This window comes from Geotrypetes seraphini, chromosome 2 (assembly GCF_902459505.1).
Source record: "Geotrypetes seraphini chromosome 2, aGeoSer1.1, whole genome shotgun sequence".
In the NCBI taxonomy this organism is placed as follows: domain Eukaryota; kingdom Metazoa; phylum Chordata; class Amphibia; order Gymnophiona; family Dermophiidae; genus Geotrypetes; species Geotrypetes seraphini.
In genome coordinates this window covers 135,909,797-136,053,975 of record NC_047085.1, presented here as the reverse complement: position 1 = coordinate 136,053,975, position 144,179 = coordinate 135,909,797, and the positions used below count along the sequence as shown (strand labels likewise).

Here is a 144,179-nt window from a genome sequence, read left to right as displayed (position 1 = left end):
ATGAATTGCTGGTAGTAGAGATAAGTTTTGAATAGTAGTCCTTTTTAGTCTGTTGAATGGCCTTTTTATAGTGAGAAGCTTTTTCTTTAAAAGAAGAAAGAAGGTGACTATTATAACGAGATTTGCGCCATTTGTTTTCTGCCGTCCGGACCTGTCGACGAAGGAGGGTCAAGTTTTCGTTAAACCAGGGTTGTTGCTTTCTTGAGGAAGTGTTGAAAGTGGGTTTATTTTGTGTAACAGTCGAGGGTGCTAATGAGTCTAATAGGGTTTTCGTAGCTGTTTCCCATTTTTTGAAGTAGTCATTCATGCGGAACCTTGTCGAACGCCTTCTGAAAATCCAGATGTACGATGTTGACCAGGTCACCCTTGTCTATCTGCCTGTTTACTCTCTCTCGAAGTGCAGCAAGTTCGTCAAGCAAGATCTTCCTTTGCTGAAGCCATGCTGGCTTGTCCTCATCAGATTGTGTCTGTCAAAGTGATCAATGATGCGGTCTTTTATCAGCGCCTCTATCATCTTTCCTGGTACCGAGGTCAGACTCACCGGCCTGTAGATTTCCGGATCTCCCCTCGAACCTTTTTTGAAGATCGGCGTAACATTCACCACTTTTTAGTCTTCCGGAATCCTTCCTGATTTGATCAATAGACTGGCTAAGAGTTGAAGCAGTTCAGCTTTAGCCCCTTTCAGTTCCTTGATTACCTTTGGATTGATGCCATCAGTCCCGGGGATTTATTGTTTTTAAGCCTATCAATCTGCCTGCATACCTCTTCTAGACTGACCATCACCCCTATCAGTTTCCCGTCTTCGTTTCCTGCGTGTATAGCCTGTCAGCTTCTGGTATGTTGTGTATATCCTCTTTGGTAAATACAGATGCAAAAAATGTGTTCAGTTTGTCGGCGATGGCTTTGTCCTCCTTTAGCACTCCTTTTATTCCATGGTCATCCAGCGGCCCCACCGCTTCCTTCGTAGGTTGTTTCCCCTTAATATATCAAAAGAACGGCTTGAGTTTTTTGCCTCCTTGGCTATTTTTTCCTCGTAGTCTCTTTTGGCCCCTCTTACCGCCTTATGGCACCTGCTTTGATGTTGTTTGTGCTTTTTCCAGTTTTCGTCTGATTTTGACCTTTTCCATTCCTTAAATGAAGTCTTCTCGCTTTCTTCACCGCTACAGTGAGCCAAACCGGTTCCTTGTTCTTTTTCCTCTTGGATCCCTTGTTGATACGTGGTATATATAGATTTTGCACCTCGGTGACTGTGTCCTTAAAAAGGGATCATGCTTGCTCTAACGGTTCTGCAGTGCTTATCCTCTTAATCTTCTTCTCCACCATGAGTCTTATCCCTTCGTAATTCCCTTTTCGGAAGTTCAGTGCCGTGGCCGTCATCCTGGATCGAAGTTTTGCCCCTGTGTCCAGGTTGAAGCGGATCATATTGTGATCACTGGTTCCCAGCGTCCCTTCTTCTTCTACTACTTGCGCAGAAAAACGGCTAGCCATTCCACCCAGATGCTCACTCACATCTGAAACAGCCCAGAAATGCTCTTATTCCCATTTCATACCCAGATTATGGCATCTGTCAGATCTTTAAACAGTCTATGGAACTTCAGGAAGGCCTTGAAAACCTTCCTGTTTATAAACCCAGCTCCTTAGGGAGTCTTCTACCAGCTCTCGGTGCCATCACCGGTCTATCCACCAGTCGCCACCAGCCCCACTGGTCCCACTCCGATCAGCCACCATATCCCCTCAGCCTTGGACTCCTCCAGCTCTTCTAGCTGCTTCTTGTGAGGCTACCACTTGTCCCTCTGCTCCCCACCACCTAGATTATTCTTCACTGGTCCCACCACCAGTCATTTCCACCACTGCATCAGTCTCCCCTGTCAGAACTGGTTAGCCTGGCCACTCTACCCCACTGCACCAGGCCCCCCCATCAGAACCAGTCAGCAGTGGCCTTAAGGGCTTACCAGGAGTTAGGCCAGAGACCAGCATTCCTCCTTCTGAGGGTCACCTAGCTTTCAAAGGAGCTTCTTGTTTTCTCAGCGTGGGAACTGTCACTTTCAGCATCATTATTCCCTCAGGGTGAGTGGACAGCTCCCAGCAGTCTTTACAGGATGGTATGCAGATTAGCTCTTTCTTTCAACTGCTCAGGATCCCTCTGCTGGCCAGTGACAGGAACTCCATTCTGTCACAGATGCCTAAGGCCACTTTTGACATAAACCATGTCCACGCTGGCCTCAAGCATCCTTAGGCATGCTTAGGTGCTTCCATAGGCATGCACCACAGTGCCTTCAATGTAGGTGCCGTTCACCACATCAATTATTTTTTTCAATGTATATCCCGATCGGTAAGTTAGATGGCAGTAGGATGTCTACTGCTGCCTAGCTTTGAGACATCATTACTATTAGTCTACTATTATCCTCATTGGGACATCATAGTATTAGGGACATCGTAGTAGTAGGCTACTATTATCCTCAAATTGTTGCTGCATCTGAAACTGAAGAGAAGGAAGCTGGTTTGGAGGACCTCCAGCTGTAGCAATATAGGGAAGCAAGATGAAAAGTATGAGCTGCTGTTGCCAGTAGGAAGAAGGAAAAGTTGAGAGTCTTAAGGTCAGCAAAAGAAGGGGGACAGAGAAGGGATAGTGATGTAGGCCATGGAGGCAGAAAGGGGGATGTTGATGATATTGGGGGTGACAAAAAGTCTAATTCTAGTAATGATGGGGGTGGGGATTACTTATGCAGTTCATTGAGGGTGGCTCAAGGATGGAAAGTTTGAGAGGTGGAATATAGGTGGTACAAGGTTGGGAGGTTTGAGAGGGAACAAGTAGTAGAATAAAAGTGGGAGTTTGAGAGACAGAGAGAAACAGAGTGGTGGCAAAGGGATATGGCATTTGAGAGAGAAACTGGTAGTATATGTTGGGGAGGGATTGATAAATAAAAAAACAGATCAATGGGTATATGATATCATTGGGACACACCAGTGAGCAGTACCACAACCCTATTTAGGAAGATATGTTGGCTCTATTTTAACCCCTTTGGATTCCTGCTAAAAAATCAGCAAACACTACTACATGAGATAGAGAGAGTTATATTTTCAAGTAACTGAAAAAGACTCAAGATTGCAAGGGAGGTTTGTGAATGATTACTTTAGAATTGAATGTTTTAACTTATGTGAACTGTTTAGTTCTTAAGTGGTATAGAAGCATTATAAATAAATAAATATCTGGTGGAGCCAACACATTCTTCTAAATTTTCATATGTACCAAAGTCCAACACCCACTTTGAGTGACAGTTGTGCATCAAAAAAACAGAGTTTGCTTGGAATATTTCATATTGGAATTTTATGTTAGGAATAACAAACTGCCCATCATCATACTTCAAACGGAGTGTGGTCTGCCACATTTTTATGGTGAATTTGGAATATCAATCAACCCAGAGTTTATTTTGTACATTTTAAGTCAATTTATAAAGAGTTTCTTATGTTGTACTGAGATTTCTTTTCTTAGCATTGGGCATGATGGCTTTATTCAGCATTAGCTGGTCTTTGATTCCATATGCTCCCTTCATATTACCCTTCTGCTTTATTGCCTTGATGTTATTGTAATTGATATGATGTAATTGATATGGTTAGGCAGACTAGATAAAACCATATGGTCTTTGTCTGCCTTCATTTTTCTATGTTTTTCTTTGTAAAAACAGATACAGTTAATAAAAAAAAGTGTCTAGCACAGAATTTGAACATTTTACAGTAAGCCTTCCCAACTATATATATAAAACCCTCCCCAAGGTAATGTAATTGTCTAGTCACAGAGATCACCCACAATTTTGCAGAGGTCCCACATTATGCTAGTGGTTCCAAAGATATCAGTCTTAGTCCTTGCTGAGTCAAGAGCATCATCCACACACAGTGGCATCTCTAGTAGGGTTAGACTGTCTGGAGCTAAATAAGATTTTAGTGCCATTAGAATGACTGTGCGCTCTGCATTAGGAACTTCAGTAGCCTTATCGGTGAGCCTATTAGCTGATCAATGAGATGACATCAGATCAGTCCATCATAGGGATGTGCATTCATTTCTGGATGAATGATAAAATGCACTAAACGAGGACATTTTCAGCTCATGTGCCTTTAAATGAAATGAATGATTGAAGGATTGGAATGAGCAGATAAGAAGAATCTTCATTTTCTCTATTCATTTTTGGCTGCAAACTATGCATGGGGGAGGGGGGATTGAAGAAAGTTAATGAACCAGAGCCAGTTTTGGGATGGGAAGAAAGCAGAAGGGTGAAGCACCAATTATAGTTAAACATTTTAACTAGCAGCGAAACAAGCCTATCCTTGCCTTCTCTCAAATCCCATGGATGATGATGTCATTAACAGCTGACTAAGAAAGTGAAAGAAAGCATAGCATAGCACGTTTTCTGTCCTTCATTCAGACAGACAGACAGTATCACTAGAAAGACCCTAGCTTCAAAAATTAATTTGTAAATGTAAAAATAAACTAGAGAAAGCACAAGCCCACAGGAGTTTGTGTGTGTGAGAGAAATAGAGAGAGAGGGGCAGAAGCAACACTCTTGTTCTCACTGTTATAGAAAATTAACTCTTCTTGTGTATTTTATTGTTTTTTTTATGTATGTAATCTTGGAAACTGCAGAGATTTTTTTGGCGGTATAGAAGTTTTTTAAAAATAAATAAATAAATAAAATAATATCTACAAGGAAATGTATACTTCTTTAAAACAAATAAACAATAGCAGGAATATTGGTCACATAAACAAATCTGAATTTCCATTCATATACTCAAGGTGGGTTGGTTTCAAAATAGCACTATAAATAGTATAGTCTGCTCTCATAAGACAATGTAACCAGAGACATGAGAACATTAGAACATAAGAACTGCCTTTTACAAGACAATACAGTCACAATAGTTCAACGTCAAAAATGATATGCTCCATCCATAAATGCACATCTCAATCAGACTACATACTATAACGCCTTTTTCCACAGTTAGAAGCATTTTCATAGAGTTTGGTATATCACCAAATTTACTTACAGATGCTACTGCCTCAATAAGGTAGGAATTATTAAATTATTTTATTGCATACCTTGTTTTATCTTCTTTTATCATTTATCTTTTTTCTTTATTTTATGAGTTTTTAAAATGATTTTAATAGCTCATTTATTATATTTTCAGTTCACAAAGATGCAGTATTCTGTTTTTCCATGTGTTAATTTAATAGTTTAAATAAAGACCACCAAAATGTTTTCCTTAATGCAAATTCATTTATTTGTTTAATCAATACATGAACTGGTATGTTTTTATGTTATTATATTATGATATTCCTGCTAATGTAGTTTTTTTATTGTTCATTTGTTTTAATGTGCAGTGGTTAAAGCTACAGCCTCAACACCCTTAGGTTGTGGGTTCAAACCCACGCTGCTCTTTGTGACCCTGGGCAAGTCACTTAATCCCCTCATTGCCCCGGGTACATTAGAGAGATTGTGAGCCCACCGGGACAGACAGGGAAAAATGCTTGAGTACCTGAGTAAATTAATGTAAACCGTTCTGAGCTCCCTTGGGGGAACGGTATAGAAAATTGAATAAATAAATATCTCTTTGTAGAACTTGGCTCTAGGACCCCTGAAGAACTGAAACATAGACCGTGTCAGGTCGACTTAATTTGCATTATTAAAAGATCCATTGGAGGAAATTGTCACAATTTCAAGTTTTCTTTGCATATCCCCAGTTCGTGCATTTTCTTGTAATCCACTTTTTTGAATTTCTCTTTTATTCCTGTGGCGATTTGGCTCCTTCCTCTTCTTTTTCCTTTGTTATATGAAATAGATCCATACTCAGTTAGAGAAGATTTTGAGTATTAAACAACTTCATGAATGTGTCGTAATTGACTAATGACACCTGTAGCCCAGAGCTGACCTCCATTTTGCACTCATAGCCATTGAAATGCCAAACCCTTACAATTCACTATTTTCAAAACCTTCTTGCTCTGAATCGATGGTTACAGAATGCTGCTACTATTTCAGTTTTTGCCAGATACTTGTGACTTGGATTGACCTCCGTGAAGATGGGATACTGGGCTAGATTGACCATTGGCCTAATCCAGTAAGGCTATTCTTATGTTCTTATTTTCTAGTCAGATATCTATGCTGGTGGTCAGTAATTCATCTAAATCTCATGGGGGCATGTTAGAGGCGTGGTGTGGGTAGGACTAGGGTAGGTTCATGACTTGGATATTTATCGTATTATCAACAATTTTATATGACGATAACCCGAAATTGGAAGAATTACGATCATTTAAATTTCCCTTTTTTGGTGGGGAAATCTGTGCTCCAGCTATAGATATGAAAGAATGAATGCCGATAGTTTGGGGCACAGTAATTCATTTAAATTGGTTTGGGGCCCATTGACATCTTACATTTCTTCACTATAGTAGGCCTTTAATTAGGAGTCAGTTTTTGTTTGTTTTCCTACACATCCAGGGAAAGGGGGGAGGGGAGAATATTTCTGTCTTAATTTTGTTCTTTGAATATTTGCACTTGGGGTGGGTGGGAGGATGGGAGGATATTATTAGTTAGGATTAGAATAGGGTAAGGTTTTTGCGATAATCTATGGGCTCCTTTTACAAAGGCGCGCTAACGGTTTAACGCGCGTCATAGCATGCGCTAAACCGCCAGACGCGCTAGCCGCTACCACCTCCTCTTGAGCAGGTGGTAGTTTTTGGCCAGCGCGGGGGTTAGCGCGTGATGAAAAGTCACACGCGTTAACCCCGCTAGCGCGCCTTTGTAAAAGGAGCCCTATGTTTTTGTGTTTTATTGAAGAATCATTGGGTGGGTGGGAGGAAAATGGTTGGTTATGAATACTTGTAAGTTGTATGTGCTTTTATTGTATTATTATATGTTACATTTTTATGTATTGCACTATTGAAGTTTGGAAAATCAATAAAGATTTTTTTAAAAAAACCAAAAACAATTTTATGGAGCTACTAAGACACCACTACTATCAGTAACAAAAATAATAAAAAAGGTGTCTCAAACTGCAAACAAACTAGAGAAAGACACGGTGACAAAATTCATCACCGTCCCCGTCCCTGCAGATAACCGCGGTAAACCATCTTCATGTCATTCTTTAAGGAGAGAGGGAAGAATCAGAGTATGAATGGCCACAACCACTGACCCTTAAGCTTTGCTTTGAAGAATGCTGGTGTAGAAGGACTGAGGTTGAAATAGACACTAAAAAATGACATGGGATTATTTCCCGCGGTTATCCGCAGGGACAGGAACGGTGATGAATTTTGTCACCGTGCCATTCTCTAATACAAACAACACCTAACACTGAGGTTACCACACAAAATAAATCCTAGGATGTACGAGAGTTAAAAGTTCCTGAGAATTGCAAACAACCATCCAGACTACTAATACATTTTTCAACTTAGCATAGTCCCGCTGTGTTGTGCAATGTAAAGTGATACTATGCAGTAAAGTGCTGCCAAAAACTATTCCGCCGATGGTTGTAATCCAAATCGAACAGGAACAAAATCAAAAGTTTCCTCTTTAGTAGTCTGGATGGTTGTTTGCAATTCTCAGGAACTTTTAACTCTCTCACCTCCTAGGATTTGTTTTGTGTGGTAACCTCAGTGTTAGGTGTTGTTTGTATGCAGTTTGAAGAAATGCCCAGTTTTTTGGCCAAAGACCATTTTTCCCTTTTAAATGGGAGTTTTTTCTCTCTGGTTTGGTTTCCGCAGCGGACCTGTGATGTGAAATGTAACTCTCTTTCGAAGTCGTTTGACTGGGAGAGTACTATCCTGCTGGATTTTGAGGTCCATGCGTGTAGAAATATATTTCTGCTCCATTCACTGCCTTACACTGAGGTGATATATCCATTCTGATCATCTGGATCTGGATTCTATATAATTTTCACCATTAATACATCTTATCTTCAAGGGAAGCCTCAGCCCCACCACTCCTCCGCTATGTCATTTTCAAACTGCGGGAAGCTTTACGTGGTGCTTCATCATTGGCTGTCCACAATGATTAACTTTAGTGAAACAAATAGATGTTTTCTTATTTTTTTATATATATAAATATAATAATTGTTCTTATTTTTTAATAAATATATGTTTACAACGATTTCAACTGATTTCCTCATATAAATATAAATTGCATGTGCACTTAGCTTTGTCTCAGCTAAAACCTGGGAGTCTGACCCGACATGTTTCGCACCAAATGTACTGTATCAAGGGTCTCCCTGCATAATAAAGAAAAGGACACTGAAAAAACCATTCATATCCAGCTGCCTTTCCTGCGATAACACTAACACCGTCTTTAACTTTTCTTATATGATAAGACTCACCGAGGTCGCTGCTGCCATCCGACTCCAAGTTATGTATAAGAGAAAAATGGTGGCAGCGTCTTCCCCCGGTATTTAAAGGCTACTCCCCGTCATTGCTGATATTACTCCCTCCCCCTGCGTCTCATTGGTTCAACTGTCAACCAATAACCGAAGTCCATTCTATTTCCCCATTCAACCCTCGTGGTTCCACCGTGTTGAGCATAAAGATGTATCTTTGTTCAATCTCATTCAACCTTCTCTGATCTTTCCCACCATCCCTCCCAGTGACCTTAGTAATGACCCGCCATCTGATCTCCTCCACTGTATGGTTATGTATAATCCAGTGTTCAACTAAAGGGGCTTGCATGACCTTGTTAATGATACGTGATTTATGTTCCGTTAATCCAACGCATATCTTCCTATTAGTCCGTCCTATGTATAGTAAATCGCACGGACAGACGATCACATAAACAACATCCTGTGAATTACAATCCGTATCTGTTCTAGAAGTCAATGTAACATCTCTACCTGGAACCCTCCACGAATCCCCTGGAATGGTGGAGGAGCACCATTGGCACTTGCCACATTCATCATGTTGGCCCCCCGTTTCACTTGGCCATACTCCATACTTTTGAAAATTGCATTTCTGTCCCAATGTCGCGCCCCTAGAGTAAGCTATCCTAGGGAAATTCTGTAAGGAACAATGAATCTATACTATATACCAATATTGTCTCATAAGTGCCACCACTGAATTTGTTGCTTTGGAAAACGGTAACACACACGTCAAAATCTCATTTGCTGTGTGACAAGATCTCTCTGGCTCCTTTAAAAGAAGTTCATTTTGGGCAAATCGAGCCCTTAAGTAGGCTTGTTATATTGATCTCTCCGGATAACCTCTCTTCCTAAGTCTATCTGAGAGAAAAGTCACCTGCCTCTTATATTCTTCCACGGAAGAGCACACCCTAGGGATGCGTAAAAATTGGCCTATAGGTAAATTAAACCGTAATTTAAAAGGATGAAAACTATCAAAATGGAGTACTGTGTTGCGTGTGATCGGCTTCCTATATAAGGAAGTGTGGATTTTACCTTCCTGTACCAGAATGGCGATATCCAAAAATTCAATCCGTGTTTAATGAAATGTCATAGTGAATTTTATATTTGAATCCATACAATTCAAATAATGAAAAAAGTGTTCGAGCTGTTCTCTCGTGTCCTGCCAAATTAAAAAGATGTCATCCAAAAATCGGCCCAAATCAAAATTTGGGAATACCACGGTATTCCATACACCAGTTTATCCTCAAACTTTGCCATGTATAGGGAGACTACCGAAGGGGCTAAAGTCGCCTCCATTGCTACCCCCTGAATTTGTTGGAAAAACTGTTGTTGATATTGAAAATAATTGTTCTGAATAACCCATTGGGCCAATTGCATCAAGAATTCTGTGGAGATGCGCTGGAGGGTTATTCTCCGTTGCAAGGTCTCATGTATTACTTGCAATGCCTCAACCTGGGGATTCTGGGTATATAAAGAGGTGACATCCAAGGTCACCATCCATTTACTATTCATATCTACATCTACCTGTGTTAACTTTCTCAAAAAATGCGATGAATCCCTGATATATGATCTAATCTTCGGGACTTCGTCCCTTAAGAAATACGGTAATCCACTACCTTTGAAAGAGGTTCAAGAATAGAATGGCGAGTGTTAACTATAGGGCGGCCTGGCGGCTTTTCTAGTGTTTTATGTATCTTCGGGACAAACAAAATCCTTGGTATCTTAGGGTTTTTCTCAAACAAAAAGGTATATTCCTTTTGTGTGAGCATGCCTCTCTCCAAATGTGTATTCAAATACCCTAATATCTCCCCTGCTAGATGTTCTGTAGGGTGCCCAATCAATTTTAAATATGCCTGTGTGTCATCAAGTTGATTTTTCGTTTCCATGTCGTAATCGTTTCTATTCATTACGACAGTGGCACCCCCCTTGTCAGCCTTAATTATAATGATACTGTCATTCCTAAGTAGCTCCTGTAAACTCTGCTGTTGTAGTCTACTAGTATTAAAGGGGCCTTTATTTTCCCATTGATCTTGAAGTAATCTCAATTCCTTACTCATAATTTCTCGAAAGGTGAAAATTAAAGGGTCCATAGGGCCAGGGGGGACCCAATTTGATCTAGTCTTACAAATCTCTATAGATGCCTTACTACCCTCCTCATTCTCATCTTGATCGACATCCACCGGCTGTATGTTGGTTATATCATCCTCTTTATAGAAAAAAGACTTTCAGTTGCATCTTTCTTATAAATGCATGCAGAGCTGCATTGAGTTTGAAAAAATCTGGTGAGTGGGTAGGAACAAAACCCAGGCCCAAGTCCAACATGGATATTTGGTGGGGGGTCAATGGGGTGGAGGACAAATTGATCACTGTCGATTCGTCCCCATCCGGGTTTTGGATGTTGGTTGCTGTATTGGTCCCCTTCCACGCTGTTGGCGGGTTTGTCCTCTCCCTCGTCCATCTTTGTTGGTAGACTCCCCCGGCTTCTCACTGGTAGCCTCATTGGACCCCTCACTTGTGGCATCCGACTCCCCAGAAGTGCTGTCAAGCGCTACCTTCTTGCGTTGGGGAGTAACCAAGTTCCTACGTTGCCATGAATATACTCGGTCGCTCTGGTAATCTCTCTCGTCTCTCTTCCATTCCCTAATCTTTGTTTGTTTAATATCTTCCCTAAATTGTTTCATCGAATTCTTCAATTCTTGAAGTTTCTTATCAAATTCGTCGGTGTCCTGGCGTTGTTGTAACTCACTCTCCAGCATGTTCATGTTGAAGATAAGATATATTAATGGTGAAAATTATATAGAATTCAGATCCAGATGATCAGAATGGATATATAACCGATAGGACTGGATAAAATAAAGATTCTAATATTTGCCATAGAAGTTTGGGCTTACACTGAGGTGAGACACCTTGTTTGTCATTTTTGTTGGATATTTATCTGCCATAATCAAACATTTAAGAATATGTCCAGGTCACAATTTGGATGTTTGGGGCTAGGCCTGTTGTAATAACAAATGAGTACCAAAAATGTGTCCAAACTGACCAGATGATCACTGGAGGGATTTAGGCATGATCCCCCATGCTCCCCCAGTGGTCAATAACCCCCTTCTATCCCCCAAAGACGTAAATGAAACAGTACATATCTACCTGTATGATAGCTTCAGATGTTATGGGCAGTCCTATTTAAGCAGCAAGCAGCTTACAGGGTGGTATGGCCAAACATAGAAATAGGACCCAGGCCCATACCACACTCAACTATTACACTTATGGTGGACTATATGAGCCTTCCAAACCCAACCAAATCCTTCTGTACCTATATGTTGGTGACTCCTCTGGCATAAGGACTATTGGTTCAGTTGAGTCTAGTAGGTTTTGGGTGGTTTTTAGAGGGCTCCCAATATACTATAAGGGGGTTTTGGTGAGATGTAGCTGGGTCTTTTTATGTGAAGTTCATTGCAGTACCCCCCTAAGGTGCTCTTCTGCTCTGCTGGGATGTCTGTGTGGCCAGTTTACTAAAAATGCTGGCCCATCCTACATCCCAATGGCTAGTTCTGTGCATTTGTCTTTTGGGCATGATTTTTCTGGAAATGGTTAAAAAAGAAATAGACGCACATTTGAAAAGTGACCATTAAAAAACAAACAAACAAGAAAAGCATTATGCAGTTTTCAAAATAAGCATGTTTGATACTGGATTTTTGTGCATTTTCCACAAAATGTTTAACTTGGATTTAAACATCATATTGGAAATGCCTCTCTCCATGTTATGTACTGTTTGGATATGATAGTTTTCCAATCTCATCGCTCATTGCTGAGTCAGGAATACTGTATATCGCTCTTCACTGAAGTTTGATCAGCTGTAAATTAATTAATTCTTTTTTTTTCTTCTTCAAAATGGACACTGTGCCACTTTAAATCTACCTACAGAGTGTTAATGCTATCCTTCATTTTTAAAACGCAAGCTTTAGAAGCACTGCCTCTGGGGTAGCTGCTGAGTGCTTCCTTATTTTGGCTGTCAATATCCACATCTGTTGCAGTGACTTGTATTTCTTTCATGTGGTGCTGCACTGTTTCAGTTGCCAACGCCTTATCTTGTGCTAAAGGAAGGGTTAGATGTGACTCAGCAAAGAGATGGTACTGAAGTGTTTCATTCCAAACCCCACAGATTAGATCATCACAAAGAGCATTACTTGGGTATCTGACAAATTTGCAATGCTTCCCAATTCTTTGCAGTATGGCTATGTAGGTAGCTATGCTCTCATTCCAACCTTGATTCCATTTGTGCAGCTGAAACCTGTTTACAGTGACTGATGGAGTGGGTGAGAAGTGAGCCTCTAGCAATGCTACAGTCTCATCATACATCTTAGTATTTGACAATGCTGGAAATATCAGTGAACATATGATAGCATATTATTTCCCCACACACAGGCCATTTCTGTATAGGGATCTCAATCTTCTTTGTCTCAAAATAGAGTAAAAGGCTCTGCATGAAAATAACAGGCATCGGTCTGCCCCAAATCAGATTCCTGAATGTGGTTTAGTGGAGTAGCTGGGATTGAATAGGCTTCAGGGGTAAAATTATGATGGGCCACTGTAATACTATCTCCTATGGTGATGGTGGTGGGGAGAAAATCCCTTTCAGAGTTCCAGTCATGAATTGGAGGCCCAGGGAGAGGAAAGCATAAATGAAAATTGAAGGTTTTTGAGGCAGAATGGATAGAGATGAATATCAGGGGTAAAAGTGTGTGTGGGTCAGAGATTTAATTTGTTGTGCAAGAGGTGTGTAGACAGGGGAGATGTATGTTTTTCATGGATAAGATGTCTTAGATCAGAGATCTCAAAGTCCCTCCTTGAGAGCCGCAATCCAGTCGGGTTTTCAGGATTTCCCCAAAGAGTATGCATTGAAAGCAGTGCATGCACATAGATCTCATGCATATTCATTGAGGAAATCCTGAAAACCCGACTGGATTGCGGTCCTCGAGGAGGGACTTTGAGACCCCTGTCTTAGATGGAGCTTGTTTATGTCAAGGGCACAGTGATGGTGTTTTGGTTTTGGGAGCACAGTGAGGATGTAGGGCAGGCATAGTCTGAGAAGGGGTTCTAAGGTTGTAACACACGGGGCAATGCCTGCGGTATGTCTGCAGGGAGGGTGTACAGGAGCAGGGGAAGGCAGTTTCCAAGGTAGGTCTGCAGCAAAGATTTTTAGATTGGAGGGGAGAATGCCTTAGAGCAGTGTCCTGAAAACTTTTTTCTAGCTCTGGCACACTAACGGAGCAAATGTTTTTCTGTGGTGCACAGAAAAGAGGACACGTGGCCCCTCCCTTTTCTACTCAAAACCCCACCCCCATCCTACCCCAGCCCCTCCCCACTCAACCTCCAGCCCCGCCCTCACACAAAACTCATCTTGTTTTCCCTGAGCTCAGGGCTGTGTCTAGAGGGCCTCCAAGCATGCACGGATGTCGATATGATGACGTCGCTGTAGATCTAAGGAAGATGACACCAGTAGGCCCCTTGGTAGACTGGCCTTAAACAGTGTCCACTGAAGAAGGCATCTTCTATACGCTGAAGCTGGGATCCTTGTTGGGACCTACTATTTCTAATAAAGACTTGCTTTGGTTATAAAGACATCATCCTTGTCTTTCCTTGTTGTTTTGCTTAGAAAAAAGTTCAGATCATAAGCTCACCCTAGTCCTGCCCAAACTACATCTCCAACACATCTCCTTGAGATTTAGACATACTGCAGCAACCACCATAGAAATCCACCTAGACCATGTGTTTCAAAAATAGCAAATTGGAGGTGAGAAAAACGTATACCTGTCCCTTTATGCCGCATTTTGGACATTTTTCTTTTTTGAAAATGAGCCCCTATATCATCTGGCTCACCTTTATTCACATGTTTATTGGGCTGATATAGTCTAATTTTTCTATCCTTTCACACATAGAATATCTATATGGATTCCATGTTGCTATTTGTTTTCTGCTGAATTTTTAATCTGATAGACTCAATGCTTTATTCCAACCTTCTAAATGAGATGGCGGCCATAATGAAAATGCCAAGCATAGCTTTGAACATATTTTCAACTTGCCTGTGGGCCTGTGCTCATTAATATCTTACAAACTATGCAGGAAATGCTTAGCCCTAAGGTAAAAATGTTTCCTTTCCTACCAGACAGTGTTATTCAGTAACTTTGGTCATAATCATTTCAAAATTTTAAAAAAGTAATGTGGAACACTTATACCATGCTAGTATTAAATTAATAGTTCAGAAGTGCTTTATGCTCATAACATGTGTTTATATGCGGTGAAGTATTCAATTTGTCTGAATACAATTTTCATTCCAATTTCTGGGCCATCAAAGGTCAGGATTCCAGGCCAAACACAAACTTACTATGAAGTTCATAGTAAGTTTGTGTTTGGCCTGGAATCCTGACCTTTGATGGACCAGAAATTGGAATGAAAATTGTATTCAGAAATATTGAATACTTCACCGCATATATGTGGGTTTGCTTCTTCATCTCTTTAACTATAAACTATAAATGCCAATAGGGATATTTAAAAAAATAAATGTGCATCATCTTTGTAAATTACCCCTGAAATCTGTATAAAATCTCCATCCCATCCCATCCTGCTACTCCTAGTCTGCCTGCTTCCAGCAAGACAAGGAAAAATGGCTGTTCAAGCCAGCCTGTGCCCTTCCTTGCTCAGCTGGTGGGCCTGTTGATGACTACATCTCCTCCTTCATTCTTACCTTAATTTGACTACCATAAAATCCACAATGACACCCCTTAAAGGTTATTCATTTGGGCACCCCACCATAAGAAAATAATAGCTTATTGTTTATTGAAAGCTTCTACATCACTGCTAATAACTGGGGGTGTTAATGCAGAGTGGTTTATATGAGCTTTATAATGGTGTTACAATATAGAGTTAGCATTTTCTGAGTTGGCTCTCAATATAACCCTCTTAAACCATGATCAATCCTTTTTCTTATTTCCGCCAAAACATTCTATATATGCCATCTAAAAAAATCAGCGCCAACTGGTATGGCACTAAGAGTGATTCTAGAAAAGTTAGGCGCACTGTAAAGAATTCTGCTCATCCCTACCTAAGCGGTCTTAGGCATCACTAGGCATCCTAACTTTTAGGCGCACCATATTTATGCCAGGGTTTTCTTGGTCTAAATGCCTGCACCCAGGTTAGGCGCACAACAGCACCTAAGTCAAAAACAGGCATCTAACTTGTAAACACGCCCATGATCCACCCCCCCTAACCACACCCATTTTTAACTACATACTTTGGACTAGATGCCTATTTTATACAGAATCATGCTTTTTGATTTAGTCACCTAACTTTCAATTAAGTCCAATTGACGCCAATTATGAGGTGTTGAGTGCCAATTGTTAGGTACCTACATCGGTTAGGGGCATTGATATAGGTGTCTAACTTTAGGCAACTTTATACAATTTGGGGGTATATGTATACTTGGTTGCATCCTGCAAGTGATATGCTCTGGTTCCTAAACCTGTCCTGGGGGACTCCCAACCAGTCAGGTTTTCAGGATATTCTCAATAAATATTCATAAGATAGGTTTGAATGTACTGCCTCCATTGCCTGTACGTGTCTCTCATGTATATTCATTGTGACAGATGCCATCAACTGGTATTCGAGTCCTAGCGACTTGATCAACATCGTCACGTTTTTGTGGCAGAATATAGAAGTAGATTGCCGGACTTTTCTTCTGTGCAGTATAAATCTAATGCTATTGTTGCTGTTGCATCAAACGCAATCCTCCGCCTCCAACGCTGCCTGTCTGCTGCTGCCCAGATAGGTGGTACATCTTTGGTCTGACATCTCCAGTGAAACCTGTCCGCCTTGGGAGAACCTGCTGGCAGTGGGGAGTGTGTGGCACAGTGGTTAGAACTACAGCCTCAGCACCCTGAGGTTGTGGGTTCAAATCCCATGCTGCTCCTTGTGACCCTGTGCAAGTCACTTAATCCCCCCATTGCCCCAGGTACATTAGATAGAGTGTGAGCCCACCAGGACAGACAGGGAAAAATGCTTGACTATCTGAATGTAAACCACTTAGGTTATAAGTGGTATATAAATACTGAAAATAAATAAATAGTGAAACTACCAACGGCATAGCTTTCAGCTTTTCAGATGCACAGAAGCTCCAATAGCACGACAAGCCCATGCACCATTATATATAACCTGACTGCCTGGGATACCCTCAGGACAAGTTTGGGAATCACTTTATGTGATAAGTTCATGCCATCATAATCGGAGATTACCAAATCACATTTAGAAAAGTTCCTGATTGAGTAGTTAATTTGCTTATCAGTTTTGTGAGTCCTATATATAAACCTTTTCAAATGCTGTTTATGTGTGAGCATAACATCTGGCCAAAACTAAACTAAACTAAACTAAACCTTAAGTTTGTATACCGCATCTTCTCCATAAAGATAAAACTTCTGCATTTGGGGATGGGTTGAGGACAAGAGGCGAAATCCTTCTTGTGTCTTTATGAGATTTATGGCTGGCAGGTTATTCAAACCAGTGCTACCCAAAACAGATGATAGCCACTGGCTGCAAGTGAATCTTATCTGCTAGGCAAACATCAGAAACAGATGGGGCTAGAGCAGTGTTCCTCAACCACTGGTCCGTGGACCGGTGCTGGCCCGCAGAAATTTTCTGCCGGTCCACAGGGCCTTAGAAAGAAACCAACCAAGAGGCAGATGGATCACACGGTTCAAAGAGTGGCAATTTAATGACCAAACCAGCTGTGCACACACACTAAAGAGCGTGAATAATTTAAGATATAATAGAATTTAGTGTTGGGGTACCCTCAGTGTGACAGAGCAGCGAGGGGAGAAATTCTCCAGCGCTTTACAACATGAGACAGAGACCAAGTCCCTGCCCCCACACCATCATAGGGTATCTCCTTGTGTGCAATAATTCAAAATTAATAGTGAAAAAATAAATCACCAGACCAGTGAACACAGATGAGGTCAATAAAGGAGCTCCTGCACCTGCGGCCTGCACCTGATCTGGAAGCCTTCTCTCTGACATCGCAACGTCAGAGGGAAGGCTTCCAGATGAGGTGCGGGATGCGCGTGAGGAGCCGCTTCGTACAGCTTTGTGCAATACAGCACTTAGATAACCGGCCCGAAGACCCTGCGTTGATCGCACCGTGGACCGGCCTGAAGCTAACACCAGTGGGCAGGCCAGAAGGCAAGGCACATAGAGGGAGAGAGATAACAACGGTAGGGGAAATGCTTTTATTTTTTTTATTCAGAGATTTTACATCTGCCCTAACTGTCTGTTCAGGAAGAAATGCATTTGTTTGGTTTTCTCTGGGGGTTGTACTGATTGCAGAGTCTTGCATCTTAGGGTTTGTTTGTGAATATTAGTACTTTTAGTTTTTTGTCCTGCATTTGCATGGGGTTATCTGTTTTCTGGTAGGAATGAATGTTGAAAAGCATAGACTGTGCTTTGTGTATTTTAATTTTATAGCTAACCATTATGTGTTGTTAATATGATTATATTGTATGGGGCTCATAATCGAAAGAGAAAAACATCCAAAAACCGTCCTAAGTCGGCACTTGGACGAACATTTCTCAAAAACGTCCAAGTGCCGATAATAAAACCGGGTTTTGGACGTATTTCTAAATGACCTAGGCCTTCATAGTGCCGCTCAACGTCCAAAGCTAAACGGGGTGTTTCGGGAGGCATGTCGAGGGTGGGAGTTGGGCGGGACGTGGGCTGGCTTAAACTTAGTTGTACAGCATGTAAAACCCAAAGTTTAACAACAGAGCCTAGACAGAACTTGGACGTTGTGACTTAGACTATGTAAAGTCACAAAATTCCACTTAAACTCACCAGATAAGCACAGAAAACACATAACACAGACACCCCACACACTATCCCAGTGATCACCAACCCCCCCCATAAAAATTTTATTCACAACTTTAAATTTCAGCTTCCAGACCATAAGAAAGCCTAGTTGTCCAGCCCAGAGAAAGCTTGTCGTCTTGGGGGTGGGTTAGGGACCCATAGAGAGGAGGACCCATGCCCATAAGCCCCTGTAATCACTGCATTGATACATAAACATGTGCACTGCCCTATACACCCGCTAAAAACCCTTTTGTATTGGCATATAAGTGGCTCCTGCAGCCATAAGGGCTATTGGGGTGGTAGATAAGTAGATCTAGGGGATTCTGGATGTGGTTTGGTGGGCTCACCATAACCTATAAGGGAGCTGTAGGGAGGAGAAGCCATGGCACCCTTTTTGTGAAGTTCACAGCAGTTCCCTGTAAGGTACCCCACTATTTAGGTGGCATGTCTGGGTATGTAGTCCATCACTTTGCAGACCCCTCCCACGTACAACAGGGCTTGTTCTAGGCGTTTTGGACTTGGACGGATAGTTGGACGGAAATGTGGTATAAAGATGGACGATTTAGCGGCTTGGACGATCAGATCGGCAGGACGTATAATTAGACGATTTTCGAAAGTCAAAAAAAGTTGGACGTTCTTTCGAAAATGTGTCTTAGGTTCTTTTTAACTTTGGACGACTTGCGAGATGGACGGAAACGGACTTAGACGTCCCTTTCCATTATGCCCCTCAACGTGTGTATATATGAAAAATGGATGGAAAAATATGGTGTTACAATTAGTACTATTATGGGGGTGGGGTCTGGGGCAGAGATTGGGTGGAGATGGGCATGACTTAGCCCAGTGTTCTTCAATTGCCAGTCCACAAAATAATTATTTTATTTCCGCCGGTCCATAGGTGTCACAAGGTTGAAGAACACTGGGCTAGAGGATTCCTTGCTTCCCACTTCTGCTATCCTTCTGCTATCCGGCCAAGGTACTGTCCACATATTTAACCCATAGCCATTTTACCTGTGCAGGAGATAAATGGATACCTGTCAGTTCACACTGCTCAGATCTGGCCAATCAGTGCAGACATAGGATAAGTATTATCCATTTATTTTTACAGACTAACCCCCTCTTTTACAAAGGCGTGCTAAGTGTTTTAGTGTGGATTTAGCACATGCTAAATCAACACATGCACTAACCGCTAACATGCCCATGGGATAACATGCATGCGTTAACATTTAGCGTCTGTTTAGCGCGCGCTACAAAGCTTAGCACACCTTTGTAAAAGAGGGGGGGGGGTAAGAGAAATGTTTTCTGGACTTAGTTTTGAACGGCTTTCATTAGTGGTATTTTGCACTCATGATTTGATAATAATCTTTGGACTTTGCTCAGATGATTTACATATTTATGACTAGAGGACTGACAATGTGTAGGCAAGTTACTATATAAGAGACATAAGCAGTGATGATCCTTGTGTTAATTTGACAGATAATTCTGCAAGGCATACCACTTAAGTTTAAACTCACCTCTTTTGCTTTGATTGCCAGTACTTTTGGAAACCATGCCCTCAAGATGTTTATTGCATCCATCTGAAACGCAGTTCATCATTTAAAAAAAATCTTCCATTATAACACTACTTTTATTTATTTGAGAACTTCTAAAGAATATTTTGCTAAAGTTCTAAAGAAGTTCAAGTTTCAAGTTTATTTATACATTTGATGAATCGCCTATTAAAATTGCTAGGCGATGTACATAAACCAAGTAAAAAAAACAGAGAAACTAACATATTAACAATATAATTACATAAAATACATACTTGAGGTGGGAGGAAAGAAATTAAAAAGTTACAATCTTGAGTTTGGTAAAAAAGGTAAAAACAAGAGGTAAGGGGTTAAAAAACCAAAGCACAATTTAAGAAGTGTCCCTTAAGCAAATAAAAATTTCAAGTATTAAAAGCATCATTAAGTTTTTAAAAAGTTTTTTAAATGTTAAACCATTTTGGGACCTAATTTTTAGGGTAGAATGTGGTATAAAAGTGCAACAAATGGAATACGGTATTTTTGAACACTTTTTGGCGACTGATTCTAAAATTTTGGGGTTTTTTTTTGAAGTTTTTTGTTCATTTAGGGGTCCTTTTATTAAGGCATGCTAACTGATTTAGTGCACGCTAAATTGGTTAGCGCACCTTAATAAAAGGACCTCTTATTTATGATATTACTTATCCTATAAAACCTTTTGGGGTTTATATTCTACTGGGTTTTATAGGAAGGTTGTAGTTTTTTTTGCTATATTGTTTTGGTTTTGGTATTCAACATGTCTGCAAAAAAAAACCAAAAACAAAAAAACAACCCTGTTAAAGGTAAGCAATTTTGCTTTTTCCATCAACTAGCAAGGTTAAGGGCTCCTTTTACGAAGCTGCATTAGGGCATTAACGCGTGGAATAGTGCGCGCTACATTGCCGCGCACGCTAGATGTTAACGCCATCATTGAGCTGGCATTAGCTCTAGCCATGTAGCGTGCAGTGTAGTGTGCGGTAATATCCTGCGTGCGCTAAAAACGCTAGCGCACCTTAGTAAAAGGAGCCCTAAATCAGGCACACAAGTGGATAAGTTACTTTCAAGCTCATGGCTGCTCAGTGTTATAAATAATTTGTCTATTGTCCAGGAATTGTCCGTTCACAGATAATGATGTGAAAACTGATGAACCTTTAAGACAAGTTGGTCAGTACAGTACAGTTTGACTGAAAGTGCTGTCTCTGATTGAAGAGTAGTCCAGAACATAAGAATAGCCTTACAGGGTCAGACCAATGGTCCATTAGGCCCAGTAGTCCGTCCTCACGGTGGCCAATCCAGGTCACTAGTACTTGGCCCAAACCCAAGGAGTAGCAATATTCCATGCTACCGATATAGGGCAAGCAGTAGCTTTCCTCATGGCTTTCTCAATAACAGACTATGAACTTTTCTTCCAGGAACTTGTCCAAAAGGTGATGAAGAGTTACGGATAAATCTACGTGATGCAGGGTTCCATGTTAGGAGCACTGCCTAGGAAAAGGACCTAGATATCATCATTGAGGATATGTTGAAACCCTCAGCTCAATGCGCAGTGGCAGCTAAGAAAGCAAATAGAATATTAGGAATTATCAGGAAAGGAATGGAAAACAAAGATGAAAAACGTTACAATGCCCTTGTATCGCTCGATGGTATGGCCACACTTCAAATACCATTTGCAATTCTGGTCACCGTATCTCAAAAAGATGTAGCAGCATTAGAAAAGGTACAGAGAAGTGTGGCAAAATTGATAAAAGGGATGGTTGGGCTGAGAACCTTTCAGTGGCCCCTTGTACATAGCAAAAGGAAATGTGATATGTGAAGTATTGTCACATTTTAGATTTTAGGGTGTGGTTATATCTCTCTACCATGGCTGCTTTTACGTTGCTGTTGATCACAAAGGGCTCCTTTTACTAAGCTGCGTTAGGGCTTTAACGCACGGAATAGCGCACGCTACAATGCCGCGCACGCTAGACGCTAACGTCAGCATTGAGCTGGCGTTAGTTCTAGCCATGTAGCGTGGGGTTAGCACGCGCTAATCTGCTGCATGCGCTAAAAACGCTAGTGCACCTTAGTAAAAGGAGCCCAAAATGGTGGATTCCTTTTTTTTTTTTTAGTAATGTTTGCAGGGGTTTACTTTAAAACAATTTACCCTTGTCTTTCTATATTTTTAAGGCATGCAACCTGAACTAAATACCTTTTCAAAGGCTTCAGCCACTGCATGACTGGTTTTTGTTTTTAGACTCATGCTTCAAGTATATTTCGGTAAGATGTCGATAATCATCAACATGCATTAATAGCCATTGTTAAAGAAGACAATGCTGACTGATCCACGAAGTCTGCTTGCCACTGAACGTCTACCTCTGAGACAGTGGCTTTGTTTCTTCAAAATCAAATACAAGCCAGGCCAGCCATTTTCCTTTGCGATCATTCTTATATTTTCTAGGGGAATTGAACAGTAGTGTGATGCCCTAGTAAACTACCTACTGCCCCTGGATTAAAGTAAATTCTGCTTAGGGTTTCTTGTATAGGATTTCGTAAAGTGGTGCACGCTTCAACAAAGTGCAGCATCGTGAAAAAAAAGAGGGATTTTTAGTTCAAAGATTTTATTGATTTTGATATACTATAAGTACAAAAAGAGAAATGTTAACGAAGCAAGATACAGACAAGTTGTGCAAAGAAAAAAGAATCATACAATAATATCCATGTAATACAGCTCAATTTTTAGTGTGCCTTATTTGTTTAGGTTGTTCTTACTACAGACCCTTTTCCCTTATGGGGTAATGGTCTCCTTCAATACTACTTTACGCTGTGGGGGGACTGGCTTGGGTTGGCTGGTTTTCCTGTCTCCTCTCTAACCCATAATGTGTTTCAGTGCGGGAAGTTTTCCCTGCTTGAGGAATGTCGACATAATTGCAGCCCTAGTTGATGAATTTTCTACAGAGTGGACACTGGATGAATATATTTTTGAGCCATTAGGATACGCGACATGGCTAACTCATGTCAGCATTGTCATAAAACACCATGCCACTTAATGTAATATCACTGAATGTCAAGGGTCTTAATAATGTCATAAAAAGGAAGACAATTTTATCCTATTTAAGCTCCTCACAACCAGAAGTCATCCTACTGCAAGAAACCCATTTGAGTGCTACAGAGGCTACCAAAATACGTCTGCCTTGGGCTCACCAGCCTTACTTTTCTCCTGTGACTGGGATAAGAAATGGTGCCCTTTATCTTAATCAGAAGTAGACCAGATATTAAAAAAAGAGGGATTTTAACTTTCCTGCAAACATACAGGTACTGTTTGTTCACTGTGGTAAATAAAGGCTGACATTAGAAAACTATTTCAAAAAGTCATACCTCAGCATGTGGATGTGTGAAATCCGAACGAGTGTCAGTAGCAGCATTTGTATACGTGTGATAAATGAAAACTTCAATCTGCACTTTAATTTAATTCCTTCCCTTCACATTTGACACTGTCTTTAATATCAATTTTTAAATTGTTTCTGAAAATGCTGGAAAGAATATGTGGTGTTACTAACTATTTAGACAGAGACAGAAGGTTTCAAATAAGCTTAAATAGCTCCAGTGGGGGTACCAAGGGAGGGCTGGGGATGGTCCATCTTAATTGCAGGGAGCTCAGGGTGCTGATACAGTCACGGGTCTGCAGTCCGCCGGCCTGCCCCCTCTGACATCAACTTCCTGTTCTGGAGTGGGGGACCAGCAGAAATGGCTGCATTGTGCATGAAGCCCAAAACCCTGCGACTGATCCATGCACCTTCCCACTACCTAGAGGAGAGGGGTACTCTTCTTCAGGTTCCTACCCCATCAGGTATACACTTCTCCCTCTGTATTCGTGGTTTCAGCATTCGCGGTTTTGATTATTCACGGTTTTTAGCTTGCTGGCTCCTCCCCCCCCCAAATTACATCAGCTTGCATAGAGAAATTGCTGATTCCAAGTGTTTACAGGGAAAATTGCTGATTCCCAGCACTTTCTTCATCATGTTTTGCCTCTCCTTCAGGAACAGGCCAGGTCTCCCACAATGTTATTCGCGGTTTCACTATATTCACGATGGTTTTTAATAGAAAACTTTGAATAACATATGAAAAAGTTATTCACGGTTTTTCTGTATTTGCGGTTCTGTTAATCCCCTATCACAGCGAATACGGAGGGAGAAGTGTACTAGCTGGGTTGGCCAACCATTAGACTGAAGATCTAAAGGTCTCTGATTTTAGCATTTTTTTCTTTTTGTGTGAGGAGGGGAGGGAGAGGAGGAGGGGGTGGGAGAGAGCAGTATGTGTGTTGACTTTGGTAAATAAAAACAATCTGATTTTTTTTTCTGTGTGACAAGGGGAAGAAGGAGGGAGGTAGAGGGCATGGGTGCTGTCTTACCAAAGCTTTCAAGAGCATGCTGATGAGAAAAAAGAGTGAGTTAAAAAAATTATTTTCTTACAGAGTTCTACCTTACATGTTGTTTTAATTCCACACTGTTGTTTCACAGTGTAAGGCAGAGGAAGGGGTGTGTGTGTGGAGGAGGGGAGGTGATGTATGCAAAAACACAGAAAAGTCTTTGGTTAAACAAAAGCAGAGCGAGAGATTGTTGAGAGGATGTCAGCAAGCTATGACTATGTGTGTGCTTACAGAGAGAGAAACCCTGATGGTTTTTCTGGTGCTTAAAAAAGTTGAATTTTATTTTTTTTCTCATGCTCTGAATTTTCTGAAAGGATGGGGAAAAACAAACTGCACGATTCTCAGGAGGAAAGTGTTGGGCTATCGATATCACTTTCTGTGATGTGATCCATCCAAGATGGCGGCAAGTAGTATGAAACAAGAAGTAACATAGAAATTTGCAGTGCATGCCATCTTCTTGAAAAGAGAACATGGCCTGGCCAGAATTATCCAATTGAAAAAAGGCATATGCTGTAATGAGCCGGTCTCTATTGTTTTATATTTTTGTAAATTTTTAGAGACTAAAAGACCTCAAGTGCTCGCGGTTGCTTGCTATTAAAACTTGTCTTAGTAAGTGACCTAAATGTGAGCTATCACTGGTCAAAATGTCTCTTTTTAATTTTTTTTATTTTCATAAATCTGAAATGTTCTTATAAACTAATAATTGTGTAAAATATTAGACTTTTAAATAAATCACCCATTTGTGTTCATTTAAGATTTCTTATGTTATTTCTTCAATTTTTCTTTTTTACGGCGACCCATAATTTACCCTCTCTTTTACAAAGGTGCTCTTAACTTTTTAGTGCACGCTAAACACGTGCTAAACGCTAACACGTGCATGGTATTCTATGAACGTGTTAGCGGTTAGCGCACACGTTGATTTAGTGTGCTAAATCCACGCTAAAACACTTAGCGCGCCTTTGTAAAAGAGGGCCATCTATATATATATATAAAATCGGAGGTATGTATGTGTGTATGTGTGTGTGTGTGTGTATGTGCGGCGATCACGCAAAAACGGCTTGACCGATTTGAACGAAACTTGGTATGCTGATCCCTCACTACCTGGGGTGATATGTTCTGGGGGGTCTCGCGGCCCACCTGCACACGTGGGCGGAGCTACAAACAGTAAATCAGATTTCACCCATTCATGTCAATGGAAAAAATGTAAAAAGCTGCCATTCTCACAGTTATTAAAAACGGTTTGACCGATTTGAAAGAAACTTGGTATGCAGATCCCTCACTACCTGGGGTGATATGTTCTGGGGGTCTCGCAGCCCATCTGCACACGTGGGCGGAGATACAAACATAAATTCAGATTTCACCCATTCATGTCAATGGAAAAAATGTAAAAAGCTGCCATTCTCACTGTAATTCAAAAACGGCTTGACCGATTTGAACAAAACTTGGTATGCAGATCCCTCACTACCTGGGGTGATATGTTCTGGGGGTCTCGCGGCCCACAACTCTATGTTGCTTGCTCAAGGGTGTGTTCACCCAAGAATTTATATGTTCTTGCTCCAGGAGGTGAAACTAAAAATGTTTTTTATAATCACGTTTTGCGTTAGTTGTATTGTATTCATTTTGTCAAATATTTCACATTATAATTTGAATATTGTACTTTTTATTAAGCTGTAAAAAAATAATTTCATTCACCACTATAAAGTATCTTTATTTGAATCCATTTACAGTGTTATTGCTATAATTAAATACCCGTGCAACTCCGGGGCATCAGCTAGTAATCTATATAATACTTAGCTTGGATTTTATTCTGACAAGCTGAATAGATGAAACACAACGGAAGATCTCTGTTTTGCTCTATAGTGTTCTAAAGAGCTTCATCAGGAAATGGGCATTCAGTTGTTTCAAAAACTTTAATGCCACCGTCGGTGTGTTCTAGCCATTAGACAGATCGCTATAGCATTCAGAATTCAGTACAAAGCAATTATGATATGCCACCTAATCTACCGGCCGCGCTAGCCGCTACCGCCTCTTGAGCAGGCGGTAGTTTTTTGGCTAGCGCGGGGGTTAGTGCGCGCTAAAAAGGTGCGTGCGATAAATACGCTAACGCGGCTTCGCAAAAGGAGCCCTTAGTTTTGAATTGTATAATATCTTAGGTATGTAACCATTTGTAAACCGCTTTTGGAACAAAACGGTATATAAATTTATAAAATAAATAAATAATAAATAAATCCTCGCTTTTGATTGGCTGAAAGTGGGCCTGACCTCTTGTCAAAATATGCTAATTAGGGTTAATGAAAGCTATGTAATTATACTATTAGTGTCAATTTAGGACCAATTAGTTAATTATGTTGCATGCTTAGCTAACCCTATTCTGTAACTAGGCATACATTTGCACGCCCAACTTTAGGGACTCCTTTTACGAAGGCGCATTAGGGCCTTAATGCGTGGAATAACGCATGCTAAAATGCCGCGTGTGCTAGCCGCTACCGCTTCCTCTTGAGCAGGCGGTAGTTTTTCAGCTAGCGCGTGCTTTAGCGCATGCTAATCCGGTGCATGCGCTAAAAATGCTAGTGCACCTTCGTAAAAGGAGCCCTAGGTGTCATTTATAGAATTTGGGGATGCACACATTTTAGGAACCTAACTTTAGGAGATATCTTGAGAATTTCCCCCTAGATTGTATGTAAAATTTTTTGATGATGCTACCACACTGAGAGCAGAGTGGGAATCCCAAATTCCTGCACAGGAAAATAAAATTAATAAATCAACAAAAGAAAAGTGTTGTGTTTTTTTAAGTTCCAAAATTTTATTAAAAATTTTTATATATTAAACATACATTTAAGCAAGTGAGAATATAAATTCTAACAAGTCTGTTCACAAACAATATCATCACAATGCAAAGGATATTCTTAAAACTTCTAAGAAAAACTATCCCCAAAACCACCCATGCCACCCCATTTGCAGAGAGTGAAGAAAAGAAAAGTATATTACTTGCATCTATTTGCATGATAAGAACATTGGAAGACAGTAACAGGAGAACTTGGTTTTCATGTCTGTATGGCACAGCATAAAGAAAAAACCTAAGGGCCTGTTTCACAAAGCCATGCTAGCGGCTGCCGCAGGGCAACAGTCCTTTAAATCTCTATGGGTATATATACAGCAAAGGCATTTTAAGAAATTTAAGGATGTTTGGGAGCCATTAACAAAATATTGTACAGAATGAATATTGGTTTTTCCCTTTGTTCATACACGTCCAAGGCGGGGAGGGAGGTGGGGATACTTCATGTTTTCTTATGTTTAAGTACAATTGTTAGGTGTAAGGGGGGGGTAGGGTGATATTAGATGTGAATTAGATTCTGATGGAATATTAAGTGATGTTAATGTGTAAAATGATTTTATCTTATATTGCACTTATTGAAAGTTTTAAAAATGAATAAAGAATTAAAACCAAACCAAAACAAAAACAGGCCCTAAGAGACTCAGGGGATCATTATGTGAGAAGGGCTGCATATACACAGAACTTCATACTCAGTTGAGTTATGTGAGAAAATATATCTTCTCCTTTCTGTTGTTCTGGGAGGATGTCACCCACTTAAGCATCTGATTTAATCCTCAATGTAAAGAAATACATAACTAGATATACCAACAGCTAGGGGTCAGAAGAAGAAGCTGGGGGACCTTTCCGGGCTAGCACAAAATCAAGTTCTTTGTAAGATCCGCAATTCATCAAGTCACTAGGACTCGAGCATGAGTCGATGGTACCTAACAACAACAGGGGCCAATATTCAGCCATTGGCAGCAAGATTTTTTGTTCATTGCCAATGGCATTATTCCCAGATATTCAAAGCCAGGAACTGTGCAGGCTTTGGCTTTGAATATCCGGTTAGTTTGAAGCCAGCTAACACATAGCTGCTTCATCACTGAAGTGGCCATGGGTTACGGCCTAAAAATAGAACAGAAATTTATGCGGTCCCATTTATGTGCTAACCCTGGCCAATTAAGTTCTGAATATCAGAACTTAATTGGCCAAATGCTGACCCTACTCTCATAATCCTCTCCCCCAAGATAGCCAGTTTTGTGTACTACACTAACTGTGATATTCAGTAGCACTTAGCAGGTTAAGTGCCAGTAAAAATCAGCAGCTAGCCCCAACCAAGCGATTTAACTGATCAGTGGCTGACTAAATTGTTCTGAATACTGGCTCCATAGTATCTAGAGATGGCAGAGCATGCCTGGCAGAGACATGAGGTTAATTTGTTTATAAAATATGGGAGGTTAGTTGGGTGTCATAGAAGTCATACACAGATGGTTTTAATTAATTTAAGGGCTCCTTTTACTAAAGTGCATTAGGAACACGCGCGCTAGACCTTAACGCCAGCATTGAGCTGGCGTTATTCTAGAAGTGTACCACGCGGTAATTTTGTGCGTGCGCTAAAAACGACAGCGCACCTTAGTAAAAGGATCCCCAAGTTTTGGTGTGTTGTATAGCGTCCAGGAGTACACCCCACAGACGAGATATGATAAAGTAACGGCGTATCCCTCTGTTATAAAGTACTCAGGAGTCGATCCTAAATCAGTCTTTAACTTTTGAAGCCCACACTGATATTTTGGTAAAGAAATGTTATTACACTCTATGGAAACTATGTTCACTGAAGTCATATTTTGATTTTTTGTTCTTCAGATTGCTGATCCCAATCTCTTATATTGACCACTTTGGATTACTGTAATATTATCTATTTGGGATCTTATTAAAAAAAAACGTCAGGAGACTGAGAATTATTCAAAATACAGCTATACATTTGATTTATGGTTTGCAAAAATCTGGACATATTACAGAAAATTACATTGGTTACCAGCCGAGGCTAGAATTATATTTAAATCTACATGTCTATGCTGCAAGACATTGGTAGGCCTTGCACCTATTTATCTTTTGAATCATTTTGATTTTTTTCAGTTAATTCTCGATACGCATATGCAAATTTTTTGTTATTGTTTCCAACATTGAAAAAATGCACTTCTAAAAGATTTCTGGATAAAACCTTATCTTATCAGGCCAGTGTTTGGAACAAAACCATAAGTGACTTGCTCTTGAACTCATTTTCTTAACAAACATTTAGAAAATCCCTGAAGACTTATTTATTTGATAAATTTGTTTATGAAATTTCAGTCATGTATTGAATATGTTTATGTATGTATTTCACTGCGTTTGGCAAATTCTCGATGTAAACCGCTCTGAACTGCAAGGTATTGCGGGTTATAAATAAATTTTATTTTTATTATTATTTATTATATCCTTTAGTGAGGACAATTTTGATAATACCTATATACTTTCTGATGCAGATACAAAATGCACACTGGGAAGTAGTGTTCATATTTCCCTACCCCTAATCTATCCCACCACTTTTACCCACAGTAGCATGAATAATAACACTGTGCAACAGAGGTTTTGAGGCATGAATTGTAGTGGGTGTTCTATAGTGATTTGGAGTTGCTGAATTCAAAACTGACCTTAATTTTTCGGTATAACTCTCAGATTTTTGGCAAAAGAGCATTATAATGCAAAAATTAACATTTTCGCTATATTTTCTAAGACTTGGAGTAAATGTTATAACAATTTCTGAAATATTAAAACAGTTTGCCTCAAATTAGATTTTTTTTCCCCCCGATAATCTTGGTAGTGTTAGTGATGAGCACGGGGAAAGGATATTGCTACAATGGAGAAACGATATCGGCAGATGGAATTCATCAATTCTGGCTGACTGTTGCTGGACATTAATTAGAGATGCTCCTAATCTCGTTTATAAACACACTTCAACAGCAAAACGATTCTAGAAAATAATATTTATAGGAACTCTTAAATCGGCGCAATGCATTACATCATGACTTCTCATGCTATAAATATTTGCAATATGCTGAAAAACTATGGGCTCCTTTTACAAAGGTGCGCTAGCGGTTTTAGCACACGCTAAAATGCCCCGTGTGCTAGCTGCTACCGCCTCCTTTTAAGCAGGCGGTAGTTTTTCGACTAGTGTGCGCTAATCTTGTGTGTGCGCTAAAAATGCTAGCTCACCTTTGTAAAAGGAGCCCAATATGTGATAGGAGAAAACTGAGGCCATTTTCATACAAAGGAAGTCAAATTCTATAAAGTAAACCTAATTTTCTTCTTGCCCCAGAAAAAAAGTTAAAATTCGTTGCGCTTTGTAATCAAACCGCGTTTTAATGTTTACCTGCATAAACCTTTTGTTATTGTCTCTAATGGTATTATAGCATGAATGCTGGTATTTTAGAGAGAATTTTATTTCCCACCAGGACATCCTATTTGATTAAGCCAATTGCATACCTGCTTATGTTATATGAATAAAATACATTGAGAGAGAGGCTGGTTTGAACTTGTCCTTCACTCTCTGACAAAAGTCTGGCAGTTTTCAGCAATATCATCCATTGCTGCTGATTCAGTAGCAAAATTGCACCTCTTCTTTCTTGGCTGATATTATCTTTAGAGTGTTATAGTCCATCATTGTCTTGACCCCTTCATACTGCTGCTGGCGGTTCATTTTTTTTGTAATAGATCAACATAGCGATAGCTTCCCTGAGGTACTTTTAGTGGAAAACAACTCTCTCAGTAAAAGGTTCCCAATAATGATATCCTGCACATAAAAAAGATTTGTGACCATATTGGTCCCTTATTTAAAGACAGCAAAACAGGTTGTGTAATGCATTTTATTGGACCTCTGGATACCTGTAGATCTGTCTTCGGACACGGTTTGATTATATTATAGAGGTTAATTCAACGTTTCTTTACCCTGTCAGAGCCCCTTCTTTTACATGGGGTTCTCCAGAGCATCTGTTTTCTCTTTATCCTAAAAATGTTAACTTTGCTTACAGTCTGCCATTAGGACTCTCACATGTAAAACAGAACTGCTACATTTCAATATAGGTGACCTAGCAGCTGAGCACTGCCATAATGGAAAACAAAGGTATCGCCTTTGTTCTACTTGTCAGATCCCAGCAGAAGACCATAAACAAAAGTGCTGCTGCCAGCACTTGGAAAGCACTGGAAATTAATTTATTTTAGCAGAGGGAATATATCACATACTTCCAGGGAAACTGATGAGGAAAAAATATGCTTTTAAGTGGCTTTCACATATGAAATATACATCCAAATGGGCCAATTCAAAAGCTTAAGCAACCTTTAGTTTCTGAGAGGAGAGGAGGACATTTCTTTGGGTAAGTAAACATTATTTTGCTCTGTGCTTTGATAATTTTGGGATAAAAGATAAACTGTAGGTTCCTTTTTAAAGACAGTCTAAATCTTAGAAGAACAAACCTTACATAGTAGCTAGTTTCCATAGTATAGCCTTAGAAACATAGAAATTTGACAGCAGATAAAGGTCCATGCACAGCTGACCATCCACAGCATCCACTATTTCCTCCTCTCCCTAAGAGATCCCACATGTCTGTCCCACACTTTCTTGAATTCAGACACGTCTTTGTCTCTACCACCTCTACTGAGAGACTATTCTATGCATCTACCATCCTTTCTGTAAAGAAGAATTTCCCTAGATTACTCCTGAGCCTATCACCTCTTAACTTTATCTCATGCTCTTTCACACTGGAGTTTCCTTTCAACTGAAAGAGACTCGTCTCATGCGTATTTATGTCACGTAGATATTTAAATGTCTCTTTCCATAGTGTCCCATAGATCAATCCAGAGACTTGTGGGTTATGCCAATCTACCAGCAGATAGAGATAGAGAGAACACCAGAATTCTGCCATCTAGTCTCCTGTGCAGCAGCCTCAGTTCCAGTATTCTTTCTGTCTACTATATAAATAAGAACATTCTGTGCAGCTCTGGATTATCTATGGGCTTCTGGCCTGGCAAGCAGGTCTAGTTGAGCTTGGGGGTTGGCTGCAGTTCTTCTTGGCCTGGGTGCAAACCTGGTGGCACCAGGTCATAAGAACATAAGAACTGCCATCTCCAGATCAAACCTTAGGTCCATCAAGTCCAGCGATCCTCTCACGCGGAGGCCCAGCCAGGTGTAACCTGGCAAAAACTTAGTCACCCGTATCCTTCTATGCATCTTTCGAGGAGATGTGCATCTAACTTGCCCTTAAATCCTAGAACGGTGGGTTTCGCAGCAACCTCCAACGGGAGAGCGTTCCAGGTATCCACCACTCGCTGCGTAAAGCAGAACTTCCTGGCATTTGTCCTGGGCTTGTTCCCCCTCAGCTTCAGTCCATGACCTCTTATCCTGGTCACATTTGACATCGTAAATAACTTTTTATCCTGCTCTATCTTGTCGATTCCTTTTATTATTTTAAAAGTCTCAATCAGATCCCCTCGCAGTCTCCTCTTCTCAAGGGAGAATAGTCCCAGTTTTTTAAGTCGTTCTTTGTAGTTCAAGTTCTCCATACCTTTAACTAGCTTCGTTGCTCGCCTCTGCACCTTCTCCAGCAGTTTTATATCCCTCTTTAGGTAGGGAGACAGTATTCCAAGTGTGGTCTGACCATTGCTCTATAAAGCGGCATTATGACCCTCTCTGATCTACTTGTGATTCCCTTCTTTATCATGCCCAACATTCTATTTGCTTTCTTTGCCGCTGCCGCGCATTGTGCCGATGGTTGTGCCGAGGGTCCTATCTATAAGTACCCCCAAGTCCTTTTCTTGTTCGCTCTTACCCAGAGTTGCATCTGACACTCTATACTCGTGCTCCTTGTTCTTTCTGCCCAAATGCAATACCTTGCATTTTTCCACATTAAACTTCATCTGCCATTTCTCTGCCCATGTCTCTAACTGGCTCAAATCTCTCTTTAGTTCCTCGCTGTCCTTTTGTGATCTGATTACCCGACATAACTTTGTGTCGTCTGAAAACTTGATGATTTCACTGGACGTTCCTTTTTCTAGGTCGTTGATGAAAATATTAAATAAGATGGGCCCAAGAACCGAGCCCTGGGGCACACCGCTAGTCACTTTCTCCAAGTCTGAGAGCTTCCCATTTATGCCCACCCTCTGCATTCTGTTTTCCAGCCATTTGCCTATCCACCTTAGTATGTCTCCCTCTATTCCATGGCTTTGTAATTTCCTGAGAAGTCTTTCGTGTGGAACTTTGTCGAACGCTTTCTGGAAGTCCAAGTATATTATGTCCACTGGTTCCCCGTTATCGATTTGTTTGTTTATTGTTTCTAAGAATTGTAGTAAATTTGTGAAGCATGACTTCCCTTTCCTGAAGCCGTGTTGACTGGCTCTCATCAGGTTGTGTGTATCCAAGTGCCGGACTATGCTATCTTTGATCAGTGCTTCAACCATCTTTCTAGAGACAGACGTAAGACTCACTGGTCTGTAGTTGCCCGGCTCTCCTTTTGATCCTTTTTTGAAAATTGGGGTGACGTTTGCTATCTTCCAGTCGTCCGGTATCTGTCCAGTTCTAATTGACAGGTTAGCAAGGTTTTGCAGTAGTTCTCCGATTTCTACCTTCAGTTCCTTTAATACTCTCGAGTGAATTCCATCCGGTCCAGGGGATTTGTCACTTTTAAGGTCCCTTCTTTTCCCCTTTCAGTCCTCCTTGGAGATTTCTCCCTTGCTCCGCCTCGGAAAAGAAAAAAGAATTGTGGAGGTGCACTTTGAAGCACAAAGACTGAACATCACTAGGATCCAGTGGAGACTAGCTTATTCCTGCAGTGATAGTGGAGTGCTTGCCTGGGGTCACTGACAGGAACTGTAAGTACTATCTTTTGTATTTGCCCACATTGATTGCTGATTCTGCGGAGGTGCCAGTCGATGCTCGTGATGGGGGAGCAGAAAGGGACCAGCAAGTGGCTGGATGCTGACAACCATACCTTTTCGCCGACAGTGGGACTGGCCACATCCTCACAAAAGGTTGCACAGGGCATTGGGACAGGTGCATCGGTGGAATTTTGGTGGGCTGAAGCCACCATCTTTGGCTACCTATGTCTGTTCTTCCCATCAGTGTGGCAGCACAGCCCTCTCACGTGATGGCAGCTTTGGGAGTAAATTTGTGGGGGATCTGGGTATTTCCTCACCCTCCATCTCCCTGGAATCTCTTCCCCTCAGTCATCAGACCTTTGATTATGGCAGCTTAGCAGTTCTCGGCACGCCTTGCCCTTTCTGGAGACTTTCTGGCTTTTCCAGTAGGCCATCCTCAGGTGGAGAGCAAAAAGACCAGAACAAGATATAGGAGGTCTCAGGCATGATCCAGACTTTCCTTTGTCTGGGATGGTTTGGGTCCCTTTGGCGTTCCATTTCTCTAGGGCAAATGGAATGTCTTATTTTTGGCCAGAATCCATTGGTTCTTCGCAGGTTATCACTGGATCCCATTATCTCAGATGAGATGATACACCCCGTTAGTACAGGCACTAAACAGATACCTAAGTCCTCCTGTATTCCGCCAATCTTGAAGCTGCTAGTTTTAATGAGATATAGCAGTGAGATATCCCTGATGTGAGTCTGTGAGTACTGTGGGCTGTGAACTGAGCAGTGACTCAGTGGTTAAGGTTGCTTACTCCCTCTTGCTACTACTACTACTTATCATCTCCAAGTAGTAGGGGCAAATCTCTAGAGGTTTCAGATGAATAAAGGAGCAGCTTAGGTGGCCAAGGGAGAATGCTTGATCTATGTAATCATAAGGAGGTCCACAATCCCCTTGGGGAGGTACCCGGCAGAGGTGGAGTACCTTCCTACTGGTTGGTGTTAGAGGTGACGGTTCTGTAACCCTTGGCCTTGTATGTTATCCAGGGATCGTTTTTTACACAGGAGGCAGGCCGGGTGTCAGGAGTAGGAAAAGGAGGAGTATAGTAATAATAACTAGCTGATGACCCGGCGTTGCACGGGTATTTAATTATAGCAATAACACTGTAAATGGATTCAAATAAAGATACTTTATAGTGGTGAATGAAATTATTGTTTTACAGCTTAATAAAAAGTACAATATTCAAATTATAATGTGAAATATTTGACAAAATGAATACAATACAACTAACGCAAAACATGATAATAAACAAAATTTTTAGTTTCACCTCCAGGAGCAAGAACATATAAATTGTTGGGTGAACCCACCCTTGAGCAAGCAACATAGAGTTGTGGGCCGAGAGACCCCCAGAACATATCACCCCAGGTAGTGAGGGATCTGCATACCAAGTTTCGTCCAAATTGGTCACAGTGAGAATGGCAGCTTTTACATTTTTTCCATTGACATGAATGGGTGAAATCTGATTTTCTGTTTGTAGCTCCGCCCACATGTGCAGGAGGGCCGCGAGACCCCCAGAACATATCACCCCAGGTAGTGAGGGATCTGCATACCAAGTTTCGTTCAAATTGGTCAAGCCGTTTGTGAATTACTGTGAGAATGGCAGCTTTTTACATTTTTTCCATTGACATGAATGGGTGAAATCCGATTTTCTGTTTGTAGCTCCGCCCACGTGTGCAGGGGGGTCGCGAGACCCCAAGAACATTTCACCCCAGGTAGTGAGGGATCTGCATACCAAGTTTCGTTCAAATTGGTCAAGACGTTTTTGAATTACTGTGAGAATGGCAGCTTTTTACATTTTTTCCATTGACATGAATGGGTGAAATGTGATTTTCTGTTTGTAGCTCCGCCCACGTGTGCAGGAGGGCCGCGAGACCCCCAGAACATATCACCCCAGGTAGTGAGGGATCTGTATACCAAGTTTCGTTCAAATCGGTCAAGCCGTTTGTGAATTACTGTGAGAATGGCAGCTTTTTACATTTTTTCCATTGACATGAATGGGTGAAATCTGATTTTCTGTTTGTAGCTCCGCCCACGTGTGCAGGTGGGCCGTGAGACCCCCAGAACATATCACCCCAGGTAGTGAGGGATCTGCATACCAAGTTTCGTCCAAATTGGTCACAGTGAGAATGGCAGCTTTTTACATTTTTTCCATTGACATGAATGGGTGAAATCTGATGTTCTGTTTGTAGCTCCGCCCATGTGTGCAGGTGGGCCGCGAGACCCCCAGAACATATCACCCCAGGTAGTTGGAATTACTGTGAGAATGGCAGTTTTTTACATTTTTTCCATTGACATGAATAGGTGAAATCTGATTTTCTGTTTGTAGCTCCGCCCATGTGTGCAGGTGGGCCGCGAGACCCCCAGAACATATCACCCCAGGTAGTGAGGGATCTGTATACCAAGTTTCGTTCAAATCGGTCAAGCCGTTTGTGAATTACTGTGAGAATGGCAGCTTTTTACATTTTTTCCATTGACATGAATGGGTGAAATCTGATTTTCTGTTTGTAGCTCCGCCCACGTGTGCAGGTGGGCCGCGAGACCCCCAGAACATATCACCCCAGGTAGTGAGGGATCTGCATACCAAGTTTCGTCCAAATTGGTCACAGTGAGAATGGCAGCTTTTTACATTTTTTCCATTGACTTGAATGGGTGAAATCTGAAGTTCTGTTTGTAGCTCCGCCCACGTGTGCAGTTGGGCTGCGAGACCCCCAGAACATATCATCCCGGGTAGTGAGGGATCCGCATACCAAGTTTCGTTCAAATCGGGCAAGCCGTTTTTGCGTTGGCAGCTGTTTTACATTTTTTCCATTGACATGAATGGGTGAAATCTGATTTTATGTTTGTAGCTCCGTCCACATGTGCAGATGGGCCGTGAGACCCCCAGAACATATCACCCCATGTAGTGAGGGATCCGCATACCAAGTTTCGTTCAAATCGGGCAAGCCGGTTTTGCGGAGGCAGTTTTTACATTTTTTCCATTGACATGAATGGGTGAAATCTGATGTTCTGTTTGTAGCTCCGCCCATGTGTGCAGGTGGGCCGCGAGACCCCCAGAACATATCACCCCAGGTAGTTGGAATTACTGTGAGAATGGCAGTTTTTTACATTTTTTCCATTGACATGAATAGGTGAAATCTGATTTTCTGTTTGTAGCTCCGCCCATGTGTGCAGGTGGGCCGCGAGACCCCCAGAACATATCACCCCAGGTAGTGAGGGATCTGTATACCAAGTTTCGTTCAAATCGGTCAAGCCGTTTGTGAATTACTGTGAGAATGGCAGCTTTTTACATTTTTTCCATTGACATGAATGGGTGAAATCTGATTTTCTGTTTGTAGCTCCGCCCACGTGTGCAGGTGGGCCGCGAGACCCCCAGAACATATCACCCCAGGTAGTGAGGGATCTGCATACCAAGTTTCGTCCAAATTGGTCACAGTGAGAATGGCAGCTTTTTACATTTTTTTCCATTGACTTGAATGGGTGAAATCTGAAGTTCTGTTTGTAGCTCCGCCCACGTGTGCAGTTGGGCTGCGAGACCCCCAGAACATATCATCCCGGGTAGTGAGGGATCCGCATACCAAGTTTCGTTCAAATCGGGCAAGCCGTTTTTGCGTTGGCAGCTGTTTTACATTTTTTTCCATTGACATGAATGGGTGAAATCTGATTTTATGTTTGTAGCTCCGTCCACATGTGCAGATGGGCCGTGAGACCCCCAGAACATATCACCCCATGTAGTGAGGGATCCGCATACCAAGTTTCGTTCAAATCGGGCAAGCCGGTTTTGCGGAGGCAGTTTTTACATTTTTTCCATTGACATGAATGGGTGAAATCTGATTTTCTGTTTGTAGCTCCGCCCACGTGTGCAGGTGGGCCGCGAGACCCCCAGAACATATCACCCCAGGTAGTGAGGGATCTGCATACCAAGTTTCGTCCAAATTGGTCACAGTGAGAATGGCAGCTTTTTACATTTTTTCCATTGACTTGAATGGGTGAAATCTGAAGTTCTGTTTGTAGCTCCGCCCACGTGTGCAGTTGGGCTGCGAGACCCCCAGAACATATCATCCCGGGTAGTGAGGGATCCGCATACCAAGTTTCGTTCAAATCGGGCAAGCCGTTTTTGCGTTGGCAGCTGTTTTACATTTTTTCCATTGACATGAATGGGTGAAATCTGATTTTATGTTTGTAGCTCCGTCCACATGTGCAGATGGGCCGTGAGACCCCCAGAACATATCACCCCATGTAGTGAGGGATCCGCATACCAAGTTTCGTTCAAATCGGGCAAGCCGGTTTTGCGGAGGCAGTTTTTACATTTTTTCCATTGACATGAATGGGTGAAATATGATTTTCTGTTTGTAGCTCCGCCCAGGTGTGCAGGTTGGCCGCGATACCCCTTAGAACATATCACCCCAGGTAGTGAGGGATCTGCATACCAAGTTTCGTTCAAATCGGGCAAGCCGTTTTTGCGTTGGCAGCTGTTTTACATTTTTTCAATTGACATGAATGGGTGAAATCCGATTATCTGTTTGTAGCTCCGCCCACGTGTGCAGGTGGGCCGCGAGACCCCCAGAACATATCATCCCGGGTAGTGAGGGATCTGCATACCAAGTTTCGTTCAAATCGGTCAAGCCGTTTTGCGTGATCGCGGCACATACATACATACATCCGATTTTATATACATAGATAATAACAGCTTATATACCGCAATACCGTGAAGTTCTATGCGGTTTACAGAAGATTAAGCAAAGGTAACAAATTGAATTGACTTTAAGAGGGGCGGAAGAAAGAGAATTAATAGGACAGGAAATTCATTGTTGAGGAGAGAGTGATCAAAAGGACAAGTTAATCACTATAGAGGGGAGAGAGAAGAGAGGATCAGTTGTCTAGATGCTTTAGGAACAAGTGTGTTTTTAGACGTTTCCTAAATTCCCCATAAGTAGTGGGCGAAAGCAATTTTCTAGGTCTCTACCCCACGATGCTGTCTGGTGTGAGAGAAGGTGCTCATGGTGTTTTTTCAGTTTAGAACCTCGAACTGGGGGGGGGGAAACGAAATTGGAATGTGAGCTTCTCTTGTGTCTGTTGGCTGAGAAGAAGAAAAGGTCAGTTATGTATTTAGAGGCAAGTCCGTGTAGTGCTTTAAAGCAGAAGCAGGCAAATTTAAACTTTACGCGCGCCGCCATTGGCAGCCAATGCAGCTGCCGGTAGTAGGGTGTCACGTGGTCAAACTTCCTCAGCCCAAAGATCAGTCTGACTGCTGCATTTTGCATCAATTGTAAACGTTGCATATTCTTTTGGGAAATTGCTAAATAAGCGATGTTATAGTAGTCAAGTAGACTTAGTACGAGGGATTGAACTAGGGTTCTGAATGCCGATGTATCGAAGTAAGCTTTAATGGATCTGAGTTTACAGAGAGTAAAGAATCCCTTTCTGATTAAGGAGTATAGAGATAGTTTCCACCGATCTGCTTACTAGAGAGAGGCAAGCTGTTTCTCTCTCTACTCCAAAGTGCTCATGTTGCCTCCTTTTAGTCCATAGTCACACCATAGTCACTGTTACTCTCAACCTTTGGAATGGGTATAGCTCTATCTTTTGGTCTTGGGGAGGCTTCTTTTGGTCTAGGCCTAATACACACTGGGAAGCCAGCCATTTCATTCTTCTGTCAGAAGCCCTGGCAGGTGGTTCAAGATTGCCAGACTTACTGCCTCTTGTTGCTAGTCATCTCTGAACTCTTTGAGCAAATGTAAAAACTCTATGGGTGGAGTAGGGGGTTGTTTCTTCTTACGGAGCCTCAGGTACATGACCATTCAGTCGGAATGGGGAGCACTTCTTATCTGTTGTGCTTTCATGTCAGAGTTGTTTCTTCCTCTTGGTGGCATGTGCTGCTAAATCAAAAAGGCAGGCCAAACCCACTTTCTGCAGCGCCACATGTAAAAATATATTTTTACATTTCTAAAAATCTGTAAAAATGCATTTCCTTAGATTACTCCAGAGCCTATTACCTCTTAACTTAATCCTATGCCCTTTCATTACAGAGCTTCCTTTCAAATGAGACTTGACTCATGCTCATTTACGCCATATAGGTATTTAAATGTATCAATCATATCTCCCCTCTCCCGCCTTTCCTCCAAAGTATAAAAATTTAAATCTTTAAGTCTGTCCCCATAAGCCTTATGATGAAGACCATGCACCATTTTAGTAGCCTTCCTCTGGACCAACTCCATCCTCTTGATATCTTTCTGAAGGTGCGGTCTCCAGAACTGTGCACATCAACAGAATCTGTACAAACTAGTGAAAATACATATACAGTCAAACCTCAGTTTGCAAGTAATATGGTTTGCGAGTGTTTTGCAGGATGAGCAAAACATTCCTGCAAATCGTGCCTCGCAAACCGAGCATTGACTCAATTTGTGAGCCCCCCTCCCCCTCGCGATCCAGCATCCCATTCCCTGCGATCCGGCATCCCCCCGCTCGCATTGCCCCCCCCTGCCACGATCTGGCATCCCCCACTCACCCATCCACCCACTCTAACGCAATCTCTTACCCCAATCTGGCACCGGCACTAGCACCAACGCACAGGACATGCCGGTGCCCGAAGATCCTCCCTCTTGCTTGGGCTGGGCCTCGAGCATCTGCGCATGCTCGAGGCCCAGCCCAAGCAAGAGGGAGGATCTTTGGGCACCAGCACCGGCATGTCCTGTGCGTTGGTGCTGGTGCTGGTGCCGGATCGGGATAAGAGATTGTGTTTGGGTGGGTGGGTGAGTGGGGGATGCTGGTTTGTGGCGGGGGGGTGTCGATGCGAATGGGGGGGGGGGGATGCCTGATCATGGGGTGTGTGTGTGTGTGAAGCAGCACCGGTGGCCTTGGGGGTGGGGGTAAGGTGGAGCAGCGCCGATGGCCTCGGTGGTGGGGGGGATCGAATCAAGTGAATTTCCCTTACTTCCTAAGGGGAAACTCGCTTTGATATACGAGTAAATTGGTTTACGAGCATGCTTCTGGAACGAATTATACTCGTAAACCAAGGTTCCACTGTATAAGCAAATTTATAAAATATGTCATTGAAAAATCTTAAACAAATTTGTTGTATATTTGGTATGAAAAAGCATTCAAGAGTAGATCACTTATAGTTTTACTCCAGACACCAGCCTGACAGGATAAAGTTTTATTCAAAAATCTTTTATGAGTACATCCTTTCAAATTTGGAAAAGAAAACAGGGAAGATCCACGTGTTTGTCAAGAACTTACTGGAAAGGCAAAATGATTTAAGAGATAAGTAGGAAAAAAGCTAGCAACATCTTATAGCATAAACAAGCAAATTTCAATATAATCGTAGCCTCAACCGGCAGTCAATGTAATTTTGTGCAGCATGAAGTAATATGTAACAGTCTCTCAGATGTTTTCATTTATGCTCCGATTTGTACCTGAGCTCTATTACACGAGCTCTCTCTCCCCTTGCTGGCGATATCCGAGCATTACTTCTGGAACTGGCCTTTGAAAAGGGATGCTTTATTCATTCCTGGTCCCCTTTTACTTTCATAATTGTTCTTCCAGTTGATTTGGTGTTAGGCAATGATTTGGGGATAGTGAGGTTAGTAGATGTGCTTTTATAAAACACTTTTCATGCTTACAGTAAATCACAGGTTCAATAGCAGGGAGAAGCTGCTCTGCTTCAGGGTTAAACCATAACTAACAAAGTAATCTCAGCATAGGCACATTGAAACCCTTCAAACACGAAAATCCAATGCTCTAAAATGGTGGGTGTCACGGACCCTTCAGATAAACAGCTACAGTTCTCTTTAACATGCTTAAGTGCATGGTATAAACATCCTTATTAATGAATTTATTTGAAAAATACTGTTTTCCGAGGGTTTTTTGTTGTTGTTGTTCATATTGCAATTAAAATGATTCTAAAACAATTTGGAAAGCATGAGAATATTTGCATTTCATAGTCTTCAGTAGCTTGCTGTGACATTTCGAGCAGGGAATTCAGAAGATGAGCTCCATGAAGGGTGACCAACCTTGGCCCTCGCCAAGTCAGGCTTTCAGGATTTCCACAATGAATATGCATGAGATCTATTTGCATACAATGGAGGAGGCAGTGCATGCAAATAATCTCAAGTTTACAAGTTTCTTAAATTTTTATATACTGCCTGAACGCAAGAAGCCAGCGATGAGCAATAAATTACATAATCAGGAAAATTTAAAAGAACTCTATTGCTTATAGCAGGGGTGCCCACACTTTTTTGACTCGCGAGCTACTTTTAAAATGACCAAGTCAAAATGATCTACCAACAATAAAATTTTAAAAAAACACAATGCACACTGTACGCAGAGAATTGTTAATTATCATTCCTATTCCGGGGTTTTTTCAAAGAGGTCAAAGCAGATGACTCTATGCACTGTCACCTCAGTAACAACCATACAAAAATAGACAAATACCCACCCCCCTCCTTTTTACTAAACCACAATAGCAGTTTTTAGCGCAGGGAGCTGCGCTGAATGCCCAGCGCTGCTCTCGATGCTCATAGGATCCCTGCGCTAAAAACCACTATTGTGGTTTAGTAAAAAGGGACCATATTGTAAAATATAGACAGCAGATATAAATTCAGACACATTTTGATCACTAAATTTAAAATAAAATCATTTTTCCTACCTTGTCTGGTGATTTCATGAGTCTCTGGTTGCACTTTCTTCTTCTGACTGTGCATCCAATCTTTCTTTCAGCCTGTATGCTTCCTCTCCTCCACACCTCATTCCCTCCCCCAACTTTTTCTTCCTCTCTCCCTGACCTTTCTTTCTCTCTTCATGCCCCCTTTCTTTTTTTCTGTTTCTCTTCTTTCCTTCTGTCTCCCTGCCTGCCCCCTTTCTTTCTTTCTGCCTGCCCTTCCCCAAGCCACTGCCACTGCCATCGGGGAACAGGACCCAAATGCCACCAATGGATAACAGGTCCTGATGCCGCCGCCGCCGCCGCCGCACCATGCTCTCTCTGCTTCGGGCGATCAATCTTCCTCTCCCCGACGTCAATTCTGCCGTCGGAGAGGAAGTTCCGCCCAGCCAGGCAGCGATTGGCTGGCCCGAACTTCCTCTCCGATGGCAGAATTGACGTCGGGGAGAGGAAGATTGATCGGCTCGATAGATATCCAAGGCAAAGTGAGTCCTGGGATCGACTCACTTTGCCTTGGCGAGCTACCAGTCGATCGCGATCGACCTATTGGGCACCCCTGGCTTATAGGATAGGATACCCCAAAGCCCTCCCCAAGAGATAGAAAAAAGACCCTAGTTAGAGCTCACCCAACAAAGAAAGACTAAGGGCTCCTTTTATGAAGCCGCGTTAGCTGCTTTATCGCACGCAACTTTTTAGCATGCGCTCACCCCCGCGCTAGCCGAAAAACTACCACCTGCTCAAGAGAAGGCGGTAGCGGCTGGTGCGGCCGGTAAATTAGCACACGCTATTACGCGCGTTTAACAGCTAATGCGGCTTCGTAAAAGTAGCCCTGAAAGACACAGCACACCGTACATCGTACAGAAACCAAGGCTCAATTTTCATTCTTCTTCATCCAAATCTCACAAACTACTTGCATTTCATCAGTCCAATAAATCTACTCCATACGCCTGTGCTTTCAAACATTTCCTAAAACACACCGAAGTTGGCTCTTCTCTTAAAACTTCTCTCTGTGAGGTAAGGAGTTCCACAAAGCATGACCTAAATAGAAAAAAAGCCCCCTTATGACTACAGCTCAATCTAACATCCCTCACAGCCGGCACCTGCAGCAAACTAGCCTCACTAGAGCATCAACTGTGACGTCATCGTGTGGCGTCCACGCATGCATGGACTTCCTCCCTGCCCGACGCAATATCAGGAGGCTTTTCAAAACCCGGACAAAGTGCCGGGTTTTGAAAAGCCATCTGGACCCCTGGACATGTCCGGGGAAATCCGGACGTCTGGTGACCCTATACGGATGGGCAGACTAGATGGGCCATTTGACCTTTTATCTGCCATCATGTTTCTATGTTTCTATCTGTACCCTTCTCCTCTATGGTGAACTCCAGATTATGTTCCTTCTCCCTTGCTGCACCATGTGCCTGGAACAGACTGCTTGAGTCAGTACATCAAGCTCTTTACCTGGCAGTATTCAAATCCAGCCTAAAAGCCCATTTTTTTGAGGCTACTTTGAACTCCTAGAGAATGGCACGGTGACAAAATTCATCACCGTTCCCGTCCCCGCGGATAACCGCGGGAAACCATCTTCATGTCATTCTTTAAGGAGAGAGGGAAGAATCAGAGTATAATTAGGCACAACCACTGACCCGCAAGCTTTGCTTTTAAGAATGTTGGTGTAGAAGGACTGAGGTTGAAATAGACACTAGAAAATGACATGGGATTATTTCCCGCGGTTATCCGCGGGAACGGGAACGGTGATGAATTTTGTCACCATGACATTCTCTACTCCTAACCCCCACTTGCTTGTATATTGCGCATGCTTGAGAAACGCCCTACTTGTCCTGCTTGCCTATTCGATTAGATTGTAAGCTCTACTGAGCATGGACTGTCTCTTGAATGTTTCAATGTAAAGTGCTGTGTACATAGAAATGGATAGTAGTAATAGCAAGAATGACTTCTGGTTGTGTTCACCTGCGTTTCAGTACGCTCAGCACAAAATATATGCTTTCCATAGAGTTATGTTTCTATTTTATCTATCTAGATGTATCTGTTATTGATCTTTCTTGTTCAGGTATACATGATAGACAGTCTATGTACACTTTCATAAGAAAGGTCCATCCACTTTCATTATTTTTCCAAGAGTAGTGTATTTACAATAACACATTTACAACATGAAAGGCATACATGCAAAGAAACGTAATAAAAGAGGCTTGGGTTATTTTAAATTCTAGTCTGAAAAGATGCATAAAATAAGAAATTTGCAGTACACTTCTCCCTCCGTATTCGAGGTTTTATTACTCGCGACTTTGATTATTCGAGGTTTTTATCTTACTGGCTCCTCCCCAAATGACCTCAACCCAGAGTGCCGATAATAAGTTTGGCGCCTTTTTCCCAGCACTTGCTACAGCGTGCAGCGAGAAATTTGCTTTGGCCCAGCACTTTCTTATACTGTAATGCAAAAACTGCAATAAATAACATGGTGTTCCAAAACAATCGTGAATGTGAACACTGATTTTTATTCGCAATTTCCTCAGAGTCACAAGGGTTTTAACAAAAAAACCCCGCGAATAACATATAAAAAGTTATTTGTGATTTTTTCCATATTCGCGGGTCAGCTCCACTCCTAACCCTGCGCGAATATGGAGGGAAAAGTGTAACAAAGATTAATTAAAAATATTTTATTTATATATTTATAATTCAGACTGTATATAATGTATTGTATTGAACACAAACATAATTCTTATACAGTAGTCATTGTTCAGTATAGTATATTAATCACTGTCATTACCCCCCAAAATCATTTTTCTAAAGAGAGATACATTCTTTCAAGGAGATGACTGCAGTGCTTTTGAGAAACATTACCGCCCTTCCCCCCCACACCTTTTACTAAACTGCGGGAGAGGATTGTATCACGGTTCGGAGTGCTGAATGCTCCGATGCTGCTCTTTTTTTAAACTTTATTTAGTTTTTAATGCCAACAAAAAGTGCAATACAATTTACATACAAATAATAATAATCAAATAAGCACTTATAAACAATCAGAAGCTATATAAAAAATAAAATTCTCTCCCCCATCCAACATTACCATTAGGAATAATACCAAAACAAAAGATAACACGGTAGCACAACAGTATGGAATAATGTTAGATTTGCACAAGTACAAGGGGAATGAAGAGGTGATAATGCCACTGTAAAGGATATGCCCACGTCTGAAAGCATTACCATTGAAAGGATATAGAAAGGGGATATGTGCTCAGAGAAAAGCAATGAAAATGTTTTGCAATATACATGTAAAGCCCTATCAGCTGAAATTTATAGACCTATATTTTATGCCCTAGAAGAGAAGCATAGAGACAGAGAAGTTGATAGACATACCAGGAAATAATTAGTAGTAGCGGGGTAAATTTATAACAAGGAGCTTAAGTTAATTGAGCAGATAAGCATCTATTTTACACTTACCCCCTCTTTGACTAAGGCACGCTAACGCGTCCATAGACTAGCATGCACGCGTTAGCGTTTAGCGTGCGCTAATCGGTTAGCGCACCTTATCGAAAGAGGGCCTTAGTAGCACAAATCCTGCAAAACCTGTGCCTAAATTGAAGGAGGTAAAGTATGCAACATATACACACTTGCTGTAAAGTTGTTTATAAGTACGCACCTAATTATAAAGCACATACTTTCAAGTGTAAGGTAATTTTATAAAAGCTGTTTATGTGCAAAAATAGTTTATAGAATTACCTTTTTTGGGGGGGAGGGTTTAATTTATAAAATTTATAAAACCTATAAAACTGCATGGTAATATATATGTATCAAAATAGGCATGGCGATAAGATTTCATGTGTGCATACAGCATGTAGGTATTCATGGGGTAGAGTTGAAATGTCCATGCACATCTTAAGAAAACATGTGTACATGCATATAGAGTACACACACAGATTCTCTTATACTAACTTTGGAGAGGGTGTAAAATTGGTATTTGCACACTCTAGGGCCGTGGCTCCCAAATCTATCCTGGAAGACCACCAGCCCGTTGGATTTTTGGGATAGTCTTAATGATTTGCATATAACGGAGGTGACAGGCTATCTTGAAAACCTGACTGGCTGGTGTGTCCTCTAGGACTGGGTTGGGAACCACAGCTCTAGGGGTGGTTTCAGGAATCTATTTTATAAAGGCACATTCAGACTTCAGTTGTCTTTTATAAAATAGGCTTAATATATGAGCCTTTCTGAACTCATCCTATAGGTGCCCTGTTTTAAAATCAGGCCCTTATAGGGGTGTCATGAAGGGTGGGCAAACAGAGCAATTGCCTTGGTCCCCTATGTCACATGGGTCTCTAAACCTAGGGTTACCAGACATCTGGGAAAATCCGGACATGTCCTCTTTTTAGAAGACTGCCTGGGCTCCCGGACGGACTTTCCAAAACCCCACATTTGTCCGGGTTTTGGAAACCCCCGATGAGCTCTGGCCACATCTGGAGAGCCTTTTGAGCATGGGCGGATGACGTCACACACTTCTGCGCATGCTCCAGGCCCTCCAGACGTGGCCGGAGCACTTCCGGAAGAAGAGAGGAGGCTTTCTGGGGGGCGGAATGGGGCTAAGCACTTCTCACCCACTCCTGAGTTGGGCAGCTAACATTGAAATTTTACCACATGGCTCCTTTTTTTTAATGCAGAAGACATTACTAATGTCTACTGCATGGTGAAACCCAGTGGCGTGCGGTGAGGACTTTCATGGAATTCTGTGAATCCCCAGCTCTAGAGCCCGGTTTTTTTTTTTTTTGTTTACTTTCTGCTTGATGCAGTTTGATTTATTGAGTAGGCAGCCTGCTCAACCAGTCAAACTGCATCCAACAAAAAGTAAACAAACAAAAATTCCAGGCCTCCTGGCCTAGGGATTCTCCGAAGCTACCCTGAAGGCCCTGACAGTATCGATCTGAATTTGATTGGCTGAGCATCATCTGCCAATTGCCTGCTCAACCAATAAAATTCAGAGCAGTGCCCTCAGGGCCTTTAGGGGGTGGGACAAATCCCCTGAAGGCCCTAACCGCTTGCCACTGTTAAGCCTATGTTAGCTGCTTAATGTGGTTAGTAAAATGGCGCCTAAGCTTCTGTGAGGGCAGTTTTCAAAAAGGTTTTTTTTAACCTAGATAGATTTTGTCACAGGAGACCACAACAAATGTAGTTGTACATTTTCAAAACTGTTTGTGATGTTTTAGCTGGAATAAGTAGAAACAGAAAAAAGTAGACAGTAGATGTTTGCTAGTACTTTTTGCTTGGACAGTTTTCAAAGGAGAAGTGTGCTCATATTTTCCCATGAGAACTGGATAAAGCTAAAGACAGATTTTGCACCGCTGCATTTCAGAGAATTGCCTCATATGAGTCCATATTTATAGGCTCTTTTTACAAAGTACTACAACAAAGAGGTTATCACTAAGGGATAATACACTAATGGTAAGTCAGTAGGAGTTATACATCACTTCCCCGTTCCCACGAATATCAAAAAACTGCAAGTACAGTGGGGAGGCAGGAGATGGCAGCTGGAGCGCCGGCGAGTGAAGGAAATCACTCGCGGTATGCTCCGACCACCTCTTCCTGTACTAAAGTCAGGCTTCACCAATCAGGAGCTGCTTTGACACGCAGCTCCTGATTGGAGAAGCCCGACTTTAGCACAGGAAGAGACTGTCAGAGAATACCACGAATGACCGGGACCGCGAATGCACGGGGGAACACATATCCTTATTTACCTGTAATTTATCTATATAGTTATAACCTCTCTTATTTTTGGTTCTTTTTATAATGCATTTGTCTTATGTATAACAATAAAGCAACATTATTTTTGTATTGCAACTCTAAACATTTATACATTACATACTGTAGGTCTTTTTTGGAGTGATTTGCGAACGCCTGGGAATAAATGGTGTTTATACTGAGTGCAGCAGAAAATTGATGCATTTAGAGGCCTAAGCACCAGAAGTTAGTAGCCAATGTGAGGCCTTTAAGCATGCACCTGCAGTATGCATTAATGTCCTAACACATATGCTAACTCAGGATAAGAACATTCTTGATATTATGTGCTAGTGATATTAATATCTAAATGATCCCATATTTCACGCAAATTATGCTTTCAGAAGCAAGTAAGAAATAGTGACATGCTCCTCCCAGGTTTTACTTTGTGCAAAATCACCAGCCGCTTCATAGTGTGGCTGTGAGACTGGCATGCTAACATTTAGCACTGGAAGAGGTTATGCCTCAGGAGTAGGGTTGCCATATTTGACTATAGAAAATTCTGGACCCCCTAGGCCCGCCCCCAGGCCCACTCAGGCTCACCCCGTTACGCCCCAGTCCTGCCCCCAATCCCACCCAAGCCCTGCCTTCTCCCCACTGCATGCTCTCATCAGATAGGAAGAAATCCACACCTGTGCAGATGCCACGAGATGACGTCACGCGCACATGTGTGTGATGTCATTGCATGGCATCCATGCATGCACGGATTTCCTCTTGCCCGACGTGATTTAGAAAAGGCTTTTCAAAACCCAGACAAAGTGCCGGGTTTCAAAAAGCTGGCCAGACCCCTGGACATGGCGGTATAGTAGGGTTTGGGTGGCCTCACAGGTTCTACTATCAATGTAGTGGTTAGATTGGCTTATGGGCCTGGGTCCTCCTCTCTATGGTTCACTAGCTCACACTCCAGGCTACTTAAGACCCCTGTGTGCAGCTCTACTAGGCTTCCCCATACCAGATGCTGCTGTTTTAGAGACAGGTATGTACCTTTTCGTTCTCATTTATATGTGTGGTGGAAGGATGTCAGTGAGCACTGGGGGAGTGAGGGAGGGGGTTACCTTGATGTATGCAATGGTCACCTGGTCAGTTTGGGCACCTTTGTGGCAATTAGATGGGGAAATCCAGATGTCTGGTAACCCTACTCGGGAGATTAATCCCCAAACACAGTCCCTGGTCCCTCCTTCTTGGACGCTTGATGAAAGGCCATGGTATTCTAATTGAACCCCCCCTCCCCCGGCACATGTGTGCAAGTAATTATGACATTCATAAAGTTGCCTGGCCTTTACTTCGTTATTGCACCTTCGGAAGACTTAAGTATGAAGGATCCTTTGGGAGGGGGGGGGGGGGATCCACAAGGCGATCCAGCTGGTGCACTCTAGGTCCTTGGGCTGGGTGACGGCAAAGAGACAATGTCAGGCCTGTTTTCTTTCTTCTGGGGCTGGTGTCATTGGGACTGCTAAGCGCTTCTTCATTTGTAAGCAGCGGCGAAGGTGGCGATATTGGACTGTTGAGCTCCCCACTTTATTCGTGATGGGAGAGTGAGCCAGCATTTTATGCAGACAGGATGGGTCCATGGTCTTATATACCATCATTTACTATGGGATCATTTTACTACTAAAGTTGCAGCAAAAGTGGCCTTAGTGAGCCTCTTACATTTGTTTATTCATTCAGTTTTCTATACCGTTCACCCAAGGAAGCTCAGAACGGTTTACATGAATTTATTCAGATACGCAGGCATTTTTCCCTGTCTGTCCCAGCGGGCTCACAGTCTGTCTAAGGCACCTGGGGCAATGGGGTTTGTCTTTCTCGCACACTAAGGCCACTTGTGCCGCGGCCACAAAATGGCTGATTTTCCCATTTTCTGAATTAGTGGCGGTGGGCTAATTTTGCCGTCTGTGTGCGACCATTATAAAAAAGTTACTGTGTGAGCCCCTCCCAACACCTATTTTGCAAGTGGTAAGGGCCCACACGCTAAACCCGTACCCGTACATGCTAACTGATTAGCGCTCTTGAATAATGGCTATGTTAGTTGTATTATTCCAACCTTAATATCCGTCCATATACTGTTATGATTTAATGGTAAGAAATGGGACTAGATATCAAAATTTTTTCCATAGAGTAATAGTTAATAGTTCTATTTTTCTTCAGCTGAAGAAAAATAGAAAATGAATATTTAAATATATATAAAAAACTAGAGATATTAGTATTGGACTATTGGTAAATGCACAAGAGCCAATGATGAAAGTCACCACGTAATTTCTTCCCACGGTTCAGAATCCTAACAGCGGTGGAGTGGTGGGACTGAGGCTTTTGCATTTAATTAACTATTACTCTGTGGAAAAGATTTTGGTATCTAGTCCCATTTCTTACCATTAAATCATAACTGATTAGCGCTGTCATGCCCGCTCTCCAGCCCCAAACAGGCCTCCTCAGAGAAAATGAGGAAATATTCTATTAATGCGTGGTATATGCACGCCCACAGGCAAATGTACTGCGGGATGCCAGTGCATGTCCTGTGGTAAGGGGGAGGAGCGAGGGGAGCGGTCTGCCCCGGCCACGGTCTTGGAAGGGGTGCCAGCACCCATCCTCCTCTCTGCCCCTTCCCTTCCCTCACACCTCTTTCATTTTCCCTGTGCGAGCAGAATTACGAACTTGCTGTCCGCCTCGTTGTCGCCTCCCTCTGATATCCCTTCTGGGCCCCGCGCCTAGGAAATGACATCAGAGTGATAGCCGACACAATGCAGGCAGTAAGTTTGTGATGTTGCTCCCGGCTGGAAAATTAATAAAAAGGTATGGGGGAAGGGAAAAGGGCTCGCATGAGGGGGTAAGGGGGAGGTGGTCAGGAAGGAGCAGGTGAGTGGAGAAGAGGGGTGCCACCGTCCCCGGCGTCACTCATCCTCACTACGCCACTGGTGGTAAGCCTTCGTAATGGCCTTTTCACTTTGTTTCAGCACAGGGACTTTTGGTTTGTATATATATGAAAGAAACCCGTATTTCTATAGGTTATGCTAAACATTTTAGTGCATGGCACATTACTGCGCTACTGCGCTAACCGATTATCCTGCGCTAATCGAATTAGCGTGCGCTAAACACTAACACATGCATGTTGGTCTATGGACGCATTAGCGTTTAGCGCACCTTAGTAAAAGAGGGAGGTTAGTGTATTGGCTCCTTAAATTTGTTATTTTGGGGGACAAAATTAATTCTATGAGAGCCCAAAATGATCTGGAGAGAGATGACGCCTTTCTTGTGTAAACAAAGGCGTAAACATGCTAAATTTAGGCACATGTGAATTCTCTTCTACAAGCAAAGAGGAAGAGATTTTATTCCCCAAAGCATGTATCTCTACCCATGTTCTTGTCTTGTCAGTTTACTATTCAGCAATTTTGCTATTTGAGAAGCGAAAGTTGATGTTTATGAATATATAGGAACCTTACTTACAAACCTTGCATCCTAAGGGCCGTAGTGAGGTCTTAAGATGGGTTTCCTAGAGTGTATTGATGTATCATAGTGAGGTGAATTAGAGAATTCCATTGGGGGGGGGGAGGGAGGGTTTTGGATTGGGTATTTATGCTTCTTATTTTATATTATTTGATGCATTATTGTTGTATTATACATAATGTGATACTCTTATGTTGTTTTTGATATTGTATGCATCAATAAAAATGGTTTGAATCTAAGTAATTACATTGTCGATGAGCTAATTTCAACTTTCATTTTGTTAGGGGTATTTCATTAGCTACAGTAAGTGCCTAAACATTTTTTTCTGACAGCGGTCGCAAAGAAATTTCTGAACATTATATGCTTCTTCTGAAGACAGACTTGAAATCATCCTGAAAATTGCAGCATAGGTTAATACATAGAATATAGCGCCGTAATCTTGGACAGGAAAAGCATTACATGAGTTAAAAAAAATAACATTGTGACCTTCTACATGCAAAATGTGTATAGCACTACTACTTTAGATATTATACATTCCAAATATATAGAACATGTTTCATATTTTGTAATATCACACTTCATAATAAATTCACATGTAGAAAATGCTATTTGTCTCTTTAACTATAAGCATTCATGAGCAATTAATAAAATCTGAAGCTTTTACAAGTTGACCTTTTTTTTTCTCCAAATATGTTAATGGACAGAAAGTGTGCATTTTTGTATGTTTATATTTTTTATGCGTGAATATTGACAGGAGTTATATCACATATTTAGAGACCAATAATGAAACTTCCCTAATACTTTACTGCACGACCAACCTCGCTACATTCACGTCGCTCCTCTCTTTAAATCACTTCACTTGGTCCATATCCGCCATCGCATACAGTTCAAACTCCTATTGCTGCCCTACAAGTGTGTTCATTCTGCTGCCCCTCAATAGCTCTCCTCTCTTCTCTCTCCTTATACACCTCCCAGAGAACTCCGATCCTCAGCTAAGCTGCTCTTAGCTGTACCCTTCTCCTCCACTGCCAGTTCTGGACTTCGTTCTTTTCATCTAGTTGCCCCCTATGCCTGGAATAAGTTACCCAAGTTTGTCTGCCAAGCCCCTTCCCTTCCCTTTGTTTAAAAGCAGACTTTTTGACATAGCCTTCAATCCACAACTCTACTCCCCACTGCCCACCAACCCAGCCAGCTGATTAACCATTCCTTTAACTGTAATCCGTGACATCCTGTTTGTCTGTTTCACAGGATGGGGAAATGTAAGCTCTTTCGAGCAGGGACTGTCTGCTTCTTTGTGACTCTGTACAGCGCTGCGTATGTCTGGTAGCACTACTGTATTTTACTGACCTTTAAACATACGCATCCAGGGTGGGAGGGAGGGGTGAGGGGTTAGTACTGGAATTGTTTTGGGGAGTTTTTAAATAGTTTCTTGTGGGTATTTATTTTCTTGATTAATAAGTGGGAATGTGGGGGGAAAATAATATATGTAAGTTTATTGTGCTTTTCTTGTAATATTATATGTACATGAATTCTTTGTATGCACAATTGTAGTTGGAAAATTTAATAAAGATTATTAAAAAAAAGAAATAATTAATAGTAGTAGTAGTAATACTTTATACTGCAAACCCGGGTTTTCAAAGACAAACTCTTTTAACATGTTTTCCCATTATAAATCTGTTCAGTAGGTGGAATGCAGCTGCAAAACTGTATTCTGAAAATGACATGCAAAGACTGATTATGCAACATCTGTTCAAAATCTACCTTCCCTAACCTGACTACATTCACTTTTCCCACAGGCAAACTGTTGATGTGTTGGGTCAATTCACTTACTTTTAAATGCACTGGAAGGGGTGCGGAGGTGGGAGAGGGATGAGCAATTATATCAGCCCACAATTTCATTTAACTAAACAAGAGTTTACAAGTGTAAATTGTTCTGATAATTCTGCCCTTAGTCTGGATTAGAGATGTGCATTTGTTAGTGCATATTCAGTTCATTAGAGCACCTTTAAAAATGTAGGGGTTGGTATTCAATCACTGCAGCCATTAGTGGCCAAAAGATTCCTAGCTGTTCAGCATTGCTAGCCAGATATAGGCCAGTGCTGACTATCTGGATAAAGTAGTCAGCACCAGATAATGTTGAAGTGGTCTGTAAGTATACTAAGTGGCACTAACCAGATAATCCCTCTGATAGCATTTGATTTGTACAGTCCGATTGGACTAGAGCTGTGCCAGATCATGAAACTAGGGATGGTCAAAGACATGGGAAATAACATATCCCATGACATTGCATGCTGTTGATGAATGAAAATCAGCAGAAAATAAGCATGACAATTATGCTTTTTTGTTTGCCGATACTAGTTGGTAATTTTTTGAGAGCATGTACTATTTGCAAAGAAAATGTACTCTTTTCTTGATAGTACAGTAGAATCTCAGTTAACTGGGACTCGGTTAACCAGCACTCTCACCCAACCGGCAAAAAAAATTTGCAAGTGGAAAAAAAAAAGTCCCCCGAAGCAGCGGCGGCCCTGAACCACAAAACCCTTCCTTTCCGCAAGCCCCGAAGAACTACAAGCAGCAGCAGTCCTGAGTCACAAACCCCACCTCCTGACCCGAAGCACCAGTGTGGCAGTGTTTTGAGTAGTCAATCCCCCTCCCTCTCTCAAGCCCCAAACCAGCTGAGAGATCAACCCCCCTCCCTCCCGCCCTGAAACATCAGCGTGGAAGAGGTTTAGAGCCACAAAGTCTTCCTCCCTCAAGCCCCGACATGGCAGAAGCAGGCGGTGGGCCTGAGCCACAAACCCCCTCTCTCCCTTCCTGTCTGTCATTAGGAGGCAGCCTCAAAACAGGCTGTTCGCAGCCAGCCCCGGCAGGGCCTTTCCTCTGACGTGTCACTTCCAATGCATCAGAGGAAAGGCCCTGCCGGGGCTGGCCATGAGCAGCCTGTTTTGAAGCTGCCTCTTGCTGACCGGCTGTTGTTCAGGTAAGGAAGAGAGAGAGGAAGGTCGCGGCTCAGGATTGCTGCCTGCTTCTGCCACTTCGGGGCTTGAGGGAGAGAGGGGGGCTTTGCGGCTCAGGACCACTGCCGCACTGGTGCTTCAGGGTGGGAGGGTAAGTGTGTGGGGGGAAGGGGGGAGAGGGATTGAGACTGTTAGACAAAGTTTCTAACACTCTCAATTAACCAGAAAAATAGTTATCTAGTATCCATCCACCAATCCCCCCCGTGGGTGCTGAATAGTTGAGATTCTACAGAAACCCGAAGTACAGCTATACGATGGGAGGGCTGGCAATGGGTGAAAGTACCCAAGAAAAGGACTTGGGGGTAATAGTGGACAACACAATGAAGCCATCGGCACAGTGCGCAGCGGCATCTAAAAAGGCAAACAGAATGCTGGGTATTATCAAAAAAGGCATTACAACAAGATCGAAAGAGGTCATCCTGCCGTTGTATCGGACAATGGTGCGCCTGCATCTGGAGTACTGCATCCAATATTGGTTGCCGTACCTTAAGAAGGATATGGCGATACTCGAAAGGGTTCAGAAAAGAGCGACATGGCTGATAAAAGGTATGGAAAACCTTTCATATGCTGAAAGATTAGAGAAACTGGGGCTCTTTTCCCTGGAAAAGCGGAGACTCAGAGGGGACATGATAGAGACTTACAAGATCATGAAGGGCATAGAGAAAGTGGAGAGGGACAGATTCTTCAAACTTTTGAAAACTACAAGAATGAGAGGGCATTCGGAAAAATTAAGAGGGGACAGATTCAGAACCAATGCTAGGAAGGTCTTCTTCACCCAAAGAGTGGTGGACACCTGGAATGTGCTTCCAGAGGGTGTGATAGGACAGGGTACGGTATCAGGGTTCAAGAAGGGATTGGATAAATTCCTGAAGAAAAAAGGGATAGAAGGACCACTATTCAGGTCCTGGACCTGATGGGCCGCCGCGTGAGCGGACTGCTGGGCAGGATAGACCCCTGGTCTGACCCAGCAGAGGCACTGCTTATGTTCTTATGTTCTTACTTTACACCCATTTCAACCATTCTACATGTACAAAAACTGTACATATGTGAACAGTGAACAAATGTGTGCATCATCAGAAAGAGTGGATCTTCTTTACAAGTAGCACACTCTGCTTTGTAGATAGTGTATACTCTTTCAAAAGAGCATGCCCTCAACAGCTTTACTCTGCTGATAACAGAATGGGCAAACGAAAGCTAATAAAACAAATGAGTGTTGCTGTTTTCCGGGTCTCGTCGCATCTGGGTAGGTAGATCCGATGTTTCAGCCATCTTGCTGTGGCTTTCTTCTTGGAATGCCCTGAAGAAAGCCACAGCACGATGGCTGAAATGTCGGTTCTACCTACCCAGTCGTGACGAGACTCGGAAAACAGCAACAATCATGACGCCAGCCGCAGAAGCCTAAGAGAACGGATAAAATGAATGTTTCCAGAAACCACACAGGGGACGACACAAAATGAATATCTTCTGGCTACAGATCCCTAAATGAAACATGACATCAGACGTACCACATGTATGCCTGTCAGGCTAGTATTTGGCATGATATCAGAGTGATGTTGAAGTATGATGTGGCTTATATAGAGGGAAGACGAGACTATTGTGAAATACAGTGGGTAAGTTACAGGTACATTTTTCATTATATTTTTAAAATTATGGTACAGGTAGTAGAGAATGACATGGGAACACATTTTTCTCCATCCCCTCGGGAACTGAATTTCCCGTCCCATTCCTGCAAACTCTGGTCTCATCTGAACAAGCTCAAATACTTTAAAATCATAAATGTTCGAGGCTTATGTGGTTAAGGCAGAGCTTGCAGGAATGGGGCAGAGACAGTGACAGTGGGGGAAACTGAGTTCCTGCGGAGACAGGGAAAAATTTGTCCCCATGTAATTCTCTAATGTGTAGTCCCTTGCAGCATACAGTAAGTTAATTATGTGAACCATTTGTACTTAGAGATGAGAATTCTTGTTACATAGAAATTTGTCAACCAGTTTTAGAAGTCTGCAGGTTTGTGGAATAATATATCTTTAAAAAAAACAAAAAAACATCATACTCCTTAAATCAATGAATCTGAATCAGAGTTTGAGAGATTTTTCTGATCCAAGGGATGTGAAGCATACAGATTAAAGGGGGTGGACGAACTTGAGAATGTTTTGCCAGATGTTTAAAACAAGCATACAACCCCTTCCCCCTTGAACATAAACCCCCCATTGAACTCATACCAAGCTGAGCTTCACTTAGTCCCCTAGTCTGAGTTCAATCTCACATTTCCATAATCTTTATTTGTGTTATTTCAAATACTACCTTGAAATACAATTATGGCATATTGTCTGGGTAGCCTTAGTGGTAATGAAATGAGCAGTAGCTATGGTTCATAGACAGTAACGCGGAAGACAAAGGTGCGCGCCGACAACTGAGCGCAAGACGGAGGCGCGTGCTGAAGAAAAAGACTGTTTTTAGGGGCTGCGACGGGGGTTTTTGTTGAGGAGCCCCCCCCCCCACTTTACTTAATACATATCGCGGCGGCGTTGTGGGGGGTTACAAACCCCCCACATTTTAGTGAAAATGTAACTTTTTTCCTAAAAACAGGGAAAAAGTTAAGTTTTCAGTAAAATGTGGGGGATTACAACCCTCCAAACTCCCCACAACGCCCCCACAACGCGGCGCGATCTGTATTAAGTAAAGTGGGGGGTTCCCCCCCCACACCCCCCGTCGTAGCCCCTAAAAACAGTCTTTTTCTTTGGCGCGCGCCTCCGCGCTGCGCTCAGTTGTCTGCTCGCGCCTTTGTCCCGGCGCGCTTTTGACCTGACACCGTAGCTATATCTCATCATTTATAAAAGGCAAAATCCCCTAATGACATGGTGACAAAATTTGTCACCGTCACCGTCCCTGCAGATAACCATGGGAAACCATCCCCATGTCATTCTTGAAGGAGAGAGGGAAGAATCAGAGTATGAATGGGCACAACCTCTGCTCCTCAAGCCTTGCATTAAAGAATGCTGGCGTAAAAGGACTGAGGTTGAGAAAGACATTAAAGAATGACACATGTCTGTATATGGCCGTTTGGTGGAGGATGGGCTGGGGAGGGCTTCAATGGCTGGGAGGGTGTAGATGGGCTGGAGTAGGTTTTAACGGAGATTTCGGCAGTAGGAACCCAAGCACAGTACAGGGTACAGCTCTGGATTCTTGCCCAGAAATAGCTAAGAAGAAAAAATTTAAAAAAATTTAAATTGAATCAGGTTGGGCAGACTGGATGGACCATTCGGGTCTTTATCTTCCGTCATCTACTATGTTACTATGTTACTATGGGATGGCTTTCTGCGGTTATCTGTGGGGATGAGGACAAATTCTGTCACCATGTCATTCTCGTAAGCCCTCTTTTACTAAGGTGCACTAACCGATTAGTGCGCGCTAAACATTAATGGGTTCATGTTAGTCTGTGGACGCGTTAGCGTTTAGCATGCGCTATTTTGATTAGCGTGTGCTAATCGGTTAGCGCGCCTTAGTAAAAGAGGGCCTTAGGCAGCTCAAAACAATCATATTCCCGTTCTCTAAACATATTTACCACCCATCATTTAAACACAGTAATCTAAAGTAAAAAGACAACATAAACCTTGCGATGCCAATAAATAAAAAATTTCTAAAAGCTTACATCTTGATGAAGACAACATGGATATCGGACTGAAGGATTCAGTTTACACAAATTAGTACAGTATGCTGAAATGCATTTGAACAAGGGCACTGAAAACAGAGAACATTTTGTTTCCTTACAGAATCAGGGAGCTCCTTCCTGTTACTTGTGGCATCAGTGTGTCAACAAAGGGACATTTTTCTCATTGATAAGACTTGGAAAGTTCACTGACACTAATGTTCAATAGACGGAGAGTGTGAGAGTCTCAGACAACTTCCAGATTTGCCATATTTAGAAGGAGATTAGACGCTTTGGGGCTGATTCGTTAAGTGGCGCCTGCTGCGGCAGGTGCCTGCCGCATGTTAATCACGGCCAGGCACCGCTTTCAGAATCGGGGATACTGGCGCCTAGCAAGGACCCTAAGTGTTGGAAACATTTTGCTTCCTTACAGAATCAAAGAGCTCCTTCCTGTTTCTTGTGGCATCAGTGTGTCATCAAAGGGACATTTTCCTCACTCGAGCATTATACTACCTTGTATAAATATTAGTCAACAGAGCGAATTACTAAAGGAAGACACTTTCAATGGAAAATGGTAAAAATTGTGTCGACATTTGGAACTGATATTTCCAGTCACTAACTGTGTTGGATTGCTAACACATGTTGTCTGGAGGAGCATGGTTTGGAGAAACAGAAAACTTGATGCCACCTTCCTGATTTTGTGGTACCGTTAGATATGCCAATTTTATAATAATTCTGTTTCTTTAATCGGAAGGAAATCTTTAGAATCCTTACTGAGCTCGTCTCTGTTTTCAGTGCTTCTTGCTAGTCATACAGAAGACAAAACCTCGCTGTTTGGATCTTTTTCCTTCTTCTCATCGGTGCTGATGATACGAACTATTCCAGGCTTTAGAAGAAAGCTGTCAGCATCTACTCGACACTTATTGTCATCCACCTCTATATACTTCCCCTTTGATTGTTGGGTCGTCTTACTGAAGACATCTTTAAAACGGGTCTTGAGCTCAGCATCTGGACAATAGATATAGTCATAAAGGGCTCCAGCAAGGATTGCTCCTAAGATAGGTCCCAACCAGTAGACCTAATACGAGGAAACACGCAGAATAATAGTTACAAACAAGAGCCTCTCACAAAAGCTTGTCTAGCAGACATTAGTAAATTGATAAATCATTTTGCCTGAGACATGCAAACTTTAATTGGTCTGCCATTGGAGACTGTCTACTGTCAAGTTACAGGTCTTACTTGATCTGTGATCGTCACCCTTCCTCTGCTACTAAAGTACTTATTGAATACATTTTCCAAAAACTTAGAGCATGAGAAAAAATAACTGGTTTACAAACTTTTTTCCAGATCTAACTGACTGACTACAGAACTGTATGTAATCTTCCTGGGAATGCCCAGGCTAATTTCTTGTAAACCGCCTATCCCGTATTGGCGGGATAGAAGACATTAATGTAATGTATATATACAGGCAGGGCCAACCCGCCTTTTATGGACTGGGCATCTACCTAGATTGGCAGTAGCATGACTGGAGTGCTCTATCTCATTTCTCCCCTTTCTCCTTCCTCCTGTTTTTGCTTGCATCCTCATTCTTCCTGAGCCAAAGTGGAAAGATGATTCAGCACCAGTGTGGGCAGGGCCGCCATCAGAAATTTCTGGGCCCTTTACTGAGCAATCCTATTGGGCCCCCCACGCACCCCTTCCCCCCCCGACCCCCCCTTCTTCCATGGGCCTAATACACACATACTTTTCTCTGTCACCGCACTCTTTGACCAAAAGATTTGTAAGCCTGCAACCACGTCAAGGTAGACTCTTTCAGCAGGGCCCTAACCTAACCTAAACTAAACTAATCTATACCTATCAATTCTAAACTAACATATGTCTAATACTGAACTAATAACAAACTAACAAACATCTGCATAATAAATAACTAACAAATAATAGTGCTAGTAGCTATAATTCACTTTTGAATGTAAAATCTCAGTTAAGGATTTCTTTTGACCTTTGTAGGCCAGAAGTAGATCACAATTGCACAATATTTTTTGTAACAAGTATTAAATGTGTTTTTATAAATACTGTAAGCTTAATAAATATATCAGAAAAAACTACACATCTGAGCGCATATCTGAACATACACATCTGTATGATCCTATCCTCCTCAGCTTGCCTATAGCTGCATCATGCATGTTAAAAATGTACGATATGTTGATATATGCACCTTCCTTCCTTCCCATCCATTCTCCTCAGCCTGTCCTTACACATCCACAGCTGCATGTTAATGATGATGTATATGTTATGATGATAAATAAGTGGATATGAGCACATCATTAACATGCAGCTATGGATGAATATAAAAAAGAAACAATATTCTGTACAATTGTCAATTTATACATCAGCGTCTTCTCCCCACTCTCTCTTCCCCATTTCCCTTCAGCGTCCTCAGCCCACTCTCTCTCCACTTTCCTTCAGCGCATGCACATAAAAACAAGCAAGTAATTTATATCATTTTCATTCTATTCATTCATAGAAATTAAAGTCTAAATAATGCCAGTCACATAACAAAACGTGATTTTACAAAAATAATTCCCTGCACAGTCAAGCCTGCAAGGATTACTAGATGTCTTTCAGCAGCTCCCCTCCCTCCCCCCCCCCTTCCTTTGTGGCCAAGTCAAAATGATCTACCAACAATAAAATTTAAAAAACACAAAGCACACTATACGCAGAGAAAATGTTAATTATCATTTATATTCCGCGGGTTTTCAAAGAGGTCAAGGCAGATGACTTTATGCAATGTCACCTCAGTAACAACTATACAAAAATAGACAAATATTCCCCCTCCCTTTCTACTAAAACGCGATAGCGATTTTTAGCGCAGGGAACTGCGCTGAATGCCCCATGCTGCTCTCAACGCTCATAGGCTCCCTGCGCTAAAAAACGCTATTGCGGTTTAGTAAAAGGGGGCCATAGTGCAAAATATAGACAGCATTTATAAATTCTCAAAGCAGACACATTTTGATCAGTAAATTGAAAATAAAATCATTTTTCCTACCTTTGGTAATTTCATCAGTCTCTGGTTGCACTTTATTCTTCTGACTGTGCATCCAATATTTCTTCCCTTCTTTCAGCCTCCTATATGCTTCCTCTCCTCCAGACCTCATTCCCTCCCCAAGCTTTTTCTTTGTTTCACCCTGCCCCTTCTTTCTTTTTCTCTCTCCATACCCCCTTTCTGTATGTCTGTTTTTCTCTCTCTCTCACCCTGCCCCCTTCTTTCTTTCTCTCTCCACACCCTCTTTCGTTCTGTATGTCTGTCTTTCTCTCTCTCTCTCCGTGCCCCATTTTTCTTTGTTTCACCCTGCCCCCTTTCTTTCTTTCTGGCTTCCTGTCCCCTCCTTTCTTTCTTTCTCCCTGCCCTCCCCTATGCCACCACCATTGGGAAAATGCTGCCACCGCCACTGGGGAATAGGCTGCCACTGCCGCCATTGGGAACAGGCTGGCGCCGAGTTCACCCTGCTTCTCTTCCCCGCGGGGCCAACCAACTCTCGCCACCCGACGTCAATTCTAATGTCGGAGAAGACGTTCTAGGCCAGCCAGGCAGCGATTGGCTGGCCCAGAACGTACTCTCCGACGTCAGAATTGATGCGAGTGGCGAGAGTTGGGAGGCCCCACAGGGAAAATCAGGGAGAACTTGGCGTCAGCCTATTCCCGATGGCGGCGGTGGCACTCAAGTGGCTAAAGAGCCGCAGTTTGCGGGCCTAGGGAGAACACTGGAGGGTGGCCAGCTGTGCACCCTCTTGGGATGTAAACCCGGTGCAGGGTGGACTGCCCCTCCCCCACCTTGGTATGCCACTATCTGTACCTCACTCCCTCCCTATGACCAAAAATTCTCCTTTCTTCTATTCCCCGTGTACACAACCATCTCTTTCCTTCCCTTCCTCTCTCCCAAGTCCATGCCTTCTGTGTCCAAAAACACATTCCTTCCCCCACCTCAGCATCTCTTTCCCTCCCTTCCTCTCTCCCAAGTCCATGCCTTCTGTGTCCAAAAACCCATTCCCTCCCCCACCTCAGCATCTCTTTCCCTCCCTTCCTCTCTCCAAAGTCCATGCCTTCTGTGTCCAAAAACCCATTCCCTCCCCTACCTCAGCATTTCTTTCCCTCCCTTCCTCTCTCCCAAGTCCATGCCTTCTGTGTCCAAAAACACATTCCTTCCCCCACCTCAGCATCTCTTTTCCTCCCTTCCTCTCTCCCAAGTCCATGCCTTCTGTGTCCAAAAACCCATTCCCTCCCCCACCTCAGCATCTCTTTCCCTCCCTTCCTCTCTCCCAAGTCCATGCCTTCTGTGTCCAAAAACCCATTCCCTCCCCCACCTCAGCATCTCTTTCCCTCCCTTCCTCTCTCCAAAGTCCATGCCTTCTGTGTCCAAAAACCCATTCCCTCCCCTACCTCAGCATCTCTTTCCCTCCCTTCCTCTCTCCCAAGTCCATACTTCTGTGTCCAAAAACCCATTCCCTCCCCCACCTCAGCATCTCTTTCCCTCCCTTCCTCTCTCCCAAGTTCATGCCTTGTGTCCAAAAACCCATTCCCTCCCCCACCTCAGCATCTCTTTCCCTCCCTTCCTCTCTCCCAAGTTCATGCCTTGTGTCCAAAACGCACTCCCTCCCCCACCTCAGCATCTCTTTCCTTCCCTTCCTCTCTCCCAAGTCCATGCCTTCTGTGTCCAAAAACACATTCCCTCCCCCACCTCAGCATCTCTTTTCCTCCCTTCCTCTCTCCCAAGTCCATGCCTTCTGTGTCCAAAAACCCATTCCCTCCCCCACCTCAGCATCTCTTTCCCTCCCTTCCTCTCTCCCAAGTCCATGCCTTCTGTGTCCAAAAACCCATTCCCTCCCCCACCTCAGCATCTCTTTCCCTCCCTTCCTCTCTCCCAAGTCCATGCCTTCTGTGTCCAAAAACCCATTCCCTCCCCCACCTCAGCATCTCTTTCCCTCCCTTCCTCTCTCCCAAGTTCATGCCTTGTGTCCAAAAACCCATTCCCTCCCCCACCTCAGCATCTCTTTCCCTCCCTTCCTCTCTCCCAAGTTCATGCCTTGTGTCCAAAACGCACTCCCTCCCCCCTTTTGTGTTCCGCGTTTGCCTCCCAGCCCATCTTTGCAACTTTCTCAGCAAAACGGAGCTCGAGCCGAGAGGCTTGTTTCCTGTTTCCTGCCTGTCCTGCCGCGCACAAATAGCCGACCGGAAGTATTCTTCGACGTCAGCGCTGACATCGGGGAACACTTCCAATTGGCTAAATGTGAGCGGCAGGGCAGGTAGGAACAGAAGACGAGCCTCGCGGCTCGAAAGATGTATTGAACTCCGAGGATGCCTCGTCCAGCTTTCTCCTGTGCATCTGGGGCGGACCTCCCCCTCCCTAGACTGTGGCCTAGGACCCTGGGGGAGCCCGGGCCCCCTGTCAGCTCCGGGCCCCTAAATGCAGGAATGGTAGTACTGCCCTGATGGCGGCCCTGAGTGTGGGGCCTTGATGCGCCCCATACCCTCCAACATAGGACTTCCTATGGGACAGGGTGTAAGACCTTGATCTAGTCCTGGAGTGATGGGGGTAGGAGTGGCTGCATGCCTGAAGGTTTACATAGGGTGTTGGATGTCTTTGGGCTGGCCCCAGATGTAGGGCTCATATTGGATGTGTCTTGAGTACACAGAATGAATTTCATTCTCAAGCCTGGCTATTTCTCAGATTTACTTTTTTAGTTTTCATACTTGCAATATAGCCAAAGGGCTTCCTTTCAGAGTTTGTCCAGTGAAGTATATTCAAGCAGCACACAGAGGTTCATTTGCAAATTCTTTTTTACTCAAATCAATGGTGCTGAAAATAATGGGAACTATTTCTGTGTGTGTATTCCACATTTTCTGAGTCCCTGATGCCCTCTATTATTATTTAAGGAACTTTTCTCTCTCTCCTTATACAGTACAGAAGAGTTGCTTGGTACTGACTTTTCTACTAATAGTGTTTTTGCGGTGTTTTTTTTCTAGCACCAAGCTTTTTATTAGGTGATTTGGGGTCTGATGAACTTCAGCATTTGCCAATTCTGCTTACCAAAAGTAGCCCAAAGCCGGCGAGCTTGGCTTCTTACCTATTTAATGTTTGAGAATAGGTAGAGATCATTTTGGCCCCAAGACCTCTAATCATTTGCTTGACTGAATAAAACTGCATGTGGACTGAGCATTGGCTGTACTGAGGGAAACATTTTTTTGTTTTATTTATTTATAACTCACTTTTTACAGAGTGGCTCACAATTTAAACATATGCAATATAAATCATACACATTTAAAACATAAACAACTTAATTCACTCGATATTCTACCTTTTCCTAGGCTAGGGGTAGGCAATTCCGGTCCTCGAGAGCTGGAGCCCGGTCAGGATTTCAGGATACCCATATAAATATGCATGAGATAGATTTGCATCTCAAGGAGGCAGTGCATGCAAATCCATCTCATACATATTCATTGTGGATATCCTGAAAACCTGACCTGGCTCCGGCTCTTGAGGACCGGGATTCCCTACCCCTGGCCTAGGCTAAAGGTATAAGGCTGATTATATAGAAATACTTTATATAATTTATGAGAGGAATATATGCAGGAAATTACAGGTGGATTTAGGGGTTCTTGATTGATTTGTTGTTTATACTCTGTTCTAGACCTCTTGTAAAATTACCCTACATATCAAAATATGTGTGATGACAAGAATGTTCGTACTTTTATGTGACTCAAAGGTAGACATATTTGAGGAGGTATTTGGGTGTAGTGCAGATGGAGTCATGAAGTACATGTATAAACATTGTCATCAGCTTCCAAGCTGGTATAAATGTACGTAATGACATAGCGGCCATGCTTTTCAGCAGTTTTGCCAATGACACATGGAATCTTTTGTGTCTTTATAAAATAGCTTCAAATAGGCTCTTACTTGCCCTTCCAACCTACCGACCAGGTAGGGCCATTACATGCATATAAAGAGATGCTTCTAAGAGCAGAGTTGGTCTTGATGTACATATGTTTGTAATTTCTAAACTAAACCTTAAGTTTATATACCGCATCCTCTCCATGAATATAGAGCTCGGCACGGTTTACAAAAGTTTAATAAAGGAAGAGAATAGCACATTGAGTTTGGTGGATTAAGAATAGGGGGGAGGAGAGTGTCACGTTTTTGTGAAAAGACTGGTTTTCAGATGCTTACGGAATAGTTGGAAGGAGACCTGAGTCCGCAGTGGGGTAGTAAGGTTATTCCAAAGCCCTGTAATTCTGAAAAAGAGAGATTTTCCCAATTTTCCCGCATAGAGGATACCTTTTAGTGAGGGGAAGGAAAGTTTTACGTTTTTGGGTCGGCCTGGTATTGTCGGGACTTGGGGAGTTCCAAGATAGAGGGATTAGAGGAGGGAGGATGCCGTGTAAGATTTTAAAAGCTAGGCAGGAGCATTTAAAATGAACCCTGGTGATTATTGGGAGCCAGTGGAGTTTGGACAAAAGTGGAGAGACATGGTCAAATTTATGTTTTGCGAAGATCAGCTTGGCCGCAGTGTTCTGAATTAGTTGAAGTCTATGAAGACTCTTTTTTGTTAGACTAAGGTAGATGGAACTGCAGTAATCTAGTTTGGAAAGGATGATGGATTGAACAAGGACGGCAAAGTGTTGTTGGCGGAAGCAGGATCTCACTTTCCTCAGCATGTGGAGGCTGAAAAACATGATTTTACCAGGAAGTTGAGGTGGTCATTGAAGGAAAGAGAAGTCGATGATGATGCCTAGAACTTTTCTTGAGAACTCAAGCTGCAGCATGGCTCCAGAGGGCAGTGCGAAGATGGTGGGCAACTGTTCTAATTTTGGACTGAGCCAGAAAAGTTTCGTTTTGGACTCGTTCAGTTTCATTTGAACAGAGAGGGACCAGGATTGGAGTTTAGTTATACAGAAGTATGCACATAGATTACAAGGAAAATGTACCCATACAATTGGAAGGTACAGATGTATGCACATATTTTTGCTAGTCCAGTTTTCAAATGGAAAAGATATCCTGTTCTAATGCAAGGTTTACCATTATTTCCAGGGATGGTGTTGGATGGAACTAGGCATAATTTGAGCTTTATACGTATATTTCATAAATTGGAAAGTGTATGTATATCACTGGCAAACTTACATGTGTTTATTTATGCCTGTTCCAAAGAATTCCCCACTGGCCACACATATAGGTAGGGATTAAAAAGGCAAAATATATATGTTCTATTCCTTTCTACACCTGCTCTTTTTTCAGATGCATTCCAGCTTATGCTTCCAGTTCTAAAATCACCTACATTATCTCATAAATGATTCAACCTGTATCATTTAACTATTCAGAACAGGCATGATCAAATTGGACGTAGAATCTAGAATGATGTTTCCCCAGAAAACTTATAGCAGAAAATTGAGAATTTTTTGAGGTAATGTATAAGCAATGACCACCAGATGGCAGCATTCCACTACAATAAATGATACTGAAACCTTGTGGCCGATGTGAGTACTACAAGAAATTGACATTAGGAGAGAAGATATACCTCATAGTAATTAACTTTTCAATTCTTCCATAAATTGTTTGGGGCCCTTATTTAATAAATGTTAATTCTAGCCACAGTACCAGAATAAAATTGAACAAAAAGCTATCCCTAGTTATGCACATCTTAACACAGAACACTAGAATATATTTGATTTATTAATACTATAGCTGACCTTTTGATGGGGATATGCACTCATTTTGAAATAAATGAGAAAATGTAATGATGAGTCAATTTAGCTTTTGTTTTGTCCCAAATAAAACAATCATGAGTCCAAAATGAACCAAACAACATCAATCATTGTCATTTCTACTGTTGCCTTTATAATCTATGGGATGAGGAAAATAGTACTTGGCGGAGATACAGTTGGGGATGGCAAGTGGGGTAATCACTTGACCTATCTTGTCAAAACTTTTTGTCAAGCATCCTAAAAGGCATATCAACGCTTCCCTTCTTTCAGATCATTGTAGCTGTTGATGTCATCTTAAAACAAAAGAAATCTTAAAACAATCACCATTTTAAAGTCAGTTCTGTACTGAATTTCACAAAGAGATGGTTTCTTAGATTGTAGCTATTTGCTTTAAATTTTATGAGAAAGGAAAGGAATAAAAATGAGGAAGAGGAAAGAAACACTGATAAAGCTCTCTTAGGCAAGAACCCATTCTGAGTACCTGTGTGGCGCAGTGGTTAAAGCTACAGCCTCAGCACCCTGAGGTTGTGGGTTCAAACCCACACTGCTCCTTGTGACCCTGAGCAAGTCACTTAACCCCGCCATTGCCCCAGATATATTTAGATTGTGAGCCCGCCGGGACAGACAGGGAAAATTGCTCAAGTACCTGACTAAATTCATGTAAACTATTCTTATCTCCCTGGGGAGAACAGTATAGAAAATTGAATAAATAAATAAATATGAGAAAAAAAAATGACTTATAATACTGTAGGATTCATGTGTTGGGTCTTCATTAGATACTGGAGTAAATACCCCTGTATTGGTTGTGCTATATAAATCCCAACACAGTGACCAGGTGTTTTTTTTTTCTCTCATTCAGTCTTGTCAGTAGTTTCAAGGGGCAGACATGGGAATAGCAAAAGCAAAGGAAGAAAGCTAGTTCATTGTCCTGAGAGATGTAGGACTTACACGCGCACCAACAGTGACAGGGACTTAGAATCTCTCTTAGTGTACCTTCTAAGAATACTTCAAGAAGGAGAATCACCCAACCATCTGGTCCTACCGCCATAGAAGGATACAAAAGACAAAGTCGGTGGAAGGTTTGCATAGTGGGCGAGCAGGCGAATAGAAGCAGAGGAGCAACTAAAACCAGTGGCCTAGTAAGGGGGGAGGGGGTGGTGGTCCACCCTGGGTGCGATCTTGGTGGTGGCATCAGCACTCGTCCTCCTCTCTACCCTCTCGCTCCTTCCCAACCCCCCCTGCGGCACGTGTGTGCCCTTTCCCTTCCTTTCCCTCACACCTCTTTCATTTTCCTGGCAGAAGCAGTATGATGAACTTGCTGCCTGTGTTGGTGTCGGCTCCCACTGATGTCCATTCTGGGTCCTGCACCTAGGAAGTGATGTCAGAGGGAGAGCTGATGACGCGGGATGCTACTTGAGCTGGGAAAATGAAAGAGGCATAGGGGAAGGGGGTGCAAATACGGCAGGGGGGTCGGGAAGGAGCGGGGGGCGGAGAAGAGGGTGGGAAGGGATGCTACTGCCCCGCACCTCTTGTCTTTGTTCCGCCACTGACTAAAGCGACCACAGTTCCGTACGGTTCCGCCTGAGATGTCTGTAGAGCACATTTTGGCAGATGATGAACTGGATGAATAATCACGTGAAGGAGCTGAAGAATCAGAGGATATGAAAGTTTACTAGTTGAGGAGGATTTGGGAAAATTAGCAACTAGAACAATAATTTGTGACCAGCCACAGGATGTAGGAAGCGATACTGCTGGGGCCGACAGAAAACCTCTAGGAAAAGCAGGCAGTGATGAATGCGAGGAATGCCCATGACCATTTCCCTTAAAATCCACCCTAGAGCAGCAACACCCAAGGAGGCAAAAAAATGAGATCTCACAAAAAAAATCAGAGGGATGGAGGCATTTTATAGTGCCTGAGCATATGCATTTACAGTTGAAAGGCCGCCAGTAATGGAAAACTACTCGCCTGTCCTTCAAACAGCAGGATGTCACAATATTTACAAAAACAACACCCATGGTTTCAGTGGAAGCTGCTAGTACTAGCCTGGGGACGCCATATTTCAATTAAGGCAGCAATCGGAAGAAAACTACAGCCAAGAGGAGCTTGATCTCCCATGCTGAGCCTTCAGCCTCTTCTCCTAATCAGGTGGCAGATGAGCAACACAATGCACTTGTATGCATGTCAGCATGGAAGAGGTGGAGTGGTGCTTTCTGGGGCATGAGATAGGCGGCACCGAAAATGGTGACATAGTGCATTAGGGACATGATTGCTCTGGATGAGTCGCCACAGTAGGTGGGTGAGAAGGTAGGTTTAAGCGACCACTGCATCTCTTAACCCTCAATTATGAAGCACTCTGGGACATGCTGAGGCAGTTTAATGGAGTATGGCGGCAATAGTAGGGGAAGTCCTTGAAAAAGCCAGTGAGGGCGAAACTTGTTGGATGAATATCCCCCCTGGCTGACGGACAAAAACCAGCCTTTTGAGATAAGTTAAATTGCTATTTAACATTTAAACTTTAAAGGATTTAGTAAAAGCAATGCTAGTATTTATAGGAGCTAATGAGGAGGTGGGTGTCTAAATCTTAATGCTATGAAAGTTATTTGAGCATTGAGTGTCACAGTTGAAGCCCAGAAGAAGATGAAAATTGAATCACAAATGTTTGTCTATTGAGAGCTTATGTGATTATACCCTGTGAAAAAAGAATGGTGAATGCTTCTCTCTAGTGGCACTTGAGAAAAGGCAGGTGCAAACCTGGGCCTCCAAGTGGCAGATGAAATTTAATGTGGACAACTGCAAAGTGATGCACATTAGGAATCACAGTTGCTAGGCTCCACTATGGGGGTTAGTGCCCTAGAAAAGGACTTGGGTGTCATTGTAGACAATATGATGAAACCTTCCATCCAATGTGCGGCGGCAGCCCAAAAAGCAAACAGGATGCTAGGAATTATTAAAAAAGGGATGGTTAACAAGACTAAGAATGTTATAATGCCTTTGTATCACTCCATGGTGTGACCTCACGTAGAGTATTGCGTTCAATTCTGTTCTCCTTATCTTAAGAAAGATATAGCGGCGCTAGAAAAGGTTCAAAGAAGAGCAACCAAGATGATAAAGGGGATGGAACTCCTCTCGTATGAGGAAAGACTAAAAAGGTTAGGGATCTTTAGCTTGGTAAAGAGATGGCTGAGGGGAGATATGATTGAATACTACATAATCCTGAGTGGAGTAGACCAGGTACAAGTGGATCAATTTTTCACTCTGTCAAAAATTACAAAGACTAGGGGACATTCGATGAAGTTACAGGGAAATTACATTACATTACATTAGTGATTTCTATTCCGCTATTACCACTCAGAGCTCTGGAACACATTGCCAGAGGAACACATTGCCAGAGGTTGTGGTAAGAGTGGATAGCATTGCTGGTTTTAAGAAAGGTTTGGACAATTTTCTGGAGGAAAAGTCCATAGTCTGTTATTAAGAAAGACATGGAGAAAGCCACTGCTTGCCCTGGATCAGTAGCATGGGGTGGCCTAGGGGATCTGGCCAATCGGAGTCTTAGGCCACTCCCAGCGCATCCCAGAATGCACTGGGAGAGAGGCCTAAGATTGCGGTTGGCCCAGGAGCCTAAGGCCCCTGGAGGGGCCGTAAGCACCTGTGCCAATCTGGGCCGTAGGCCCCTCCCTGGTGCATCCCATGATGCACCGGGAAGGGGTAAGCCCGCTATTCAGTGGAGGTGGGCCTGCTGTTCGGAGGGAGGGAGGAAGCATCCGGCCAACTTAAAAAAGTACTTTGGGATAAGGGTGGGCTTGGGGGGGGGGGGTCGGAGAGCATGCCCTTCTATGGTGGAAAGGGGGAGTACTGGCAGGAGGGACTGGGCATCCCTCCTGCCGATGCTCTTAAGAAGGATGGTGAGTTCTGGCAGGAGGGACCGAGCATCCCTTCTGCTGGTGGATATCTTGGTGAGGTGGCGGCAGGAGGAATTGGACACCCTGCCGTGGATATTAAGGAGTGGGGGTCAGCTCCGGACAGGGTTGACTGGGCATCCCAAGACCAAAAGATCTTGTTCTGGGCATTTGGAACTTGGACAAATTTTGGGTCAAGAATGCGGTATAAGGATAGACATAGTGGCGGGCTGGGCGATTAAACTTTTGGACGTACTTTTCAAGAATGGACATTTTGCCACTGCCGACTTTGAGGATATTTAATGACCCAATTTAGTTTCTTTAATACAAATCGCTCTTTACGGATTACTTCTAGTTTCACTTTTCCATTGGTAACAGGATGTATTTATAAGAAGTTTTTACATCGACTGATCTCTTTTCAGGCTGCTAGTTGGGACGTTGAATTATGTAAGTTGCTATCATTGTCATCTTCATATTTGCAATTTATAAAATTATTGAAATCATCATTGTTTACCAAATCTATTTGTAATTGAAAATCTGGTAATTTATTTTATAACTGAAAATTCTTGCTATTTTAACTACATATTGTTTTCTGCAAATTTTGTAAGTCACTGTGGTTTTACAGTTTCTTTGTTCACAACAATGAACTGAAAGGTATTTGCGGTTTAGAAATGGAAATGGAAATATAACTCATGCTATTTTAACATAAATCCCATTTTATGCAATGAGATCTAATTACTGCTAACTTGGATTAACAGTAAAATAACCCATTTTAATGTTAGTAGACGTTGATAACTTCCACCGTAAATGAACTGAGTGGTCCTTATTGGCTAACATTTTCAGTCTGATTTTTTGCAAATGTTCTTCATTGTGTCATAGACATACCTAACAGCAATGGAATAAAAAATCAGTTTAAACAAATGAGATAACATAGTTTATATCCAGTTATTACAACTTTTTATAATGAAATTAATTACCCAGTGATTCTCCCATTTCATTATAATGACAGCGGGACCGAGGGATCGGGCAGGATTCATGCTAGAACCTGTATATTTAATCTGTTGAAATAATAAAAGAATTAGAATGAGATATTATGGTATACAGTTTTCAATATGGTACTCACCTGTCAACATTTGCTTGCACTTTATTGAAAATCATCTCAGAAAACACTAACTCTATATTGTAACACCATTACAGAAGCTCATGTAAACTTCTCTGAATTGACTCCCCAGTCATTAGTAGTGGTATAAAAGCTTTCAATAAACAATAAACAAAGCCATCCAATGTTCAAGTATGAGGCATCTACATACGTACGTTTGAATATAGGCTTGTTTGTGATTAGAAGCATTATCAAACTCTCACATACCATTAAATGATGGTATAAATTATGCATGTGCACAGAGACCAATACGGTGTTTTTTTAATTGAATTTAGAATACTTGGATGAGGTGATTTACCCAAGTAATTGATCATTCTGAGAAAGGCTCCTGAGGCAGGCCATATTGGCCGAAACATGTGTGTCGAGCCACCGCACAGACTTTTATGATTTATGAATAAACTGCACACCAACATTACTACGTATCTCCGCTGTGGTTTGTTCATTTGAACTCTATTATGCACTTATATTTTTGATACTGAAATGAATACACAAATTTTTGAAATTGAGATGTTTCCAACCATGCTTTTGAAGCACCTCTTTTCTATTTGGACAAAGGTACATACATGCTTTCTGCTGAATGAAATCCCTCTAAGCTGGATATAGCTATGCTAGATGGGTTAATTCTGTTTTTGCCTACAAGAAAGATGGCTGAAGTCATTAAAAATGTGCCATTATGATTACTGTAACAGTTGTAACTTTGGTGTACTTTCAATGTAGTTTTGCCCTGTTTCTCTCCCTCGGGAATTACAGGGTCAGTATTCAAAGGTACCTATCTAGTTATCAGGCATTGCTGATCAGATAACTGTTGGAAAGAGGGATATTCAGTGACATTAACTGGATAGGTCAGGGCAGTCCATGGCAGAGTCAGAGATTATCCTAGTTAGACCACTAACTAGATAAAGTTGTTACTTAGGTTAATGGTCTGAAAATTGCTGCTGACTGGATAGCGCCATCAATCAATGCTGAAACTGGACATTCGGGGACAGATTCTGTAATCGGGTGCCTAAAAAGATAAGTGCCTAAAGTTAGGCAACTATTTCATGTCAATCACACGTAGGCGCTCATTACAGAATCATGCCTAACTAAAACTTAGGCGCCTACAATGTAGGCCAGGGTTTTAAAAGCCTACATTATAGGTACCTAAGTACTTTAGAGCAGTGGTTCCCAACCCTGTCCTGGAGGACCACCAGGCCAATCGGGTTTTCAGGCTAGCCCTAATGAATATGCATGGAGCAGATTTGCATGCCTATCACTTCCATTATATGCAAATCTCTCTCATGCATATTCATTAGAGCTAGCCTGAAAACCCGATTGGCCTGGTGGTCCTCCAGGACAGGGTTGGGAACCACTGCTTTAGAGAATCACGCCTGATGGTGCCTAAGTCCTTCGCCTCTAAACATGCCTATTTTGGAGTTAGGTCCCATAAGATAGACACCTATCATCCAATTAATTTTTATTTTTTTCAATTATGAGTTTATTAAAGCTCATAACTGAAGCCAATATACTAATTAAGTTAGGTGCCTAACATAGGCGTCTTTTTATTTAGGTGCCTATTTGGTACCTATCTTTAGGTGCCTTTTATAGAATTTCCCTCTCAGTGCTGGCCGGTATCAGGATACCAATTCCGAAGAACCTATAATTCTTACATATACATTACCAGAGGTCTTGACACATTATTAATGAAATTATCAGTTGGAAACTTTGGTTTTGGGGAAACAGGATGCTGAAGCATACAGCTATGAAGGCTGTGACATCTGCTTAGTCTGGAAATGCTTTCTAGATGGGCCTGGAGGTCTTTATATGCTGCAGCTTCCATATTTCTGTATTGAAATATACAACAAAGATGTTACTTACAGCACACAAATGTCCAATAGTAACAGAAAATCCAATTGCTAAAGCTATTGAACCAGTGACATCGTCCCTTTTAGAGTCACAACTGGCAAAAATAGTGAAAATCAACTGAAACGTAATTATCACTTCAATTAGCAGGCCATGACCGGCTGAAAGCTTGTCATTTATCTGCAAAGAGAAAAAAAAACACACAACACCATGGCTAAGGCGACAGTTTCTCCACAAGGCATTCCTGAATATACATGAATATTCCTGAATATCCTATGATATAACAGTAGTTAGTACTGGTGACAATCAGTGGTGTAGTAAGGGGGGAGGGGTAGACCATCCTGGGCACTGTCTTGCTGGGGATGCTGGCATTTCTCCTCACCCCCACGCTATGCATGCACCCTCCCTTCCCCGTCCCCATACCTCTTTGAATCTTTGCCAGCGGGAGCAATTACTATGGCCTGCTGCTCGTGCTGGCCTGGCTCCCTCTGAAATCACTTCCGGGTTGCGGGACCAGGAAGTGACATCAGAGATAAAGCCAATGCTAGCATGAACAGCACACTGGAGAAGCTGCTCACTCTGGCAAAGATTTAAAGAGGTATGGCGGTGGGAAGAGTGTGGCATGGGGGGGAGGCGCAGAAGGAGTATGGTCTACCTCTCTTCACTATGCCACTAGTGACAATGGCTAAATAATCCACAAAATATCCTGAACATTTTAAAAGAGCAACTCAAACAGGTTTAAAGAGCAACTATCATATGCCTTCAACATGCAGAATAACTATTAAAGCTAGGGGAGAAGTCTTTCTGGCTAGTCACATTTCAAAAAATCAGTTATACTTCAATCAATAAAACTGTGGGCCTTAGCCACGAAGCCATTTGTCTCATGATGTCCACTCAGCTTTCCTTTCTGTGGAAAGGGAGATGAGTTGACAACACCCCACTATAAGGAAGTGCTGAAAAGTTTTCAGCCCAACCATGAAGGGAAGGACGTGGAGGCATGAAACTTACAAGTTATTACATTACATTAGAGGTTTCTATTCTGCCATAGCCTTGCGGTTCAAGGTGGATTACAAAAGAAGATATCTGGTAATTTCCAGAGGAGATAAGGAGTAGATCAGGTTGCTTCGGGGAATCGGGAAAGTATTGGGAAGTAGGAGGAACTAGCGGTTTTAAGTCGTTAGCAGGGATTTCTTGAAAAGTAGAGTATTTCTTTTCTGAACGTTTTGTAGTCTGGGGTCATTATTAATAGGTTGGAGATTTGGTTGTCTAGTTTTGCTGCTTGTGTGGCTAGGAGGCCATCATATAGTTTTTTCCATTTGACTTCTTTGATTGGAGGGTGCGTGAATGGGGTGTGGGTTTTCCTATGTGAATATTCCATATGTTCACCCCTAGATTCCCATTCTTTACACCAAAACAGTTCACTCCAACTTAGATAATATAGTAGCGCTAGATAATATATCAATGTTTTATAAATTCTTTCTTAGTCCAGTTTCTTTACAACAGTACATCTTAGGAATTCAGATATCCACCCTTATCAATAGATACAGGTGGTGGGATTCTTCATGTTTCCAAGTACTATTTCCCAACTATTTACTTATTTCAATTAATTTATATAAATATAATAAATAATAGACTTAGCTTATTCAAAGTCCCCTTTGAATAAGCTAAGTCTATTATTTATTATATTTATATAAATTAATTGAAATAAGTAAATAGTTGGGAAATAGTACTTGGAATCATGAAGAATCCCACCACCTGTATCTATTGATAAGGGTGGATATCTGAATTCCTAAGATGTACTGTTGCAAAGAAACTGGACTAAGAAAGAATTTATAAAACATTGATATATTATCTAGCGCTCCTATACTATCTAAGTTGGAGTGAACTGTTTTGGTGTAAAGAGTGAGATTCTCTTTATATATACTATAAATATTGAAAGACACCCCGAGGTTCAACACATTTGGCACATCGTGTCTGAAGTTTCTGCAACTCTTCCAAAAAATACTCTGCTGTCTGGTCACTGGAATACTGCTCTGCTGTTGTAATCACCTTCGAATCATTCAAAAATTATCTCCTTTTCAAACTCTTTTTAAAGTTTAGAAACAGAAAATAGATGGAGCAAGATCTGGTGAGTAGGGTAGATAGTCTATGCAGTGAAACTGGTGTCAAAACATCCATAATTTTCTTCTTTTTTCTTTCAATGCCTCTTTTAATTGTCACAGCAAGTTACAGTAGTATTCCGCATTAACTGTTTAGCCCCTTTGAAGATAGTCAGTCATTACAACACTTCCTGAGCCCCAAGCACTGTGGCCAAGAACTTTCCTGCTGACTTTTGGGTCTTGAATTTCCTTGGCCTTGGAGAACCTGAGTGCTGCCATTGAACTGACTGTTGTTTTGTCTCAGGATCATAGCGATGTAACCAATTTCAAAAAGTTAGCAACAGCTCACTGATAATGCTGCAAAATCAACTTGGAAGTGTCCACTCAATGTTATTTCTCATCAGCGGTCAAACATTTGTGTACCCACTAGGCTGACTGCTTCTGCAAACCCATTGGCTCATGGGTTATACACCCAACACATTCCTTGGATATCTGTAGTGTCTCAGCAATTGTTTTAGCTGATATTCACTGATCAGCCAAAATCAGGTCAACAATTTCGGGAGCTGACATACTTTGAGACCTCCCAGACCTTGCTGCATCTTGAGTCTCTATTTTCATGCTGAAAGTTTGCACACCACTTCTTCACTGTGGAATATGATGGGCATTTGTCACTCAATGTTTGCATCATACATTCATGGATTTACTTTGGAGCTTTCTTCTGCAGGAATAGGAACTTTATGATGGCTCAGAGTTCCACACCTGAAAATTCCATACTTTTCGTTGACATGGGTCAATCAATGATCAAAACATAGCATTATGATTCTGCAAATTGGCACTTTGCAAAATAAAATAACACTCTTTCCAGCTACAGTGGCAAAAAAAAAAAAAAAGTTCAGAATTTAGTATTGTTTGGCATGTCAATGAGGACTAAAAGCCAAATATCCTCTAATAACAATAAGCTTCTACTCATTATGACAGGGGTTGCCGTACAACAGATTATGAATAATTGGAAAAATTAGGATAGGCTGAATTATAGCTTTTGGTGGAACTCTTTGTGTCACATAGTCAAAATGGAAAGAATAATTGCCATGCAGCAGGGAAATTTTAAGAAATTTCAGGTTATTTGGGAGCCATTAACAAGATACTGTAAAGATTGAAATTACTGCATAGAATAAATATTATTTTTTTCCCTTTTGTTCATAAACGTCCAGGGTGGGATGGGGGGATGGGAATATTTCATGATTTCTTTTGCTTATAAATAATTGTTGGGTATAAGGGAGGGGAATATTTGATGAGAGTTAGAATTTGATGATATATTAAGTGAGGTTGAAGAATAAAATGATTGTATTTTATGTTGCACATATTGTGAGTTTTAAAATGAATAAAGATTTAAAAAAAAAAAAAAAATTTAGGAAGTTGGTTGGGCTGAGAACTTTTCAGCACCCCCTCGTATCTCTGCCAAGTAATTTTCCCAATGAGTTGCTGGTAAATTACTTTGATTAGTTTGGTTTCTAACGGCAGGAAGATTAAATCCAGACATGGGTGAAGAAACCATGACGGATGAGATATGAACTGTTTCTATTTCATGCAGTCTTGGCAGAGAAAAGCCCACATAGTCAATATTTATATGTAGATGAAAAAGAGAGAGAGGTACAATATATCTGAGAAGCTGAGCTGTAGAGAAATCTTTCTTTTCTTTCTCTGACTGGTAAGTCTAATTAAGGTAGAGGTGCAGATAGGAGAGATCTGGATAGAGTGAGGATAGGATATGGATTAGTGGACTAATTTAAAGTTATAGTGGATAGAGCATCTTGAATTTTGGATAAGAACAGTGCTGTACTACAAATTTCTTATCAAAAGACAGACAGTAGCTGTGCTTCACTTAGTGAAATGCTTTTTGTTATTACAAAATAATTTTACAAGATTCTGCCAAGAGCCCCGGGAAGCCCCTCTGTAGCACATCACTGGATAGAATTATCATTATAAACTAAATGGTCTCATTAGTTTTATTTTTTTAAAACAACTATCAGTCTCCATTTTCATTTAGACTGCAGGGGTGTCAAAGTCCCTCCTCGAGGGCCGTAATCCAGTCGGGTTTTCAGGATTTCCCCAATGAATATGCATGAGATCTATTTGCATGCACTGCTTTCGTTGTATGCTATTAGATCTCATGCATATTCATTGGGGAAATCCGACTGGATTGCGGCCCTTGAGGAGGGACTTTGACACCCTTGATTTAGAGGGTAAGACAACCACTTAGATCAGTTTGATTATTGCCCCCTAGTGGTAACTATATGTGCGCTAAGAAAGGTACTGGGTTGTATTTCTTAGTAATTTTTCTCTAGGGAAATGTTAGTATCCCCTTGGAGTAGGTTGGCATTAAAGGCCTGATTATATTAATGTTGCTTAATCTCACTTAACTTGTAGGTGCTGCTAGGTGTCAATCTACTGCTTGGCGCTGGTTTTATGTAGAACCGTGCCTACCAGAGTCTAATGACAGGCACCGGTAGGCGTCCCAGTGTTAGGCGCCAGTAATATAAGCCGGTATTTTCCTGGCCTATTTTCCTGGTATCTAAATCATACCATGCCTATTCTCCGCCCATAACCATGCCTACTTTTTGAACAGGCACCATGCTGTGTTCCGCATGAAACTCTTAATTGGCAATTTAAACTTGTTTTTTGATGGGCTTAAAACTGGCATGTTCAATTATCACGCCAATTAAGCCAATTTAAAAAATGTTGGCATCCCTGTGCAATTCGGTTACATGCCTAACCTAAGTGCCACTTATAGAATCAGGCCCAATATATGCATGTGTACGTAGGATGGAGGACAGCTGATTGGGAGATATGGATGCAAACCTGAAAACTAGGTGAGGTTACATCGGTTTTGCTCGATGTGGTATGATTATTTCAATATCTGATTAGAGGACCTTTTAGTAAGCTGCATTAAGCGCCACCATGTGCTTAATGCAGCTTAAAATGGCATTCCATGGTGTCATCTAATCTAATCTAGTCTTCGATTTATATACCGGGTCATCTCCCAGCGGAGCTCGATTTGGTTTACAAGTAATTAAAGACCAGCAAAAAAGCAAAACAAGAGCATAGGAGAAAATAAGTGTTGTAGGGCAATCAATTTGTTTAATCTTTAGGAAAACTGTTCAAGTATTGTGTAAATAATAAGGTTTTTAGGACTCTACGAAATTGTTATAACTGACCTATCAATCTGACAGAATCAGGAAGCCCATTCCACATTTCTACCAATTTATAAGCAAAAGATTGACTGAGTTTCCCGGCCGATTTAATTCCTCTGAAGGAAGGGAACAGCAATTTATATCTCTGTGTATTCCTCGAAGGGCAAGATCTAAGGATATTCCAGTATAAAGGGACCAAAGGACCAAATATTCCATAGAGAAGCTTAAATATGGCGCAGGTGCATTTAAACTGGATCCTACAATGGATTGGGAGCCAATGAAGCTTTCTCAACAGAGGAGAGACATGTGCTGAACGCTAACATGTCCATAGACTATAATGGACACTTTAGCGTTTAGCATGTGCTAAAACGTCTAGCGTGCCTTGGTAAAAGGACCCCTATTAGCATATGGACATTAATGCAAAAAAATGGAAAATTGACCATTTTGTTGCTGAGGTAAAATGGCCTTACTATGCAGGAAAACTCTCAGAAGAGCATGCAAAGGCCGGTTGTGTCACAGCTTAGTAAAGGGGCCCCTATAACGAATTGAATAGAAAACTTTCACAATTATAATATGAAATGAGTTCTATTGCATGGACCTTATGGTAACATTAACTACTTTATCCAAGATGGGATATTCTAGAAATAAACCTTTTTTGAATGAAGAGGCTACTGAAAAACCTTGCAAATAGCTTTACTTATTAACAAGGGTAAATACCATAGAAAATTCTAGAAATCCATCAGATTTGAGTGTAATAAAAAAATAAAATCAGTTACCGTGGTAAGGCCCAAGTCACCTGCCACATCTGAAGGAGTGACAAGGTAAAGAAGCCCCGCTCCAGCAATGGCACCAAGACATTGTGCAAGGATATAAAATATAGCCTTGGATAGGCTGATCCTCCTGGTGCAGACCATGGCCACTGTCACAGCAGGGTTAATGTGGGCTCCGCTGAGATGCCCAACGCATTGCACCATAGTTGCAATGCTAAGTCCAAAGCAGAGGGCAATTAACACTAAATCTGCAGGCTGAAGATTGCTCTTTTCACTCCAGTTGATTGTAGAACCAATGCCGAGAAAAACAAAAATCAGCGTGGCTAAAAACTCTGCAGAAACAGCTTTCCAAAACGGCTGTGTCCACACGCCCTTGAACGCTACCATGACGGCTTCACACTTACATGCACATTTACATTTACTGAAAGGAAAAGGAAGAAAATAAAGTTATTACAAAACCATTTTTGTAAATTACAAAAGGCATGGTTGTTTATGCAAGTCTTTCATGAAGTGATTGTATTTTAATGGTACCGATCAAGTTTATGCCAGAAGTTTGTTTAACTGCACTGTTTGTTCTAATTTTATTGTAAATGTTATACATTTCTTTTGTAATCCACTTGGCTGCTCTTTTTGCTGCGAAAGGTGGAATACGAAGTGCATTAAAGGACATTAGGAGGCCCTTATAATAAACCAGGCCTTAGCTTGTTTTAAAGTGGGACTTTCCTATTTAGCCTTAGCTTTGGTTTGGCGCTTCTTTGGACACGTTTGTTTGCATAATTATTTTTTCATTATTGGCCTACTGGACAGATTGGGCCCCCTGATGAAGGCCGTTTAATTGACCGAAAACACGTACTGTGTAGGGTCTTTCATTTTCTGCCAGTTGCTATTGTTCATAACATCGATGTAGACCCCTGCTGCTATTTCTCAGCTGGATTATGGATCTCTCACTATTGACTGTTTTCGCCTAACATATTTGTTTTAATTTTTGCTGCATCATCTGCCAGCTGGACTGTTTTATTGGTTGGCATAGTCTTCAACTTCATGATCATAGACTTATGGTGTACATTTTGTCAGCTGGATTGCTTTTTTTTTTTTTTTTTACCAATTGGTCCATTTGTCTAAATAAACTTTGTTGTTCCAGACCATTGGCTCCATCAACTTTTGTTTTTGCTATTTGTGGCTTTTGCCACCCCTGTTGAAGCATAGAGGTTTTTGTTTTTTCTTGTTTGCTACTGGTATAAAGTTGACACGGGAGGCAGCCAGTTAGTGCATACTGATGTGGATGCATTAGCTGAATAATACTTCCTCGCTCACTGTCTGCTGATAACATGCCCCCTCCTGAAAAAAATTACCCTCCAAAAATAATATGCGATTTCCATATACTGACAGCCATTTTACCACAAAACATGTTAACACATTCCCCCCCTTCACCACAACAATTGGATGGCTTTTGAAGAAATATGCAGAAAGCATAATTTACCAGATAACCAATATTGTCTTTTCAGGCAGCCTCATGGATTAGGGATATGACTCACATATTCACACTTTCAAACTCATATCAACAATTTTGACGTGCCTTAAAGACATCTTTTTACAGAATCTTTCGGAAGTTAGATATTGGATGTTTATTCATTTGTATTATTAATCTCTGTGAACCGCATAGAACTTAATGGTATTTGCAGTATACAAGTGAGCTTCTATGTTATGTTAATGCAGCAATTCCAGATGCATTACAACTAAAGATTACACCTGATCTCTTTCTTCAAAGTTTTACTATTACCCCTCTCAAAGGTGCAGCATCTAAATGGTATGATCTAATGTGCCAAGCGTTACCTGTGTCCATATCAATGCTGATGGGCGCTTAGCAGCCTGACTTGGATATACCTGCTGATGATAAAACAAGGCAAGAAGTGTGGAACAGAATATTTAAGTCGATTGGATCGGCCTCAATCCTTCAGTCAATATATTTTTTCTTGCATCGGGCTTACTGGACACCGCAGAAGATTGCTAAATTTTCACATAAAGCCTCTAGTCTATGTTGGTCCTGTGAGAAATCAGTGGGTACACTGCCCTACATGATTTTTCAATGCTCTTTGCTTATGATATACTGGCAGAATGTTTGGAGCCCCATTTCCTCCATACTGAAGATCCATGAACCGTTAAATTTCAAAATGATTGTGCTAGGACAACAAGGTCTCACACAATCCCTAATAGACCCCAACGTTCGCTTGCTTAATATTCTACTGTTTCTGGTTATCCAAAACATCTTGCACTGCTGGAAGAATTTGTCTAAGGTAGAATTCATAGTATGGTGGAACACAGTTTGTATTACTAGCAAGTTTGAAAGTATAATAGCAGAAAAACATCATTCCACTAGATCATTCCTTAAAATCTGGAGCCCGGTCCAATCTTATTGTAATTTAGACCACTGGCAATCAGTATTTTAGATCATATGGTATAAAGATTATACTGATCATCTTCTCTTAACATAATTATTAAGTGATGCTCGTTGGAAGTTCTCTTATATGCTTGAATGATAATGCGTGTGTTAGCTTATATATCAGTATTGTATTGTATACATATAATATGCATGATTTGCACATTTGATTTGTTTGATGTTTTATTCAATAATTGTACACTTTGTTTTTTGTTTTAGAAACTTAATAAAAATACCTGAACTCAAAAACACATTCCACCCCCCCCCCCCTTTTTACTAAGCCACAATAGAGGTTTTTATCGCAGCTTGGAGCGCTAAATGCTCTGATACTGCTTCAACACTCATAGAATTCCCATGAGCCTCGGAGCAGCATCCGTGCATTTAGCGCTCCAGGCCGCTGTGGTACAAACCTCATCTGCGGTTTAGTAAAAGAGGGCCTTTGTGGTTAGCCTTTTTTTTTTCCTGCATTAACCCTTTTAGAAAGCTGAATTTATTTTGGATGATTGCATGGCTACATAGTATATTTCGTATTATATTAGATATAATATTATGTATGTTGGATTGTGTTATATATGTATAAGATGTATGTTTATGAAAATGCTAATAAAAAATTTACCGCTGCAGCTGGCTCTAAAAACGCGAGTGTGGCTTTGTAAAGGATCTTTAGAAAATTGTTAAAAACTTTTTTAATTTTAATGATTGTTAAATGAATAATTTTGTAAGGACACACTATTCTTAAAATTTTTTTGTTATCCGCCTAGGATCTATTGTGAGAATAGTATGGAATATAAATAAAGAAGAATAGTGTAAAAGCAATTTATAATTAAAGGTTAATTTATTAGCAACATTGCTAAGGCCAGTTTAAAAGGACATCGCGTGCCCTAGATGCTAGTTTTATAGGCAGGTACTGAAGTGGTTCAGCAAGTGTACCTTGACTGTTTGTATAAGTGATTCATCCAGATAAAAAGAAAAAAAACCTATGTTTTCATTTTAACACATTCGTATTTCAACCCTGAAAGAATTTTGGAGGGAAGCATTCCTCCATTTTTGTCAAAGCTGTAATTCTGAGTGATTCAGTCAATAAATGAAGTCAGATGTGCCCACTGGGTGGTGATGGTGGGTAGTCTACAATAAAAGCTGCCCACAGTATTACTACTCTTAGCAATCCCATATAATAAAAAAGGAAAATGTTTAGGGCACTAACTAACGATGGTTGCAGCATTTTGCAAGAGCTTTTTTCGTTTTGCATTCTTTACCAGGAAGTGGAGCTTCTGTCCTCATTCGCTTAAGAGTTGGTTTAACAAAGGCTTGCGATATGGCACTTTCTTCTTCTGGCTTAAAACAATAAAGGAGAGACTTGCCAGTTAGTGAACCCAGGGAAGCAGTGGTTCTAATCTTACTTCTCCCACTATCTCTCCCTGTAACAGTAGGCAAGTATTTTTTTTGTGGTTAGAGCACCCTACTCAGCAACCTGAAGTTGTGAGTTTGATTCCCACTGTGGCCCCTTGTGACTTCATTGCCCCGGGTCCAAAATAAGTATCTGTCTAAAATTTGTAAATGACTTTGATTGCAATCACAAATAAAAAGGTCCCATCCTCATGTTTTGTTGTTGTTTTTTGTTTTTATGCTTGGGTATTTATGTTCATCCTCACAAAGGACAACTTTTCAGAACACATCACAATAATAGGGGGTAGCTGGTATTAAAAAAAAAAAAGGTTTGGAGAAGTTCCTGGAGGAAAAGTCAATAAACTGCTGTGGAGACAGACATGGGACAAGCCACTGCTTGTCCTGGATGGGTGGTATGGAATGCTGCTACTATTTGGGTTTTTGCCAGGTACTTGTGACCTTGATTGGCCTCCGTGAAGACAGGATACTGAACTAGATGGCTTGTGCTTTGTTTGATATATATATACCACCAACGGAATAACATTTGAATAGCATGTTAACTCCTCCTTTCTCAAATCTCTGCCCAGGTTTTTTCCTCTATTCTTCTTAGTAGGTCCAAATGCCTTTTCAGTAGGTCCTGCCTATTTTATTGCTTGGAAATGTGCCATACACTCCTCCTGCTCTCCAACTGGCCACACCACCTCCTCAATCCCACTCACTAGTTCAGCAATATTAATTCTGATCTCTTTTACTGCCCCTTTGACCATGTCCTGACCTGTCCCAACTGAAAATCTCTTTTAATGACAACCATACATATTCACAAATCACACTTAATGAGTGTCACATTATCATCTTTACTCCGCTAATGCAGGGACCCTTGTAAGAACATAAGAACAGCCATCGTCGTACCAATCTTTCAGAAGATCACTGAAAACCCATTTATTTGACAAATTCATTTAAATTTCCTCAAATGATTTCCTCTACGTCCACTTGCATACTCCTGACTTCTGATACATATAATTATGTTACACGCCTGTTTGTTTACTCCTATTTCATGCTCTTGATGTAACTTTGCTGCACTCTCTCTTGTTATAAACTGTCTTGAACTGAAAGGTATGACGGGATATAAATAAAGCTATTATTATTATTATATTGGGCCAGACCAATTGTTCATCTAGCCCAATCTGCTGTTACAAACAGTGGACAATCCAGGTCACAGTACCTGGCAGAAACCTACATAGTAGCAATATTCCATGTTTTCAATCTCAGGGCAAGCAGTGGCTTTCTCCACATCTGTCTCAATAGCATACTATGGACTTTTCCTCCAGGAACTTGTCTAAATCTTTCTTAAATCTAGCTATGCTAACCGCTGTAATCACCTCCTCTGGCAATGAGTTCCAGAGCTTAACTATTCTTTGAGTAAAATAAATATTTCTTATTTGTTTAAAAAGTATTTCCATGTAATTTTATTGAGTGTCCCCTGGTCTTCGTACTTTTTGAAAAGGTGAAAAATCAATTCACTCTTTCCTTTTCTACACCACTCAGGATTTTGTAGACCTCAATCATATCCCTCTTATAGACCTCAACCATATCAGTCATCTTTTTTCTAAGATGAAGAGCTCTGACCTCGTTAGTCTTTCTTCATACAAAAGGAGTTCCATCCCCTTTATCATCTTGGTCGCTCTTTCTTTGACCCTTTTCTAATTCCACTGTATCTTATCTTCTGAAGCACTCTAATTTGTCTCTATTTGTGCCTCCATTGTCAGGACACATGTGCTCTTCATGATTCCCTGGGCATGGGTCATCCACTCACTTCTGGGCTGACAGTTTAGGCTCCAGAGGTGTTTAAAGAGGGGTCTAGGAAGATGTTTGAATGCCACACTTTAGGGAGCTTGCTCACCCTGTCCCGGAGCTTTGGTCTCGCAAAGCTATGCTACCCGCTGATGTCTGAGAAGTTCTTATCAGTCCAGATAACCAGCTTAGGAAATAATGGCCCAATATTCAGACTGCAGGAGGCGGACCAGCTATTTCCTGCGGTCGCAGTAATCCCAGATATTCAATACCAGGGCCGTATCTGGCCACCGGCATTTAATTTCTGGGTTATAGTTAGCTGCCGAAAGAAAACAAGTGGGGAGTGGGATAGAACACATCAACCATGGAACAAACAAACTTCTATTTCTATAAATTCAAAATAAATACAAGAGCACATGAATAAAAATACATGTCTAAAAAGTCCTATGAAAGTAATGCCCTTATATTGAAGGGATTCAGTCAATGACCCAACACATGTATAAAAAGTCCATATGGTCATTGATTGAATCCTTTCGATATAAGGACATTACATCCCTAGGACTTTTTATATATGTGGTCTTGTATTTATTTTGCATTTATAGAAATAAAAGTTTGTTTGTCCCAAGGTTGACGTGTTCTATCCCACTCGCACTTGTTTTCTTTCTGTTGGTTTTTACGTGGGGTTTCTGTTCCTTTTTCTCTGCTCTATTACAGTTAGCTGCCACAGACTTAGCCAGCCATCTCAATATTCATCATCTTGGCTGGCTAAGGCCTAGCAGACAAATATAGACTTGCTTTTTAGGTGGGTCTATCTGAGCGCGTGCCTTTGCCAACGAGCCAATGATTATTGGTGGTAACTGACTATGTCATGCAACTGGCCAATCTGCTGAAGGGATATTCATCGAGAGATACCTGGCTATCTCCCACTGAATATCAGTGGTTAGCTGTCATGTATGAAGTTCTGTCCATGAGCAGAATCTATTTTATAGTCAGAAAAGTGCACAACCCCATACATATGTAAAAAAACAGAAAAAGTGCACCTGCTTTTACTTGATTTGCATGAGATCCATAGCAAGCTATAATTGCACCCTTTGCAACATACCCGCAATAGTGTCTCCCCAAATCCTCCCATAGAGTATCCATTGCTCTCCCATAATTCCCCCAGAACATTCCCTGAAGGTCCCCCAAGTGCATCCATCCCCTTCCCCCAAGTGCCCACCAAAAAATACCCTGAATGTTGTAGTTGGTGGGTTGTTGGTTATTTTTTACAGAGCTGCCTCAGAAATATTACACCTCCCATGTTTCTACTGCAATTAATCTTTCTCTAAAATTGAGCCACACATTGCAGAATGTTTGAGAAGTCTCATGGGACTTGAATCCACAAGACCAGCCCAAACTATCTGCACCATGTGATTCAAGTTTTGAGAGAACCTTTTAAAACCAATAGGAGTAAATACTTCTTTTCACTCACAGAATAATTAAGCTCTGGAACTCGTTGCCAGAGGATGAGGTAATAGTGGTTAACGTAGATGGGTTTTAAAAAGGTTTGGACAAGTTCCTGGAGGAAAAGTCCATAGTCTGCTATTGAGATGGGGGAAGTTACTGCTTACCCTGGGATCAGTAGTATGGAATATTGCTACTATTTGGATTTCTGCCAGACATTTGTGACCTGGATTTGCCACTGCTGGAAATAGGAAACTATGCTAGATGGATCATTGGTATGACCTAGTATGACTAGTCTTATGTTCTTATGTAGAGCTAAATCGTAGTGTAGATATGGGAGGCACATTATATGTGAAGCAGATCTGGAAAACAAACATTTGAGAGCATGAAATCCTGGTTGCCAGGGAAGATAATTGACAGGGCACAATTTTGGTGCTTGTGCTTCCCTTGCATCTTGTGCAGCTGCATGTAACTCTCTACATATAGGAATGGAGCAGAGACAGAGTTGTGTTGGATGTGAGTACATCAAACAGGATATGATTGTCTCGATTGTTTAGGCTCAGATAGTACTAATAAGTAAATCCAAGTTGCATGAAAGTATTGTGGTGCAACTTATACACTCTTGTATGGACCTTCATACTACCTATAGGGTACATACCCCAGGCAATAATGCTCTTCGTCAGGCCGATTTTATTTATTCATAATTTATTTAATTTTAATTTTTTATATTTAAGGTCATTTTAAAACCAACAACACATCACTTAGCTGTAGCTTATAGTGATGCTCTTCAATCTTCACCCCTCCCAACATGCATGTTTCACACAGAGAAACTTTGTTCAGGATCGAGGGATACAAACAACAGGAGCTACTGACACAAGCCAACTGAGGCATTTGTTTTGCTTTGGATGCGAGTACAAGCATAGATACATTTATACCTTCTTCATTGCAGATGTAAACTTGTGCATAGGGCCCGAAGTTGTCAGGGGGCCCACTGAAGAAACAAACAGAGGATTCAGGTTTTTTTAATTTCCCCACCCTCCCGGGAAATATTGGCAGCGCCTGGAGATTGACAATGCCGCCTCCCCCCCACCCACCCCCCGGTATCAAAGGAATAAGTGACATCAGAAGGGATGAACCGGCAGACGTGGGGAATTGCTGCAAGGTCCTGCGATGACTGCATCTGCCGGCTATGATCAGGGATGAAGTAAGTTATGTCAGAGGGGGTGGACTGGCAGACGCAGTTATCGTGGGAATTTGCAGCAACTACCTGTGTAGGCTGGTCCACCCCCTCCGATGTCACTTACTTCCTGAGCAGAGCTGGCAGCTGGAGTCTTCGCAGGACCTTGCTTCATGGCATTGGCTAGTTTGGAGGGAGAGAGAAAGGAGCATAGAAGGATTGAGGGAGAGAAAGGAGCCAGGGTGGTGGAGGGAGAGAAAGGGGACAGGGTGGTATGGAAAGGTGGTAGAGGGAGAAAAAGGTGGCAGATGCTGATGCAGTTGGTGTGCAGGGAAAGGAGAGAGAGGGATAAGGGGGAAGGATACTGGATGGCATTGGGTTGGAGGAAAATTAGGGGGCAGATGCTGATGGAAGCAGGGGAAAGGAAAGGGGAGAGAGACATAAGGGGGAAGGATACTGGATGGAATTGGGTTGGAGGGAAAGAAAGGGGGCAGATGCTGATGGAAGTGAGGGGAAGGGAGAAGAGAGCGTGAAATGCCAGACCATGAGGGTGTGGGAGAGGGAAGGGAAGGAGAGGAGAGAGATGCCAGACCATTGGAAGAGGGAAGGGAAGAAGATGGATGTCACACCAATTGGGGGGGGGGAGGGAGAGATGGAAGGGAAAGGCAGACAATTTCTGGAAGAGGCATAGAAAGAGAGCAGATGCCATATGGAAGAGGCAGGGAGAGGGAAGACAGTGGATGGAAGGAAGCGAATGATGAGAAGATGAGGAAAGCAGAAACCAGACAACAAAGGTAGAAAAAATATATATATTTTTTGCTTTAGGATAAAGTATTGTTGTAGCTGTGTTGATAATCGTTTATTAATAGAAAATGGAAATAAGGTGATCCTGTTTATTGGACAAATTATAATACATTTTTTACAAATTCAGAGACTATAACTCCTTTCCTCAGGTCAAGACAGAGATACTGTAACAGCAGTATAGTTTACTGACCTGAAGAAAGAGGTTTTAATCTCTGAAATCTAAATGAGAAATGTATTAGTCCAATAAAATGACGGGCACTAAATTTTCTTTCCGCCATACTTCATGCCTCCTACCCATATGCAAAATATAAATTGGTGGGCTTCCCAAAGCCCTGCCAGCTGAAGATCTCTTCCTCTAGGAAGGAAGGGGGGATTTGTTCAGAGATGTTTGGAGGTTGCATAGAAGAAAAACTGTACACTAGCACTGGTATGGCAATCTTTGTGTGTTTTGAATTTTAAAATAAAAAGAAAGAAGAAATAAAGTGGAAATAAAGAAGTAAATAAGAAAATGGGTAAATAAAAGGGGCGGGGCATGGTGGGGTGGGGCAGGGTGGGGCGGAGCAGGGTGCCCAATGTATTAGTGTGCCTAGGTGCCCTCGACGAATTAATCTTGTCCTGGACCTAGGGACCTATTTTATAAAGGCACAGAGACTCCTATATGAAAAAGCTATAAAATAGGCTTTGTGCTGAACAGCGGCGCGTTTGGAACCAGGGTTCATCTGAATATAATGCAGTTTGTGAAGGACATGCTGATGGAAGTGAGGAAGCTTTTAACTAAGTTACATGCATTTTATATACACCCAAGATTTTTTTTTTTTTTTAAATAGAAAGAGCTATAAGCAAAATTGAGCAGGTAATCTTTTACCCATCCTTCTGTTTCAATATCCTACCCTGTTTGATTTACTTTATAAATTGTATTTAATCCATTTTATTTTTTCCTTGTGTTTGGCAGGTATATAGTTGTATAAATCAATTGTCCGAGTAATGTATTATTCTTATTATGTTATCCCAATTTTTAACAGTTTTTGTAAATCGCATTGAAGTAAGATTTTGAGATCAAATCAAAATTTTATTAAACTTAAACATAGGAAAAGATCTGCTCCTGAAGAAGCTTTGATTAAAGTGAAATGGGGAAGCTCTGTTGAGGATTTATTATCATCTGCTCAAGTTAAGTAATCCTTTTACTCACTATTTAAAAGCTGTCTCTGGACCTCAGGACTTGTTAAAGTTAAAACACTAAGTAGCATTGTTATTTAACATAACAGGGGAGTTTTTCGAGGGGGGGGGGGTCCACTAATGATAGCTCACTGCTGGGTGACTGGACAAAATTGCTCTAAAGTTCTGCACCCGTGGGCTCTTGAAGTCTCTTTTTCTCCCTTATATGTGAAACTGAGGGATATACATGAGTGAGCTAGGTGGATGCTAGTGAAGTTTGATTCAATGATTATCCACACAATTTGTATTGCATTGTCATTTTTTGACTTGGATATGTACTGGGGACATTATATATTTCTATAAAAGCTATAAAATAAGCATCATTTTGCAGAAGGGGTAAGGGAAGGTTATATAATCCTTCCCCCCCCCCCCCCGGACTATAAACCTCGTCTGAAACAGGGATCTACCTACAGTACCTGAACTGTAACTCATCTTGAGCATGTGTTTGGAGGAGTGAATAATTCATTCCGAATGCAGCACAGGTTTTAACCTGGCTAAATTACAGAAGTCTTTAGCCTTTGAAGGATGAGAGGGAAATTAATGCTCTAGCACCCTCTGCCAGCTATTCCTCATCTCGGCACTGGCTGCAAGATAGCAATCTCTGATCTTCCCTTTTCAACTCTTAGGGCTCCTTTTACTAAGGGGCGCTAGCGTTTTTAGTGCACGCAGGAAATTACTATGCTTCTAGAACTAACGCCAGCTCAATGCTGGCGTTAAGGTCTAGTGCACGGGGCAATGTAGCGCACGCTATTCTGCGCATTAAAGCCCTAACGCGGTTTAGTAAAAGGAGCCCTTAGTAACTAGAGACGGAAAGACAGGACAGAAAAATGGGGAAACTGCTCATTTTAAGGAACATTTTTCTCAAAACTTGTATAAACTATAATAAACTTAAATGGGTGAGATCATGCCACTGGCAGTTAAAGCAAATTCTATGGCAAATCAAAACATGGAACAAACAGAAGTGAAGATGAACATAAAGAAATATATTTTTACCAAATTGCAGAGACTATAAATAAAGCAGGAGCAATACATGAAAATCGTGCTGCAAAAATGGAACATTTTCTCTGCACTCTCCCCCAAATCCTACATATGGCGCTCAAAATTATGCGTGCAATTTATTTGCATAATGAGCCAATTAGCACCAATAATTGAATGCTGACAATTATTGTCACTAATTGGTAATAACTTGAATTTATGTGTGCACCTTTATGGTCAGTATTCTATCAAGATGTGCGCGTAAATTATTACATGTGGCTCTGAAAAAAAAAAAAGTGTGGCCGTGGGAGGAGCACGGGCGGGTCGGGGGGGGGGCATTGCTAGAATTTGCACAAAGTTTTATAGAATAAGGCAGATCCATACCTTATTTAGACGTGAGGATTTCCACCAGGCTTCAGTTGGCATAAATCCTCACACCCAAAATCAAGTGCGGATCTCGGCGCTATGAGCTATTCTATAAATGACACCCAACTTAGAGCGCTATTTATAGAATAGAGTTTAGTGCTCCTTTTTATGCACTGATTTTTCAGTGCCATGTACAGAACCTAGCCCTCTGCGTCAGGGTCCAGATACACACTGGTTTGTCTCCGTTGTGAAGCACATTTTCTATTCCAAATACTCAGAAATGTTTCAATCACTCTCTCCTAGTAGGTAAAGTATTCATGCATTGCTATCAATCTTTAAAATGCGCAGAGCAATTTGCAGAGGTTTTCTGCTAGTACCAGTCCTCTTCAAGGTAACACTGTTCAATCAATCCATTATAACAACCAATGCAAACTTTTAGTGCAAAAATAATTTAGGCTAGTTAGCATAAGGTATTTTTTGCATTCGGAAAAGATGCACATAAAACATTCCACTCAGAAATGCAGAGCAGCAGCAATGTTGTTACAGCAGGAATAATACATGTTATAATATAAATAAAAAAGGACAAATCCAGCAGATATAGAACAGAAATTATATATAGAGAGAGAGTTTAAATAGTTTTCTAGGAGAGTGAGCTTTAAGCACTGATTTCTGTAGTTTGGGATCCAAAAAAATTAGGAATGCAAACCATAGCAAAAGAATTTTAAAACCCCAGGATTATCCAGCAAGTTTTAGGGTGCACTTTGAGTGCAATGCTTAATCTATGTATTCAAAGGAGCAAAAAGGAAAGGCTGGGTTTTTTTTTCTTTGTCCTTGGGCAAAGTATTATGTTGTTCTAATATTTTTGCAGCTACAGTCTGTTAATGGTTTTCCCCCAGCATTTGAAGACACAGCTTCCCTCCCAAAGTGCCTTTTAGAACGGAAGACAGTTTGATAAGCATTTAATATGAAGAAGCTGATTGAGCTGGCTTTTCAAATCTTTCGTACGGCTTGTGTCTAAACCTGCCCTCTAGAATTACAGTTTCATTGCTATCATAAAACCACAAAATAATCTTGCTTTCTCAAAAGTTTTCCCTCCAAACTCTATTTTATTATAAAAAATAAAAGTCTGGCCTTTTTTCTTTACTAATAACAACAATCTTGAGTCTTGGACAAATAGCTCACTTACCGGCAACCTCTTGATGCTGGTCTGCCACTCATTCCTTCTTTGCATGAAGTGGCATGCTCCCTTTGTCCTGCCTAGAAGACTCTGTTCTGGGAATCAGGTTACTGCAACTTCTTATTGGGTTTAATCGAAGCGCAGGGTGTGGAAACATTTTGAGCCATGCCTTACTGTTATTTTTTTTTTTGAACTTGAAATAACTTTTCCTTACCTGCTCTTTTGTTTATACCACACATTCTACCCACCAGGGTCAGAGTATATTTTTGGCTGGCAAACAACTGCTCAGTACATGAAGTAAGCATCTTTGGTAAGTGCTTATCTAGCAATTGGTAATCACTACTTTGCTGAGCTTTCCGGAAATCACTGACTTTTGTCTGCAGCTTCTTGGTTTTAAATATGAACTGTAGCATCGGCTGGCTCAGAAAATGTCATAGTGATCCCCCGGTATACAGCGGGTGCTGAAAAGTTCTCAGCCCAACCAACCAACTTCTTAAATTCTCTGAGCATTATTTTGCCACTGTAGCTGAAAAGAGACCTGGGAGTACTTGTAGACAAGTCAATGAAGCCGTTTGCGCAATGCTCGGCGGTAGCGAAAAGGGTAAACAGAATGCTAGGAATGATTAAGAAGGGGATCACAAACAGATCGGAGAAGGTTATCATGCTGCTGTACTGGGCCATGGTGCGCCCCCACTGGTCGCCGTACATGAAAAAGGACATAGTACTGCTCGAAAGAGTCCAGAGAAGAGCAACAAAAATGGTTAAGGGACTGGAAGAGTTGCCGTACAGTGAGAGGCTAGAGAAACTGGGCCTCTTCTCCCTTGAAAAGAGGAGACTGAGAGGGAACATGATCGAAACATTCAAGATAATGAAGGGAATAGACTTAGTAGAGAAAGAGAAATTATTCACCCTTTCCATGGTAGAGAGAATGAGAGGGCACTCTCTAAAGTTAAAAGGGGATAGATTCTGTACAAACGTAAGGAAGTTCTTCACCCAGAGAGTGGTAGAAATCTGGAACGCTCTTCCAGAGGCTGTTATAGGGGAAAGCACCCTACAGGGAATCAAGACAAGGTTAGACAAGTTCCTACTGAACCAGAACGTATGCAGGTAAGGCTAGACTCAATTAGGGCACTGGTCTTTGACCTAAGGGCCGCCGCGTGAGCGGACTGCTGGGCACGATGGACCACTGGTCTGACCCAGCAGTGGCAATTCTTATGTTCTTATTTTGTTAAGTACCAACTTGCAGAAACAAAATTCTATATTTTGACGGTTGTTTCAGATCATTGATTGAACCATATCCATGTCATTTTCTTCTTGGTTGGGCTGAGAACATTTCAGCACCCCCTGGTAGTAACTGTATAATGAACACTGCTTATTTTTTTACATATTTATAATTTTGTATGACAAGCAACATCTGTTATTACTAACCACAGTGATAACTTTTTTGAAAATTTACTCTTGCTAGTAATAGCAGATATCGCTGCTTATTATTTTGAAACACTGGATTGTTATTGATTTAGTTGTATAATTGTCTTTCTGACTAAAAAAAAATCATTCAAAGAGGTTTAAAAATTAAAATCATATAATACATAAAGGCCCTCTTTTGCTAAGCCGCGGTAGAGATTTCTACTGTGGCCTAGAGTGCTAAATGCTACAATACAGCTCTGACGCTCATAAGAATTCTATGAGCGTTGGAGCAGCATCAGAGCATTTAGCATTCTAGGCCGCAGTAGAAACCTCTACCGCGGCTTAGTAAAAGGGGGGGGGGGGGGAGAAATTAGAAGACAAATAATCAAATTAATATCACAGACAACATTTATCATAACTACCTCCAATATTATAAATGACAAGGAGAATTCTAATGTTTTTGGATGTGTGACTTGAGCAGCATGGTTGTTGTGTTAATCAATGCAAATCTGGAGTTCTCAACCCAGCCAATCAGATTTTCAGGATACCCACGATAAATATACATGAGATAAAGTTGCCTACATTACCTCCATTGTATGCAAATCTGTCTCATTTATACTCATCGTGGATAACTTCAAAACCAGACTGGCTTGATGTGGCCTGAGGACTGGATTGAGAACCACTGGAGTAGACACATGAAAATAAATGCGAATAAACAAGTTGTAGTTTTTGCATCTCCATTATTAATTAAGACACATTAGGGGTGGGGGTGCAGGCCAATGCTTCCAGGTTCAATATGAATGGAGCCATAGAGCTCCCAAAGGTGCCATCTTCACTCCTTCCTAATCCCCCCAGGCAACATTCCCTCTTTTGCCTCCCCTAGCACCATTCCGCCTTCTGATCCCTTCCTCCAAGACACTATCCCTTCTTTTGATGCCCTCCTCTTCCCAGCCCCCTCCCCACCTGATGCGTCTCTTAATTTTCCCTCCCTCTAGAGAAGGACTTAGGGCCCTTACCTGGTGGTCCAGTTGGTTGCTAGGCAGAAGCAATATCCCTTTAAGAACATAAGAACATAAGAAGTTGCCTCCGCTGGGGCAGACCAGAGGTCCATCCTGCCCAGTGGTCCGCTCCCGCGACGGCCCATCAGGCCCACTGCCTGAATAGTGGTCTCTGACTAATTTTGTAATTTACCTCTAATCCTGTCCCTATAACCTTACCTCTACTCCTATCTGTACCCTCAATCCCTTTGTCCTCTAGGTACCTGTCCAGACCTTCTTTGAAGCCCTGTAGCATACTTCTGCCTATCACATCCTCTGGCAGCGCGTTCCATGTATCCACCATCCTCTGGGTGAAAAAGAACTTCCTGGCGTTTGTTCTAAACCTTTCCCCTTTCAATTTCTCCGAGTGCCCCCTTGTACCTGTAGTTCCCCTTAGTTTGAAAAATCTGTCCCTATCCACTTTTTCTATGCCCTTCATGATCTTGAAGGTTTCTATCATGTCTCCCCTGAGTCGTCGCTTTTCCAGGGAGAAAAGCCCCAGCTTTTTCAGTCTGTCAGTATATGAGAGGTCCCCCATACCTTTTATTAGCTTAGTTGCTCTTCTCTGGACTCTCTCAAATACCGCCATGTCTTTCTTGAGGTACGGCGACCAGTACTGGACACAGTACTCCAGGTGCGGGCGCACCATTGCACGATACAGTGGCAGGATGACTTCCTTCGTCCTGGTTGTGATACCTTTCTTAATGATACCCAACATTGCGCCGACGCCTTCAATGTTGTGTCCACCATCACTCCCAGGTCTCTTTCAAGGTTGCTCACCCCTAGCGGTGATCCCCCCATCTTGTAAGTGAACATCGGGTTCTTTTTCCTAATATGCATGACCTTGCATTTCCCTATGTTGAAGCTCATTTGCCACTTTTTGGCCCACTCTTCCAGCGTTGTCAGATCTTTTTGGAGGTCTTCGCAGTCCTCCATGGTTATGACCCTGCTGTATAATTTAATGTCATCCGCAAATTTAATAACCTCACATTTTGTTCCCGCCTCCAGGTCGTTAATAAATATATTGAACAGGAGCGGTCCCAGCACCGACCCCTGTGGAACTCCGCTCGTGACCCTTTGCCAATCTGAGTAATGGCCCTTTACGCCAATCCTCTGTTTCCTGTCCGCCAGCCAGTTTTTGATCCATCGGTGGACCTCCCCTTGCACCCCGTGGTTCCATAGCTTCCTTAGCAGTCTTTCGTGTGGTACCTTGTCGAAGGCTTTTTGGAAGTCAAGGTAAATGATGTCTATGGATTCCCCTCTATCCACCTGGCTGTTCACCCCCTCAAAGAAGTATAATAAGTTTGTGAGGCATGACCTGCCTTTGCAGAAGCCATGTTGGCTCGACTTTAGCTGCCCATTGTTTTCGATGTGTTCCCAAATGCTGTCTTTAATCAGCGCTTCCATCATCTTTCCCGGGACCAAGGTCAAGCTCACCGGCCTGTAGTTTCCTGGGTCTCCCCTTGAGCCTTTCTTGAAGATGGGCGTGACATTTGCTATTTTCCAGTCTTCTGGGATCTCTCCAGTTTTTAGGGATAGGTTGCATATTTGTCGAAGTGGCTCAGCTATTTCGTTCCTTAGTTCCTTGAGTACCCTTGGGTGAATGCCATCCGGACCTGGCGATTTGTCGCACTTTAGCCTGTCTATCTGCCTGAGGACATCCATCTTGCTCACCTCTAGTTGGACCAGATTTTCATCCTGATCTCCTTTTCCGATCTCCTCGGGTTCCGGAATGTTGGTTGTGTCCTCCATTGTGAAAACTGACGTGAAGAACTCATTTAACCTGTCCGCTATCTCCTTTTCCTCTTTTACCACTCCCTTTCTGTCTCCATCATCCAAGGTTCCAACTTCCTCCCTAGCTGGTTGCTTCCCCTTGACATACCTGAAGAATGATTTGAAGTTTGTTGCTTCCCCTGCCAGTCTTTCTTCATATTCTCTTTTTGCTTTCCTAACTACTTGGTGACACTCCTTTTGGTGTCTTTTATGTTCCTTTTGGTTGTCTTCTGTCTGGTCCTTTTTCCATTGTTTGAATGATGCCTTCTTATCGCTTATTGCCTTTTTCACTGCATTTGTTATCCACACTGGGGTTTTTGTTCTATTTTTCTTGCACCCTTTCCTGAACTTGGGGACGCATAGGTTCTGTGCTTCGTGCACCGTGCCCTTGAGTAGGGTCCAGGCCTTTTCTACAGACTCTATCTTCCTTGTGGTATCGATGAGTTTCTTTCCCACCATTTTCCTCATGGCATCATAATTCCCTTTTTTGAAGTTGAGTGCTGTCGTTGTGGTTCTTTTCACCTTTGATGGTCCAATTTCTAGCCTGTACTGGATCGTGTTGTGATCGCTGTTTCCTAGTGGGGCTAGTACCGCCACCTCCTTAGCGGGTCCCCCTAGTCCGTTGAAGATTAGGTCAAGAGTGGCATCTCCCCGTGTTGGTTCCGTGATCAGCTGTTCCATGAAACAGTCCCTCGTGACTTCCATGAATTTGGTCTCCCTCGTACAGCTTGAGTGCCCGATGCTCCAGTCTATTCCCAGGTAGTTGAAGTCCCCCATCACCACCACAGTTCCGCTTTTGCATAACTGCCTCAGTTCGGCCTCCAGGTCCTGGTCGATTTCTTCCGATTGTCCAGGTGGGCGATAGTACAGACCCAATTTAAGTCTGTTCCTGCTCCTCCTGATAGTTTAACCCATAATGATACCCATTCCGGTGCTGCATCCAAAATGGTATGACTACTGCTAGGCATCATATTTCCATATAAGGAAATATTTCCTTACATGGAACTATGACTCCCTTAGCAGTATTTGCATGATACTACCACTTCTAGATTAGTCTTGTCATTTGCGGAACATAGACTGTAAAAGTCTGCCTGGCACTATCCTCATGTACTAGCTTCTAAAATTGCTGTTGAAGCCCTTTCCAGCCCATCCTAAACCAGACTGCCATATATTGGACACAAACCAAACAAGTCTGCCCAGCACTGGCCTTACTTTTTTTTGTATCATCTGCAAAGAGGCAAATCATACCTGGCAGCCCTTCAGTAATATCGCTTATAAAAGTGTTAAAAAGAACAGGCCCAAGAACCAATCCTTGAGGCACACCACTGGTAACATCCCTTTCCTCATAGCAATTTCCATTGATCACTACCATCTGTTGCCTTCCACTCAACCAGTTCCTGACCCAATATGTCACTTTGAGGCCTATACCGAGGGCACCATCTAGCGCACTCCCTCTATTCAGTTCTATGGTCATCCAGTCAAAGAAATTGATCAGATTTGTTGACAAGACCTGACAAGGCCTCTAGTGAATCCATCCTGCCTTGGGTCCTATATTCCAGAAATGTCACTTTTCTCTGTTTTAAGAGTGCTTCCATTAATTTACTTACCACAGAAGTCAGACTTACCAACTTATAGTTTTCTACTTCTTCCTTTCTTCCACTTTTGTGGAGTAGGACCACATCCGCCTGCCTCCAGTCCTCCAGTACCACTCACATCTCTAAAGAAGCATTGAAAAGGTCAGCCAGCGGAGCCGCCAGAACTTCCCTAAGTTCCTTCTGAACACTCGCATGTACTCCATCTAGCCCCATTGCTTTGTTCACTTTTAGTGTAGCTAGCTCCTCACAAACACAGTCCTCTGAAAATCGATCAGGGTCTACCACAGCATAGACCTTTTGCTCCGACATCCTAATTCAGATTCAACTCAATATTTGACATCCAAATCCATCATCCTTGTAAATGACTAGTTTTCAACAAATCATTCCTACCATGGCTACTGGGGAAAAAAAAGTGGTAAAGGGCACAAACTGGAGAAGGCATCACCTTCTAAAAGAACTCCAAGCAAACCTGAGGATCATGCTTCTCATGAGATTCTGGAAGAACTAAAGGTCTAAAAGATCCAGTGGCATAGTAAGGGGAGGGGCAGGGGGTGGTCCACCACAGGCATGGTCTTGGCGCCGACACCCATCTTCCTCTCCACCCCTCCCCGCTCCTTCTCGCCGACCCCTGCCATGCATGTGCCCTTCCCTTCCCTTCCCTTCCCTTCCCATGTACCTTTTTAATTTCCCAGGTAGGAACAACATCATGAAGTTGCTGCCCGCGTCGTATTGGCTGTCCCTCTGACGTCACTTCTGGGCCCATTTACCAATGCCTTTAACTCAGATTCATCATATCTGCAAAACATTTAATCTGCAGACCAACGTTATCTGAGCCACAGCTGTTATAACACCATATCATAGAAGATAGCTTGTGAGAAAAAATTCTCTCCCTGTTCCTAATTTCCCCTTTTCTTTCCTTTTTAAAAATTGTACTTCTTTCCATTTTCTCTCTTGTTAACTACATTCCTGCATTTAGTAACTTTCTCCTCTCCCCTCTATGTGTAATTACAGAAATTGTAAACCGCTCAGAAAAACGTGATGGGCGATATGTCAAGAATTAATAAACTTGAAAACTTCTTTACTGATGTTGCAAATCAACTTCTATCTGAAGGTAACACTATATATACCTGTATAATAGGAGGCAATTATAATTTAATATTGAATCCTGAGCTAGATAGATTCTCTAATGTCCATTATAGGGAAACTAAAACATGGCATACTCTAAAGGATATCATTACCCAGTTCAATTTAGTAGATCCTTAGAGATTGCTATATCCTAAAGAGAGAGAGAGAATATACTTTCTTTTCTCCTCCCCACTTATCTTACTCTAGAATAGACTTCTTATTAAGTGGTTCCTCCAGTAACTATATTACTCAATCAGAAATAAAGGAAATCTCAATTTCAGACCATGCTGCAATTGCATTAAAATTAAGTGGTATCTCTCCTAACATTAAAAGAAATAACTGGAGATTTAATCCTTCTTTATTGAATGAACAAGGTTTTAAAAAACATATTGAAGATGTCATTAAAAATATCTTTGAATTAAATAAACCTGAAGATACTAATTGGCCTTGTTTATGGAACACTTTTAAAGCCTACATTAAAGGGATTATAACTTCATTTATTACCATAAAACACAAACAAAATCAAAGAAGATACCAAGGACCCATTTTACAATGCCACGGTAGTAATTTTCCCGTGGCAAATGCACCAAAGCCTATTCAATCCCTATGGGCCTCAGTGGATTTGCCACAGGAGAATTGCTACCACAGTTTTGTAAAAGGTGCCCTTAAAAAATTAACATTAGCTTTTGCATTCCATCACCTGCACAAACACACACACAAATTTATGGAACAATAATTTGTCTGCAGCTTTATAAATATTCACATATCTTTAACATACAATTCAATTCAAATAAAACAGCCAGAGATGGGGGAACCCACTGCTTGCCCTAGACCGGTAGCATGGAATGCTGCTACTACTGTATTTGGGTTTTTGTCAGGTACTAGTGACCTAGATTGGCCACCATGAAGATGGGCTACTAGGCTACATGGACCATTGGTCTGACCCAGTAAGGCTATTCTTATGTTCTTATCAAATATCCCAAAGTGGCTTCAATCCTAGAGAGCTATTCTGTGAAGAAACTAGCTCCCTTTAATTTCGTATTTTTAAAACAACATATAAGTATGACCCAAGGTAACATCAGGCCAGGCCTTCCCCCGTAGTGGTGTCATCTACGAATGTTATATTTTAATTATTTATGACCTTCTCAACTCCCAGCCACGTCTGAGACCAATGCCTCCATTTTCCACCACAAGAGGTGACAGCCAGGAACTTATCACCACTCCCCCACAAACCTGTGACCAAACTTCAAACAATTTTCCAACTAATCCTGAATTGTCCTTAAGAATATGTCTAAACCAATGTCAGACAAGTGAACCCCATCTGGACAATAAAGTCCACTGTCAAGAGCTCATGGGAAAATATCAGCCCCCCAAGACCAGCTATAAACGTAAAAATCTCAGCATTCACTTGACTAAGCAGTGAAAAACTAGTGGTTCGGGGAAGGGAAGGGGTGCACATGGCGGGGGGATTGGGGAAGGAGTGGGGGAGGGGCAGAGATGAGGGTGGGAGAGGGGCGCCTCCACCCTGGGTGCCTCTTACCCTCACTATGATTCTGCCCCATTTAATTTTTTTAATCTTTCTTTTTTAAAAAAATTTATTTTAGCAATTGTAAACCGTCCATAAGTTTGTTTGGTGGTTGGTATATCAAACTGTAAATAAACTTGGAAACTTCTCACACTCATTTTCATAGTGGTCAATTATGGATGCGAAAGCTGAACACTACAGAAACAAGACAGAAAGAACAATGACTCATTTGGCTGACTCCCATGCTTGCACTAGGCCACAGTATAGGCTACACTCCTCCCCAAGCTCCAGTCACTCCCAAGGTAGAACCACCTGGCCCCCCAAATCATGTACCCAGCCAGATTCATGGTTTCACCGTTTCAGCCACCCTAAAGATCTGATTTATCATGAGCCAAACTCTTCCTAAACTGCTCATCGTAATTTAGCCATGCCATTCCCCATAAGTTTTATAGGCATGTAGAATAAGATCAAAATAATGTAGCAAACCAGAAGAGGTTTTGTAGCACCAAGCATACTAGGAAATAGATGAAATTCCAATAACCAATTAAAAATTGTCTTAGGAACTCTGACTGGTTTCTGTCTCCCCTCTTCTTTCTTTCTGTCACCTTTCTTTCATTCTCATGAACAATTAAGGCAAATAGATCAATATATTTCCTGCGCAAAAGTGCTGGGCTTTGAAAAGCCGTCTGGACCCCCGGATATGTCCTCAAAAAGGAGTACATGTCCGGGGAACTCCAGATGTCTGGGAACCCTATTTTTGTACAGTGCTGTATAAACATGGTACAGTCTGTTCTTGTTTTTCGTGATAGTACAGTTCCCGAAAATATTCATGAACTGTGAAATCAAGAATAATAAAACAATGAGTCTATGGGAAAATAGAGGTTAGGTTCCAGCAGTACTTCTACCTCGAAACTGCGGAAAATGAACATTGTATCCTATTGGGTAAATAGGGATAGGTTACAGCACTTGAAGTACCTGTAATTCACTCTTTGGATGCCTGGAAGCACAGCATGACTGCAAGGTGAAAGTGAAAGCAAAAAAGCTCGTTTTTTTTAGACACCGGTCCAAGAATATGCGAACACAGCTGTGCAAATAGGGAATATTGGTTGCAATTGATGCACCAAAGAACCAAAAAAATCACACAAAGTGCATCTGTAAAGCAGGGAGTCCCACTGAAAGAACCCCCCTACAAAAACTCAGCACTTAGTTTGAAAGTTCATCTGATGGTTTAGTAATCAGACGAGGAGAGCAGTATTCTCACATGGCCTCATAACCTGCTGAGTTTTTGTTAGGGGTTGGCTGGGGGTTCTTTCAGCGGGATTACCTGCTTTACAGATGCACATTGTGTGATTTATAAATTTTAAATATCACAATTTATTTTGAATACTTATTAATTGTTATGAGCACACGTGAGGTGTCCAGTGATGGTGTGCAGGTGAGTGGATTTTCTACTCGCTCCCCAGTTGTGTCAAGCGCTGGAAAATTTTCTCCCTTCGCTGACCCTTCACACTGAGGACACCCCGCTTCACAAATTAATTAATTAATTATATAACCATTTGGTATTATGTGCTTATGTACGAGGCAAGTCCCCTGTAAGAACCTATTGACTAGTGCTGTTTTTTTGTATCTTTATAAGCACCTATAGCAGTTATATTTTTGGGAGATTTTGGTTGGTTATATGAATGATAAGGTAAAGACAAATCATTTGGAATCATAGAACTCTCCATCTGCCTCTAGATCTCTGCTTTACAGAGTTGATTTAGCCTAGAGCAGTGATTCTTAACCTTTTTTGAGTCACGGACCCCTTTAAGAATCTGTTGAAAGCTATGGACCCCCTTCCCCAGAAATATTCACATAAACACAACTTTGCATGCAATGAATATAATGCACTTTATTTATCGAGATTTGATTGTCTCATGCATATATGATATGCACAAAGTATTATTAAACTTTAAAGTAAACAATCTAAACCCCAACTCCTTTTTTATGCAAAAAGTAATGGCTACTCATTATAATCATGAAATACAATCCTCTTGTGCAAATTAAAACAGATCTACTACTATGTTTTCTATGACCATTACTGCAACTACTAGTAGAAAAGGCAGAATTACTTAAAAAATATTTCTGTTCTGTGTTCACGGCTGAAGCACCAGGAGTGGGACCGCAGAACACAAATGTGAATAGGGATGGAGTAGTGGTAGACCCTGATCGATTTTCAGAGGGTTGTGTTCATGAGGAGCTAGCTAAATGAAAGGTAGGCAAAGTGTTGGGGCTGGATGGCGTACATCCGAGGGTGCTGAAGGAACTTAGGGAAGTTCTGGTAGCTCCGATGACTGACCTTTTCAATGCTTCTCTAGAGTCGGGAGTGGTACTGGAGGACTGGAGAAGGGCGGATGTGGTCCCTCTCCACAAAACTGGAAGTAAAGAAGAAATAGGGAATTATAGGCTAGTAAGTCTGACTTCTATGGTAAGTAAATTAATGGAAATACTTTTAAAACAGAGAATAGTGAAGTTTCTGGAATCCGATGGATTACAGGACTGGTGGTAACATGGATTTACTAGAGGTAGGTATTGTCAGGCAAATCTGATCAATTTCTTTGACTGGGTGACCAGAAAATTAGATAGATGGAGTGCGATAGATGTGCTGTATTTTGATGTTAGATGACAGTGTTCCACACAGACGTCTAATAAATAAACTGTTTGCCCTTGGGATGGGCCCCAAAGTGATGGGCTGGAACAGGAAGATGATAGAAGGTAGTGGTCAGTGGAGATTGCTCTGAGGAAAGGGATGTTACCAGTGGTGTGCCTTAAGGTTCTGTTCTTGTGCCTGTTCTCTTTACAATTTTTATAAGTGATATTGTGGAAGGGCTGTCAGTTAAGATTTGCCTCTTTGTGGATGATACCAAAATCTTGAATAGAGTAGACACCCCGGATGGTGTGAATAACATGAAAAAATATCTAGCGAAGCTTGAAGAATGGTCTGAAATTTGGCAGCTAAAATTTAATGCTAAGAAATGCAAGGTCATGCATTTGGGCTGCAAAAACCTGAAGGAATGGTACAGTTTAGGTGGTAAAGAGCTTATGTGCATGACAGAAGAGTGGGACTTGGGTGTGATTGTATGTGATGATCTTAAGATGGCCAAACAGGTTGAAAAGGTGACGGCAAAAGCTAGAAGGATGCTAGGGTACACAGGAAGAGATATGGCCAGTAGGAAAAAGAGGTATTGATGTCCCTGTATATGACTCTGGTGAGAAGTCATTTAGAATATTGTGTACAATTCTGGAGACCGCAAATTCAAAAAGATATAAAAAGGATGGAGTTGGTTCAGAGGAAGGCTACTAAAATGGTGCACGGTCTTCATCATAAGACATATAGGGACAGACTTAAAGATCTAAATATATATATGTAGAAGGTGATTCAGAGGACATGGTTCCCAGTGCCTGGTGCTCATCTGCCCTGCTGTGGAATTTGGCCCGCCAGCTGCTGCAGTGGCACCTACTACTTCCAGCATAGCTGCTGTGATGGAGATTGGTGAGGGGGGAGAGAGAGAGATGATCGGTGGCAATTGCAGCGGTAGAGCGCGCATGCGCGATGGAGTTTTCCAGCTGACAGCGACTGGTGAAAGCAGCCAAAAATGGAGTGGGGAGTGCATATTTGTACCATATCCATTTTTCGTGGTTTTTCACTTTTTGCGGTTACTCTGAGAACCTAACCCCTGCGAATTTCGGGGGAGTACTGTACTTTGGAGGAAAGTAGGGAGAGGGGAGATGTGATAGACATTTAAATACCTATGTGGTGTAAATGTGCATGAGTTGAGTCTTTTTCATTTGAAAGAAAGCTCTGGAATGAGTGGGCATAGGATGAAGTTAAGAGATGATAGGCTCAGCTGTAATCTAAGGAAATACTTTTTACAGAAAGGTTGGAACAGTCTCTCAGGTGGTGGTGACATAGACTGTTTCTGAATTCAAAAAAGGATAATGGTTACTGCAGATGGGCCGCCTAGATGGGCCATTTGGCATTTATCTGCCACCATGTTTCTATGTTTCGATCTACTCTTTCGTTATCTGTTAGAAAAATCAATGAGCTGTATAGTGAATATAAATATTAATTTTTATCTGACCCTCACGGACCCCCTGAAACCCATCCATAGACCCCAGGTTAAGAACCCCTGGCCTAGAGAATGTAGGTAAATTTATGGGTCTAACAAAGTTACGTGCATATCTCGTTGCTAGGATACACCATAAACACCTTTCCAGATTCAGCAATCTTTGCCTACTTATACGACACAGGCCAAGGCTATATGAAATATTTTATTATAGAAATAGAAAAATATAATTCATAAGCCAGCAGCAAATAATAACTAATTATTGTTCACAAAATATCCGAATACATATATGAAACTCAGTACATAATTATCACACGACACTTGATAGATAAATGAGTAACTAATTCTTACACACTAGATAATTCCTTATAATAATTATTCCTGATTAGCAGCAATCTAAAAATAGCTTATCACCTCAGGAACTTCACTTTCCTTATCCTAAAGACAATAGAATACTTTTATCTAACCCCAGCTGAGGATATAGATAATTTCCTTATCCTCACAATCAGATTAGGCCTTAGCAAACTCAGGGAGATGGAAGTCATCTTCTTCTCAGCGCGGAGGATATGAATTATCTTGATTAGGAATAAAAGTCCGTCGGTCACTGGAACAACTATAAATTAGGTTGTCAGCAACAGTTTCCTTATGTGATGAAAAACCAGATCTGTTTCAAAAGCAGTTCTTTATTTTCACTCTCCTCAGAGCTAAGTCACAAGAGGTACTTTTCAGGTCTTAATTGTTATAGAAGATGTGCAGAGAAAAACTATGTTAAGATGCAAGCTTCCTCACATCTTAGCACAGACTATCTAAAATCATAAGCCCCCTTCTCCTTAGGTTTTGTCAGATGACCTCTCAGGACCAATCCAGAAACAGAACTTGGATCAATAGCCTTTCTGTGTAAAGTCTAGTACAGAGGCGCCTTCGGAGATAAGAACAGCACAGAAGCAATGCCTCCCCTAAGATTCACACAGGCTGAGCATATAGGCATAGTTGGATATCCTTGACTAGAATACAGTTCTGGTACATACCCAGAATGCATCAGGCATCAGGCAGGCATAAACAGTAGAGATGATTTCTTCTTCTCTTTTTGCAGACAATGGTTCATGCTGGAAATATAGTTCAGGCTTAGTGACATCATAGAGGCCTAACCTTCAGGTGTGAAGAAGGAAACACCCCTACAAGAATAACTATCTGTAATTACAGATGTCTAAAATGCAGGATGTATGAGAAAAGAAGTGCTGCTGTGGATCATCTTTGAAAAAAAGATGGTACGAGGGTGGTTTGAAAAGTTTGGTAAAAAAGCAAGTTAAATAACAGTTTCTATCGAAGGCTATACACTTATCCAGTGAGTTTTCAGGTTTTTTGTAAGCTATTTTTCCTATGATTAAAAAAAAATAAAATGGAAATTATAGCCCTCAATGTTGTTTAATTTGCTTTTTTCCCCCCAAACTTTATAAACCACCCTTTTTCTTCCATCATCACAGGTATAGAGTAGTCTACAGACTACTGAATTAAACAGAATTGGACAGATGTGAGGAAGGTCTTGTAGAGAAATTTCTTTATTAACTGAAGCCCTAATACTAAATATGTTGCCTAAAATATCAGCGCTGACTAGTCACGTGCTAAGTACGATCCTATAAAAGTTAGATGCACTGTATAGAATTGTGCTTAGCACCACCTAAGTGGCCTTGGGCACACCATATTTATGCTAGGATATTCTTGGCCTACTCCTAAGTTAGGTGTACAATGACTCTGGGCAAGTAACTTAATCCTCCCATTGCCCCAGGTACATTAGCTAGATTGTGAGCCTTCTGGGACAGACAGGGAAAAATGATTGAATATCTGAACAAATTCATGTAAACTGTTCTGAGCTCCCTGGGGAGAACAGTATAGAAAATTGAATAAAATAAATAAATGGCGCCTAAGTAAAAAACAGGTACCTAACTCCAAAACAGGCCTCGATCTGCCCTAATCACACCCACTTTTAACTACAGGCTTTGGACTAGGTGCCTACTTTTTATGGAATCCCGCTTTTTGAGTTAGGTGCCTAACTTTCAATTAAGTCCAATTAATGTCAAAGAAGTGTCTGCAAAATAAAGGCAAAACAGGTGGCATTTGCAAAATATAGGTCACAAAAAGAAGAGCGCAAAATATGAATACCAGCCAAAGCTAAAAGAGATAAAGAGAGAAATCAGGATGGCAGAAGAGCATGCAGAAGAAAAATGTAAAGGACGGTAACAAGACTTTTTTGGGGGGTATATTGGGCAGAAAAAGAAGGCTAGAGGTGGAATTGCAAGACTCAAAGATTCTAAGGAATGCTGTTGTAGGGTGATGAAAAAAGTGGAAATGCTAATCAAATTTCTCTCTTTGATGTAAATGAAAGAAAATTCTGGAAAAGGACTGAAAATTAATGACAAAGACACATGTGGGAATGGAGTAGATGCCACATCATTCACAGAGGAAAGTATATATGAAGAACATGTAGAAATAAAGTGAACAATGTCACAGAGCCAGATGAGATATATCTTAGAATACTGAGAAAGCTCTAAGAGGTTCTGGTGGATCATCTACAGCAGGGGTGTCCAATGTCGGTCCTCGAGGGCTGCAATCCAGTTGGGTTTTCAGGATTTCCCCAATGAATATGCATGAGATCTATTTGCATGCACTGCTTTCATTGCATGCAATAGATCTCATACATATTCATTGGGGAAATCCTGAAAACCCGACTGGATTGCGGCCCTCGAGGACCGACATTGGACACCCCTGATCTACAGGATTTACTGGTGATTGGCAAGGTTCCACAGAGTGGGAGAAAGGCTAATGCAGTCCATCTTTGTAAAAGTGGTAACAGAGAAGCAGTGGAAAACTCAATGCTGGTAAGCTTTACTTTGGTGGTGGGAATAGTCTTGGAGAAGCTGCTGAAGGAAAGAATAGTAAACCTTCTAAAATCAAATGGATTGCAAGATCTGAGGCAACATAGGTTTCCTAACAGAAGATTGTTCTAAAGAAATCTGACTGATCTCTGCCTGGGTGACCGGGGAACTAGACCGAGGCATGCATTAGATGTGATCTACTTAGATTTAAATAACATACTTGATACTGTTACACTCAGGAGGCTTATAGGTAAACTGAGTGAACTGGGAGTAGGTCCCAGTGGTAAACTGGATCAGGTCCTAAAGTGGTAAACTGGTTGACTGATGGACAATGGAGAGTAGTAATAAATGGAATCTACTTGGATGAAAGAAAGGTGAGTGTGGTGTATCTTAGAGATCAGTTCTGTGACTGATTCTGTTTAGTATCTTTGGGGTCCTTTTATTAAGGCGCGCTAATTGATTTAGTGTGTGCTAAAGATTAGCATGCGCTAAATCAGTTAGCGTGCCTTAGTAAAAGGACCCCTTTGTGAGGAATATTGCTAAAGAGTTAGGAAAAAAGTTTGCCATTTTATGGAGGACACAAAGATTTGCAGTAGAGCGAGTAGACAACATGACAATGGAGAAAGTAATTTAAGAAAATTGGAAGTATGAGCTAAAGCTTGGCAGTTACGCTTTAATGCACAGAATTCAACGTGAGGTATTTTGGATGTGGGGGAGGAGGGGCTGATGTGCATGGACCAGAAGGTGGACCTTTAAGTGACAGTGTCTGAGGAGCTCTAGGTCAAAGTCAGAAGAATACTAGGCTGCATAAAAAGAAGCATAACCATCTGAAGGGAGGAGGTGATAATACCCTTTACCACATTTGGAGAACTGCATTCCGTTTTGAAGGCCATAGGACTAGATTCACTAAGGGCACGGATCGGATCCAATCCATGAGGGATCCAATCCAATCTGTATCCGGGGGGCTGATTCACGAATTGTCTTCATGCAAATGAGGGCGATCAAAATCACGCCCACAACCACCTGCTCGGATCGCTCTATGGCGATCCCAACGCGTGTGCAGACCATCTGTAGATAGTCTGCACATGCGCTGGCCCTCCGAGCCCAGCATAGCTAATATTTCTTTTTTTTTTGACTGGTTTTAACTTTTTTGCGAGTCTGTGATTTTAACTCGCTTTAAGCCCACAGGCTTGCACTATGGGGTAGGGCAGGCGAGTCAGGGTTGCAGGAGAGATTCGGGGCAAAAGCAGGGCGGCGAGTCAGGGCGGCAGGAGAGATTCGGGGTGAGAGCACGAGATCGGGGCAGACAGGAGATAGCAGGAGATTGGGGCAGGCTGAGAGCAGATCGGGGCAGAGAAGCAGGGCAGAGAGCAGGGCGGCAGAAGGCAGGGAAGTTGGAAAGTACCTCAGCGACTGGTCCTTAGCAGTCGCTTATTTTGGATCGGCCAGCTCAGTTGGTGTTGCTTTTTTATTTTAGTGAATCACTTCCTGCCTTCATTTGAATGCCGTTCCCCATCATTTGCATGCGCAGATTGGAGGATGATTGGGACAGAGGTTAGTGAATTGGGTCGGAGGGAAATTGGGTTGTAAAGGGGTCGCTAAGTGGTCGGAAGTTGATTGGTGGGCTTAGTGAATCTAGCCCAAAGTTTGCTACGGATAATAATAAAAAAAAGATACAGTTCAGAGGAAGGTTACCAAAGTAGTACAGGGTCTGCATCAGAAGGCATGTAAGAAGAAACATGAAGACCTGAATTTTATGCCCTAGAGTAGAGGAGAGATGGGGTGATATGATACAGGCTTTTAAATATCTGAAAGGTATTAATGAACAAACTAATCTTTTCAAATATATAAGAGCTATAAAACTAGAAACATCTGGAAATACTTTTTCACTGATAGGGTGGTGTATGCCTAGAATGCCCTATTGGTTAAAGTGGTGGGACAGAAACAGTGACAGAATTCACAATATGTGTTAAGATGAAAACTTGTACTGGAAAAACTTTTACTATAACTATGGCAAATTGTAACCCGTTAACTGTATATTATGTAACCCATTCTGAGCTCTTTGGTGAGGTTGGGATAGAAAACTGTAGCGTAGTTTTTAGCACTGGCCGCAGCAATAAGAGCTCCGACGCTCAGAGGAATTCTATGAGCATTGGAGCCGTTTCCGCAGAGGCTGGTGCTAAAACCCACCCTACAGCTTTGTAAAAGGGGGCTATGTATTTATTTACTCCCCCCTTTCACAAAACCATAGCGTGGTTTTTAGTGCTGGCTACGGCGGCAACAGCTCTGACGCTCATAGAATTCCTATGAGCGTCGGAGCTCTTACCGCCATGGCCGGCGCTAAAAACCACATTATGATTTTGTAAAGGGGGGAGTAAATAAATACATAGCCACCTTTTACAAAGCTGTAGGGTGGGTTTTAGCACCAGCCACTGCGGTAATGGCTCCAAAGCTCATAGAATTCCTATGAGCGTCGGAGCTCTTATTGCTGCGGCCAGCGCTAAAAACCACGCTACAGTTTTATAAAAGGGTGTGTGTGTAAATAAAAAGGCAAAGGAATGACATACCTATATATCAAGAAAATGGGATCAAAGCAAAGCAAATGACATAAATTACTGCAACCTGCACAGAGTGGCAGACAATATCCTAAACCAAGGTTACAGAGGAGGCAATTTGCACAGAGCGGCAGGGATGACTCTAGCCACATTGCAGGGCAGACTAGATATGCCATGCTGGTCTTTATCTCTCATTTATTACTATCCTACTGTGCTCTATTTGGAGCTAGGGACTAATTAGGAAGTAGCATTTGCCAGTGTTTCCTGGCTGCTGTTAATTGCAGGCTATTAAACAATAAACCTATGTCTAATGTCAATAAAACCAAAGTGTTTTGGATTAGGAAAGCAAGCATTTGTTTCCCAAGACCTAATATCAGATTTGATGGTTCCAAACTCTCAATTAGATCTGAATTGAAAGCCCTTAAAATGATTCTTGATTCTTGATTTACAATGAATATTTAAATAATATACTGTTTAGTACAGCTGATTTTTTCAGCTTTGCCAAGTTCGTCATTTGCGTCCACATTTTCAAAAAGCCATCCTGGAGACTGTGATTCAGGCGTTGGTAATCTGTTGGTTGGACTACTGTAGCATCTTGTTTATGGGTTTACAAAATAAAACTGGGTACAGTGCGTGCAGTTTGCCCCACAATATGGTTTCACAGATCTTAGCCTATGTTGATCTAGTATTGGAATCCTTACACTTGTTGCTTACTGTTGTTAAAATGAAATTTAGGGCCTTGATTTTATATTTAAACTTCTTTACTCTGAAGGCTATAAATTATTGAAGAACACTGGTCCCGTACTAGCCAAGCAGAATGTTTCATTCAACACAGGGTACTTCTTCTTGAACTACCTGCACTTGGGGTAGGCAGCTGTCTAGGCTGTCAAAGCACCTAGACATCCAGGAAGAGATAGTTAAGGAGATGAGCAAGAAAACTTTTTTAAAAATAACTTTTGAAATGGTTTTAAACACCACAGAGGTAAGCATAATTACCTTCTCAGTTCCTCATAGAAACCCCAGATTCAAATGAGCACTTACACCTAACTCAAAGCAAATATAATTGCTGATGAATGACTACTTCGGAAAATTGCGAGCCATGGAATCTAGGGTGAAATACGTGAATTAAAAACAGAGAGTGGGGGTAAATGGACAATACTCGGACTGGAAGAGCGTCACCAGTGGGGTGCCGCAGGGCTCGGTGCTTGGACCCGTGATCTTCAACATCTTTATAAACAATGTGGCCATTGGTACGACGAGTGAGGTGATTAAATTTGCGGACGATACGAAGTTGTTCAGAGTAGTGAAGGCACAGGGGGATTGCAAAGATCTGCAACGTGACAATCTGGCTCGATAAATGGGCATCGACATGGCTGATGAGGTTCAACATGGATAAGTGTAAAGTGATGCATGTCGGTAACAAAAATCTCATGCACAAATACAGGATGTCCGGGGTGGTACTTGGAGAGAACTCCCAGGAAAGAGACTTGGGAGTTCTGATCGACAAGTCGATGAAGCCGTCCGCGCAATGTGCGGCAGCAGTGAAAAGGGCGAACAGAATGCTAAGAATGATAAAGAAGGGGATCACAAACAGATCAGAGAAGGTTATCATGCCACTGTACTGGGCCATGGTGTGCCCTCACCTGGAGTACTGCATCCAGCACAGGGTCCAGAGGGTCCAGAGAAGAGCGAATATGATGGTTAAGGGGTTGGAGGAGTTGCCGTACAGCGAGAGATTAGAGAAACTGAGCCTCTTCTCCCTCGAAAAGAGGAGATTGAGAGGGGACATGATCGAAACATTCAAGATACTAAAGTAGATACTTAGTAGATAAAGACAGGTTGTTCACCCTCTCCAAGGTAGGGAGAATGAGAGGGCACTCTAAAATTGAAAGGGGATAGATTCCATACGAACATAAGGAAGTTCTTCTTCACCCAGAGTGGTAGAAAACTGGAACGCTCTTCCGGAGTCTGTCGTAGGGGAAAACACCCTCCAGGGTTTCAAGACAAAGTTGAACAAGTTTCTGCTCAACTGGAAAGTATGCAGGTGAGTCTGGGCTCATTTAAAGCACTGGTCTGTGACCTAGGGGCCACCGCGTGAGTGCTGGGCACGATGGACCACTGGTCTAACCCAGCAGCATCAATTCTTATGTTCTTATGATAGGCAAATTTAAATATTGATATTGATTATAGGAGATCAGAAATACATGTATATTTTTCTGTCCTGCCCAATCACATCCACAACACAACTTGGGCATTGTGCATGATGCAGTTTTTCCACATCTATATAAGTGCTGTATAAAATTAGATTAGATTACTGCAATCTACTCCTAACTGATCTCCTGCAGTGTCATCTCTCCCCCTTGCAATCTGTGCAAAACTCTGCTGCACGACTCATCTTCTACCAACCTCGCTATGCTCATGTCACCCCTCTCCTTAAGTCACTTCACTGACTCCCTATCTGCCATTGCATACAGTTCAAGATTTTATTGCTGACCTACAAGTGTGTTCATTCTGCTGCCCTTCAATATCTCTCCTCGCTTCTCTCTTCATATACACCTCACAGAGAACTCCATTCCTCAGATAAGTCACTCTTAACATTACCCTTCTCCTCCACTGCCAATTCCAGACTTCGTTCCTTTCATCTAGCTGCCCCCTTTGCCTGGAATAAATTACCCGAGTTTGTCCGTCAAGCCCCTTCCCTTCCCTTGTTTAAAAGCAGACTGAAAACCCATCTTTTTGATATAGCTTTGTGTTTATAAAATGACAATTGTACGGAATAATGTTTCCTTTTAATACTTTAATAAAATAAGTTCAATATAAAATCATAATTATTCGAGGCTTGTGCCAATGGGATCAGATGGTTTGAGGGTACAGGATAGAGACCAAGCTCTTAGGGATGGGGCGGGGACGAGGACAAATCTTTTCCCCATGTCATTTTCTACATGGGATAGGAAGCAATATCCTGCTGCTGATTAGGACAGAAAACAGAGTAGAGTTTAATGGCCATTTTTCTCAATGGAGGAGGGTGAATAGTGGAGTGCCACAACGATCTGTACTGTGATCGATGCTATTTAACATATTTATAAGTGATCTAGAAATTGGATTAAATTTGCAGATGACACACAACTATTCAAAGTTGGCAAAATACATGAGAACTGTGAAAAATTGCAAGAATAGCTTAGGAAATTGGAAGAAGGCATCCAAATGGCAAATGAAATTTAATGTGAACAAATGCAAAATGATGCACATTGGAAAGAATAATCCAAATCATAGTTACCTGAAGGGTCCACCTTAGGAGTCAGTATCTAATAAAAAGATCTTCAGCCCAGTGTGTGGCCGTGGCAAAAAAAAAAGCAAACAGGATGCTAGGAATTATTTGGAAAGGGATGGTAAATAAGACCAATAATTTTTTAATGTCTCTGTATCACTCCATGGTGTGACTTCACCTTGTGTATTGTGCACAGTTCTGGTTGCCATATCTCAAAAAAGATATAGGGCCTGTTTTACAAAGGCTGGCTAGCGGCTGCTGCGTGGAGATTTAAAGGGCTTCGGGGCTGTTGCTGCATGGCAGCCGCTAGTGCGGCTTTGTAAAACAGGCTGATAGTGGAATTAGAAAAGGTTAGAAAAGTGACCAAAATAATAAAAGGGATGGAACTCCTCTCGTATAAGGAAAGGCTAAAGAGATTTGGGCTCTTTAGCTTGGAAAAGAGATGGTTGAGGGTAGATATGAATGAGGTCTACAAAATCTTGAGTGGTGCAGAGCAGGTAAGAGTGAATCAATTTTTCTCCCTTTCAAAAGGTACAAAAACCAGAGAACATTCAATAAAATTACATGGAAATACTTTTAAAACTAATAGGAGGAAATATTTTTTTAGTTAAAGAATAGTTAAATTATGGAACTCGTTGTTAGAGGATATAGTAACAGCAGTAAGTGCAGCTGGGTTTAAGAAAGGTCCTGGAGGAAAAATTCATAGACTATTCTTGAGACAGACATGGGTGAATCCACTGCTTTCCCTGGATCGGTAGCATGGAATGTTGTTACTATGCACTAAACTCTCTGATCATCTAACAATCGTCGCTAAACAAGTTTGAACAGGTTTAGCGATCACCTAATTTGCCGACCTAATGTACATAATGGCTCATTGCATCCTTCTCCGTGTGTTTGTACATTCTCCAACTCTCCCATGCAAATGACTGCATTAGTATTAAAATGAGGTCATTAATATTAAAATGAGCACTCCGACAGATGGCCTAACATTACTAAGGCGTGCACTAAAATTAGGAATGGCTAATGAGTTGAAAAAACTGATAGATCTAGACCTGTTGGTAACTGTGCCATAAAAAAATGAGAGGCAGAAGGGATGCCCACTCCCTCCTGTCTCGGAAACTCATGCCCCCATACTCCTGAACTCCCCCTCCCCCGTGAAGATTGCAGCCACTGGAAACTCACCCGGGCTCCCACTCCCCCCCGTAAAGATCACCAATAGGAGGGATGCCTACTTCCTCCTTCCTCAGCCACCTAGATTCCCTCACACAAACCCTGACTCCCCAATGATGGCACATCTCCCCAACAACTTAAAAAAATCAACATGAGGGATGCCAACTCCCTCCTGCCTTGGCCATCTGAACCACCCCCACACCCCTGATAACCTGGACCCGCCCCCACCCCCTCCCACCACATCAAAAAATCTCCAAGGCCCTGGTGGGAGTCAGGTCAGAACTCCCCCAGCTCAAGCACCTACCCTCCACGCCTCCCCAAATCTCCCTTGTACCTTGTTGAAGAAAGCTAGTAAGAGGGATGCCCACTCCTTCTTCCTGGCAGACCTGCCTCTTCATAATGGCAGGGCCAATCAGGGCCTTAGGCCCCCTTTCCGGTGCATCCTGTGATGCACTGGAAGGGGCTTAAGACTCCGATTGTTTCAGATACCTTAAGCCCCTTCTATGGGAGAGGCCATAGGTATTTGGGCCAGTCAGAGCCTTAGGCCCCTTCCCAGTGCATCCCAGGATGCACTGGGAAGGGAAAGGCCTGCCACTTTGAAGAGGTGGGCCTGCCGTCAAGAGGAGTGGCATCCATCTTGCCGGCTTTCTTCAACAAGGTGCGAGTTATTTATTTATTTATTTTTTTTTTGGGGGGGGGTTGGAGGAGCTGTGCTTGAGCAGGGGGGTTCCCTCGCCCACCAGGCCTTCTCTTGGGGAGTTGTTAGTTAATGGTGGGAGGGTGTGTTGGGGGAGGCCTTGATGTCAGGGGTGTGTGGGAGGAGGGTCCAGGTTGTCAATCAGGATTGTGGGGGTGGTCCAGGTGGTTGAGGCAGAAGGGAGTGGGCATCCCTCCTGCTTCTCTTTTTTTCAGTGGCCAGCATTGGGGGTCGGGCACAACTTAAAAAAAAAAAATAGGGACAGGCATTTTGCGTGTGTAACACATGCACAACATCTGTGTCCAATAAAAAAAAGGAAAAAAAAAGTCTTCCTGCCCTGAACAGCTGAGCGGCAGAAGGCTGCTTCGGGGCTTCCCCTGTTGCTCAGCAGTTCGGGCTTCCCTTGCCGACTCTGCACATGTTTGAAAGTTACTTTTCCAACGACTGGTGGGGTGGGATTAAGGCCGACCTCCGTGAAACTAATTTGCATGCAAAGTTGGTCGTAAATTGATCACCATTTTAAAATTAGACAATCGGCCTACAGTGACCTACTCGGCTAGAACAACCATTTTTAGTGCATCTGGGCCTATATGGGTTTTTGCCAAGTTCTTGTGACCTGGATTGGCTGCAGGAAACTGGAAACTGAGATAGATGGACCCGGTATGGCTATTCTTATGTTCTTATTTGCGATTTTATGTTAATTGTGTCTGTAATTCACTCAGAGTGTTTTGATTAAGAGGCTCAGAAATACAAATACATAAATAAGTAAATATTCATACCACAAATTGCTCTTTCAGATATTCATTGAACAGGGAAGATACTGAGGTGAAGAGAGAGAAAGGAAAGTGATAGAGCACTTTTTCCCCCCCAAGAAATAGGTTACAGAGGTCTAAGGGCTTTGTTTATTTAATAAAAAAAACCTCCAAACAAACCCACTAAAAGTATTAGAAGGTGTGAAGCTAAAGAGAAGTCTGAGCCTCAAAAGATTGTTTTTCTCCTGCCCATTTTTGTTGGCTTGATTCATAGCATATGTTCATGAGGTTTAAGACAATAGCAGACTGTGAGTATAGCCTTTATGGTGCCTCCACTAGAGGTTAGTTGTAAAGAAAAGAGTGGCCAGAAACACCATTGACCTTCTGAATTAGGGCAGACAGATTCCTTCTCAGCTTTCTCTCTTGCTTGCTCAATCCTGTCCTCATATCCTCTGATACTGATTTTTGAAGAATTTTTTGACACCTAATTACAAAAGGTTCAAAGAATATTCCATTCCAATAAGATTTCTATTCCGCCTTTACCTTGCGGTTCAAGGCGGATTACATAAGAATTGCTATGATAAGAAGGACATATTGTTAGGATATTAAGAAGAACTTAAGGAATAGTTTGAACATTTTCTAATTTGCTAAGGAGTAGTTGGTAATTGCAGGAGGAGTTCGGAACATGTTTGGTTGTGTTATATTGGTTTTATGTATTTTTTGAAGAGTAGGGTTTTTGTTTCTTTTTTGAAGGTTTTCTAGTCTTTGGTCGAAGTCAGCAGGTTGGTGATTTGTCGGTCCAGTTTCGCTGCTCTGGTGGCCAGTAGGTTATCATACATCAAGTTTCCAAAATTGAACGATTGTTCAAAGCATCAAAGTTAAATGGCACTTATCTTGTTAGACAAAGTTCTTTGTACAATGATTGGGTGGGGACTTGATTCCCCTTTTTTCTCTATGGGCTCCTTTTATGAAGCCATGTTAGCGGTTTAATGCGCGTGATAGCATATGTTAATTTGCTAGCGCGCTAGCCACTACCACGGTAGTTTTTTGGCTAGCGCGGGGGTTAGCGCGCACTAAAAATGTGCATGTGATAAAGCCGCTAACACAGCTTTGTAAAAGGAGCCCTATGTCTCTGAGCACAACTCTTCTATATATGAAAGCCTGATAAAACTGCTATTAGGTCTTTTATGAACTTTATTCATAGTGCCTTTTGATAGTGTGTTTATTTATTTATTTTCATGTACTCGGGTATTCATCAGTTTCTGTCTTTATGAAATATCTTTTGTTTGTGACCTTATATTATCATCTTTACTTTAAATGTATGTAGTTAAACCATATGAGGAGTCCAACAAGAAGGAAAAAGCAGGAGGTGAAGAGGAGGAGGTAGTGAAAGAGCCACATACCAAATACAGATTCACTCCTTTATAGATGACATTCAGTTATACCTACTGCTAGGAGAAAATTGTGATGCTCAGATCACAAAACTTCTAAACTGCCTCTCAGAAATCAAAATCTGGATGTCCGTCAAAAAATTACAACTAAAAGCCTCCAAACTCATTTGGATCCGCAAACCTCACCTCACTACACTGGGACTCAACTACCATAACTGCAAAAGACCAAGCACGCAGCCTAGGAATACTCCTTGACTCCAATCTATCACTTTCCAATCATATCTCTCAGGTGGTATCTTCCTCATTTTACTACCTGTGATAACTCCGAAAAATAAGGAATTACTTTTCTGAGTCTGATTTCACCCATCTACTATATGCCTTAGTCCTCTCCCGTATGGACTACTGCAACACGCTATTCAATGGTCTTATAGTCTTCCTGGATGTCTAGGTGCTTGGCAATTTGGAAAGAGGAAATGGTGAATATATTTATATTGGTCTGATATACAGGTCTCCTTCACAGATGGAAGAATTGGACAGAGATTTAATAGTAGACATTCAGAATACAGTGGTACCTCGGTTTACGAGTGCATCGGTTTGTGAGTGTTTTGCAAGATGAGCAAAACATTTGCAAACTTGGTGCCTCGTAAACCGAGCGCGCCTCGATTTGCGAGTGCCCCCCCGCTAACTGGCACCCTCCCCCCTGCGATCCGGCACCCCCCCGCCGCCATCCAGCACCCCCCCGCAGCGACCTGAGGTCCCCCCAACCCACCTGAACCCTCTTCTTACTTTGATATAGCCTCCGCACCGGCACCAGCATGTCCTGTGCTGGTGCCGGTGCCCGAAGATCTGCTTCCTGTGCTGGGCCTTGAGCATGTGCGCATGCTCAAGGCCTGAGAGTTCACGTTCCTATGGGGAGTTTCCTAAGGGGAAACTTGCTTTGATAAACGAGCATTTTGGATTATGAGCATGCTCCTGGAACGGATTATGCTCGTAATCCAAGGTACCACTGTATATAAAAAAAAAGGAGAAGTTTTACTAAGAGGTGATATTAACATGCCAGATGTTGATTGAGGTATCCTTATTGCGGGGTCTTCTACAAGTAGGGAGATCCTGAATTCTCTACAAGAAGAACTGTTCCTGCAGTTGGTAATGGAACCCACATGGGATGGGGTCATACTGGACAGTGCTTACAAACAGGGAAAGTGTTTCTGATGTTACAGTGGGTGATCATCTCGCATCCAGTGATCACTGCATGGCACGGTATAATATCAAGATGGGTTTAGAGAGGGATCATTCAAAAGCAAAGGTTCTAGACTTTAAAAAAACTAACTTTGTTCGATGGGGGATTACATCAAGGAATTGTTGTCTGGATGGGAACGTCTGAAAGGAATAGAAATGCAGTGGGCAAAACTGAAAGGAGTAATTGTAAGAGCGACAAGTCTTTTTGTGAGGCAAGTAAGTAAATTAAAAGGAAAAGAAGGCCACTTTGGTTCTCAAAAGTAGTAGCTGAGAAGATAAGGAAGAAGAGGTTACCTTTCATAAACTACAAAATATCATAGAAGAGGAAGACAGGCAAAAATATCTGGAAAAGTTAAGAGAGGCTGGTCATGTAGTCAGGAAAGCAAAGATGCAAATGGAAGAAAAAAATAGCTGATATGGTAAAATGGGGAGACAAGACTTTTTTTTTAGATATATTAGTGTTAGGAAGAAGTACAAAAGTAGCATTATGAGACTAAAAGGTGAAGTGGAGAACTATGTAGAAGTTGATAAAGAAAAGTCTAAATTGCTTAGAAATTGAGCAAATTGAGCAAATTTCTGTTCTGTGTTCATGGCTGAGGCGCCGGGAGCGGGACTGTAGAAGACAAATGTGAATAGGGATGGAGGAGTGGTAGACCCTGATCGATTTTCAGAGGGTTGTGTTCGTGAGGAGCTAGCTAAAATAAAAGTAGACAAAGCGATGAGGCCGGATGGTGTACATCCGAGGATGCTGAAGGAACTTAGTCAAGTTCTGGTGGTTCCACTGACTGACCATTTCAATGAATCTCTAGAGTCAGAAGTAGTACCATAGGACTGGAGAAGGGTGAATGTGGTCCCTCTCAACAAAAGTGGAAGTAAGGAAGAAGTAGGGAATTATAGGCTGATAAGTCTGACTTCTGTGGTAAGCAAATTAATGGAAATGATTTTAAAATGGAGAATGGTCAAGTTTCTGGAATCCTGTGGATTAAAGGGCTGGAGGCAACATGGATTCACTAAAGGTAGGTCTTGTTAGACAAATCTGATCAATTTATTTGACTGGGTGACCAGACAATTGCGTAGAGGGAGTATGCTAAATGTGGTGTATTTAGATTTTAGCAAAGTCTTTGACAGTGTTCCACACAGATGTCTAATAAATAAACTGAGTGCCCTCAGGATAAGGTCCCAAAGTGACAGGCTGGGTCAAGAACTGGTTGAGTGGAAGGCGACAGAGGATAGTGATCAATAGAGATAACTCTGAGGAAAGAGATGTTACCAGTAGTGTACCTCAAGGTTCTGTTTTTGGGCCTTTTCTTTTAACATTTTTATAAGTGATATTGCTGAAGTGCTGTTAGGTAAGATTTTCCTCTTTGCGGATGATAACAAAATCTGCAATAGAGTATTCACCCAGGATGGTGTGAATAACATGAAGAAAGACCTGGCGAAGCTTGAAGAATGGTCTGAAATTTGGCAGCTAAAATTTAATGCTAAGAAATACAAATTCATAAATTTGGGCTGCAAAAACCTGAGGGAATGGTACTGTTTAGGGAGTAAAGAACTTATGTGCACGACAGAAGAGTGGGACTTGGGTGTGAATGTTTGTGATGATCTTAAGATGGTCAAACAGGTTGAAAAGGTGATGGCAAAAACTAGAAGGATGCTAGGGTGATTATGGAGAGGTATGGCAAGTAGGAAAAAGGAAGTATTGATGGCTCTGTATAAGACTTTGGAGAGACCTCATTTAGAATATTGTGTACAATTCTGGAGACCACACTTTCAAAAAGATATAAAAAGGATGGAGTCAGTCCAGAGGAAGGCTACTAAAATGGTGCGTGGTCTTCGTCATAAGGCGTATGGGGATAGACTTAAAGATCTCAATCTCTATACTTAGGAGGAAAGGCAGGAGAGGGTAAATATGATAGAGACGTTCAAATACCTTTGTGGCGTAAATGCGCATGAGTCGAGTCTCTTTCATTTGAAAGGAAGCTCTGGAATGAGAGGGCATAGGATGAAGTTAAGAGGTGATAGGCTCCGGCATAATCTAAGGAAATACATTTTTACAAAAAGGGTGGTAGATAAGTGGAACAGTCTCCCAGAAGTGGTGGCGACAGAGACTGTGTCTGAATTCAAGAAAGCCTGGGATAGGCACATGAGATCTCAGAGAGAGGAAGAGATAATGGTTAGTGTGGATGGGCAGACAGGATGTGCCCTTTGGCCTTTATCTGCCATCATGTTTCTATGACATTAGTGTCAGCCTATCAGGGAGGTGGCCACAGAGGGTGACTCAGTCATGTTAAGCAATATGGCTAAAATTCTCTAAATTGCACACAATTTTAGGCCTGAGGATTTACACCAAGTATAACTGGTTACAAATTTTCTTGCCTAAATTATGTATGGATGTCCCTTATTCTGTAATGCTGCCTGTAAATTCAGGATGCTCCCAATCTACCCATGCCCCTCCCATGGCCGCACCCCCTTTATGAATCCATTTGTAAATTTTATGTGTGGATCCTGGCACTTAAAAATGTGCATATGCATTTTAAAGCAACGCCAATTAGCACATATTGATTATTAGCACCCAGTTATTGTCACTAATTGGCTTGCTATTCAATTAAATTGCACATGAAAATTGGGTGTGCACTCAAATTTCTGCATGCAGTTTTAGCATCATATATAGAATTAGGCAGAATATGTATATTGTGATCGTGAGGGGTCTCACACTACCCCACTTGGGTCTTCAACCTCTCTGGAGCACCATCTGCTGGTTGGATGAGGAAGAGACTCTTCAAATTTCTAAAACCACTAGCCCTGCCTCTAGCCTCTTGAGTAGCATGCAAAACACTGAGGCCAATGGTTTAGAAGGCTAAACAGTTTATTTAGTCAGCGGCATAGTAATGGGGGTGGGTGGTCCGCCCTGGGGCCGTCTTGGTAGGGGTGTGGCACCCATCCTCCTCTCCGCCCCCCAACCCCACCGCTGTGCGCACGTGCCACATCCTTTCCCCTGTACCTCTGTAATGCTCGTGGCGTGAACATCAACCCCCAACTTGCTGTTGCACCTGCGTCGGCTCTTCTTCTGATGTCACTTCTTGGACCCGCGTCTAGGAAGTGATGTCAGAGGGAGGGTCCACACAGGTGCGACAGCAGGTTGGGGGGTTGCTGCTCGTTCCACGAACATTATAGAGGTACAGGGAAGGGAAACAGCGCGCATGTGTGGCAATGGGAGCATGGAAGAACGCCACCACCCTGGGCGCCTCTCACCCTCGCTGTGACATTGTATTTACTGTCAGGTAAACATAAAGGAAAATATTCTATTCAATTTATACTAGACAGTGTTTTCCTGTATCTCTACCATGTCCCAAATGAGTACATGGTTAATCCCCAGGTTTATTTCCTCAATCCATACGGTCTTCACCTGTGTTTTTCCTTTTAGTGTGCCTTGTCAATATACCCTCCCTCGCTCTTTGATACTGGGTTTGCAGTCAGAGTTAGAAGGTGAATAACAAAAAGGAAAAACTTCAACAAACCTTTGAAGCCATGTCTCAGCAGTCCCAAAGCTTATCTTCCAACTCTTTATTGAACAATATACCTCATATAATTTCAGTTGCATGACAACTCCACCCAGGGAATTCTATGTCCCCTTTTCCCTTTGGGATATCACCCTTCCAAAATAGTAACCTTTTTAAAAAAATCTTTCCAGGTTTTTCTTCCCCTTGGGAACCTTTCTCCCAACCAGGCTTCTCTTATGGAAAACCCTTCCCACTTCCAGGTTTCTCTGTCTCTGGTGAACCTTTCCCCCTTCCAGGCTTTTCTAGCTTAAAATAGGGAGCACCTCTCTCTCTGCTAGTCTTCATAGAGCTCTCAAGTTTTCCTACCTTTCTCTCTGTCAGCGGGTCAATTATCTTTAACTGGGTTTTTTTTTTCTCTAGCAGCTTATACTGCTGCTAATCACTAGCAGCTGGGAGTACTGTTGACTATTCACCCCCTTCCAAAGCTGCCTCAGCAACTCTGCTCTCAGCTACAGGGCACAGTGCATTCTGGGACATGTGGTTCACCCAGAAGAAAATCTGTTACCTTTTTAAATGGCTAAGGGGCTCTTTTACTAAAGCTTAGTGCAAGATTAGCACATGCTAACAGACTTTAGCATGCACTGAGTGCTAAGAAGTCCATCACTCGTATATCTGTGGGTTTCTTAGAATTTAGCATGTGCTAAACTTTAGTAAAAGGGCTCCTAATTTAGATAAAAGCATCATCTGCTTGCCATTCTCTCTCTGCGATAAATTTCCAAAGCACAAATATTTTCTTGAACTTCTACAGCAGATACTTTTGTGTCCAGAAAATTTGTCAGCTGCTTAGGGTCATAGTAGACCCTATATCTCTCATTGGCATATTTGTTAAGATACTTGAAAGGAAATCAAAGGAAATATTCAGTTCCTAGAGATAAAAGGTCTGAATGATTTTGTAAAACCCCTTTTCCTTTTACTCTTTCGATTTAAGTAAAACAGGATAGATCCATACTCTTTGATCAAAAAATACTATAGCCAAAATCTAATTCCTGTCTACATGAAAAGTAAAGCAGAGCAGCTGACTGGAGCTATTTCTTTCCAGTATACATCTTTCCCCTTAAGAACATAAAACTTGCCATACTTGGACAGACTGGAGGTCCATCAAGCCCAATATTCTGTTTCCAACAGTGGCCAACCCACATCCCAAGTACCTAGCAAGATCCTAAGTAATAAAACAGATTTCATGCTGTTTATCCTAAGAATAAGCAGTGGATTTCCCCAAGCTATCTCAATAATTGGCTATGGATTTCTCATTTATGAAATTATCCTAATGTTTTTTAAATCCTGCTAAGCTAATGGATTTCACCACTTTCTCCTGCAATGAATTCCAGAGTGAAGAGGCAGCCCTATCAGTAGGAAGGAGTGAGCACCCCTCCTGCTGATGTTTCAACAAAAGGTACAGAGGGTGTGGAGATGGCAGAGGGGTGTTGGGGTGTGGGTGTATGGAGGTTTCTGGGGGTAAGTGGGCTGTGAGGAGGTGTGGTGCAATTGGTAGGGGATGTCAGAAGGGTGTCAGAAGAGGTGTGTGCGGATATCAGAGGAGTGTTGGGGTATATGTGGGATTCCAGGATGGGGTATGTGTGGATATCAGACAAGACTGAACTTTAAAAAATTTTGGTTAAATACAAAAGGACAATTTCTGTATAAAAACCTTTAAAGCAAAACATAACAGTTCCCTCAATAATGTTGTAACACTATCAAATTGTGTACAAAATGATTCCTATCACCATATTGCGCAACAATTGCAGGCAAGATAATGATTTAGAAATTCCAGAGTACAGAGAATTGTAGTTAATCTAACCATGAAAAATTGCGATATCAATTTATACATATATTTCTGAGAGGAAAAAAGAATGGACTTGATGTAAAAAACACATCTGTAGAAAAATAGAAGATACATTGGGGCTCATTTTCAAAAGAGAAAAATGTCCAAAAAATGGCATAAAGAAGCATTTGGTCATTTTTCTTGGCTCCACATCATTCTCTTCTTGGTTGGGCTGAGAACTTTTCAACAGCCCCTCATAGATCCTGACATTGATCTGTCATGACATAGGTAACCATTCCCTTTCTGAAATGGGGAATGTTCATTTATTAGACTCAGTCCATTCTTACCCATAACAAGTTTAAGTTTCAAGTTTATTTAAAAATTTGATTAATTGCCATGAATCAGGTTGGGCAGACTGGATGGACCATTCGGGTCTTTATCTGCCGTCATCTACTATGTTACTATTCAAAAGGGGGACTATCAATGTTACAGGCATGACTTACAAGACTGACCGAACCTCTAGGGAGGCAGGGATAGAAATACATTAATTGATAGTAAATAAGACAATAAAGGGAAGCAACACAAGGTGGGGTTTTGGAAAAATCCAAAATCTAAAATGGCTAAAAAGTTAGATAATTCTAGATCTAATAGATGCTGGCACTGTCACCTAGACATAGACATCATTTACTGTTTTATTGCCCTAAGATACTGATTTTTTGGAGATCAATTTGGGGACACATTAATAATATTTTAGAATCTGAAATTCCTTTAACTTATGAAGTAGTAATTTGTGGTACCATTTTGCATATCAAAGATTCCCTAGACAAATATAAAAGACGTCTCTTTTTAATTATGAAAAGTACAGCTATACAATTGATTTCATGTAACTGGAAAAATTGGGATCGTCTCAACTTTACATTCTGGTGGGTAAGTTTATGTCTAATCTATAAATATGAGAAAATGAACGCAGATTTGTTAGGGAATATTAAAAACTTTAAATTAATTTGGGGCCCATTGACGTCTTTTATAGAATTATTATAGTTATGATTTTTGTTATTAGATAAAATGCATATCCAGGGAGGGAGGTGGGTGGGAGGTTTTTAATTAATTATTTTTATGGATGGTATTAGGGGGGAAGGGTGGTATTTTTGAGGTTTGGATAAACAAGTCTGATTGATTATATATATGTAATTTATTTTTAAAATATGTATAATGTATGTCTGAAATTATGATAAAATTTTATAATTACTTTAATGATAAGGATCAGGTTGGGTAGGGGGAGGGTAATGATCTGTATGAATCTTGTAAAAATTTAAGTGATATCTAAAGTGTAAAATGTTTAATTTATTCTGTTTCCACTTATTGAAAGTGTTTTAAAATGAATAAAGATTATTAAAAACGGTTAGCGATCTTGACTAAGGGAACTAATAGTCAAAAGCATCATTAAAAAGAAGGCATTTTAACTTACCCTTGAATCTATATATATGTCTCTCTTCCCTTATATAAATAGGTAATGAATTCCACAATTGGGGAGCCGTAACTGAAAAAAATACTGTTTGCAAGTATTAATGGATTTTAGTGAAGGAACAATCAATAGCCCAGATAACATCCTCTTGCCCTTTGGACATTCCTCAGTTTTAGACACGTATATCCAGACCCCAAAGGTGTGTGCAGTGTGCCAATTCCATTATGGCATCTGGCCACCAAGAGCCATTATAGAAAGCTAGTGCACACCCACATTGGCATACCAAAATATAGGTATGGTCATTTATATCTGCTCAATGACAGGCATAAATGAGTGTGCAAGCGCAGCAAGGAGTGTAACTTATAGTATTGTATAAGTTATTTATCTAAGTGCCTATAGCCTGGTTGCCCTGGGTAGGCCCACTTTTGCTTTCAGAAGCTAAGCAGGGTCAGGCCTGGCTAGTACCTAGATGGGGGACTACTGGGTTACACCAGGTGCTGCAGACCACAGGACCATTGGACTGCAGCAACATAGTGGAACCATACAGTGCACAGGAGAAGGCAATGGTAAACCACTCCTGTACTCTGCCTTGAAAGGGATTCAGCTACGTCGCCCGCGGCTCCCCTTCCTGCTTTCCGCGTCTGCCAATGACGCAACTTCCTGTTTCCGCTCGGGTGGATTGCAGAGGCAGACACGGAAAGCAGGAAGGGGAGCCGCGGGTGACGTAGCTAAATCACTGCCGAGGCTGGCAGCTTTTTTAGCTTCACGGAAGGTAAAGGGAGAGAAGGCTAGGAACATGCTGGGCCACGGGGACTATCCAGAGCCTTGGCACCGGGCCGTGAGAAGGGAAGTTCCCGGACCATGACTCCTAGGCCAGGAACACCCCTTCATGGCTGGCCCCAGGAACATTACTAAAAATATTTTTTACATTGGGGGGGGGGGGTGTCAAAAATGATGGCAGGGGGTGTCAAAAAACAATGGGTCCCGGGTGTCACATACTCTAGGTACGCCTCTGCTGCCAGGACAGATAGGGAGAATACTTAAAAGTATCTGCTTATTCTTCAATGTATTGTAAATTGCTTTGGGCAAGTTTCTTCATGAAAAGGCAGTTAATAAATGTACAATGAAATGTGTATGCCTCCTTGCAGTTACAGTATATGCATGTGAGGCATGAGTATCTGCATGTGCTCAGTCATAGAACTGTCTTTTGTGTGCTGATTTATTCACATCTAAAATGTGAATGGCGCTTCTAAATAAGTGTCTTGGTGTTCTAATGTGGCTTGGAGTTCAGACATGAGACTATAACTAGGGATTATAGGGGGTTATAAAAGTCATCAGATTGCTATTGATCTGCATATATTTAGTTTATGCAGAGATGCAGACATAAGGTGAAGTGCATAAAGACAGAACTGTTTTATGTGGTACTATTATAGTGGTGTAGGAATCCAGACAGAGCAGAGAAGGCCAGATCGTCAATCGATGCTTTTAGTTCTAATGTTTCCTGTTGTCACAATCTTTTATTGTTATATTTTTGTAATTGTTATACAATGCTTATGTATTTTATTAATTTTTGTCACCTTTTTAAAATTGTTCCTCCAGTACAGTGGTCTCAAACTCAAACCCTTTGCAGGGCTACATTTTGGATTTGTAGGTACTTGGAGGGTCGCAGAAAAAAATAGTTAATGTCTTATTAAAGAAATGACAATTTTGCATGAGGTAAAACTATAGTTTATAAATCTTTCCTTTTGACTAAGTCTTAATAATAATATTGTAATTTATAGCTAAAGAGACATATGATCAAGAAACTGTTTTATTTTACTTTTGTGATTATGATAAACATACTGAGGGCCTCAAAATAGTACCTGGGCTGCGAGTTTGAGACCACTGCTCTAGTACATTTTTGTGTGTGACCTGTTGCTTCATTCATAAGGTATGGTTTTACCGTTTATCCATTTTTAAAAATACATTTTCTATGCAACTTTAATTTTTGCAATTTGTAATTTTGAACTGTGGTTATTTGCATATATTTGTATATTGTTTTATGTCATCTTTGTTATACATTTCAGGACACCTGTAGCTGAAACACGGCCCGTATCGAGTTGTATGAATGTTGTATATTTTTTATATATATATGGTTGCTATTAAAAAGAGTTTGGTTTGAAGATCTGACCTTCTTTGCTCTGTTTGGATTCCTTGGTATTGGTGCAGAGATTAATTGCTTCCACGAAGAATAAAAACAAAAAAAATGATGGTTACTTTATATGATTAAGCACTGAGTATTGACCCTTAACTGCATAAGTGCTGACTCTGCCCCTTGACCTCCCACAACATAGCTGGTTTCAGCTTAGACAGTAATCAGGCATATCTAGTTAAGTACTGCTGAATATGCCCAGTTAGCCCCAGCCAAATCAGTTAAACATCCAGGTGCCATTTCTTGCTGTTCAAATTTCTTTGCATTGACCTCAGTGTATTTGGCCTCGCTAGTGGTGATATCTTTCTGGTATGCAAACGGGCTTAAATACTTAATGCAATGCAGAAGTATTATTAGGGGTGCTTCAGTGTGTTGTAACTTCTAAGGTTGGGAATGTGTCTAGCCTTTGTAGCCATGAGAAGCTGATTTGGACAAAAACATGCATGACATATCATATAGGCCCAGTGAAACCAGGAGCCTGTGGAAGACACTGGAAAATATAGCTACAGAAGTTGAGTGGAGAAACCGTTACCACATGAAATAACTGATTCACTAAGCTTTAGAAGCAGCTTCATGCTTTTTCCTTTTGTGGCAAGATGAAATGGAGGTAAATGGGAGTAATTAAGGACCTGGACTGATGCTTTATCTTATGAATATTTGATATGTTTTTCTTGATGCTTTTATAAATATGTTAGATAAATACAGTTGTGGCTTTTAGTTCCAAAACAAAATTAAGGCTTAAAAGCATTTTTCAGAGTGATGACAAGAGTCAGAAAAACAGAAGGATGACAGTCAAGGTCTTATAAGCACAGGGGAAACTCTCAGCAGTCCTCTTTTTAAAAAAAATAAGAATAGCCTTACTGGGTCAGATCAATGGTCCATCAAGCCCAGTAGCCCGTTCTCACGTGGCCAATCCAGGTTCCTAGTACCTGGCCAAAACCCAAGGAGTAGCAACATTCCATGCTACCGATCCAGGGCAAGCAGTGGCTTCCCCCATGTCTTTCTCAATAACAGACTATGGACTGTTCCTCCAGGAAATTGTCCAAACCTATCTTAAAACCAGCTACACTATCTGCCCTTACCACAACCTCTGGCAATGCATTCCAAAGCTTAATTATTCTCTGAGTGAAAAAAATATTTCCTCCTATTGGTTTTAAAAGTATTTCCCTGTAACTTCATCAAGTGGCCCTTAGTTACCTCTCCTGATGACGCTTATAACGAAACTCAGGCTGGGTAGCGGGGTTTAAAGCAGCATATTCATCACTCAAGCAACACAGGGCGCTTCACACAGATTTGTCCACCTGCAGAGCCGCTGAAAACCCACAAAAGGTCTAAGAAATTTGGCTGGAACACTGTAGTGCCTGCAACTAAGCAGATAAGTTCATTGCCCTAGTCATATGTATTATTCACTGTCCATGTGAGGGTAAGGGGACATGATGTTATAACAAGTGTTATGATGGTCCCTAGTAACAACTAGCAGTGGCTCACATGCAGTTGGAATGGTACTGAACACTTCACATATTTAGCTGGCGTTAGTTCTAGCCGCATAGCGCGCGGGATAGCATGCGGTAATTTCCTGTGTGCGCTAAAAACACTAGCACACCTTAGTAAAAGGAGCCCTTAATTACAAATGGCAAAGTATTGAGTTTTTAAATGTAGTAGTAAAGAAATCTAGAGTGAAATTTGAGACTACTGTATATCGTAAACCAGTTGAACAAAATACCTTACTTCATTTCTCCAGCTTCCACCCTTACAAATTGAAATTTAACCTCCCAATTAGTCAATATTTGAGACTGAGGAGGATGTACTCTACAGATAAAGATTATAAATATCAAGCAAGTGTTTTAAAAATCGGTTTTTGGAATGAGGATAAAGCAATTGAGGGCTCATTTTGCTCAGAGACATCTATTAAAAGAAGAGACAGTTTATGTTTAGGGTACAAATATGAAAAGATGAATGCTGATAGGTTGGGGCATAGCAATTTTTAAAATTTGGTTTGGGGCCCGTTGACATCCTTTGTTACTTCAACATAGGGATCCTTTTACAAAGGTGTGTTAGAGTTTTTTACACATGCACCGGATTAGCGTGTGCTATAGCGTGCGCTAGCTGAAAATCTACCGCCTGCTCAAAAGGAGGCGGTAGCGCCTAGTGCACACGGCAATTTAGCACGCACTATTCCTCGCGTTAAGGCTCTAGCGCGGCTTTATAAAAGGACCCCATAGTTGACTTTTATTTTATTTTGTTTATTTCTATACAAATCCAGGACGGGGTGGGTGGGGGGGAGTTGGGGGGGGAAATATTTTTGGTTTATTCTTGATTAAATTGTTGGTTGGGAGGGGAGAGATATTTTTCTTCTGCATTGTTATTGATGGAATTTAAGTGTTTCCGTTGATTATTAATGTCTATATAATTCCTGGCACTTTGATTAGTTTTGAAAATTAATAAAGATTAAAAAAAAGAGACAAGAGTAAAATAAAGAAGAGAAGCTTTCATGTATATTGCCTTTTTCTAATTTCATATATGAATTTATTAACATCATGCGTGCGCATTGGCATGTAGTTCAGTTACATCAGTGTTTTTCAACCTTTTTTGGGCAAAGGCACACTTGTTTCATGAAAAAAATCACGAGGCACACCACCATTAGAAAATGTTAAAAAATTTAACTCTGTGCCTATATTGACTATATATAAAGTAATTCTCTTGAATAGGAATCAAATAAACACAAAGAAAGTATTTTATAATTACTTTATTATGAAATATTAAGTAAACATAATAGTGAAAAATTATAAAATACTTTATTCAGTGCGAAACCTGGGCCTGTTTGGCTGAACACAAAGCTGATATTCTGGCTGGAATCGAAGAAAGACACACACGTAGCTCTTCGTCAACAGCTCTCAGTCTCTCTCTGTATTTGGTTTTTATAGCATACAAAAATAGACAAATATACCCTCCATCCTTTTTATTAAACCACAATAGCAGTTTTTAGCACAGGGAGCTGCGCTGAATGCCCAGCGCTGCTCTTGACGCTCATAGGCTCCCTGCGCTAAAAACCACTATTGCGGTTTAGTAAAAGGTGACCATATTGTAAAATATAGACAGCAGATATAAATTCAGAACTGTGCATAGTAAGTGAAGGGAAGTTTTCATCTCTGGGAATTTACCCAGTTAATTATTAAGTTATTTGGGCAAATTCCTTTGAAAACTGTGGTAATACTGCCTCCACTTTGCTAAATTTAAAATAAAATCATTTTTCCTACCTTGTCTGGTGATTTCTGGTTGCACTTTCTTCTTCTAACTGTGCATCCAATCTTTCTTCCCTTCTATCAGCCTGTATGCTTTCTCTCCTCCACACCTCATTCCCTCCCCCAACTTTTTCTTCCTCTCTCCCTGACCTTTCTTTCTTTTTTTCTGTTTCTCTTCTTTCCTTCTGTTTCCCTGCCTGCCCCCTTTCTTTCTTTCTCCCTGCCGTTCCCCAAGCCACTGCCACTGCCGCTGCTATCGGGGAACAGGACCCACCAATGGATAACAGGCCCCAAAGCCGACGCCGACGCATGCTCTCCCTGACGTCAATTCTGCAATCGGAGAGGAAGTTCCGCCCAGCCAGGCAGCGATTGGCTGGCCCGAACTTCCTCTCCGACTGCAGAATTGACGTCGGGGAGAAGAAGACTTATCGGCTCGATAGATTAGTTCGCCAAGACAAAGTGAGTCCTGGGTGATCGACTCACTTTGCCTTGGCGAGCTACTGGCACCCCTGCCTCGGGCCCCCTGTCAGCTCCGGGCCCCTGAATGCAGGACTGGTAGTACTGCCCTGATGGCGGCCCTGCGGCACACCAGGCAACATCTCGCGGCACACTAGTGTGCCGCGGAACAGCGGTTGAAAAACACTGAGTTACATAACTGTTTTCTTTCTTTCCCAGTGATTGCAAATACTGGAGGATGGACACTTGGGGAGCAATTACAACATCAGAGATATGGTATTAGAAAACAGATGGATCAGAAAGGATTTCATAGTAAATGTGGTAGATGTCAGTGGTGTGAACAAACAATAGAGGGTGATGAATGGAGGAATTTGAAAACGGCGCAATTATTCCATATCTGATTTTTGGTGAATTATAATAGTATCAATGTGATATATTTTATAATGTGCCCATGTAATATAATATACGTAGGGAGACCAGGCCGCCCAATAAAAGTTCGTTTGCACGAACATAAATCGAGAATCACTACACAAAATTTACAGGCACCCCTAGTTGAGCATTGGGTAGAGAATGGTCATACAGTTAAAGACATAAAATGGGGAATTATAGATCAAGTGCAAGTAGGGAGAGTATGTGTCAATTTAGAGAAACAATTAAATTTTAAAGAACAACTGGATTCATTTGTTAAAAACAGTGGCATCTAGTGGGCAAAATGGTGGAAAAAATAATAAAAAATAAAATTGTGGAACACATAGACAAACATGATTTAATGAGTCAGCATGGTTTCAGCCAAGGGAGATTTTACCTCATCAATTTGCATGACTTCTTTGAAGGTATGAATAAACATGTGGATAAAGATTGATGTAGTGTATCTAGATTTTCAGAAAGCTTTTGTTAAAGTTCCTCATGAGAGGCTCCTGAGAAAATAGAGTCATGGGATAGGTGGCAAAGTTCATTTGTGGATTAGGAATTGGTTATCAGATAGAAAACAGAAGGTAGGGTTAAATGGTCATTTTTCTCAATGGAGGAGAGTAAACAGTGGAGTGCCGCAGGGACCTGTACTGGGACCGGTGCTATTTAACTTATTTATAAATGATCTGGAAATTGGAAAAATGAGTGAGGTGATTAAATTTTCAGATGACACTAAACTGTTCAGAGTTGTTAAAACGCATGCGGATTGTGAAAAATTGCAAACAGACATTTGGAAATTGGAAGACTGGGCATCCAAGTGGCAGATGAAATTTAAGGTGGACAAATGCAAAGTGATGCACATTGGGAAGAATAACCCAAATTATAGTTACTGGATGCTAGGGTCCACCTTGGGGGTTAGCGCCCAAAAAAGGATCTGGGTGTCATCGTAGACAATACAATGAAACCTTCCACTCAATGTGTGGCAGCGGCCAAAAAAGCAAACAGGATGCTAGGAATTATTAATAAAGGGATGGTTAACAAGACTAAGAATGTTATAATGCCCCTGTTTCACTCCATAGTGCGACCTTATCTGGGGTATTGTGTTCAATTCTGGTCTCCTCATCTCAAGAAAGATATAGCAGCACTAGAAAAGGTTCAAAGAAGAGCAACCAAGATGATAAAGGGGATGAAACTCATCTTGTTTGAGGAAAAACTCTTCAGCATGGAAAAGAGACGGCTGAGGGGGAGATATGATTGAAGTCTCCAAAATCCTGAGTGGGGTAGAACGGGTACAAGTGAATTGATTTTTCACTCCGTCAAAAATTACAAGGACTAGGGGACACGTGATGAAGTTACAGGGAAATACTTTTAAAACCAATAGGAGGAAATCTTTTTTCACTCAAAGAATAATTAAGCTCTGGAATGCATTGCCAGAGGTTGTGGTAAGGATGGATAGCGTAGTTGGTTTTAAGAAGTGTTTGGAGAATTTCCTGGAGGAAAAGTCCATAGTCTATAATTGACAAACACATAGGAGAAGCCACTGCTTGCCCTGGATTGGTAGCATGGAATGTTGATACTCCTTAGGTTTTGGCTAGGTATTAGGGACCTGGATTGGCCACTGTGAAAACGGGCTACTGGGCTTGATGGACCATTGGCCTGACCCATTTTAAGTTAATGTTGGATTTGAAGATTTTCTGCTGATAGTGGGAGGATTTAATATTAAACCACACTATGTGGTAATCACTGCATGCCAGATGATCACTCACTAATGTATAACATTAGAAACACTTTCCCTATTTGCAAGCAGTTAGTTCAGCTTGACCGCATCGTGTGTGGCTTCCATTGCCAACTACTGGAACAGTTCTCCCTGAAGAGAATAAAGGATCTCCCTACTCCTAGGAGCCCTACAATAAGGATATCCCAATCAACATCTGGAATGAGAGGTCCTAGGACGAAGTTAAGAGGTGATGGGCTCAGGAGTAGGGAAAAAAGAGCATCCTACTCTTCTCAATGTATATTGAAGCATGTTTTTACAGAAAGGGTGGTAGATGCGTGGAACAGTCTCCCGGAAGAGGTGATGGAGATGGAGACTGTATCTGAATTCAAGAATGCATTGGATAGGCACGTGGGATCTCTTAGAGAGAGGAAGATATAATGGTTACTGTGGATGGGCCATTTGGCCTGCCATCATGTTTCTATGTTAAAATCACTTACGGCCTCTTTTACAAAGCCGCACTAGTGGCTGCTGCGCGGCAACAGCCCCGAAGCCCTTTAAATCTCTATGGGCTTCGGGTCCATTAGTGCAGCACAGCCGCTAGCGCGGCTTTGTATAAGAGGCCGTTAGTAGTGCTTCCCCTTTTACAACTATATTTTGAATGTCTTCTATTAAATCGCTGTCCTCTTCTATCTGTGAAGGAGGCCTCTTTATTACATCAATGTAAATGCAGTTTCTATTATGCTAACTTTCTAAATAACAGGGGCACTCTTGTAATTTCAGTACAGATATACTGTATCATATAACCTCTTCTTTCAGGTCCCCCATTTTATTAAATGACTTCTCACAACTGCTTTCAGGGTGACCCAAAAAAAGCTATCAATGACTGATCCAATATCATTTTCTTGCAGATAGCACTGAATGACTTCCTGAAAGTCTTCACAAACATGCCTGTCCTCTAATACGTTTTTATTATGTCTCCAAAATCCCTGCTCTCACTCCCCATACCAAGGGCCCACCTCTAACCAGATGAGAGCACGGCCATTTTTATTTCTGCCATCCACTGCCGCATATCAGCAGACGAGTAACATTTCTTCAGCTGTGCTATCCTGCATGGAACTTCTTTCATTACCAGACTCCTGCGCTTCTTGCAGTGCATCCTGTGGTGCCATCTTAGTTGTCTCCCAGTCAGAATGGTCAGCTGTTACCATCACACAGGTTCTGATGTCCACAGCTTTCTTTTTATAGCCAATTATGTAACCAACAATTCTAGCAAACGATTCTCTATACTCTGGTATTAAATCGATGAGGGAAGTTGCTATAAAAGAACCATGGGAGTTCTGATGAGCGGGAGCCCCACAATTAGGCAGCTATCTGCTGAGAAGACATCACTTCTTCCCAGCTCCACTTTTTGAGTGCAATAACCTAATCACGTCCAATTAAATTTTATAAGCATGGAATTCCAAATTACCTTTGAAAATTAAAGAATGGTAAAAAACTATCACTTTCCAAGCTGCCAAACTCCCACAGTCCTTTTTCCTGGCACCTTACCCAGTTAATAGCTGTCTTGTTAATTTTAAACTGAGGATTTGGGGATTGAGAAATTCAATGACACTTTATTAATATTTTTTATATCTTCTAGTATCTCATGAGTGGATGTTAGGGTTAAAAAAAAAAAGCCAAGGCAACCCAATGTCTTGATTATAGAAATAAGATGAAGAGGTGCATGAGAGGCTGTCTTCTGAATAAGCTACCAACTGGAATATGGACTTAATTCATCCTTACTAATTATGCTCAAGGCTTCAAACTTGACTGAACTTACTATAGGCTCTTATGATGTTTTCTTCTTTTCTTCTTACTTAAATAATCTACTGTTTAGAGAGCTACCTCATTCATTATAAAGATCCTGGTCTTGAAGCGTCACCTTCTTTCAAATACTGTGTAAAGTTCATTGGTGTGGGCACAACTGTTTTGATTTTTCAATTTTGCTTTAGCCTTCTTTGCATCTGGGTGTTTGAAATCATGCATCAAAGAAAGAACATAAGGTTAACAAAGCTTAAAGTACAAAAGTACTTTTAGAAAATCAAGTCAAGGAAAACTGAAGCAGTGACGAGGTTACATCTATTTATGCAGTCAAGAATGCTTAACAAACCATGCTGCTGTTTCTGAATATTAAACTATTCTGTCTGAAATGAAACAGATAAGTATGCTAGTATTTGGGTTAGAAAATAAATAATTTGAATTTCTATTTGGTGTTACACGGCTTGCTGTGTTTCATTATTCCACTTAATATTTCTCTTTCCTGTACTTTGGTACCAATGTCTGGAACATTTTGTATGATACAAATGTGATGTACTTCCCTATATCTCATTCAAATGCAAATCTTCAGTTGTTCTTTTTCCCTTTAATTGGGGAAGCTGGCAAGAAATTTAGCCTGGTCACAGTGTGACACCTGGCTAGCTTCCACCAAAGGACTGAATCAAGAGATGAATGGACAATATTTAAAAAGAGACCATTTTCTCTCTTTGCTAGCATCAGCCCTTGAGATTTCTCAGCTGTAACAACTCTTGTTTATGTATAACAGTTCCTGTTTTTCCATCAGTCTCGGGATGGAAAAGCAGTGATGCACATAATACATAGCATTAAGAAGTAAGTATTCAATGAGCTGGTGAAAACCCCTATTTTGCACAGGATGCTGAGGAGGAATTGAAGAAATCCAGGCAACGAAATGCTTAATACCCCTGAAATTTTAGAAAAGACTTTGCTGAACCCAGATTATGCAAGAGTATTTGCTGGCATGGCTATAGAAAACAATGATTTCTGAAAGCTGAATGTAAGGAAAAAAGAGCATCCTACTCTTAAGAACATAACATAAGAACATAAGAATTGCCACTGCTGAGTCAGACAAATGGTCCATCATGCCCAGCAGTCTGCTCACGCGGCGGCCCTCTGGTCTAAGACCAGCACCCTAACTGAGACTAGCCCTACCAGTGCACGTTCTTGTTCAACAAAAACTTGTCTAACTTTGTCTTGAATCCTTGGAGGGTGTTTTCCCCTATAACAGCCTCTGGAAGGGCGTTCCAGCTTTTTACCACTCTCTGGGTGAAGAAGAACTTCCTTACGTTTGTACGGAATCTATCCCCTTTCAACTTTAGAGAGTGCCCTCTTGTTCTCCCTACCTTGGAGAGGGTGAACAACCTGTCCTTATCTACTAAGTCTATCCCCTTCAGTACCTTGAATGTTTCGATCATGTCCCCTCTCAATCTCCTCTGTTCGAGAGAGAAGAGGCCCAGTTTCTCTAATCTTTCACTGTACGGCAGCTCCTCCAGCCCCTTAACCATCTTAGTCGCTCTTCTCTGGACCCTTTCGAGTAGTACCGTGTCCTTCTTCAGGTACGGCGACCAGTACTGGACGCAGTACTTCAGGTGAGGGCGTACCATGGCCCGGTACAGCGGCATTATAACCTTCTCTGATCTGTTCATGATCCCCTTCTTTATCATTCCTAGCATTCTGTTTGCCCTTTTTGCTTCCGCCACACATTGTGTGGACGGCTTCATCGACTTGTCGATCAGAACTCCCAAGTCCCTTTCCTGGGAGGTCTCTCCAAGTACCGCCCCGGACATCCTGTATTAGTGCATATTGGAGCATCTTTTTTAAAATTGCAGCTACCAACCCAAAGAACTCACTGACCCCCCCTCCCTCCCCGATAACTTAGTATACCCTAAGGGGCTCATAATAAAAAATTTAAAAAAGTTCAAAAAGTGGACTAAATCATACTTGGATGATCACAAAGACAGATCTAAAACCAGCTTAGGCCTTTACCCTGCCTCTAAACGCCTAGAGCGAAAATAGGCATTTTTAGAGGAGGGGAAAGGGTGGAAGATGGGACGACCTAGACTTAGTCGTACAGCAAATATAACCAAAAGTTTAACAAGGTTGCCCAGTTGGAACTTATACGTTTTGACTTAGACCAAGTCAAAACAGATATAAGTTCCAAATAGGGGCTGCTGAGCTGATCGCGGCTGCCATGATCAGCTCACCAGCCCCGGTAACCTGCCTACCCCCCACCACAATGATTGCAGCAGGAAAGATGCATAATCTCCCCTGCCACAATTGTGATCCCCGCCGAACTGCCGCGAACCGCGGCAGGAGAGATGCCCAATCTCTCCTGCCGTGATCGTGATCACACCCCCGAACCCCGACAATACCAGCAGGAAGGAGCCTATGCTTTCCTGCTGAGGCACAAGCCCACAAACCCCCCCTGACAATAGCGGCAGGAGGGAGCCCAACCCCTCCTGCTGAGGCGCAAGCCCCTGATCCCCATCCCCTGACAATACCAGCAGGAGGTAGCCCAACCCCTTCTGCTGAGGTGCAAGTCCCCGAACCCAACCTGATAATACCGGCAGGAGGGAACCCAACCCCTCCTGCTGAGGTGCAAGTCCCCAATCCCCCCCCGACAATACCAGCAGGAGGGAGCCCAACCCCTCCTGCCAGAAGGTGACCCCCCCCCTCAAATATGGGCAGGAGGGATCTCAGGCCCTCCTGCCCATGGCGCACTGCCTGTGACCCTTCCTGAACCCCTGATTGCCCCCCTGAACCCCCAAATGGCCGCCTATACCCAACACCCCCCCATCACCCCCCCAATCCATGACACCCCTCAACTTACTTTAAGTTGGCCTGTCAGCTGGGTTGTAAGCCCTGCCGGCTGGCAGGCCTGCCATCCTCTGAATGGTGGGCCTAGGGCCTGATTGGGCCAGGTGCCTAAGGACCTGTCCATAGGAGGGGCCTTAGGTGCCTAGGCCAACTGGAATTGGCCCAGTTGTCATAGGCCCCTCCAGTGGATGGTGGATGCCTTAGGCCACTCCAGTGGATGATGAATGCCATTCTTTCTGGTTGGGAGATGCATTGTTTGAGTCAGTCAGCACAAGGCCAGTGGTTGCCAGAGGAGACCCTGATAATTCAGCTGGCATTAGTAGCCTTTCTTGATTGGCTATGTGGCAGAGTGATTTGAGTTCTCTCAGAGAATCCAATGACAGTGGCATATGTAAATCATCAGGGATGCACCAAGAGATGTCTTTTGGCTCAGAAGGCAGTGTTACTGCTAGATTTGGAGGAAATTCATCTCAATCTCTCTACAACTCATGTAGCAGGCATGGAAAACATTCAGGTATGTGTTGGATCCTGGGAAAAGGTGCTTAGGAGACAATACCTTCAGTCTAGTGCTCTGAACATAAGGGGTTCTAGTCATGGACCTGATGGTCACTGTGAACAATGCTAAAGTGCCACGGTTCTTCATTTATTGAAGGGACTTCCAGGCAGAAGGCCTAGATGTTCTAGCTCTTTCCTCTGTGGCTATTGATAGGCAGGGTTCTTCTCTGGATCAGCTGCCATGGGGGTCAAGTGGCTCTTATTGTTCTGGATTGGCCTACAGTGGTTCAATCCAGAAGGATTCAGGCAGTGTTTCCTCCCTTCCAGAATCTGGTTTGCTTCTGTTAGGCTTCCTGTCTTTGCGGATCTGCTGTCTTAGGGTCCAGTTTGGATGTTCGGTTGTCTTACAACCTGGTTCTTGGCCAAGTGATTTGGACCTTTGTGAGGTCTAGAAAGCAATCTACTTTCATGGCATATGTGCAAGTCTAGCATATTTTTGAGGACTGGTGTAACTTTTGTCTAATTGTTTCTCTTTGGGTGTCCTTGTTGCAAACTTTGGAATTTTTGCAGGATGGCCTGGAGAAAGGTTTGGCCTTATTTTACTTACAAGGCTATATTTTTCTTTTGAGGCATAGCTCAAGGCAAGTATTTGTCTTCTCACCTGGATATCTCTCATTTCCTGTGTGAGTGAGTTTATCTCCATTATCTACCAGTCTGTTCTTTGTCCCCTCTTGGGATCTCAACCTGATATTTTGATTCGGTGTCTTTACCTTTTGAACCTTTGGAGCACTATACTCTAAAGCAGTGATTCCCAACCCTGTCCTAGAGGACCACCAGGCCAGTCGGGTTTTCAGGCTAACCCTAATGAATATTCATGAGAGAGATCTGCATATAATGGAGGTGCCAGGCATGCAAATTCATTAGGACTATCCTGAAAACCCGACTGGTCTGGTGGTCCTCCAGGATAGGGTTAGGAACCACTGCTCTAAAGGACCTTACTTTAAAGACAGTCTTTCTGGTGGCTTTGACTTCTGCTTGGTATGTTTCAGAGTTGCAGGCACTTTTGTGTCACATGCCTTTTCTGATGCTTTCTAAAAAGTGAGTGGTTTTGATACCAGTTCCACCTTTTCATGTCAATCAGTCCATGTCACTGCCAGTGCTGGGCAAGCACAATGGTCCTGTAGAGGAACAGCATCTGTACAAGTTGGATGTTGTAGCGTGGCTGGCTCTTGGGCCTAGCAGAGACCGGCACATGCTTACAATTTCACCCTGGCGTGCTTCCCCAAGAGGGAGGAAGACCTGTTGGTAGTATCTCACTCTGTGTATCAGAAAATCAGAATGGCACAGTTCACCTCAGTATCAAAAAGAAAGGAATCACATTTATTGAAAAGCCAAATAGGACAAAACAAAAATCCAAAAATAACTATAATGTGCCCAAGGTAATATCACTCTTACCAGCCTGTCTGGTTCCTGCTTCAGTGTTTTACTAATGTCCCAGGTAAGTTCTACTGACAAGTAGTGAGAACAGCCCAAAGTATCAATGAGTCTCTGGCAGCCTTTAGCTCCCAAACATACACTCTGAGCTGTATAATGTAGCAAGGCTTCTCCCATCCCTTCAAGCATTAAGGAGCGGGAGGTTATAAGCTTTATCAGTTCAACTTCTTGGCAAAGCAAAGTCCAAACATATAGATATAACCCCAAACACACTATCCTGGATGTCAGACAAACCAACACCCAAACTTCAGAGTTTTCACAGCCTTCCAAACAATGCCTTTGTCCATGTGGCTTAATTATCTCCCAACAAAGTTCTCACAGCAAGCCAACCAGCCCATCAAAAAGTCCATAACAAAAAACAGCTCTGAAAGGCAAACACCCAGCCAGGTCAGCTTACTTCCATGGCTTCTGAACACGCAAGCTCTGGAAGAGAACTACAATCCATGTCCTCCAGTACCTGGATCTCCTGTGTTTGCTGGTCTGCCTCTGGGTCAAACATTTCCACATCCATGGATTCTTGGACTGGTGGAGGTTCCTTCCACCTGGGAACTTCCCTGGCTTCCCCCTTTCTCCTGGACAGCCAGCTCTCCAAATGTTCCAACGCTGCTGTGCCCCGCCCAGTCTTACTCAGGGGCCAGGCTTCCTTCAGCTGAGGCTGCCTTCTGCCCTGTTTAGCCAGCCTTTTACAAAATGGAGGATTTAAAGGGGCCCTGCCTGCTTTCACCAGGTTATGGTCTAAGTCCTGATCAAACACAGCCTGAACTTCCTGCTCCAATTCCTGACTTGATTAGCCCTGACTAGCTTCACAGGGTGCCTTTTCAGGTTCATCACTGGCTCAAGGCTGATGCTGGGCTCGGACTTGTGACAATGTTCAGCGGGTGTTACATATTTACGTGAATAGGACTCAGAAATTCCATCATTTGGATCATGTTTTTGTCTTGCTGGGAGGCCAATGTAAAGGACAAGTGATGTCCAAAGTTACCCTTGCTCACTGGAATAAAGAATATGTTGAAAAAGAAATCAGTGCCTGTTTTTCTATAGGTGCATTTTGCAATGGGACAGGTAAGAACTAATTTCTCCTTAGTATGCCTGGAAAAAAAAAGAAAATATTTGCCCTTTGCACATCCTTAGTGGGGCCATTTCTTTTTTTTATTATTTATAAATTTATTAATTTGTTATAACATATAACAAGTTCAGGTAATACAAACAAATATAGAGGAAATAAATCAAACTGAAAAATTCTAATGTTATCAAGTCCACATTATGGAGAGCTGGGTATATCTGCTGTAGTCTCTAACATAATACAGGAAATAAAAACAAAACTATACTAGTACACTCTAGAGTCAGGCAATTAAATTATCCATATTCATTCCATCTCAACCTCTGCAATAGTTACAGGTAATATATCCAATTTAGGTTTATTTTGAAGAAAATTTTCTAAATGAGCTGGATCAAGAAAAATATAAAAGATAAAACAGTATATGTCTGTATCTCGTTGGCCACGAATTTGGACTTTGGAGATTGAAATGTACAGCGTCAGCATCTATGAGACAAACATGGTTATTTTTGTTACATAGGATTTTCTGGACCCCAGTTTGATTAAATAAAATAGATAGTTCTAAGTCTAATAGATGCTGGCATTGTCATATTGATATAGGGACTTTGGATCATCTGTTGTATTTTTGTCCATTTATATTAATATATTGGAAGTCAATTTGGGGACAAATAAATTTAGTACTAGATTCAAATGTTCCAATGTCATATGAGGCTATAATTTGTGGAACTATTTTACATGTGAAACCCACTCTAGATATATATAAGAGTCATGTATTTATGATCCTAACAGGTATAGCCATTCAATTGATTACAAGTAATTGGAAAAACCATGATAGAATTAATTATACATTTTGGTGGGTGAATGTGTGTATTACATACAGATACAAACGAATTAACGCAGAATGTAGGGGTTTTAGTGAGGTATTTAATAAAATTTGGAGCCTATTGACTAAATTTGTAAAAACATAATAATGTATTTTCATCATATCTCTTCTTTTCTTTGGTTTATTTATCTTTACACATCCAGGGGAGTGGGGGGTTGGAGGGAGGGGAATAAATATTGATAGTGATATTTGGGTAACTTTATTATTTATTTGTATTGTATATTAGGATATATTATGATATTATTATATGCAGGAAAATGAAATTATTGAATGATATTTATGTTACCTGTATAGATAATAGTGGAATATCTTTTGTTCTTTCATTTGTATGACACTGTTTTTGATTAAAAACCAATAAAGAATTAAAAAAAAAAGAAAAATATATCTAGTATTCTGATATGTTACCAACACTTACATGGGAATTTAAGAAAAAATGAAGCCCCCACACACAAGACTCTAGCCTTGAGTTATAGGAATTGCTTCCCCCTGTGTTTAAGAATATCTTGATTTTCCTATTTAGTCATAAAAGTAACCAATAATGTTGCTCTCTTGGCTATAAAATCTTTCGATGACTCTAGAAATTGAGAGATATTTAAACTATTAAGAGACACTAATTGATCTTTCTCCCCTTCTTCTGAAACCTTTTTGGAACCCCTAGGTAAATAATAAAGATGTCTGGGGAAAAATTTTCTAAGTGAATATAAGAAAGTATGCCTTTTAAATACATTTTTAGTAGTTCCAAAGGAGAAAGGTAATGAGATATAGGAAAGTTCGGAAATCTGAGGTTCCTAGATCTCATAGCGTTTTCCATTTTTTCCATCTGCAAATGTAATAAGGTATTATCCTTTACATGAGATACCGCACAAGATTGCATTACAGAAACAGATGTTTCCACTTTATCCAATTTCTTCCCCATTATTGCCAATTGAGAATCATGCTCAGTCACTTTTTTTGTTATTTCTGAGGAAAATTGATAAAGTTGTACTACTGTGCCCTGTAATGAGTTCTCAATTCTATTCACTATGGTCCAGACATCTTGAAGTGTGATTGGTTTATTGCCCAACTCAGGCCTAAGAGTAGGACCAGTAGGCATTGACACAGGAGACACAGTAGAAGATTGTTTCCCCTTTGATATGGTTTTTACGTCCAACTCAGAAAGTAATAGAGAAGTTGAATCCGAACCTGATAGGGAAACGGAGTCATCCTTCTCTGGTAAGGAGGTAAGAGGTTAAGGTAGATCTGGTGGGTTCACCAGATGAGAGAGAGGCAGATTGGGCAT

The 144,179-nt window shown here is 41.7% G+C and overlaps 1 protein-coding gene across 1 annotated transcript; it reads right to left on the bottom strand.

Annotated features, from left to right (window-relative positions):
• Positions 1-58,278: 58,278 nt before the first annotated feature.
• Positions 58,279-141,588, bottom strand: AQP4 (aquaporin 4). The gene is made up of 5 exons (XM_033929717.1): positions 141,418-141,588; positions 80,240-80,654; positions 74,189-74,353; positions 72,153-72,233; positions 58,279-59,599 (listed from the first exon to the last, which is right to left on the bottom strand). Exons 1-5 carry the CDS (start codon positions 141,465-141,467, stop codon positions 59,330-59,332), a joined length of 981 nt encoding a protein of 326 aa, XP_033785608.1. The 5' UTR covers positions 141,468-141,588; the 3' UTR covers positions 58,279-59,329.
• Positions 141,589-144,179: the final 2,591 nt, after the last annotated feature.

Bases quoted from the DNA above. Each gene is read 5' to 3' on its own strand.
- AQP4 (XM_033929717.1), bottom strand. From the start codon at position 141,467: ATGTGGAAATGTTTGACCCAGAGGCAGACCAGCAAACACAGGAGATCC. The intron at 72,234-74,188 runs GTAAGTAACATC...TTATTTCAACAG, and splicing joins CTATTGGACATTTGTGTGCT to ATTAAATATACAGGTTCTAG. The intron at 59,600-72,152 runs GTAATTAATTTC...TCCTCGTATTAG, and splicing joins TGAAATGGGAGAATCACTGG to GTCTACTGGTTGGGACCTAT.